General features: G+C 48.0%; 1 protein-coding gene across 1 annotated transcript; it reads left to right on the top strand.

Moving 5' to 3' along the window:
- Positions 1 to 44,271: 44,271 nt before the first annotated feature.
- ZBTB40 (zinc finger and BTB domain containing 40) lies at positions 44,272 to 121,233 on the top strand. The gene is made up of 18 exons (XM_058718708.1): positions 44,272 to 44,433; positions 86,937 to 87,700; positions 88,408 to 88,541; positions 96,441 to 96,633; positions 97,231 to 97,373; positions 101,227 to 101,419; positions 104,043 to 104,179; positions 104,590 to 104,791; positions 105,147 to 105,280; positions 106,910 to 107,078; positions 107,397 to 107,864; positions 108,625 to 108,831; positions 112,620 to 112,784; positions 115,333 to 115,547; positions 116,703 to 116,865; positions 117,574 to 117,660; positions 118,845 to 119,062; positions 120,886 to 121,233. Exons 1-18 carry the CDS (start codon positions 44,339 to 44,341, stop codon positions 121,078 to 121,080), a joined length of 3,882 nt encoding a protein of 1,293 aa, XP_058574691.1. The 5' UTR covers positions 44,272 to 44,338; the 3' UTR covers positions 121,081 to 121,233.
- Positions 121,234 to 143,160: the final 21,927 nt, after the last annotated feature.

Raw genomic sequence — 143,160 nt, 5'->3', positions numbered from 1 at the left:
CCTGGCTGCCCATCCACGGCCTGGGTCTCCCCTCTGGCATTAATGGCGGTGTCCACACTGATCCGTGGTTCAGACAACATATCTGACACTAAAACCGGCTGAAAACCCTTCATGGATCAGAAGCTTTAAGTGCAGCCCATAACAGAAGTCAGTGAATCCTCCCCTCCCCCACCGACCCCAACACACGTGCAGGCACACGTACACACGCATGGGGGCGGCCCTGCCCTCTCCGGGGTCTCTCCAGCCTCACCCATGCCAGCTGCCCTCCCCTCTGCCCTGACCTGTCTCCTCACCCCCCAGCACACTGGTCTCAACAGAATTCCGTACGCCCAGGCTTCCCCAAGGTGGGATAGGTGATGCTCGAGGCACAGACTTCTGCCATCGGCCGTTATATTTAGAGTTGAGCGTTAACTCCTTCTCGAAATATCAAACACTCTGCTTTTCCCCCAGGCACCTGCTGATGGTGTCAGGAACAACCCCAGGGACAGCTTCCATTCCCCACGGTCAAGAGGGTCCTAGACGGTGGCCACGAGCCAGACCCTGAGAGGCTGTTGCCACCAACTCTGTCATTAACAGATGAGGAAACTGAGGCCCAGTGAGGGATTTGCCCCAAGTCACACGGCGACATCTATCTGGAATCCCACTCCGTCCGACTCCCGGGTCAGCGGCCATTTCTTAAAGTCAAGATTCCAGAAGCACTGAGAGACCTTCGGCGACCTCCAGTGCAGGTCCCCACCCCCAGCACCCCGTCCCTAAGCCCGAGTAGGGGGCAGCCCCTGACCGCCACTCCTCCTGTCTTGTCCCTTGCTGTTCATGTTCCTGGAAGCCTGTCCCCTGACAGCCCTCTCCTCCCTGCCCTGTAACCAAAACAAACATTTTCCCATACCTCATTCCATCACCAAACAATAAAAGCAAACTTTTTTCCCCTTAATGAAGCATTAACTTATTCTCTATCATGCAGGCCAGCGACACCCTGGTGGTCTCTGGGGTGGAGAGGAGGGCCGGGTGGGCAACAGCGTTGCTGAGAGAGGGGTGTCTGAGCTTTCATCAGGAGGGCCGTGCTCTGTCCAGCCAAGCGGGCAGGAGAGAAGCGGCTCAAACCACTTCCCTGGCTGGGCCAAAGCCAGCCGGGCCCCTGTCCTGACAGCCCTTTGGCAGGAAGGCTCAGCTTCTCTGTGGGGCTGGGGTGGAGGGCCCATCCCAAGGCACCAAATTAAGAGCGATAAAAAGTTCAAGGTCAGAAAAAAAAAAAGATAACCCCAAAACCTAGAGCATGCCTGGCCCTGCCAGCTGATCTGTATCTAGCTGTCCAGGGGTCGGCTGTCTGTCTCGGAGTTCCATCACACGTGGGCACGTCAGGGAAACATAGGTCCCTGCGGAGAACTCTCAGAGCCAAGGGCTCCCTTTCCTTTCTCCATGTCAGTTCCTCTTTGTCTCGCCCTCCCCAGCATGCAATCCATCAACACTCCCCACCTCTCTACTCTACTTTCTTTTTTAATTTTTTTTAATGTTTATTTTTGAGCAAGAGATGGACAGATAGACACAGCACAAGCAGGCAGGAGCAGAGAGAGCGGGAAACACAGAATCCGAAGCAGGCTCCAGGCTCCGAGCTGTCAGCACAGAGCCCGACGTGGGGCTCGAACCCACGGACCGTGAGATCATGACCTGAGCCGACGTCGGACGCTCAACCGACGGAGCCACCCAGGCGCCCCTGCTCCGCTTTTAAAATATAGTGGGGTCTGACCACTTCTCCCCATCTGCACCACTGCCTCCCACCTGCTTTGTTACAACAGCCCCCCTCTGGGTTCTCCACTTGTACTCTCGCTTTGGTTGGTCTACCTCCCATATAGCAGCCAGAGGGACCTTTGAAAATGGACATCAGATTTCTTCCCTACCCTTAAACCCTCCAATGGAGTACAAGTTCAGGTCCCCACTGTGGCCGACAAGGCTCTACTCAGTCTGGCCACCCCCTGTCACTCTAACCTCATCTCCCAGGGGTCTCCCCCTTGCTCATTTCACACCTGCCATACCAGCTTCCCTGTTACTCCTCACTCCTGCCCAACACACTCCTGCCTCAGGGCCTTTGCACTTGACAGTCCCTCAGATAGTTCCAGGGCTCACTCATTCTCTTCATTTAAAATATTACCTCCACGGGGCGCCTGGGTGGCGCAGTCGGTTAAGCGTCCGACTTCAGCCAGGTCACGATCTCGCGGTCCGTGAGTTCGAGCCCCGCGTCAGGCTCTGGGCTGATGGCTCGGAGCCTGGAGCCTGTTTCCGATTCTGTGTCTCCCTCTCTCTCTGCCCCTCCCCCGTTCATGCTCTGTCTCTCTCTGTCCCAAAAATAAATAAAAAATGTTGAAAAAAAAATTAAAAAAATAAAATAAAATAAAATAAAATAAAATAAAATAAAATATTACCTCCTGGGGCGCCTGGGTGGCTCAGTCGGTTAAGCGGCCGACTTCGGCTCAGGTCATGATCTCGCGGTCCGTGAGTTCTAGCCCCGCATCGGGCTCTGTGCTGACAGCTCAGAGCCTGGAGCCTGCTTTAGATTCTGTGTCTCCCTCTCTCTGGCCCTCCCCTGTTTGTGCTCTGTCTCTCCCTGTCTCAAAAATAAATAAACATTAAAAAAAAATTTAAAATATTACCTCCTGGGGCTGCTGGGTGGTTTAAGTTGACTAAGCATCCAAGTCTTGATTTCGACTCAGGTCATAATCTCATGGTTTGTGAAATCAAGCCCCGCACTGGGCTCCGTGCAGCGTGGAGCCTGCCTGGGATCCTCTCTTTCTCTCTCTCTTTCTCTCTCTGCCCCTCCCCTGCTCATGCTCTCTCTCTCTTTCAAAAATAAATAAACTTTAAGATATTCCCTCGTCAGAAAGCCCAGGTCTGACTCCTTTACCTGAAATAGCACTCTTCACCCTGCCACTCTCTGCCACTGTACTTTTCTTTCAAGCACTAATCGCTAACATCGCATTTTGTATCATTTATGTGACGGTGCCCCCTCTAGAATGTAAGTTCCACGAAGGCAGAGGCTCTCTCTCTGTCCTATTTCATCTCCGCGTCCTTAGTGCCTGGAACAGTGCCTAGTGCAGAGCAGAGGCTCCGTAAATATTCGTGGACTGAATCACTATCCTGTTTGCATAGGCTGCAGTTGCACACGTAGCAACATCTCCTACCTAGATGACGTTCTTATCGAGGGGAGGCGTTCTCTACCCCGAAAGCAATTTCCAAAGTGGTATCCAAACTCCCTTGAACGATAGTGGTTTTGCTGGCATAACAGGGATGACATCCTTGCTTTGATTCTGCCCTTCTACTCCCATAACAGACATTATTTGTGGCTCATGCTTAACCAGGCTTTTCCCAACTGAGGGTTTGAAACCTGGGACAGGTGATGTTACGGACTGCAACTTTGTGTCCCCCGCCCCAAGTTCATATGCTGAAATCCTAACCCACCGTGGGATGGGATTAGGAGGGGGGGCCTACCGGAGGTGCTTGGGTTTAGATGAGGTCATATGGGTGGAGCCCTGTGATGGGGTTAGTGCCCTTACAAGAGGAGAAAGAGATGAGAACTCTCTCTGCCCCCCAAGTGACGACACAGGCAGAAGGCAGCTGTCTGCAAACCAGGAAGAGCGTCCTCAGCAGACACTTGGCACCTTGATCTCGGACTTCCCGGCCTCCAGAGCAGCGAGAAACGTCTGTGGTTTAAGCCACCCGGTCTATGACAATTTGTTATAGCGGCCCAGGCCGACCGAGACAGGTGAGGTATCGCTGGGGCGCAGAGAGCGCTCTGACATGGAAAGTCTGGATGTTTTCTTTAACATGACTCACAGCTGGGGGAGACCACAAATGTGGCAAAGGACAGAGTGCCCAGAGGGGCTGGGCTACCCATCTGAAACTGACAAAATGAAGTTCGAGCAAGGTCAAGGTTGTCCTTCGTTTAAAGTTCCCGAACATCAAGTGTGGCAGTTTCTCCTAAGGGAATGAGAGAATGTTGATAGAGATTTGGGTGTGAAACTGTGTCTCGCGACTTTATTCTTATCGGTGAAAAACTAGCAGCCACTCTGTTCCCGGCAAGAGGGGACCGGATGAGTCAAATCGCATAGATCTACGCGAGGGACTGCTAGAAAGCAGGGCTCTCAGCTTTAGCACTGTAACGCTTGGGGCCGGATAGCTGTTGGTGGTGGGGGCTGGCCTGTGCACTGTGGGGTGCTTGGCAGAGGCAGTAGCAATGCCCCCCCTCCCACCAGCTGTGGGAGTCTCGAGACATCGCCCGATGCCTTGTAGGGGGCGACGTTGCCCTCAGTGGAGAAACACCGCTGTATGCTGGAGAAAAATAACACTTCTCAAGACCATGGGAAATGCTTCTGGTATTAGGCTGGCTTAAGAAGAAAAAGACTCAAAATGTGTTTTCAACTAGATTCATATAGAAAATAGAAAAAAACGTTTAGAAGGCTACATACCAAGATGCTAGCCATAATCTCTGAATTATAAAAGATTTTCTTTAGTTCTTTAATCTTGAACATTCATTCGTTCATCCCGTTGATGCTTATTGAGCGCCTACCACACGCTGTGTACCGTTTTAGGCTCTGGGAACAGGCTGCGTACAAGACAGACACAGGCATTTCCCAGAGCTCCGCCCTCACGTGGGTGAAGTTCTAGGAGGGGGTGACATTAGATCCAGAGCCTATAAAGAACAATAGTCCGAGATGAAGGGAGCGGCGAGATACCACAAGACAAGGTGAGGGAGGGAAAACTGGCCTGGACCTAGTCATACTCGATGCATGTTTTTTGAATGAATGAAGAACGCCTACTATAGGATTTTAAGCAGGGGAGCTGAGTGATCCGATTTCCACTTAAAATGAATTATTATCAAAGAATACTTCATCTTGAAAAGTTAATACCTGATTGTTCTATGAACATTCAAGCAGCCTCAAGGATATACGGGAAAATATAAAAACCACGTGGCGGGGGGGCGCCTGGGTGGCTCAGCCGGTCGAGCGTCCGACTTCGGCTCAGGTCATGATCTCACGGGTCGTGGGTTCGAGCCCCGCGTCGGGCTCTGTGCTGACAGCTCGGAGCCTGGAGCCTGCTTCGGCTTCTGTGTCTGCCTCTCCCTCTGCCCCTCCCCCACTCTAAATCAATCCATCAATCAATCAATCAGTTGCACGGACTGCAGCCACATACAGAACAGACCCTGCAGACGTGTTGCTGGTCGTCTTTTCAAGCATCCTCCTCGTCCTCTCTCTGTCTGTATTCCGGTCCATCTCTGCCTCTCTTTATAAATATATAAAAACGTTTTATGCAAGTGGATTCAAACCATTCGTGCTGATTTGTGACCTGCTCTTTTCCTGCCCTTTGTAATTTTATGCTCATTGTAAACTTTCCACAGTGGGCATATATTACTTTTATAATCCGGAACATAAAAAAAGCAAAAGACCACAAAAAATAAAGCGAAACCCACAAATACAGGATGAGGGACCGCTGGCTGAGCAATAGGGCTGTGAAGAAAGGCTTTGGGGTTTCGCTGGCCACAAACTCAGCATGAGTCGACGGCATAGTGTGGTTTCTAATTTCAGCTCAGTTCGTTTTATCAGACAATTGCGCAGCTCCTCGTACGGGAAAAACAAAGGGCTGTATGAACAGGCTTCTGTGGGCCCAGCGCAGAGTCACTCGGCTCTGCTCGATCCTCTGCCTTACGGGTTTTGAAGCACCTACTATGTGTGAGACCAAGATGGGAATAACCCGAGCACTTACTCTGTGCCAGGCCCCGTTCTAAGAGCTTTCCATATACTGACTCATTAATCCTCTCAACAACTCCATGCCATGGATACCGTTATTATTCTCATGTTATAGATGACGAAATTGAAGCCCAGAGAGGTCACATGAAACTTGCCTGAGGTCATGCAGCCCAGTAAAGTATCATAAGAAATACCAAAATGGGCAAGTTATGGGTCTGCCCTCAAGGAGCTGACGGTCGAAAGGGCAAGTACAATAGCCTCACATTGATTCATCTGACAAACAGTCACCGTGCCCGGGTCCCACGGATGCGTCCTCTCAGCCTAGCCCGGCGGACGTTCATTGCTCAGTAATCCAACGCATTTGGACCGGGCACGAACTGTGTACCAGGCTCGGGGCTAGGCTCTCTGGAAAGAGTGGTAAACAAGACGGTGCCTCCACAGTTCAGCTTACAGCTGAGTGGGAGAGAGAAACAAGCAAGTACCTGATCGACTTCAATCATGCAGAGAAGTAAGTCCTACAAAGGAGAAGAATGCAAGGGCAAGGGCGGAGCAGACTGATGTGAAGTCTGAGCAGGACAGCCCGGGTAGGTCGTTCAGCGGAGACCAGCGGGGACCGCCTCTCGGATAAGGCAGCTTTGGGAAAGTGATCTGAACAAAGAGAGGTAGCCATCTCGGGAACGTGGGGGTCAGTGGCGTCCAGGCGTGAAGAGTGGCAAGTGCAAAGGCCCTGAGGCATGAACAAGCTTAGAAAGGCCAAGAACACAAGGAGGCTAACGTGTCTGGATCAGAGCGAGTGAGGCAGGATCGTAGGAGACGCAGGCTGAGGGGCAGTCAGGAGTCAACACACAGTAGGGCTTCGGCCGCCAGGTAGGACTGTATTACATCTAGGCCAGGAAGCATTTGAGAGTGTTTAGCAGGGAAGCAACCAGATCTGATGTCCACTTTTGAGAAGTCACGGGGCCAGAAGGCCTGAGGGGAGGGGGGAAGCCCGTGGATGGATTGGAGGCAGGACGGAAGGGAAACAGAGCAGGCAGGACGGCTCCAGGAGTCTGGGCCAAAGCAACCAGTTACCTAGCAGCGGTAGACGGAAGAGAGGGCAGTTTTCAGGGAGTCGATCTGGTTGTGGATGTAGTGGGTCTTCTCCACGTGGGAAGCTGGATATACGAGTCTGAAGGTCAAGGGAAAGGTCTGGCCTAGAGATGGACACTGGGGAGATGTCAAGGTGTAGAGATTCAACCTACACCCTCAGACTGGATGAGCATACCCAGGGAGGGGGCGGAGAGTGAGAAGGGATGCCCACAGAAGGAGGGTAACCTAGAAAATGTGGTGCCCTGGGAGCCAAGTGCTCCGGGCAGGAGACAGAGATCAGCATCCCAGAACCCCGGCTTCTTGAGTCCCAGCTCCAGCCACGGACCCACCGGCAGCCCAGTGACCTCTCCTCGGTCCAGACAGAAAACACCAGCCAGTGTGCTGGCACGGCCCGCCCAGGTCCCAGCAGGCACGCACCCTCCTCCCCCGATGAGCGGACACACGCAGGGTGCGATTTCCCAGAGACCCTCCCCTGCGTGTCTGCCCCCTCCATGCCCTCCCCACCCTGCGCCTGAGATGACAACACAGACATGGGAGCGTTACCACCCTCCTGCAGACCGTTGCGAGTCATGAAGCCTGAGAAGAACCCTCGTCGACTCGAACGTAAGGTAACACGCATTCGTCACGATCATCAGAAACTAACTCCTCCAGGGGCGCTGGAGAGGCACAGCTGGTTAACTATCTGACTTCAGCTCAGGTCATGATCTTGCAGTTCGTGAGTTTGAGCCCCACGTCAGGCTCTGTGCCGACAGCTCAGAGCCCGGACCCTGCTTCAGATTCTGTGTCTCCTTCTCTCCGCACCCCGCCCCCTCTCAAAAATAAATAAACATTAAAAAAAAAAAAAAAAAGAAACTAACTCCTCCAATGCCATCCTCTCCTTCTCGCTCCTCCTGGAGGCGACTCACCATCCCTCGGGGCTCCCCTGCCCTCCCCCCAACTTAGCCACTTCTTTAGGGGTCCTTTTGGCCATGCAATTAATTCACAGTTCACCCCAGTCATCTCATCACATTCTCTCCCCCCCCCCCCCGCCGCCCCAGGAGAAAGCCGAAGGATAACAGCAGCGAACGATGATGATGATGATGAATGCCGACCCCCGCAAATGCTTCTCCAAGCCCGACCCAGTGAGACTTCTCATCTCCTAGTCCCTGCAGCCACCGAGGTAGGTGCTCTCCAGGTGGCAGAGCTGTCCCGGACACCAGCAGGACAATGGCAACGCCTGCTGTTTGGGATAGGCATCTTCTGCTCACTCCCTCCTTCTGGGCCGAACATCAGTGGTAGGGGAGAAACACCCAACCTCAAAAGGCTGAGTTGTTAGGCAAAAGACTAAATCTTGGATCAGAATTCAAAACTCGGGGTGGAGGCAGAGAGACTCCAGAAACAACTGCTAACCATTGTGCCACCCTAAGTTCCCAGAGAAATGCAGGTGTGGGGTGTATTGTGTGTTGGGTGGGGAAGCAGGGAAATGCGCAGTCCCACTCCCCGGAATGTCCTGCCCCAAGGGAGCGACCCCTGGGTCCTCAGCTAACGAGAAGCGTGGACCCCAGAGGCACCAGTGACTTGAGCGTGTCCCAAGGGGGACCGTGGCAGTCTTTGCATTTTTGTGGCATGAGGTGGAAATCTGAAACAATAAAGAAAGGGGAGGGAAGAGACAGAAAGGAGAAAGAAAGAAAAAGCAAGGAAACAATAAAATGTTACCATCTTGCAGGCGCCAGCCCGGGCGATGAAACCGCTAATGAGCCCAAGGTTCTGCAGAGCCCAGCGTCTAATTCAAACCAGACAGATAACAGCCCCAGACACCCCTGTCCAAGTGCTGAGAATGTGCCCTCGAAGCAAGCCTGGGATGAGTGTCCTACCCCCAACCAAGCTGCCCATCCACCCAGCAGCCCAGCTGGGTCTAGTCAGGGTGGAGGAGAGGAGAGGGGGCAAAGGGCAGCTGGATGGTGAGAATACACCCACCCGGTCCAGGAGCTATCCTGTTGTCTCAACGCCAGAGAACATTCTGGAACATCACCCGAGGCCAGCTTACCTGTAGCTCTACCTGCTCTCCATGTCACTCAGCAATATGTTGGGGATGTAGGTCCTGCTAAGCTCTTAGGGAGGTTTCCCCCCTGTTTTGCCTACCTTTGAGCATTTTAAAGATTTTTAGCTGAGCTCAGTTTTTCTTTTTTTTTTTTTTAGCTCAGTTTTTCTAAAAGCAATCGCTCATTTGAATAACCCACTATAATTGTATTTTGATCACTATACTATGAGTTTACTCTTTTCCAAGGATTTTGGCTTCCTTTTAGGTATCTTGGAAGCATGATGGTGTAGGGATGCTGGAGTAGGGCGACCTGGGTGTGAGTCCCAGCTTCACCAGTACCTGCTGTGTGATCTTGGGCAAAGAATTAACCTCTCTGTGCCTCAGTTGCCCATCTTTGAAACGGAGATAAGGTTGTTGCCAAAACCCTAAATGAGAGCATTAAATGAAATGGTATGTGTAAAACACTTGCCACTGAGTAAACATTGAAAGAACTGAGTTGCTCTGTCTACTTTGACAGAATAAGTGTTTTATTTGCGTAAGACTCAGTATGGATGGAGCATCTCCTGGACTCAGGTGCTGGCCCGGGAACTGGGAAGATATTAGCGAACACGACAAACAGGCCCCTGCCTTCATGGTGCTCCTGTGCAGTAGAAAAGATAAACCAGCAAAGAGACGGTTACAACGCAGTGTATCAGGGGCGAGGAGGCAGAGGTCTGGGGCAGAACACAACAAAGGCCAACCATAAGCAATCAGAGAAGGCTTCCTGGAGGAGGTGACTTCCCAGTTAAGACTTAAAGGACAAGCAGCATCGGGCAGCATAGAGGGACCAGGTATCCCAGGTGGTGGGAACATGGTTTGCAAAGGCTCAGAAGCATAAAATGCCAGGGTGCTCTCAGAGAAAAGCAAACAGTGCTGGAAAGTTGGGTGTGGGGACACGGCAGCTGACGAGGCTAGGGAGGGAGGCGGGGGCCGGGCCGCAAGGGGCTTCCTAAGCTTCAAATGCTGGGCTAAGGAGCTTAAGCACTATTCTGAGGTTGGTTGGAACCTTATTTTTGAGCCCCTACCTCCTCACCTATAATACCAGAGTACCTCGCAGAGCTCTCAGGAGGAAATGAAATGGTCAAGCACCGTGCTCTGCACGGGCCCCGCCACGTAGCCGCAGCTCCACACGAGCGGGCCGTGATAAGCATGAACCTTCTAGACTAGCAGAATTATCATGAGACTGACGGACACAGTGGAAGCAAAGTTCTCGGCACATCGTAAGAGAGCATGGTGGTGAAGGATCTGAGTTCTGAAGCCACAACTGTCCTGGATCCCCCACCTACGAGGGGGGCGAGTTACCCCCCCCTCTCCAAGCCTCACTTTCCTGGTCTGTTAAATAGGGGCGTTAACCCCCTAGGGATGTGAGGGTGGAGAAAGCAGGTCAAAGTCCTAAAATGTCTCTGGCTCGGGGCGCCTGGCTGGCTCCGTCGGTTGAGCGTCCGACTTCGGTTCAGGTCATGATCTCCCGGTTTGTGGGTTCGAGCCCTGCGTCGGGCTCTGTGCTGACAGCTTGGAGCCTGGAGCCCGCTTCAGATGCTGTGTCTCCTTCTCTCTCTGCCCCTCCCCCACTTGTGCTCTGTCTCTCTCTATCAAAAATAAATAAACGTAAAAAAAAATTTTTTTAATGTCTCTGGCAGATGGTAAGTCCTCAACAAAATAAAAGAGCTGGCAATCATGAGCACTTACTCATTACAACCAGTATCTTTGCAATTTCCTCCAATCACACACAACCTCTTCGACTTCTAATTACACATAAGACGGTCTGAATGAACAGTTTATTAGCCGCCAGGTTGTTTTTCTTTTTTCCAAGATGGTAGGAATAAATCCAAGTCAAATACCACTGTTTTTCAAACTTGGTGAGGCTCACAAACCCCTTAAAGTCACTGCAGAGTTCGCAGTAACTAACTACCAGTAGCTGGTAGGTAACCACAGGTTCCCTGCTAAAGGCTGAGTCCTTGACATTCAATATGAATGGTCCGTGTTATTAACAAAGAGCACCTGCCCCTCGCCATACATGTAACAAAGGGCTTTCACATCCATCACACTTGGAGGTGAGGCAGCACCCCCACTTTGCCTTAAGGGGATGCAGAGTCGGAGACATCCCTTGGCAACCAGCATTTGGACCCAATGCCTGTGCACTGGTCTCTCCTTAGATAGGAGTGGGGATAGAGCCTTATTCTCCTTCACCAGCCTTCCTATCACACTGTCCATTATGAAGCTTATTGAAGGCCCAGAAGGGAGGAGACCTGCCTAAGTCACACAGGGAGAAAATGACTGTGCAGAAGGGTAGCCAGAGCTTCCTGGCTCTGGAGGAGAAGAGCGGAGACCAGATGGGGGTGGAGGCTAAGGAGAGGTCTCGATGCTGGGAGGCTAGGGGAAAGGGAAGGCTGGGAGAGGAGGGAGGCTGGGACTGGAATGATGGAGGCTAGAGGGAAAGAGGGGAGGCTGGGGAGAGGGTGCGGAGAGAAGGGGAAGGGGACTCTGCCCTCTGCCCAAGGCAATGCTCCTGTTCACAGATGTGTTCCCAGCACCTAGAAGGCCTGGCACATGGAAGGTATTTAATAAGTATTTGTTTCAGACCCCGAGGCAAAGGAAAGCCATCTGTTGACCTTTCTGCCCTGGAGCAGAGAACACCACGAGCTGGCCTTGGGGCTCAGGTGAGCTGGGGCTGAGGTTAGCGCTGGGAGCAGGATTCAGGCCTGGCTCAGGGTTGAGTTTTCGGACTGGACCGTGGTTGCAGTGGGTCTGAGGCTAGACCTGGAGTTGGCTGAACCTGAGCTGAGCCTGAGACAGAGCTGACGTCGGGTTGAACTGTGAACAGGGCCGGGGTGAGGGCGCTTACAGAGGCTTAGAGCACCCCGACGCGGACAGAGCAGGGTTGTGAGGTGGGTGTTGATGTTCAGCCTGAATTCAAGACGGTTTGGGAGTGGTCCTGGGATTTGGGCTAAGGCTGGTTCTGGGGCTGATCGAGGAAGAGGGCTAGGGCCCTCTTCCTTCCACTGCTCCAGCCCCGTGCCCATCTCCACCAAGCCTGCCCCACAGGGGTCCTTCCTGGAGTCCTGCCTGCGGCCCACTAGGGCCCAAGCGAACACCACACCTTGACCTGTGGCCTGTGACGCAGACGCGTGGAAGTGCCCCAGAGGCACCAGGCTGGGCCCCAGCTCCGCTAAGACAGAGCATCCTCACAGCTCCGCCGGGCTGGCCAGAAGCAATGGGGCCCTGCCATTTACTGCCTTTTCACAAATAAAATACACCAAGTGAAACTTTTTTAAGGCAACAGTAAATATTTACCAGTGTGTGGCTTCCTCAGCCCCTGATTTATGGGGGACCTGGGCTGTGGGGCAGGATTCCTACCGGGGGCTGCCCCAACCCTGGATCTCACGTGTTAATGGCCTGAGTCAAGTTTCTGCCCTTCAGGGCTTGGCAGGGAGGTGGTGATGGGGCCAAGAGCAGTTCGGGACTCTGCCAACTGGGAAGAGGGAGACCCATTCTCCGTGCCTCCCTCCCCACCTCTGTGCATCAGCACAGGCTTTGCAGTCAGGCAAACCTCAGTTTTAATGTCAGCTCCGGGACCTACAAATCAGCTACCTCATCTCCCTGAGCCTCAGTTTTCACATCTCTAAAATAGGGATGATCTCTCCCTCATTGAGCTATTGAGTGGATATGCCCAGTTCAGTGTCTGGCCTACAAGAAAGGTTTGCTGTCCCTTCTTTCTTATAGAGGTTGAGGGATTAGCTCTAGACTCAGACAGACCTGGGGTTAAATCTTGGCTTTCCACTCATTATCTGGGGAGGGGGGCCCTGAGCAGGTCACTTTATCTTTCTGAGCCTCAGTGTCCTCATCTGTAAAATGGGAAAAATGAGAGTATCTACCTCATAGGGACACATTGGTCAGAGCAAATGGGACCTGACTGTCTCTCGTGAGTGCACAAGGGAATTTATTGGGAGCATATTGGGAGCCCACGGATCTATAGCTGACAAACCCCATGCATAGAAAGTAGATGAAAAGCAGGGGATGGTGAAGGGCAGGACAAGAGAGATGGGAACAAGTGGGAGCAGCTCAGATGCAGGCCATTGTATCAGGATGACCGGGACTCCAGTGGTCCCTGGGCCTTCACATCACTTGCTCAGTGCTCATGGCCTAACCTATGTTACCCGTCGAGGTTTCCATAGAGGACAGCATGGCCTCCCACCAATTCCCCAGGAATTATCAGGTGCTCATGAAAGGGGGGTTTGGAGGTAACCACAAAGGTTGAAAACAGGGGTCTTTGAGAACGAAATAAATACACATGGTTCCCCCGTGCCTGACATCAAGTAATGCTCCTTGAGTGACAGCCATCAGCTGTCATGGCAGCCTCTTCCAGCAAGGTCCCTGCCTGCAGAGCCTCCTTTGTTAAAGAGGCAATGTGTTTTGCTTTACTTTTTAAAAATTTTTGAGAGACAGAGTGTGAACAGGGGAGGGGCAGAGAGAGAGGGAGACACAGAATCCGAAGCAGGCTCCGAGCTGTCAGCACAGAGCCCGATGCGGGGGTCGAACCCACAAATGCGAGATCATGACCTGAGCCAAAGTTGGACTCTCAACCAACTGAGTCACCCAGGCGTCCCCTTAAAGTGGCAAATGTGGACAGAGCTGGGAGTTTGGCTCACGAAGCAATTGTCTACTCCTCAGGCAGCATGGCGTGAAGGAAAGAGCACTTGACCAGGAGTCCAACTCTGCTTCTCATCATCCCTCTACCACTAATCAGCAATGCAGTCTTGACTTTACCCTCCCTGAGCCCTCAGTTTCTCAGCTGAAAAACAGCATCAATGCTGCCTGTCCTGGTGGCTCTGTCACCAGAAGTTACGAGGAGCAGATGTGATAACACGTGGGAATATTGTTTTAAAATATGTAATGTTCTCAGGGCCTCCTGGGTGGCTCAGTTGGTTGAGCATCCAACTTCAGCTCAGGTCAGGATCTCACGGTTCGTGAGTTCAAGCCCCACGTCAGGCTCACTGCTGTCAGCCCGTCAGTGCCAAGGCTGCTTCAGATCCTCTGTCCCCCTTTCTCTACCCCTCCCCCAGTTGTGCTTTCCAAAAAATAAATACGCAGTAAAAAATAATAATAATAAAATGTTTAACGTTCTCTAACAACTTTTAAATATTTTGAGCTAATAAATTAACTTATATACCATAAAATTCACCCTGTTAAATCATACGCTCCTGGCTGTGCACCCATCGCTGCTAATTCCATGAAATTTCAGCACCCCCAAAAGAAAACTTGTACTCTAACAGTGCCCGGCAACCACTAATCCACTATGGATTGGCCGATTCTGGACATTTCCCATAAATGGAATCATGCAGCATGTGGCCTTTTGTGTCTGGCTTCTTTCATTTGGCATGTTTTCAAGGTTCATCTGCATTGTACCATGTGTCGGTCCTTCGTTCCTTTTCATGGCTGAAGACTATTCCATTGAATGGATATACCACATTTTGTGTACCGATTCATGTAGGGTTATTTTTATTCACACCCAGCGCAAGGGACTTAGATGTCCTCAGAGGGAGGGAGATCAGCACAGAACCAGCAGGAGGGGCCGCAGCCACATGGGGAGGTGTGTGCAGCCTGAGGACATCAATCTCTGGCCCTGTCTATTCTCAAAGTGCCTGGAGACATTCCAGAAATTCCCCGGATTCCAAGCATGGAGAATTATTGCTACCTAGAATCTGGGCTTTCTATCATCTCTGCCTCAAACCCCAGGTTTCTGTGGGCAGCAGCAAGGATTTCCTGGAGGTGGGGAGACAGCTGACACAGCACTAAACCAGGCACATGGTAAGTCCTCAATGAATTCTTGGATGGAGAAATGGATTTTTGATAGAGATAAATGGATGGGTGGATGGGTGGATGGATGATGGATGGATGGATGGATGGATGGATGGATGGATGATGGATAGATGAGTGGATAGATGGATGGGTGGATGGATGGATAGATGAGTGGATAGATGGATGGATGGATGGATGGATGATGGATGGATGGGTGATGGATAGATGAGTGGACAGATGGATGGGTGGGTGGATGGATGGATGGATGGATGATGGATGGATGATGGATGGATAGATGAGTGGATAGATGGATGGGTGGATGGATTGATGACTAGACTGGTGGGTAGAAGTGGCTCTACATCTTGCTAACACCTACTTCACACAGAAGAGAGAGAGAAACTTTCTACCTAGAGAGAAATCCTGGCCCAAGGCGTTCTTGAACCAAAGGACCTATCATTTCGCTACCAACTCCCATTCAGGGGTAGAAAGGATTGATTCTCAAACCTTTGGCATTCCAAATTAAAATGATCTGACTGTGCTTGGTACATAGTAGGTGTTTACTACCTTGTTACAGTTAGAGTGAATGAATGAATGACTTACACAATGGAACAAACCTATTTCCCACCCATTTTATGAATTAGGAAAGTGACACTCATTTATAAATGAGGCAAGCGGCCTCTAAGATCACCCAGCAGAACAGGGGCAGAGTGTGGTGTGGAATCTAGGCCAACTGGAAGCCCACCACCACCACTCTTTTCCCCACACCAGGCAGTTTTCTGATGCCTGATCTCAGCGGGGACATGTAAAACAGAGGAGTCATTTCCAGACCTTGGATTTTGTTCTCCTGCCTACAAGAAGGAGATCACCGAACTGACCACGTGTCTGTTTGGTGTGTGTTTGAGTGTCTGTGTGTGTGTGCACGTGCATGTGCACATGTACACTCGGGGACGGAAGGGCAAATATGTCTTGCCAGAAGCTTCCACCTTTCCATTGCCCAGCTGTGGCATGTCAGGTGTATGGGACACTTGAGATAAGCTGGCTTTGACACGCTGCAGATGCCTCCCTACCTCCCAGGGAGATTGTGACGGCCACACGTGACAGGTACAATGACATTCAACATCTGGGTAGCAGCTTATATGAGCTCACGTTGGCTCGGCACGTGGTAAGTCCTCAATGAGCGGTGGCTGCTTTCATTACATAATAACAATCCCTCTGGCCCACGCCTTCTTATCAGGCTTCATACTTTTCAGTGCCACTGGCCTGGGAATCAGGAAGTCTGGTTCTAATTCCAGCTCCCTGTGGGACCACGGATGTCTAACCTCCCTGGGCCTCAGTCTTCTCATCTGTAGAATGGAATAACCATATCCTTTTCACAGAGACAAGGAGAGAGATGGGCTAGGAGGGTACTTTGCATGCTGCAGGTTAAGCAAGGGACTACCATGGGCCGAACGTGGCCCACCACTTGTTTTTGTAAATAAAGTTTTATTGGAACACAGTCACAATAATTCATCTACATATAGATATATATAGATAGATAGTTATAGATATATAGTCATATGTATGTGAATTCATTTATATGTATATGAATAGTTGTGACGGAGACTATAAGACCTGCAAAGTCTTAAATATTTACTAGCTGTTCATTTACAGAAAAAGTTGGTTTACTCCTGCTATTGAGCAATTATTCTCAGGTCTTAGCAACATAAACCTCCCCTCTTCCCTGGGAGCTTGTTAAAAGTGCCACTCCCAGGCTCACCCCAAGGTGCCAGTTCAGTAGATCTGGGGTGAGGCTTGGCTAGCTCCTTTTTAACCAGTGTTCCTGGTGATTCTGATAAAGAAAGGTCCCCAACCCAGATTTTGAAACACACTAGAATAGACAGGCGTGGGATCAAATCCCTGCTCCTTCACTTCACATCTGTGTGACTGTGGGCAAGTTACCTAACCTCTCTGAGTCTCGGCATCCTCCTCATCTACAAAATGGGGACAACGATGCCTGTCCCTTAGGGCTGCTGGGAAGATTAAGTGACAATCTCTGCGAAGTGCTCAGTTGGGCCTGGGGACTCAGTAATCAACCGTTCTCTCTCCTGCATCCTGGGACATTGTCCCGTGAGCCCTGGGCAAGCCGCATCCCCCGGTTCTCCCAGAGCCCTCCTGCAGCCCCACTGCAGCTTCTCATCCTTGCTGGCAGGTCCCGCTTCCCCAGCATCTGGTTAGGGGCAGTGTCAGTCAGGTGGCTGTTCTGTTAGAACCTGGAGTCCCCGGGCTGTTTCTGACACCGAAACTGCCTGGGTGTCCAGGCTCCATGTTTACACATTTGCTCTCATAATATTTGCTTTCTGTGGCCACTATTTGCCCAGGGGCTGACGTCAGATGAAGACAATCGACTCCCCACCAGAGCTTTCAAAGGGCAAGGTCAGCATCTCCCTGTCCCTGTCCACTGTCCCGTCCCCTCTCTCCTTATCTGAGTTTGCTAAACTGACCACATTTGGGACCACAAGTGACTTAGCAAAATGTGTTGTGTAAGACCAGGAGAATAGGCAGATTCTCGTTCCGGTCTGTCACTGGCCTTGGGGCTACCTTGGGGGGCTCTGAGCCCCTCCCTGGGCCTCAGGGGCCTCATCTCTGCCCTGAGAGGTCTGGCTTGTCAGCACACGATTGCATGTCTCTGGGGCTTCAAGAACTCCCCCACTTGGAAGATTCCAGAGTTCACCTTGCTGTCGCTCCCCATCTTCACCCCTCCACTCTTCTACTTCTTTTTTTTTTTTTAATGTTTATTCATTTTTGAGAGGGAGAGACAGAGACAGAGCTCGAGCAGGGGAGGAACAGAGAGAGGGGGAGACACAGAATCCAGAGCAGGTTCCAGGCTCTGAGCTGTCACCACAGAGCCCGACAGGGGGCTCGAACCCACGAACAGCGAGATCATGACCCGAGCCGAAGTCAGATGCTTAACCAATTGAGCGACCCAGGCACCCCCACCCCTCCACCCTTCTCAAGCGAGGGAAAAGTAGGGAGACAGAACAGAAATTATGGCAAAGCGAAGCCATACTTTCATTATTCTACAACCGTGCAAATAGCATCATCTTCCTCTCATCAGGACAGACAATTAAAACTGAGAAAAACCGCAACCCTACAATTGGACTACCACCGCAAGTACCCTGCACCCCAAACATCTTAGGGAGGCTGACCGTGGAGCCTAAGGTGGGCTTCTCCCACCCACCTGCCCATACTTACTCACACTGGGAGCTTGGTCAGCTTGCAGGGGGAGCTAGTCTGTTTCCCAAGGAGGAGGAAGAATCATGTCATCGGAAACCTTGGCCTGAGAGACTTGAGTAAGTTGTGCCAAATTCCCCCTCTCCTTAGCATGAGGCGGTGGGGATCATGTCGTGATGGAAGGGAAGTCTGGGGAGCTAGACCCACTAAGGCTACCCAGTGGCTGGGGGACCCCAGGCAAGCCACATTACCTCTCTGAGCCCGGGCTTTGCCAACTGTGAAATGGACATGATAGTAATTTATACCTCGTGGGGCCTTTGTGAGAATTTAAAGGGCTCTAGGGAAAGTGCCTAAGCCAGTTATTTTTTTTTCTTTTGAGAGAGAGAGAGAGAGAGAGAAGCAGGGTTCATCTGAAGCGGGGCTCATGTTCACCCAGTGTGGGACTCGAACTCACAAACCGTGAGATCATGACCTGCGCCGAAGTCAGATGCTTTAACAACTGAGCCACGCAGGCACCCGGCCGGTTCTAGGTTCATACTGGGCCCTTACCAAATGCTCTTCTCCTCCCCAGCAATGAATGGTGAGGGAATGATTCTTTGAGGGTAATACTGTAACAAGAAATACTTACTTTGGCCCTGACGACATCCAAGTCCTTGGAGGAACTCACACATGATCTGCCCTTTATGGCATTTCTTGCAACAAACCCATAGATTTCACTGTCCCCAGTTTATAGCTGCTAAAACTGAGGCTCAAATAGTGAAATAATTTGCCCCAAACTCACCATGAGTCAGCGGCAGACTGAGGCCCAGGGCTTCGTCCCCTGGTCAGCACTCTCTGCACATCCTTCCACAGAGTCACATCCTACTGGCCCCATATGGCCTGAGTGCACCTTGCTGTGTCCAGAGGCTTCCCAGGTGCTGGCCCCAGGCCTCCCAAATTCTCTCCAGCCTCGAGTGGATGGGCTTGGCTGGTGGAGGGAAGCTCAGCCAGAACTGTGAGGACACAGCGCCCTCCAGTGGCTGCTGTGCCGCAATGACAGACACTGAAGTCCGGGGAAGCCTCAATTTCCCAGCGGCTGCAAACCAAGAAGAGGCACAGATCAGAAGCACATTCCAGCTCCTACCCTCGCCAGTCCACTACATGCCAGGGTCACTGGCTCCTTTACACCCCAAATAATCCCTCCGTCCCAGGCTCTTAGAATCACATCATTTTAATCTGGAAAGAAGCTGAAACACCTCTTAAGCAAACACTCTCTTTGCACAGAGGAGATTGTTGAATCCAGGGTGGAGACATCATGTTCAAGGTCACACAGGGAGTTGGGCAGAGTAGAGACCAGAACCTGGATCTCCTGCCTCCTCCTTCAGCTCCAGCAGGAAGCTCAGGGAGGCTGGACCCAATAATGCTATTGCGTCTGTCCCTGCCCCTGTCCCTCCCCCGTCTTTCCCTCTGCCCCCTCCCCCATCTTTCCCTCTGCCCCCTCCCCCGTCTTTCCCTCTGCCCCCTCCCCCATCTTTCCCTCTGCCCCCTCCCCCTCACTGGCTCCCAGACACGCCAGGTAGAGTGGGACAAGCTAAGGAGTAAGAGTGACATTCGAACATTTGATGGCTGTGTGACCTCGGGCAGGTTACATAACCTTTCTGTGCCCCAGTTTCCTCCTCTTTGAAATGAGAAAAGTAGTAGTACCTATGTCACCAAACGAGGTGTAAAGTAAGACAGGTCGGTAGCACAATGCCTGGTACATAGTAACCAGCCCCCACACATTGTAACCCTTGCTACCAGGATTATTATCTGTTGGGTGCCTTTCACTCACTGGCCCGCAAGCTCTCCCAAGCACAGCTCCCCTCCTCTTCTCACTCCAGGTCCTATCAACAAACCCCAAAGGGGCAAATGAATCCCCAGCGCCTGAATGTCATGTCTATCCCACGAGAGGAGGTGGCCTGGTCAGGGACTGGAAGGCAGGCACCATGGACACAGCCCCCTAATGGTTCCGTAGGCCCTTCCGGCCCAGGGCGAGCTCGGCCAAGGTGGAGTCTTGGAGAAGGGCTAAAACCCTGGAGGGTTTCTCTGCGGCCAAGAGGAGAACAGGTTGAAAGACAGTGTCAATACCTTCCTGAGTTTCTAGAATTATTCTGAGGGTCCAGTTCTAACCATTGGACACCACCACCCCTTGAAAAATCCCTCCTCGATTTTTCCTTCCCCCCCAGGTTTGGAGCCAGGCAGATGTGGGTTCAAACCCTGGCCCCGCCGCTCACAAGCTGTGTGATCCCGGGAAGACATTGGACGACTCTGAAGTTTAGTTTCCCCGTCTGTAAAGTGGGGACGACGATGGGATTGTCCAGAGCTGGTTCTTGGGTCTGGAATAGAGTGCACAGCGCCGTCTGGAACGTGGCCCTTTGAGCTGCTTCTTCATCAGCCACTCAACATAAATTCATCATCCGTTTCCCCAACTTCTGCTCTTCCTCCCGGATTCCCTGCTCCGGTAAATGGCAGCATTCCTCCATCCACGGAGGAGCCGTCCCTGTTGTTCCCCCCCCCCCCCCCCGGGGTCAGCGCCGGAAGTGAGGCGGTCAACCCTGTCGCGCCTAGCCCTTGCCCGCCTGCTCCTCTCCACCCTCTTCCACCCCTGCTCTTGTTCCAGGACTGGGTTATGGCAAATTACTCCCGGCTGTTTTCCTCCTTCCACCGTCCACACTGCTGCAGTGGTGGTTACATCCCCCTCTCGGCATTCACACACCTGGCTCGGAGACCACAACACCCCCCACCCCTGCAGCACGGAGTCCAAACCGCTGGGCAGAATCAGGACAGCTGAGGCCCCTCCATGCGCTGAGCCCCTTCTCCACCCACCTTCCCAGCATCATCTACTCCCACCCCTGCACTCTTGCTCTGACTGGCACAAAGCGCTCAGGTCCCCCGACGACACCTGTTCCTCTGTGCCTCCAGGCCTCTGCCTCTGGCCGTAGGAGAGCCTCTGCCCCTAAGACCACCCACTGACTGCTTGGCCTCCCCAGCCCCCCTTCATGGAGCTAAGCACCCCGCTTCTGGGCACCCCCCCCCCCGGCCTCTCTCAGACCCCCGTGGTGGCCCTCACACCAAAGTGTGCATTTGGCCCACTTACCTGACCAGTCGATCCTGGAGGACACGAGGGAGCTTTGGTTGAAACCAAGGCCTCTAGAGTCATGTCCTCTGCTTAGACTTAAGTCCTGGGTCTTTGTGACACTTTACTGAGAGGATGCTAGCATTGTGCCTTCTGAATCGTAGGTGTGCAATAAATGGAAGTGATTCTTTTTATTCATATTCCCCCACAAGACTATAAAATCCTGGAGGGCGGGACGCGGGTCTTATTTATTTCTGTATCCCCAGGAACTAGCATGGGATCCGGCCCACAGGAGAAGTTTAATAGCTGGACGACTGGACGTGGCTGAAAGAAGAGGAAGGAAAATGTAAGAGCAGCCACATCTCGTAATTAGGCAGAAACACGCAGAGCACTTTACAAAGTGATGCCATTTAATCTTCATGTCACCGTGGAGATAGAATCTATTTCTGTCCCCATTTCAAGGGGGAGGAATCTGGCTCAGAGAGGTAAAGACACCTGCCAGAGTCCCGGAGGGATGATGTTGGGGACAAAGCTGATACTCAAAGTCACTTGCCTCTGGCCACAAACCCCACACAATTTCCGTCTCTCCTCCACCCTACCTCCTTCAAAGGGAGCAGTTGGGATAATAGCCAGCATCTGGAGGAAGTAATAACTAGCATTTATTTGGGGTTTGCTAAAGATGTCAGGTGTTTCACACTTACAGTTAATTCTCGCAAGAAGGGAGAATTGCTATCACTCATCCCCATTATACAGTTGAGGAAACAGGCATAGGGAACAAGTAGCTGCTAACAGATACGGGGCTTTTTACTGCCGCATGAGCCATTCTGCCTCCTGGAGGCTGGTGGGACCTGATTCAGCACAGACAGAGGAACCTGGTGGGGAGAACCAGGACCTGAAAGCCAGAGGCAAACAGAGACAAGGAGGTAGAGATGTCTCCAGACGTTCAGGGCTCGGTATTAGGGTGCCCAGGAAATGTCGCTGTTATTACTGCTACTAATAAACTCTATTATTACAGATGCTACCTAAGAAGATACCATAAAATCACTTACGTTGTCAGGGCACTTTACAATTTTCAGAGCACTTTTGCATGCATGATTCATTTCTCCTCACCACAGTCCCTCGAGGTACGCAAGGCAGAGATCTTTCTCACAACCCCACAAAGCAAATAGCTTCAGAGGAGTTACGTGAATCCTCCCAAGGTCCTGTAGCTACTAAGTGGTTTCCCTGGGTTCTGATCTAGGCTCCTCTGACTCCTGATCTGTGCTGTTTCTCGGGCACCTGCAGCTTCCCCAAGAACCTCGAGGTGTATGTAGTACAGGGGTCACTCAGTAGCCTGATGTGAGTGTTGGAGAGAGAGAGAGATGGATGGGAAAAGAGGAAGCGGGATCATTAGGGAACTAGGAAGGGAGGTTCTGTCGGGACAGGGAACAAGACGAGGCAAGACAGGCCTCTCTGGGGTTCTCCCCAGGACCCAGCTTCTGCTTGGAACCGCGCGCCAGGCCGGCAACCTAGATACTGGCACAAGATGGCGCCCTTGGCTAGAGAACCAGCTGCAGTGAGCCCATCAGGGCGGCTGAGGAGGCGGGCCTGTGGTTCCCACCCTGCCTCTGATGAGAAGGGGCATCTGGGTCCATCCGCTGGGGTTTCAGAAGGGCCCTGTCAAGCGTCCTCTTCTGCAATCCTAGGTCTGTCTACTCAAATCCACAGACAACCAAGCCACATAGTTAATCAAAGGTTCACAGTACCAGTCAGGGCAACCGAACATGGGCGAATGCAGATTTTAACCGCAGTCCAGGCCTCCAAAGGATGTCCCGGGGAAAGGCAAAGTGGCGGGGGGGGGGGGGGGGGGGGGGGGGGTTAGGCAGAGATCTTTGTAAAGTTTACCGAGCCCTTCCAATGGGACAGGCACTATGCTAAGTGATTCCTCCGCATGTGAGCTTGTCAGATAGAACACAGGACACCCAGTTAACTTGGGATTCCAGATGAACAAGGAATAATTTATTAGAATGAGCATGTCCCAAATATCGTATGAGACATACCTATACTAAAAAAATTATTTCTTGCTTATCTGGAAATCAAATTGAACTGAACATCCTGTATTTCTACTTGCTAAATCTGGCAAACTTTCTTGTATTACATCATCGTTACAGCCACCAAAGAAGATTTTGAAACTCACTTCTGGTTCAACAGGTCTTATAACCGAGGTTCCAAGAGGTGCAGGAACCAGCCGATGTTCACAGCAGGTGAGCGGACGGGGCCGCAAGTCGGGTCCGGGTCTGCCCTGCTCCTGAATCCACACCCTCGCCAGCCTCCTCTGTAACCATCACGAGGGGCTAAGAGGCTGAAGGCCTCTGTTCTCTCAGCAAATGGCCAGTTCAGACTGGACTCTGGGGGCCCCTGAGTGGCTCAGTCGGTTAAGCGACTGACTCTTGATTTCAACTCAGGTGGTGATCTCATGGTTCGTGAGGTTGAGCCCTGCTTCTGGCTACACATGGACAGCATGGAGCCTGCTTAGAATTCTCTCTCCCCATCTCTCTCTGCCCCTTCCCTGCTCTATCTCTCAAAATAAATAAATAAATAAATAAATAAATAAATAAATAAATAAACAAACAAACAAAATTAAAAAAAAAAACCTGGACTTTGAAGGCATCAAATGTAAATATCCTCATCATGAGAATAATAGAGTTTCCAGGGCGCCTGGGTGGCTCAGTCGGTTGGGCGTCCGACTTCGGCTCAGGTCACGATCTCGCGGTCCGTGAGTTCGAGCCCCGCGTCGGGCTCTGGGCTGACGGCTCGGAGCCTGGAGCCTGTTTTGGATTCTGTGTCTCCCTCATCTCTCTGACCCTCCCCTGCTCATGCTCTGTCTCTCTCTGTCTCAAAAATAAATAAATGTTAAAAATTTTTTCTTAAAAAAAGGAATAATAGAGTTTCCACTGTAAAGCAGGAATGGGTCTTATAAATACATCATGCAGCTGAGAAGGAGCTTGGCTTTGGGGTTTTAAGAGGTGGTCTCTGGAAGCCGGTCGTTGGATAAAAGCCCCAGCTCCATTTGTTACTAGCTGTGAGACTTTGGGCACGTTATTTAACCTTTCTGTGCCTTGGTTTCCCCATTAAGAATATGAAGGAAATACTACCCATGTTGCAGGGTTATTGTAAAGGTTAAATGGGGTGATACAGGGGCACCTGTGTGGCTCAGTCGATTGAGTGTCCGACTTTGACTCAGGTCATGATCTCACAGTTCAGGGGTTTGAGCTCCCCATCGGGCTCTGTGCTGACAGCTCAGAGCCTGGAGCCGGCTTCCGATTCTGTGTCTCCCTCTTTCTCTGTCCCTCCCCTCCTCATGCTCTGTCTCTCTCCCTCTCTCTGTCTCTCAAAAATAAATAAACATTTAAAAACATTTTTTTTTAATGGAGTAATACATGCACAGCACTCAGAACAGTGCCTGGTGCTTGTAAGAGACCAGATTTTTTTTAAGTAGGCTCCATGCCCGATGTGGGGCTTGAACTCACAACCCAGAGGTCAAGGGTCCTCACGCTCTACTGACTGAGCCAGCCAGGTGCCCAGGTAAGAGCCCAAAATTATGTATATTAGCTCTGTGTATGCGGTCCAACCACTTTGCTTCTCAAAGGGCAACACGGAAGCCCAGAGAGGGAACTGCCTTGCTCGAGGCCACACAGCAAATGAGTGTCTGAGCAGAGTCTGGATCCCAGGTCTCTGAAGGGAAGTTTGTGGTACCAGCCTCAAAAGAAAAAGAGAGAGGAATCAGCCTCCGGTGGCCCACCTCCGTGGGTGAGGCTCGGTTCCTCACCCTCCCGTCCTGGCTTCCCCCATGCCGGGTGGTACAAAGGACTCCTACTTCAAACCAGAACTAAGATCTCCCAGTTCTTTTGCACCAATGCAATATTGTAAATTTATTTCTCCTTTCCCTCCACACTTACTGGGGGCCTGCCTTGTGTCAGATGCTGTGGTAGGCACACGGGATAAAGCAACTTGGCCTTTGTGTCGCTGTGAATATGAATTCATCCACCACTAGGTAACTGAGGCTGGAAAGGAGGCCAGGTGTCACTGCATCCCCAGAGTCCCCAGAATAAAGGCTGGGGGGGCTGGCTCAAGGCGGATCTTCAGCAACTCTCCATGTTTCATCTTGGTGTCCTCAATGCAGAAGATGAGTTCTAGTCACTACCAGGCCAAAGAGGTCAGCGGCCACGCACTCTGAAGTCAGGGCGACTCCAGCCCTCGACTGGAGAGCTTCCCCCACTGGCTTTGTGCTCCCTTGGATCTTCCTCTGAAGGTCATTACTACCAAGGTCATTGGCAGCACTGCATCTCTGGGAGGCCAGGGGTATTTGCTGGTTATTGGATGACATTTCTTCCAGCATCCTAAGGGAGCCTCAGTTGTGCGAATGGCAGGAAGTCTGAAATGCCCGCATGGCCGAAATTGTCGATGTCATCCCTGCCCAGCTACTCCCTCCACTGCAGGTGCTCTGCCCTCTTCTCCTGGGAGTTATTCCTCACCCCCCACCTCTACTCCCTAGAAGAAGATGGAGGTGGATTTAAGGGGGACATAAGTGTTTAGCCACCAGAGCCACCCCAACACCATTCTCATGGACTTGAGGCTGTAAATGGCACCATAACAAGCCAGTTGGTCAAGTCAAAGCTACGGAGACCATCTCCGCCTTCTGTCTGTCCTTCAGCCCCCCTGGGCTTCAGGTCCTAGAGCTATGCCCCTACCAAGCCTCTCTGTCCACTTTCTCCACCACCCCTCACCACCACCCTGGTCAAAGCCACATCACCTCAAGTCTGGGCACTGCGTTAGCCAACCTAGCAGCCTGTCCAACAGCCTCCAATTGTACCCTGTGTGATCTCTTTGCAATTCTACAACTAGAGGGATTGTCCTAAAATTAGAATGTGGTCGGGGCGCCTGGGTGGCTCAGTCGGTTGAGCGCCCGACTTCAGCTCAGGTCATGATCTCGCAGTCTGTGTTCGAGCCCCGCGCCAGGCTCTGGGCTGACGGCTCGGACCCTGGAGCCTGCTTCAGATTCTGTGTCTCCCTCTCTCTCTCTGCCCCTCCCCCACTCTCACTTTGTCTATCAAAAAATGAATGAAAAACATTTAAAAAAATTTTAATTAGAATGTGGTCTCCCTGTTTAAGACCCTCCCAGTCATTCATTAATTCAGTCAGTCAGTCAGTCAGTCACTTCTTCAATAACTAGTGTTTGGCCTACCGTGTGCCAAACATTACTGATTATGCCATTAGGAGTACATCAAAACAAAGCCCCTGCCTTCACAGCCCTCATAGCATTTGCCTTCTAGCGCACGAGTGTCAGGAAATACACAACTCAACATGTGATAGGAAGAACAATAAAGCAGAGGAGATAGGGAATGATGGAGAGGACGGCCATTTTCTATGGGCGGTGGGGGAAGGGCCCTCTGAGGACCATTTGAGTAGATACCTGAATGAAGTATCTGGCCAGGCAGAGACGTGGAATCTTGGAGAACATGTGAAAATACTTGCCCTACTGTACATCAAAACGTGTTATAAAATGCTAAAAACTGAGAGAGTGGAGTGTGGGTACAAAGACAAAGAGAAACGTAGAATAGAATAGAGAACCCAGAAACACAACCTCACCTGCCTGGAGATTGGATTTATAACAAAAGGGTGGATGATGGTCTTTTTTGATGAATGGCTTGGGGAAAATTGAATACCTATACAGAAAAAAAATTTATCTCCTTTCATTCCCTCTTCCCCCCCCCCCCACCTAAATCCAAGTGGGTTATAGATCTTAATGTGAAAGACAAAAGAATAAAAATTACAGAAGATAATATAGGAATATTTATTCTCATGACTTAATGGTAGGAAAAAATCAAGCTGTACCCCCTCTGCTGACCAATTGTGTGAACCTGGGGACAGTCCATCACCTCCTTGAGCCTTGGTTTCCTCCTCTATAAGATGGGGGCAATATTACCCACCTCTGGTTATTGTCAAGCTTTAAAATGGCAAACACTGTGCTTAAGACAAAGCTTGAGGGGCGCCTGGGTGGCTCAGTTGGTTGAGCGTCCGACTTCGGCTCAGGTCATGATCTCTCGGTCCGTGAGTTCAAGCCCCGCATCAGGCTCTGTGCTGACAGCTAGGAGCCTGGAGCCTGCTTCGGATTCTGTGTCTCCCTGTTCTCCCTCTCTCTCTGACCCTCCCCCGTTCATGCTCTGTCTCTCTCTGTCTCAAAAATAAATAAACGGTTAAAAAAAAAAAAAAAGACAAAGCTTGACGTGGAACTGGATAATATGACCTCCCTCCCATCCTGTAACTCCTACTCCTCTGTTCATAGGTACACCCTCTCCTCAAAGGCATCCCCGGGGCAGGGAAGTCAGGTGGTGGGATTTCATTACCAGCATCTTCCAACCTCCATACACCCTTTTTTGTTTAAAAAAAAAAAAAAAATGCACACACACACACACACACACACAAAACACACACCAAAGACCCTGGTTCAGATCAGAGCTGATCTATATCTTTCCAGGTGATTCCAGGGCGAGGTTTCCGGACTAAATTTGGAAAAGCACTGTCCTGGAGCACTCAGGCAGAGAGCAAGCCGAAGAGCCCAGGAAAAATAAGAGCTGTCCAAGATGGGTTCTAGGCAAAGTCTAGGTAAAAAGTGCAACACTTTGATGCAAAATATCATAGTTGATGAAAAACGATATCCCAAAGGAAACAGTATAAAGTTTTGTGAGTATATAAAACTTCACAAAAGAGAGATTGGTCATCTTTACAGAAAGCTAGCTGTTTAGAAAAATGCTTATTAGCTGTACAGCCTGGAGCCAATGACTTAGCCACTCTGTTCCTCTGTTTTCTCATCTGTAAAATGGAAATTCTATCATCAGTATCTATTCATCGGGTTGTCGTAAGGACGAAATTAGCTAATGCATACAAAGTGCTTCAGCATGGCTGCTGGTACATGTCAGCCGTGATTGGGATCATCGTCCACACCTTTTAATGGGGATCACGGACCCCTCTGAGACCGACGAAAAATGTGCACATGTACACGCACAACTCAGCACACTATTTCAGAGGTTCATAGAGTCCCTGAAACCAGTCCTCAGTGGTGGGGGAGGGCCACATGGACAGAGCTTGGAAACTTCCAGCTCCAGGTTCAATGAGAGAAGCTGCACGTTCACCTGTCTGACATATCTGGACATTGTATTTCTATATGTGATTTCATTTAAAGAAAGGCTTTTTTTAAAACGTTTAAAATTCTTTGAATGTTTATTTATTTCTGAGAGACAGAAAGAGACAGAGAACGAGTGGGGGAGGGGCAGAGAGAGAGGGAGACACAGAATCTGAGGCAGGTTCCAAGCTCTGAGCTGTCAGCACAGCCCTGACCCGGGGCTCAAACCCATGAAACTTGAGATCATGACCTGAGCCAGAGTTGATCGCTTAACTGACTGAGCCACCCAGGCGCGCCCCCCTCTTATTTTGCAGATGAGGCAACTGAAGGTCAGAGAGGGGAAGACACACAGCCCAGGGTCACAGTAAATTATAGACAGAGTCAGGACTGGAGTCCAAATCTCTGGTCTCCCGAGTTAGCAGCCCTGCCCTCAGAGAGAAATATAAAAAGGGACTTGGCAGAGGCCTCAATGGGCAAAAATGGTCCCATTGGAGTGGGCACAGCTTGGTGGATGAGAACAGAGGTCTGGGAGACAGGCCTGGGTATAAATCTTGAATCAGCCACTTATTCACCTTGAGGAAGTTTCTTAACCTCTCTGGCCATCAATTTCCTTGTCTCTAAAATGATGTCGAAATTACTAAGGTGTATCAAAAGTCCTTTCTCGTGAAGGGGCAGTGTTGAGCATAGAATGGAAAAGGCGACTGCGTGTAAACAGTTTGGCATCACTTTCAAATATGTCTTAAAGCCCTTGTGACCCTGCATGTCTGTGTTCCTTCTGTATAAAAGCCTTGAGTGATAAGACAGTTGCTAAATAAACCTGTGAAGTTGAAGGCAAAGGTGTGCTTGATGGGAAAAGAGCGTCAAGAGCCCCTGGGGAAGAGGTGGGGGGAGAGCGGGGAGGCTCTGCAGGGGCTCTGCACCTGTTCCACGTAGTTGTGCCCTGGATGCCGCTCTCTGGAAGCCTCCATCTGGCTTTGACAAGACAATTCCGTTGTTTTATTTATTGCTCACCAACTGCATGCTTCCAGGAAAGAAATTTTGGAACACTCTAATAATATCAACTTCATAGCATTGTTGGGAGGTTTGAAAAAGATAATGGATGTTAACGAGATTCAGTCTGTGCTTAGCACGGAGTAAACTTTTAATACCCGTATACCAATTTTATTTTTTTTTTTATTTTATTTTTTTTTCGTATACCAATTTTAGAAAGGTGAGGTCAGTGTCATTTGTGAAAGCAGAAACAAAAATTATGAGGCAGGGTCCGCAGGACCCCCGGCACTGAGCACAGGACCTGGCACATGGTAGGAGCTCAATCAATCTTAGGTGAATCATAAAGACAGAGCTGAAAGATTAACAGCAAAGGGAAGAAATGTGGGGGTGCCTGGGTGGCTCAGTGGGTTAAGCGTCCAACTTAGGCTCAGGTCATTATCTCCCAGTTTGTGAGTTCAAGCCCCACGTCGGGCTCTGTGCTGACAGCTGAGAGCCTGGAACCTGCTTCAGATTCTGTGTCTCCCTCTCTCTCCCCTGCTCACACTCAGTCTCCCAATAATAAATAAACATTCAATTTTTTTTTTTTAAAGGGAGAAATGCTTTTTGGGTTAATTATAAAAAAAATATACTGAACTGGAGTATAAGGGAGACATTTTTACAAAACCCTTCAGAAAATTCCTCATTCATGCCATCCCTGCACATTTAGTGAGCGCTTTCTCTGTTCCAGGCACTTTTCCCAATGGGGGGACAGAGCAGTGAATAAAGGAGAGAAGGTCTCTGTTCTCATGGAGCTCACATTCTTGGGAGAGGACATATAATAAATGAATGAACATATAGTACAATATAATAATAAGAGCCCTGAAGAAACATAAAACAAGAGTAAAAAACCAGGGAGTAAAGGAGATGCTGTGATAAACAGGGAAAGCCTCCCCTAAAAAAATGACATTTGAGCAGATATGTGAGTGAAGCCATGTGAATATCTGAGGGAAGAGATTGCCACACTTGGAAACAGTTGAAAAGACAGCAAATGCATTTCATCCAGGACATAGGCCTCATTTTCAATCGACTGAAACAAAATAAAGACTCTTTGTAGTGCCTCGCCTGAAAGTTGAACAGAAACACACTCAACATGAAAGGCAAACCTTTAGTTAATCTGTTTTTGTTGTTATTGAAATCTTAAGTACCTTCTTTATCGCAGATGGCTCGAAACCTGCAGGGAAAGAGATACTTTCGAAACACAATTCCAAATGAAAAACAAAAAACCCCAGCAATGATAATGGCCTCACAAGAAATAACTCGAAATTGTGGGCGCGCTGCTTGATGAGATTAAACAGTTGGAGGCAAATGATGCAAGCCCCAAAGAGGAAAATATTCCTATGAATCATTGCACAAATCCCATGTTGTAGCACATCAGACACAGCGATTTTATGCTTGGGGAATAGTCATCCATTCATTCAAGAAACATTGTGGAGCACTCGGTTATTTGTAAAACTGGGTGTTTTGTGGCTTGAAAGATGAATTGAGCCCAGATCTACACTTAAGGAGCTTTAATCTTGCTCCACGTTGGCACATATTTATTATTTATTTTTATCTATTATTATTTTCTCCTTCAATTTAATGTTTTTCTGTTCATCTTCCATTCCCCCTTCCCCATAGGCACTGTTCTCAGGTTCTCTGTCCATTTTATTTACACTTTTAAATGCATTCACATTTTAGATACATATATATCTATTTACGTAATACAACATACGGTATTATTATGTGTGCATATTTCATGTACACAAGGGATATGTTGCTATTTATCTCATTCTGCTTCTTTGAGATCTGTTCATGCCGATTAACGTAGACCTAGTCCTTTTCTTTTGACTGTTGCGTCATATTCCATCATTTACACTTACTATATTTCGTTAGTATTTCCTTATTGAAGAACATTGAAGCTAGCTCCAACTCTGTTATTATAAATTAATGCTATATAAACTAATAAACATCCTTGAACATATCCCTTTGTGGGCTTAGGCAAGAATTTCTCTGGGGTTTATACACGAGCCAGGATCTCCAGTGTAAAGTGATGTGCATTTGTCCATATCACTAAATACCTCCAAATTGCCCTTCAAAATGATTGTACCAATTTTCCCTCTGGTAGTGCCTACAAGCTGCGTCTTCCCCACATCTTTGACAGTTTGATAGTATCACATATTTTATCTTTGAAGGCAAAGCAGTATCTATTTCTCACCTTATTTTGCATTTCTATGATTATTAAGGTTAAACATCTCTTTATCTGTTTATTAGCCACTTAGATTTCTGAGTTCCTCTTTAGTGAATTGCTTGCTTTTATTTCCACATTTTTATATAGAATTTTTTTTTTTCTGATTTGGTGGTTTCAGGCACTGACAGTCATATGTATTGAATATATATTCACCCAGCGTTTTTTTTTTTTTTTAATGTTTATTTATTTTTGAGAGAGAGAGAGAGAGAGAGAGAGAGAGAGAGAGAGACCGAACATGAGCAGGGAGGGGCAGAGAGAGAGAGATACAGAATCTGAAGCAGGCTCCAGGCTCTGAGCTGTCAGCACAGAGCCCCACGCGGGGCTCGGACCCACAAACCATGAGATCATGACCTAAGCCAAAGTGGTATGCTTAATCGACTGAGCCACGCAGGCACCCAAGTTTTTCAATTGCTGGTTAACTCTGTGGTGTTTTTTCATTTTTGTCTTATTTTGTTTTGTTTTGTATAGGTATTAGCTATCCTTAATACCTACTTTTCTTTGTTTATTAAAATAGACAAACTGGGGGTGCCTGGGTGGCTCAGTCAGTTAAGCATCTGACTTGAGCTCAGGTCATGATCTCACAGTTCATGAGTTCAAGCCCCGCGTGGGGCTCTGTGCTGATAGCTAGGAGCCTGGAGCCTGGTTTGGACTCTGTGTCTCCCTCTCTCTCTCTCTCTGCCCCTCCCCTGCTCACACGCTCTCTCTCTCTCTCTCTCTCTCAAAAATAAACATTAAAAAAAAATTTTTTTTTTAAAGACAAACTATTTTTTAACTGGATACAAGGCTTTCTGGCATAAACACTATATTTCCCAGCATACCTTGCAAGGTGTGACCATGTGACTAATTTCTGGCCAATAGGATGTAAGAAAAGGTATTATGGGAAATTTGCAGGAGATAGTCTTATGGAGAAACCACTCCCTTCTTTCCTCTTTTTTCCTCACTGGTTGGCATGTTGGGTCATGAGTAGGGAGCCCTGTGCTAAGGATAGGGACACTACAATAGAAGGACTGGGTCCCTGAGGCCTGGCATGGACCACTTATTTCTGGACTGCTTACTTCTCTCAGAGCTGAACCTTAAATCTAAATGATAAGAGCAAAAGTCTCTCATTTTGAAATAGTCTAATCCTTTTGTTTTCCTCTTTAAAAAATTCTTACCAATTCCAAAGTCACAATGACATTTGCCTACCTTTTTCTTCTATAGCTTTGCTTTCTCACATTCGGTCTTTAATCCATCTGGAAGTATTTTGACTTTTTTTTTTTTTTTAATAGTGTATGATAGGAGTCCAAGTTCACTTTCTTTACATTTGAATCAATTCTCCCACTACCACATATTAAAATAATTCGTTCCTTCCTTGCTGGGTTGTGATGCCATGTCTCTCATATATCAGCTCCCAATACTACATTAGACAGTAGTGTTAGTGGGACGTATGCTTCTCTGGTTTCCATGTTACCTAGAAATCGACATTGCTTTTCATCAAATATGTTGTGTGTTGTAAGTTTCTAATAGAGAATTTTTAGGAGGTTAAGAAAGCTACTTTAGTCACAAATAGATCTCTTTCTTGTATCTATTGAAATACTGTATTTTCTTCTTTAACCTGAAACACCTTGTTAAGAAAGCTACTTTAATCACAAATAGATCTCTTTCTTGTATCTATTGAAATACTGTATTTTCTTCTTTAACCTGAAACACCTTGATAGATTTATCTGCTGTTAAGTCATCCTTACATTTCTAAACTAAATCCCACTTGGGTTTTTTTTGAGTTAGGAATTTTGCATCTGTAACTATAAGTAAAAACAGCTTAAAATTACTGTTCCTATCTTCTATAATATCAAGGTTTTTTTTTCAACGTTTTTTATTTATTTTTGGGACAGAGAGAGACAGAGCATGAACAGGGGAGGGGCAGAGAGAGAGGGAGACACAGAATCGGAAACAGGCTCCAGGCTCCGAGCCATCAGCCCAGAGCCTGACGCGGGGCTCGAACTCACAGACCGCGAGATCGTGACCCAGCTGAAGTCGGACGCTCAACCGACTGCGCCACCCAGGCGCCCCTATAATATCAAGGTTTAACTAGATTCATAAATTAGTTGCATGACACCCCCTCTCCTGCCTCCCCCTGCTTCTCTGCGAAAACTTGAATGATGTAGGAACTAGCTGTCCTCTAAAAGTTTGGTAGAATTTACCTGCAAGATGATTCTGGTCTGGTGATTTTTTTTTTCCTTGGAGGGGTGAGGGGGGTAGGGAGGGGAGGTGTGGGAGAGTCAGGAGGCGTGGCAGAGGGGGAGTGGTAGTACTTACTAATCACACTTATCAAGAGTGCCTAGCACTTAACAAAAAATAAGTATTTATTGAATGAATGGGTGAATGGATATTTTATACAAATATACACTGTATTTTTCTTGTTGTGCTATTTTGGGCATTTCATATTTTTCCAAGCCCTTACGCATTTTGCTTAAGCTTTCCAAATTTTTTGGCATCAAGTTTTTCATAGCAAGAGCAGACATGTTGACAGCCTCGCCAGCCGTCATCTCCCTTATACCCCCATTTTTCTCCACTTGGTCACATATTTCAAGAGAGCGTAGCCTCCTGCAGCCTTAGAGAGCCATTTGGACAGTGACCCAGATCTGGCCGATGCCAAACACAGTGGTTCCCTGTTCCTTGTCAGCGATTAGCTCAGATGTGAGTATATGATGCAGTGAGGCAGAAAAGTACAGTTCACCCTTGACCAACACGGGTCTGAACCGCACGGGTCCACTTATACAAGGAGTCTTTGCAATACAGTACTGTAAATGTACTCTTCCTTAGGATTTTCCTAATGATACTTTCTTTTCTACCGCTTACTTTTTTGTATAATTCATAAATATACATAATATGTGCTAATTGACTGTTTATGTTATCAGCAAGGCTTCCCATCAACAGTGGGCTATTAGTAGTTATAATCTGGGGGGTTCAAAGTTATACACAGATTTCTAACTGCACAGGGCTGGCATCCCTAACACCCGCCTTGTCCAAGGGTTAACCGGATATGCAGAGGATGAGGGGCTTTGGGGAAAGATATCTTTCTCCAAGAAATGGGAAGCCTGGAGCTGATGAGCTCTCTTGTGTCTAGGAGGGGAGCTGGTCTGTGGATGAGTCTGCTGCACTGAGGATGGAAAAGTAGGACGAAAAGAAGCTTGGCTTTGATGTCTTGATGAAGGTACTGTTCTTCCAGTTCTGGTGCTTTCCTTTCTGGCTTCTATCGTGTGGCGGCTTCCTTATTAGCAGGCACTTCTCTGTCAAAGGTATGCCGGAAACCCAGTGGCAAGTACATACCAGTATCCCATGGGCTACAGCTATACCCTCTCCAATGAGGTGCAAATCTCAGTTTGGGGGGGGGGGGTGAGGGGCTCTTCCAAGTTTGTTTCTCCCTGAGTACATTCCTCAGCTGAGAGCTGGCAGCAACTCCCCACACCTCTGCTCATGTGGCAGCCACTAGTCCAGTGTGGCTACTTAGATTTAAACATAAATTAATTAGGGGCGCCTGGGTGGCTCAGTCGGTTAAGCGTCCAACTTTGGCTCAGGTCATGATCTCGCAGTTCTTGGGTCTGAGCCCCGTGTCAGGCTCTGTCCTGACAGCTCAGAGCCCGGAGCCTGCCTCAGATTCTGCGTCTCCCTCTCTCTCTGCCCCTCCCCTGCTCATACGCTCTCTCTTTCTCAAAAATAAATCAACATGAAAAACAAATTTTTGACATTAATTAAAATAAAATCGAATTAAAAACCCCGTTCCTCAATCACAGTAGCTACATTTCAAGTGTTTAATAGCCACGTGTGGCTAATGACTACTACACTGGGCAGCACAGACAGAACCCACCCAGTATTTCAGACCATGCTGTTGGACTCACGGCTTCAGAGGTCTCTCTATCCCTTTGAGGACTTAATCTCCTTTATCAGTTAATAATCCTTTACATCATATTAGTTAATATTATATGAGTTCCATGACTAGCTAATAATTCTTTATATTAAAGTTTCTCTGTTCAGATTTCCCTGGTTTCTGTCTCCCTATTGGCCCCTGATACACACTCCATTTTTCATATGTATCTTTTCAATGTTTCTATGCAAATGTAAACACATACAAATATAGATTCTCATCTACACACACACACACACTCATTTACACAAAAATAACAAGCCAAACATCCAGGGCAGAGGTCTGACAAACCACTGCAGCAGGCCAAATCCAGCCAAATCTGGCCACACCTGTTTAGTTATATATGTCTGAACGCTTTCCTGCTACAATGACAGGTTAACGAGTTGAACAGATGCAACACAGATTACATGGCCCGAAAAGCCGAAAACACTTGCATCTGGCCCTTTACAAAAAAACGCTTGTTGATTGCTGTTCCGTATCTTGCTTTTTCATTTTAGCAATATATTTGGAGTTCTTTCCTTACAAAAATTCTAGAGCTTCCTCACTTTTTTTTTCTTAAGCTGCATAGTATTCCATTGAATAAATGCATCACAATATACTTAAGCCATTTTGTTTTTGGTTTAAATTCCATTTTCTTCCTATTTCATGAACTATTTCAGTAAGTAACCTTGTATATGTGCCATTTTGTACACAGGCAGGTGCATATATAAAATGAATACCAAGAAGTGAAATTATTGGGTCAAAGGGAAAATGCATTTTAAAATTGCGTTAAGTATTGTTAATCTACATAGGAACTGTACTAATTTATATTCCAACCTGCAGTGTATGAGAGTGTCTGTTTACTATCACATGGTCACATTTTCAGAATTTTTTCCAATTTTATGTGTTAAAAAAAGATACTCCAAGGGAGTTTTAATTTGTACTGCTCATATTATGAATGGGTTGAGCATCTTTTTGTGTATTTATAGGCTGTCTGTGTGTCTTCTTGTGTGTGTGTGATATGTCTTTTCACATCTTTGCCCATTTTTCTAAGATTTTGGAGAGAGTTTTGTTCTTGTTCTTATGAATTTCTAGAAGCTCTTCATGTATTAGGAAATTAATCCTTTGTAATATGAGTTGCAAATATATTTTCCCAGGATGTCATCTTTTTTTTAAGTTCATTTATTTATTTTGAAAGAAAAAGAGAGGGTGGGGGAGAACATGAACAAGGGAGGGGCAGAGAAGATCTGCACTGGGCTCCATGCTGACAGCAGTATGCCCAAAGTGGGGCTCAAACTTACAAACCACGAGATCATGACCTAAGCCAAAGTCGGACGCTTGACCAACTGAGCCACCCAGATGCCCTTCCCAGGATGTCATTTATATTTAGACTTTGTTCGTGATCTTTAAATGTGGTTAATCGATCAGTCTTTGTTCATGATTTTTAAATGTGGTTAAGTTGATCAGTCTTTTCTTATTTGGTTTTTGGATTTTGAGTCAATTAAAAAGAATTTTACCACCTCACAGTTTTAAAGAAATTTGTCCACTTTTTTCTAGGACTTTCCTGTGTACAATTTTTTAGCTTCAAATCTTTGATCTATTTTTGGTTACCCTAGCATAAGATGTGAGATATAGATAAAACATCTTTTTCAAATGATTACCCAATTATCCCCACACCATTAATTATAAAATTTACCTTTCCTCTTACACTTTTAGCATATGCTAAATTCCTCTATGTGATTTTGGTCTATTCCTGGACTTGTTAATTTGTTCTATTGGTTTTGTTTGTCTATTTGTGTGCCCACTATTTTAATTGCCAACACTTTTTAAAAAAATTTTTTTTAAATGTTTATTTATTTTTGAGACAATGCAAGAGACAGAGTGCAAGCAGCAGAGGGGCAGACAGAGGGAGACGCAGAATCTGAAGCAGGCTCCAGGCTCCTAGCTGTCAGCCCAGAGCCCGACGCGGGGCTCGAACTCACGGACTGAGAGATCATGACTTGAGCTGAAGTCGGCCGCTTAACTACATGAGCCACTCAGGCGCCCCAATTGCTGAAACTTTAGAATGTAGTTTAATATCTGGTAGGGCTGGTTCTCCATATTCTTTGTTGTCTATTTTTCCACTTAAATGTTATAATCAGCTTCTTGGCAGGAAAAAAACAAACAACCAAAAAACAACCCAAAGCCCTGTTGGTGTGTTTTGCTGGGAATCAACATTTTTACCATATTTAGTCTTCTTGCTATTTAGGAAATGGTCTGTCTTTCTGCTCAAGTTTTCTGTTGTGTCCTTCACTAATATTTTAAGTTTATACATTGGTATTTTGATCTTTTGTTGCTATTGTAAATACACTCTTTTCTTCCATTACCTCTTATAACTGGGTTCTGTGTAAAGTTTACACATTAATGCATCCGTCATGGTTCTCCAGAGAAAAAGAACCAATAGCATAGAGATCAAGATAGGGATAGGAATATATAAGAGGAGATTTATTTTGGGAATTGGCTCTCACAATTACAGAGGCTGAGATATGCCATGATATACCATCTGCAAAGTGAGGAACCAGGAAGTCTAGTGGTATAGTTCAGTCCACGGCCAAAGGCCTGAGAACTGAAGCCGATGATAGAATTCCCAGTCCAAGGCAGAGGGCCTTTGTCTTCTGGTTGGTTTCTGCATGTTTGTTTCACACATCATCAGCTTACTTACTTTGCCACCTTCTCCTCCCTCTCCCTTCCCCCATCCTCTCTAGCTTTCCCTCCCTTCTCTCATTCTTTTCCTTAGAATAGGTTATTCAGGTGATTCTTTGGGGGTTTCCGGATATATAATCCTATTATCTCTCTTTTCTCTTATCCAATTGTGTTGAGTAATACATCCAAAGTAATCTTAAAAAAATAATAATAATGGTGATGGTAGTCATCCTTGTTGTTCCTAACTTTTAGCAGAATGCCCCAGGGTTCCCCCCTTTAAGTAGTTGCACTGTGTTAACGGTTTTCCTTTTAAGAAGAAAAATTGATAAATTGGATTTCATCAAAATCCAAAGCTTTTGCTCCTTGAATGACACCATCAAAAAAAAAAAAAAAAAAAAAAGAAAAGGGAAGCCAGGACTGAAATATTCCCAATACCTATATCTGATAAAGAACTTATATCCTTGTATCCAAAATATACAGAGAATTTCTATAACTCAATAATAATAAAAAAAACAATGTGCAAAAGGAAATGAAAATGAAAACCAAAAGCAGATACCCACTTCACAGGCATTACAATGACTACATTTAAAATAACTGACAATAGATGACGAGGAGGTGGATTAATTGGAACTCTCAGCATTGATGTTGGGAACACAGAAGTTATAGCCCCTTTGGGGAACTCTTTGGTTCCTTCTTATAAAGATAAATAAACAGTTACTATATAATCTGGCCATTCCATTCCTAGGTGTTTGCCTAGGACAAACAAAAACACACACCTACACAGAGACTTGTAGACAAATATTCACAGCAGCATTATTCATAATACCCTAAAGCTGGAAACACCCAAGTTAATAGGTGAATGACTACAAATGGTGGCCTATTAAAACCAAAGGGCCCAGCAATGAAAAGGAATAAAGTATTGATAAACTTAGCAACATGGATGAAGCTCACCTAAGTTATGCTGAGTGAAAGAAGTGAGGTGCAAGATACTACATACTATGTAATCTGATTATTTGAAATTCTAGAACAGACAAGAGTCACCTATACTGACAGCGAGTTAGATGGGTGGTTGCTGGGGGGCTGCGGCAGGGCAGCTATACAGGGAAGGGGCACAAGGGAACAGTGCACTTTTTCAGGTGATGGAAGTGTCTGAAGACTCTGGTTTCTAGTCTGGCATGAAAGAAACTTGGAAGTAGCCACTCTGTCCTAACAAATAAAAAGCGGAATAAGTTGAAAAATCCACAATTCTTTTTAGATTCATCAGAGAAGTGAGGTCACAGGGAAAACTGCTGCCCCCCAAGTTGAGAGACGGACGGGTGGACACAGAGAATCCCAACCTACCCGAGCAGAAACCCAGGAACAGAAACCTTGGCGGGAACCAGCGTAGGGACAGGGAAACCTGAACTAGACAAAAAGCCAGAGGCTCAGTGTGGACGAGTCTAATTAAGAGTTAAAGGGGCGCCTGGGTGGCGCAGTCGGTTAAGCGTCCGACTTCGGCTCAGGTCACGATCTCGCGGTCTGTGAGTTCGAGCCCCGCGTCGGGCTCTGTGCTGACGGCTCAGAGCCTGGAGCCTGTTTCAGATTCTGCGTCTCCCTCTCTCTCTGACCCTCCCCCGTTCGTGCTCTGTCTCTCTCTGTCTCAAAAATAAATAAACGTTAAAAAAAAATTAAAAAAAAAAAGAAAAAAAGAAAAACTAGGCTGGCTTGCATGTGCAGAGTGAAGTAAAGGCTGGAGGATGAGGACATCACAATAGGTGAGAGGTAAAGGTTGACTGGATTTTGTCCGTGAAAATGGAGAGTATATATTTAGAGGTAAAATCAATAAGACTAGGGGACTGATTGAGCGTGAGCAACAGAAGTGTCAGGGACAACCTCCATGTGTCTGACCCGCAATTGGGCAGAGAATGGTGGGTGGGTTGTCCTCTCTGAGCTAAGGAGCTGAAGAGGAGAAGCAGATTTGGCTGGAAAATCATAGCTTCTGTGGATGGCCCATCTCCATGGAGATGTCAATTTCATTTCGTCATTCTGAATGCAAGAGTGCCTTTTGTTTGGGGGGAAACCAAGGCAAGGGATTCATTCACAGTGTCAGATGTTGGTAGGGCCAGACCCACAGAAGGGCCCCAGATTCCATTGGCCGGGGCAGCCCCTTTGCAGCGAGAAAGTCTCCCTCCTCCACGTCTTCTGTCATGTCGGATGGATGAGCAGGCGGCTGACCTTTCTGAGTCATTCGGCAAATTCCAACAGCTTTCTCATCTGAGACTAGCTGGTCTCCACTGGGCTAGATCTGAAGACCAAGCTTCATTTGGATTTGAGAACAGGGGAGTGAATTTGAACACTTAAAAAGCCAGGGAAAAAGAAAGCCAAAGCCCAGATACCTACCCTAACAAATAAAAAGCGTATGCCGAGCATCTAGCAAATTTCACGTCTACAAATACCGCCACCGCCTTAGGGAACAGCAGAGACATTTGACCGGGCAGCAGCTGTGCAGAGGGTGCTATTTAAAGACTCAGCTTTTGCAGCCCAAGGACTCTGGGTTTAGGATTTGATTAGGAGGCGGAGAGAAGAGAGCAAAGACTGAGGAAAAGAACCAGATTTGGGGAAAAACATCACCGGGTGGTTGGCTGCTGCTGTGAACCCTGAGTATGTTAAATGAGTTCATTTTAATAAAATTATGTCTCTCCACCTCTCTCTCTCAGTAAATTAAATGTGTTAATTCATGGAAAGTGTTTGGAACAGTGTCCAGTGCATAGTGCATACTGGAGGGAAGCTCATCATTATCATTATTACCCCTCCATCTACCCACCTACATATATATGCCAGAGATGGAGAAATGTTCAGCTATAATGATACGTTATTGTTAAGTGCTAGGATTTAGAGTGATTCTGTCTTTAAATCTCTTCTCCATTTTTTCCCCCCGTAATCCTTGAACTCTTTATGACAGACACATATATTTCATAAAACCCTCAAGTCATTCTGAGGGGAAAAAGTGAACATTCTAGAGTCAGACTTCCTAGGTTTAAACCCCAACTCCATTGCCTAGGGGCTGCGTCACCGTCACTGAATCGGTTTTTATTTTATTTTAATTAATTAATTAATTAATTTATTTATTTATTTAAGAGAGAAAGAGAGCATGAGGGGGGAGAGATGAAGAGGGGCAGAGGGAGAGAGACAATCTTCAGCAGGCTCCACTCTCAGTGCAGAGCCCAACACAAGGCTCCTTCCCACGACCCTGAGATCATGACCTGAGCCGAAGTTAAGAGTCGGACGCTCAACCAGCCCAGCCACCCAGGCACACCTGAATCTGTTTTCTCTTGAATAATAATCATAATAATAATAAAGGTAATAATATCACTTACCTCTGCCAGGGGTTGGGAGAATGAAATGAGATATCTAGGTAGAGCTTGGCATTGTACCTGGCAGAGAATGAGAGTGAGGCTATTAGCAGTAGAAGTGGTGAAGGCTGTACTATTTCTTATGGCAGTGACCGTGTTCCATCGACCTCAATGTCCTTGGCATGTGGTAGCCATTCCAGAAACAGCCGGTAGTTTAGCTGGAGCCACCTCAGGCAGAGCCTGGGAACATTCTCCGTCAAGGTAGAAGAAAGGGGGGAAAAGTTTTCACAAGTACCTTCCTCCTTTAGGTTCAAGGATCGGTCCTTCTGGCAACTGGGAAGCACAAGTTGTTTCTTCCAAATCCTTGAGGCTCTCTGGAGAGATGAGGTCCTTAGAGGTTCCCGTCATTGTTTTCTTATTCTCCCATGTGCTGGGCCAGCTATAGGCAAGAAATTCCCCTGAAAATTTCCAATAATGCAAAACCTCAAGTGAACAATTACGGAGAAAACTGTAGCCATGACTGTGTGTGAGGGTGCTGGGGGAGGGTATTCTTTGACATCCTAAAACAATCCTTCAGAGGCAAAAGAGTCCTTCCCATATTTTATAAACACTCTACAATAAACATGCATTCCTTTCATTTTTTTAAAAATGTCCATTTATTTTGAGAGAGAGAGAGGGTGGGGGAAGGGCAGAGAGAGAGACAGGGAGAGAGAGAGAGAGAGAGAGAGAGAGAATCTCAAGCAGTCTCTACACTCAGTGCAGAGCCCGACACAGGGCTTGATCTCATGAACCGTGAGACCACAAACTGCGATGAGATCAAGAGTTGGACAATTAACCAACTTAGCCACCTTGGCACCCCAACATGCATTCCTTTTAAACTAAGAAATCCAAAGTTAAGGAATCGTATTCTTTGTAACCATGGTCCCAGGATTCATGTACCCGGTAGCCCACATTTCTCATGTTTTCTCCTAGTGCCTGTAGGATGCAGAGTGTTGTTAAGTGGAACAGTGAGGACAGCTGTGGCTGCAGACTTATTCCTACTGTTTGAGATGTTTGAACCTCAAGCCATTCACATTTACAAACAGTACATTGCCAATAACATTGTTTTTGGTTTTTTTTTTTTATTAAAAGAAATCCATTTTGGGGTGCCTGAGTGGCTCAGTTGGTTGAGCGTCCAACTTCGGGTCAGGTCATGATATTGCGGTTTGTGGGTTCAAGGCCCCCACTGAGCTCTGTGCTGACAGCTCAGAGCCTGGAGCCTGCTTCGGATTCTGGGTCTCTCTCTCTGTCCCTCCTCTGCTCTCTCTCTCTCTCTCTCAAAATAAATAAATAAACATTTTTTTAAAAATCCATTAATTTGGGGCGCCTGGGTCGCTCAGTCGGTTAAGCGTCCGTCTTCAGCTCAGGTCATGATCTCGCGGTCTGTGAGTTCGCGCCCCGCGTCGGGCTCTGTGCTGACAGCTCAGAGCCTGGAGCCTGCTTCGGATTCTGTGTCTCCCTCTCTCTCTGCCCCTCCCCCGTTCATGCTCTGTCTCTCTCTGTCTCAAAAATAAGTAAACGTTAAAAAAAATAAAAAATCCATTAATTTGGGAAATATATTTTGAGCACCCACTACGTGCCAAGTACCATTCTAGGTAGTCGTGGTTTGTTTGCTAAATGTGGCAACCCTGTGTATTGGGGTCTCCCATTAAGGGACAATGCAGAGGTGGTGGAAATGAGTGATTAGGGGGCACAACAGCTGTGGTGCGGCTCTAGTGACTACAAGAGTGACTGGGTGTCAGCTATAGTAAATCTGACCCTGAATGTGACAGTGACATGAGAGTATAATAGTGAAAGTGACTAATCGGGCAGTAACAAGGACAGCTGTGTACCCAGTAGGGGCCTGCTGAATATTGGCTTGACTATGGGGCAGTGAAAGTAGCTGAGTGACAATGACAGTGAAAACAACCGAAAGAGTGACGGCTGGGCACAGAGTCCAATTTCTATGCTGTACAGAACTGTTTGAAGTTTGTGGTCCTTGACAGTGGTCGCCTGTGGTCGGACAGTGACAGTAAACAATAATGAACCCAACGACAGCAACAATGCAAGTGACAGTTCTGCCCAGCAGATTGAATTTGTGATTAAAAACGGTGATGGAGTGGGAGTCAGCCTGACAGTGACAGCTCTCAGAACGACCGAATATTGACACTGTGGATGTAACAGCTGTAACCACAGAGGGAACTCGGCATTGTACTGAGACTGCTGGATTTGGGTGGCATGACTGGCAGTGACAGAAAAATTGGCTGCGCGTCAGTGACGGAGTGACAGTGTGAGGTTCAGTGGGCCAGCACTGATGTGACTTAATTTGTCTGATACTGTCTGGATCTGACTTAATCTCTTCGGCTGTATGAGGGTGGCAACAGGAGCTCCAGCGTGGAACGTTCACTGTGCAACAAAGCGTGTGAAAGAAACTGAGCAAAAGAAAAGCTATGACCACCCCCCCCCCCCCAACACACACCCTAAACTCCTGAGCGGGAGGAGGGAAAGGCGGGATCAAGACGCCTTCCGGGCACCTCGATTGGCTGATACGACCCTGGTAGCCTATCACGTCCGAGCGGTGCCAAGACTCTCCACCTATGAGGATGCGTCTGGGGACGCGGCTCAGGTCACGTCTCTGCCTTGCACGTGAACATGTTTTGGAAAAATGTAGAGAAACCTTTTTGTGTCTCCTTCTGTGCCATTCTTGAAACAAGATCCCCACTCTAGTACTGCCCAAGCGAGAGTCCGTGGAACCCCATCAAAACTTTCATAAGAGAGTGTGGGGAGGGGAGGGAGTGGCTAAGGTCATAGGTCAGAGAACAGGCTAACAACCGGTTAGCCCCCGCGCCCTAGCATTGGTGGAGGGCGCGCTCGACGCAGGCCCCGCCCCCCGAGGCCCGCCCCCCCCCCCCGGCACGTGACCACGGCGCGCGGGGCAGGCCGGGCCGGCCCCTCGCCGCTCTACTCCTTACGCGCCGGCCTCAAAATGGCCGCCTTCTGGCGTCTCTGCCGCTGTTGAATGGAGAAAGCTTTATTGTTCCCTTCGGGCAGGAGTGTTCGTGTCCTCTATGGCGCTGTCAATAAAGAACGGCAGTTTGAATCGGTGCTGAACAGGTAACCATAGAAACGGGGCTGGGACTCAGCGTGGAGACCCCTTTAGCTGTTGAGGCGCGAGAGGCGCCCCAGATGAGGGGCGCGCTGAGACCCTTCGGCGTGGCGAACTCCGTGGGGCTCTGCCAAGTCGCAGCCGCCTCCTCTTGCCCCGGACGCGGACCCCCTGGGGAGGCTCCCACCCCGAGCGCAGGCTCGGCTGTAAGTCTCCGGTGGGGAGAGGCCGCGGGGCCCTGTCGGGGTGCACCCGGCTTGGCCCCCGCCTGGGGCCTGCCCTCGCTCGTCACCGCCTGCTCCTCGGCGCGATCCGAGGCCTCCTCGCTGCTGCTTCTCGAGTCTCTCCCCCCTCCTGCCGAGTCTGCGCCAGGCTTCGGCAAACTCCGGCCTGGGGCCAAATCCCCGGTCCCCCACCCCACCCCGTTTTGGTCTGTGGGGAACTAACAGTGGTTTTTACATTTTTAAATGCTTGGGAGGGAAAAAAGAAGACTTCCTTGTAATTTACGAAATGTATATGAAATCAGATTTCAGTGTCCCCAAGTGAAATTTTGTTGGAACATAGCCATGTTCATTGTTTTATATCATCTGTGGCTCGTTTCTTGCTACGAGGGCTACGTTGAGTTGTTGCGACAGACATGGCATGGCCCACAAGGCCAAAAATACCTAAGGTCCGGCCCTTCCCAGAAGTGTGCCAGCCCCTGCCCTAGACACAAGTAGACTGGTCAGCGTTGTCCGGCGATTCTTCTGATCATTTCTCACGGAAAGGGAAACTCGAGTTAAAACTACCCTGTGCACCTAAAGCTCTGGGCTTATTGATCTGATCTGTTAATCAATGTGGGAATTGTTTCCCACTGTTTTTAGTAACAGCACCATCCACCCAGCGCCTACAATAAGGTGCTTCGTTTCTATTCATACCCAGCGGTTTTTTGCTAACAACATTTCCTAAGTAAGTATCCATGTTTCCGTTTAAGACAGGAATACCAGATTCTGAGGTTAAGCTTCCTAAGGGTGTACTAGATTATAGGTCTGGCAGATGGAGCTCATTCCAGGGAGCCCTCTGCTTTGTGACCCGCCTCATACTGCTGGAACTTCTTTGAAGTCTCAACCTGGGGCTCTTTGGTTCTTCCCTGAAATCGTATTCCAAATCTTTGTATGGCTTATGGAGATCTAATTACAACCTCAAAGTGAAGTTTTTCTTAGCTAAATCATCAAATTTATACCACACCCTGCTTTCTAATTTAGATGCATTTCTTTCATGGCAGTAGTTCCCAAACTTAGCTGTTCATCCCTAGTTGAACTAACAAACGATTTCAGAACACCCCTTGCCTGCACGTATGCATTCATGAATCTTTCAGTATTTTTTTAGCACCTACTATGTACTAAGGATGATTGAGATCCCTGGAAGAAAAGTGGTGGACAAGATCAACAAGCTCTTTGCCCTTTCACAGGATTTAAATTCAGCAGGGTCTTGGACAGATGGTATACCTGTAAACAAAGCTAATTTCAAATACAGCTGTCATAGCATCATAATAAAGTCACCAGTTCATATTTATTAAATGATTTCTGCAAAGCACTGTGTGCTCTATTTACCTGGAATATCATTCGGCTCTCTCACCAACACTGTGACGAAGGTAGTATTAATATTCCTGTTGTAAAGATGAGAAAAATTGAGATTCAGAGCAATGTCCAAGGTTACATAGTTAATGTACGAGGGAGCTGGGTTCTGAACCTCAACTGATCACACCAGTCTGTATTATTCCGTCTGTTAATTACCTTTTCTTGGGAGGCTCTCCAGGGCAGGACCACACCTTACCTATTTTTGTATCAGCTGCTAGCCAGTGCCCACAGCCTGTAGTCTGGTAAGTATTAAATAAACAATTCAGGCCATTTGTTGATCAAATATTTGAGTGCCTGCTATGTACCAGACCCCACTGTGCTGGGCCTTATGATTACCGTGAGCAAGATGGACCTAACACCTCGTGTCTAAGGCAAATAGTGGCAACTGTGATAAAGGCGATAAAACAGTGCCGACCCAGAGGACCCCTCTTACCGGCCTGGCCCAGCAAGGCACTTGAGAAAGGTAGTTTAAACCGAACCTGTTTGAGTGACGAGAATCCAGTCCAGGCAAGAAGGGAGAAGGGAGAGAACTGGGAAGGAAGAACTTTTTAGTAGGATCAGAGATTGTGAGGTGGCAAGAATTTGGGGTGTTGGAAGGATTGAAAGAAGTGAGTAGTGGTGCCGTGATTCAGTCCCGTGCTGAGTCGCTGGCCCTCAAGCCAGCTTTACTGCTGGGAGAGCTGCGTGCCGTGGGCCAGTTACAGATGGTCTAGTATGTGAAATGCGGATAGTGGTACCTCCTGAAAAGGGTTGTTGTGTGGATTAAATAAGAAAAAGTGTAATAACAGGTTTGCTGTTTCCTTTTTGTTGTTGTTACACATGTTGCTGAATTCCAATCAGAGAAAACCAAATTGGGCCCCAAATGGAAATGTATTTAAAGTGCTAAATAATAACAAAAGTCTAGGATTATGTTACCAACAAAACTGAGGGTGTGTTTTTTCTCATTGTGCTTGTTGAGAGAGGAACTCCTCCAAACGAGTTTTAAATTTTTTTCAACCAAATTATACAACTATCTATTCAGAGTACTTTTCATTATTTTAGTGTGTTCCTCCATTGAAGGCATGTGCATTTTCTTAAGGCAGTGTAAGAAAATTACAGGTTTCTTCTAGTTGGTGGTCATTTCAAAGTTTGTTTGCAAATGATTTTTGGTTTCCTCTGAAAGTTTTCAAAATAATGTTGCATACTTTAAGCAGGGCATTGGATGCTTTAAAGCAAGTAACAGACTTTTTGAATTGGTAAAAATAGGAAGGTATTTGGGGTCATGAACGTGAAAAATTGCAGAGGCAGTGAGAAATCAAGCAGACCGTGTAAGAGGATCGGCAGTGTCCGGTTTTGCTTTAAACTGCGTCTAGTAACCCGATTGCACCCGTCCTTAGAAGGTGTAATCCAGCCCGGCAAATGGAGCAAGGAACAGGACGGAGAGTGGCATGTTAATGCAATGTTAAACAATAAGCCCAGCATTAAATTGCTATTTTAGGTTTGGGTGGGACCTGCACATTTAAAGTGTTGCAGTTTTACTCTGTTATTTGGGTCTGTTGGGTTCCAGTAAAGAGAAGGTGGTAACACTAGTTTTGAAGGATAATATAGAACTGCAGGAAGAGCGAGGGCGTACCAATTTGTCTTTCAGTCTATTTTATTTCAGTTCAAAGCCTCATTGCAGACAGGCAGCGCAGGGAAACGAGCCACACTTTGGCAATACTCAACTGCTTTTGGAGATTGAAGAAGACTGAGTACAACCAAAGGGTGGTTGTTTTTGTGGACTATCTGTCTGCAAAGAAGCTCTGAACGGAAATAAAATAGATTGAAAAACAAATTGGTATGCCCTGTTGCCTCATACTGAGTGTTTACATTACCCTTCTGGAACACTGCCTGTACCAGCACCCTGGAGGAAGGCAGTGACCCCTCAGACGCTTTCAACTCTTCAAGCGAGTGAGCTCTTTGATTTTCACAAGGAAATTGAATTGGAATTTATGGTTTTCTGGATCTCCAATAGGCTGCCTCCGAAAGCCATCATCCCGATAACGTGAAGAAGGCAAGCTGTAACCAGGTAGAGGAAAGAATTAAATATTAAGGGCATTTAAATTCAGAGATGAGATTGTCACTGTCTTGAGGTCCTGCAGAGGGTGTGGTGTGTCGTTTGCAGAGACCTTTGCAGTTTTGAGACGTCTGCAGCCCTCAAGGGAGAGAAGGGTAAGGAAAGGACGCCGGCTTTCCTTGTATTTCCCTGATGTTGTTATTTAACTCCAAGTCCTCAAATTCGTGACACCCAAGTTCTTCATGTCCTTAGATGAAGTAAATACATTCTAGCTGATCCCAGATTGTTAAACTGGGGTCAGTGGTTGAGCTGCGGGGGATTCACGAATCCTTTGAATTTGCCTACATATTTGTCTGTCGTTTTTGTGGGGAGTGAGCCCATTCTTTAATCAGGTCTCAGAGGGTTCCTTGACCCTCTAAAGGTGCAGAGCCAACAATGAAACGTCACATATAATAAAAACCAGTGAACCAAAGTGGTGATGAATCCCGCCTGAAACCAGTTACTTCTTACTGCCGTGCGGTCTTGACTTCAGTTTTGAAAGTATCTTTCCAGGCCTTGTTTCTTCTCTAAAGTGGCCAAGCAGAGTTGGGTGTTCCTGTCTCATAGGGATATTTACCCAGTGAGGTACTTGGAAATGCCTCAGAGATCATCGTCATTATTTTATAGGAAACTGTTGAAATGGCAGTGCGTTGTCTTGGCAACCTTGGTAGCCGTTGCCCTGCTGGTTTCTTCTGACCCGTGAAAGGAAGAGTGGTAGGAGCCTAATACTGTGGCTCTAGGAACCAACTTCTTGCTAATGGACGCGGTTCCTCAGGACCACAGGAAAGTAAGGTTAGGAGAGAGAGGAAGAGGAGAGGGATTCCCGGAGGCAGAGACCGAGGAGCAAAGGAGGAGGGAGGCTGCCCCTGTATCTGTCCTGGCAGCCCTGTGTATCTATGGAGGGAAAGAAAGAGCTCTTTTTGAAGCCAAACTTCTCTTTCTTATCTAAACTAAGACCTCTGAAAAAGTAATTCGTTGGTGTAGTTTCTGGTTTTATTTATTAGCACTCAAATGGAAAGAAAAGGAAGGAACTGTTTTAAGTCATTTTCTTAGGACATTCTGTAAACATGGGACCTCAGTAGAAAACTGCCGTGGGCCAGTTTGTTTGGCCCATATGGTGTTTAACAGCGAGTTGCTTACATTTAAAGAGACTTTATGTCTTTCCGGTCCCTGGAGGTATTTGTGTGAGTGACCTCTATTATCCGCCCGAGAGTCTGATTCTGGGACTCTAGATGTTTTATGAAGTCAGTTTTTATGAAGGAAAGGGCCCAAGAAGGAAGAGGAGATTAGAAACAAAGGATCACTAGCTTTTAAGCCTCCAGATATTGGTTACGTGACATTTTTTTTTAAAATATAAAAACAGGGGCGCCTGGGTGGCGCAGTCGGTTAAGCGTCCGACTTCAGCCAGGTCATGATCTCGCGGTCTGTGAGTTCGAGCCCCGCGTCAGGCTCTGGGCTGATGGCTCGGAGCCTGGAGCCTGTTTCCGGTTCTGTGTCTCCCTCTCTCTCTGCCCCTCCCCCGTTCATGCTATGTCTCTCTCTGTCCCAAAAATAAATAAAAAACGTTGAAAAAAAAAAAAAATTTTAAAATATAAAAACAAAGCGAGGGGCACCTGGGTGGCTCAGTCAGTTAAGCATCTGACTTCAGCTCAGGTCATGGTCTCACGGTTCCTGAGTTCTAGCCCCACGTCAGGCTCTGTGCTGACACCTCAGAGCCTGGAGCCTGGTTCAGATTCTGTGTCTCCCTATTCCCTGCCCCCCCGCCCCCCCATGCAGTCTGTCTCTCTCCCTCAAAAGTAAACATTAAAAGAAAAAACAAAGTGAACAGTATGTGGTTCTATTTCTGATTTTGAGAAAATACTGCAAGAGGTTATCTGACCTGCTTGTTTCATCTGTTTCTCAGCTTTCTAACAGTGCAGCCTGGTTATTGGATCTTCCTTCTTAACTCCTTGTCCCCACCAGCTCTGAAGGATGATGTCAGGGGCTCTGGCAGCAGTGAACTTGCCATTTTTCTTCCACGTGGTACTTACCTTCAGTTCCAAGTCTCTTCGGATGGCACCACAAAGTTGCAAAAGGCAGAAACCTGGGAGTCCCGCATATTCTTCCCCTTCTGTCAGCCTCCCACCCTCCTTCCGCTCCCTACCTGCAGTTAGCACGTATTTATTTAGGCTACAAGTCTACTGATGTCCCCTTTCTCTTTTGGTTTAAAGCTACTGTAATCTCTTGTCCGGGATTACGACAGCAGCCTCCTAGCTGTCCAGCTGGCTTCTTCCTTTGTTCCTCTCTAATCCATTTTGTATACTGATGCCAGTGATCTTTACGAAGCACAGATCCCATGTTACTCTGTTACCCCCTTCCTTAAAAGTCAAGTGGCTTGCTTGCCCTCAGGGTAAATGCAGTTAGTGGCTTGGCCTGTGCTGCCCTCAAGCTCTGGTTGGGTGTGTTCAAATCTCACTTTACTCTCTTCCCTTCCCTCTCACTCTTCTACTTGGGCACTAGCCAGTAACACTCAAATGGGCCACAGAACTTTATCGTTCCCTGGACAAGTGGGTCACACTCTGGGGCTTTGAAGGCTGCTGGATTTTCCTGGCCATGTTACTAACCAGCCCAGTAGCAATGCCACTAACTGCACTGATCATTAGATCACTGAATGTTGTGTGAATTTTCTGTTGGTTCCCTTGTCCTTAGACTATCTGCTACTTCAAATGTGTTGTCAGATTCTGCCCTGAGGCCAGTTGATGTGTTTATTTCTCTGTGTGCTTATGCCACCAATTTGATAAGCTTTATCAACAGACTCGTTTGGTTTAAACTTTAAGAATTGCTTTTAAAAATCTAATTTTGTTTTTTAACTGTGTAAACCATTTATGTGGTTTCAAAATCAAAACTATGTTCATTCACAGTTTTTTTTTTTAATAAAAATTTTTTATATATATTTATTTATTTTTGAGAGACAGAGTGAGACAAAGTGAGAGTGGGGGAGGGGCAGAGAGAGAGGGAGACACAGGATTGGAAACAGGGTCCAGGCTCCGAGCTGTCAGCACATCTGTCAGTCCATCGCGGGGCTTGAACCCACGGACCACGAGATCATGATCTGAGCTGAAGTCGGACGCCCAACCGACTGAGCCACCCAGGCGCCCCTCACAGAAGTTTTTATTTGATGCCTGAACCCTCTTCTCTGTTTCTCTGGAGTCTTGCTACCAAAGTTCTGGGGGAGTTTTGCCCATCTGTTAGGTAAGAAATGTTTCACTATAGTTTAAATTTGTTTTCTCCTTTAATGAGATACAGGGTATCTGCCCAAAGTCTGTGCTATAAGTTGCAAAAATATTTTTTTCAATTTGTCATATGCCTAACTTTGCATGTGTTGTTTTATTGCTGTACAAAGGTTTTTCATCTTTACATGGTTATATTTATGGGTCTTACAGTGTATTGCCTTAGAATTTGAGTCCCAGGAAGTTTGCCCTGCTTTTAATTTATGGGGTATTTGTTAATGTTTTCTTCCAGTGTATGTATGGTTTCACCCCCTCCCACCCACCCCCCTTTTTTTTTTTATTTTATTTTTTTTCGTTTTTTTTTTTTTTTTTTTTTTTTTAAATTTATTTCTGGGACAGAGAGAGACAGAGCATGAATGGGGGAGGGGCAGAGAGAGAGGGAGACACAGAATCGGAAACAGGCTCCAGGCTCCGAGCCATCAGCCCAGAGCCTGACGCGGGGCTCGAACTCACGGACCGCGAGATGGTGACCTGGCTGAAGTCGGACGCCCAACCGACTGCGCCACCCAAGCGCCCCCCGCCTTTTTTTAAACACATCTAAGGCTCCTATCCATTTGGAATTTATCTTAACATTTCGTTTGGTTTGAGGAAGGATCCAATTTTATCTTTTCCCCATTAGCCAGCCAGGTATTCCATCACTACTTATGAAAAGTTCTATCTTTTCTCCATTGGTTTGAGATCTTGTTTTTACTGGATACTAAGTTCTTGTACACGTTTGGGTTTCTTACTGGATTTTCTGTTACGTTCCGTTGGTTTCATCGTCAATTCATATGCCGCTACAAAACCATCTTAATTTTAGAGCCTTTATAATTTGTTTTAACATCTAGAAGGGCCAGTGTTTTCATATTGCTCTTTTTTAATGTTTTCCTGGCTGCTTTTGCTTGCTTATTCTGCCATATAAACTTTATAATCAGTTTGTCTAGTTTCAGGCAGCAACAACTGGAGGGGGTTTCTGTTGAGATTATGTTAAATTTAGCTTAGGGAGAACTGACATCTTTATGATATTGAGTCTTCTTATCCAAGATCATGGCCTGTCTTTCCATTTGCTCAAGGCTACTTTTGTGATTTTTCACGAGTGTGTTATGTTTTTCCCTGTGTACGTTTTGTATGTTTTCCGTTAAGTTTATTAGATTTTCTTAACTTAAAAAAAAATAATTCCTTTTAGAATCTCTCCAGAACTTCTCAGAGGAGTGCACACACTGACATACTCAAAACGTTTTATCATTTCAAATGGTTCATAGGTGTCCCCGTCATCCTGTCCTGTTACTGTCTCCTCCTTTCTTCCTCCGGTTCCCATTCTCAGTATGCAGCTCTGTGTCCTCCATACAGCAGGCAGTCAATGCATATTTGTTGAGTAAATGAATAAAGCAGGAAGGGGAAGACGAAAGTGGGTGGCAGAGTGAGCCTGTAAGACCGATACATGGGAAGATTGTCCTTGTATAGACATCCAGACATTCCTAGTCTACACTCTGCAGCAGTGAATTCACTGGTTCATAGTGTTTTGTTCTCCGTACCCTCATCGCAGAACTTTAAAAAACACCATGTTGATAATGATAGTTACCATTGAATACTACAAAGTCCCCGGCACTGGCTACGCGTTTTCTGTAATTACTTCTTGTAATCCTCATAGCAACTAAGCAATAGGTATTAGTATCTCCGTTAAAATATGGAAGTTTCAAACACACGAAAGTGTGAATAGCTTTATGAGCAGGTGTTACCTCCCTCTTACAGTTGGGGAAACAGGTTTTGAAAGAAAGATTAAGGTGACTCAAGGTTACAAAGTTTAAAATCAGGTTTAGAACCCAGCTCTTTTTAGCTCCCTATTAAGGTTGTTTTTCAAATTTTAAACTCCCAGCTGGCCAGGGAAAAGCAGAAGCAGGGGAGACAGTCAAGAGCCAGTCCATTCTAAACTCCAGCTGGTAGTTTTACGTGAGTCTTCCCATCTAATTCGTGTCACAAAGATTTCCCTCACTTCTGTTTGCAAACAGTAAGTCCTCTTATCTCCCTCCTACTTCTCTTCATGCTCTGCTCTTCCTTGCCTTCTCTTGGTCTAGTTTTATTAGTGCAATTCGCTTTTACTTGATTTTAATTCTAATTTAAATTTTCTTTTATTTTGAGAGAGCGCACGTGCACACAAGTCGGGGAGCGGCAGAGAGGCAGAATCCCAAGCAGGCTCCACGCCATCTGTGCAGAGCCTGATGCGGGGCTCAGACTCATGAACTGTGAGATCATGACCTGAACCGAGAACCAGAGTCGGACGCTTAACTGACTACGCCCCCCAGGCGCCCCCAGTGTTACTTGATTTTTAAAAGCCTGCCGGTGTTTTGAGTCCCCAGCCCCCGGCATGATACTGGGAACGGAGCAGGAACTTACGAATTTAAATCACAGTAAGACTTGCCACTCTTCATCTATCCCATGGGTTTGGAGTGGTAGCTCGCGAGTGGTGCTCTGAAGCTGGCTGTCATTGGCTTTGACCGCCCTCCTACCGGCTGCGCACATAGCTGCCATTCTGCTGTCAGCTGCCCTCAGTTCCAGTCAGGTTCAGACCAGAAGGAGACTTCCTAAGGTCAGAGTCCAAGGCAGCAGAATAATTGGCCCCTAGCGTTCTGGTTTTTTTCTCAGGCAGCGAAGTGTCGAGGATAGAATCTTCCATGTCTTCCTTGGACATTTTTGAGCACATAGGCCCTTTCCCCAAGGTAGAGGCAGTAGAGGAGTTACCCTCTTCTGCATTTTTGTTGTTGTTAGCGCCTCAAGTTAACCCTTTTGTCATACTACCTGGTGGTAAACGAGAGAAAGCTAGAGATGAACATAGTTCCCACTTTGAAGACAAAAAGCTTCCAGCATTAGGAGGAGAGGAGGATGGAGTTCATCTGTGAAGTGTGCACAGAGGTGCAGCGAAGGCTGGGCGATGTGTGTGGTGTCCTAGGACAGTGATGGGGGAGGCGGGGGCTCCAGAGTCCTTGCTGCTTCCGCCACTCGACTGCTGAGGTACAAGGAAAGTAGGGTTCCGGGCTGAAAGCGGTCCGTTCTCTTACGGCTGCTGTGCATTCTGTGAGAGCAGGGTTTTGCTGAATTTCTTCTCTATGTGAGGACAAGCCTTAGTTAAGGGCATTTGGCTGAGCTCAGTAAAGAGCTGCTGGGGGCGCCTGGGTGGCTCAGTCGGTTGAGCGTCCGACTTCGGCTCAGGTCACGTTCTCGCGGTCCGTGAGTTCGAGCCCCGCGTCGGGCTCTGGGCTGATGGCTCAGAGCCTGGAGCCTGTTTCCAATTCTGTGTCTCCCTCTCTCTCTGCCCCTCCCCCGTTCATGCTCTGTCTCTCTCTGTCTCAAAAATAAATAAACGCTAAAAAAAAAAAAAAAAAAAAATAAAGAGCTGCTGGATGGACAGGCACACGCTGTCCGCTGAATAGGCTGGGAAATGGGGCCTCGGAGCCCCGCTAGGGCTGCGTGGGCTCCACCTCCCCCAGCGGCACTGTCACCGGCTTTGTGGCCTTGGACAGGTTGGGGCACTTGAGTCTGTGTGTGGTGCCTCGCATAGCACAGAACAAGTAGGCTCCAAATCATTGTTATCTCCTCTTAGTTTAAAAGCACCTTATTTGTGTACACTTATGATGAGCACTGAGTAATATATAGAATTGTTAAATCTCTGTGTTGTACTCAGATAACAATACATCAACTATCCTGGAATTAAAAACAATCATGCAACAACAAAAACCCCACTTAATTTACTGTGCAGCTGCACTGCGTCTGAACGGGGAAGTTACCCAAAAAGTAGGAGAAGGACTGAGGCCTGAAGAGTTCCACTGCTTTGTCGAGGTTCTGGCTCTGGAGTCAGACAGTGTGGGTTCATTTACAGACTCTACGCTCACCGGGTTTGTGACGTGGGGCATGCCGTTTACTTTCGATAGGCCTCTACTTTCTGGAAAGCGGAGTTAGTTAATAATAGTGGCTACCTCACAGGTTGTGCAAAATTTATGTTAGGCTTCCATGCGAAGTGATTGGCACAGTGCCTGGGATATGATAAACCTTCGCGGTGTCACCTCCTATTGTTAGATCGCTACCTTAACCCTTCCAAACTGTGTCTTTTTCCCTTTCCAAAATGTTTTTCTCATCGCTTTCCCTTTAGAGTATGTACCTAAAAACAGGTAACAGGAAGAGTCTCATTTCTGTCATTAGTGAACTGGAAGATCTTAAAACGCTTGTCAACGTCTCCGTTTCCTCTTCTACAAAATGTGGAGTTGGACCAGGTGATTTCAAAAATTCCTGTATCTCCTGCTAACTTTCAGTGAGTTTAAGACTTTGAATTCTCTCAGATTATAGGCCAACACTCTTTGGTATGAGAGGCCTAACCCACCCCATTTTATCTTGCTTTCCTAGCTGCCTCCCATCCTAGACAGGCTGTTTGAAACCAGCAGCTGCATGGTTGTCTGTAAAGTCCATTATTTAAAAAAAAAAGAATTACGCAATATTTGACATATAGAAGGTAGATTTGTAACTTATATAAGTAATGAAGCAGAGTGAGTTCCAAAAAGTACATCTGTGGGGGCACCGGGGTGGCTCAAGTCGGTTAAGTGTCCTACTTCGGCTCAGGTCTTGATCTCGCAGTGTGTGAGTTCGAGCCCTGCATCAGACTCTCTTCTGTCGGCGCGGAACCCGCTTGGGATCCTCTGTCCACCCTCCGCCCCTCAAAAATAAATAAACTTTGAAAAAAAAAGTACATCTGTGAACTGATTATCCAACCTAAGAACTGGAAAACTAAATATTTTGGTAGGTGGGTTTTTATGCTTCCTTCTGACATTTAATGAATGTTTCCCATATTCTAGGGGATGTCCTGTACGTGTATTGACTCATATACATGCAGTGGCTTATTAGCGCTTACAGCTCCGCCACTGATAAGCACTAAAACCTCCATTTTACCTGTGAGAAAACGGAGGACTAGAGAGTTAAGTCACGTGCCTAGAGTCACGCAGTTGGTGAGAGTGGCAGTGCTGTGACCCACCCCCTGGGCGGGCGGCCGGCCCTAGAGCCTCCAGCCCTTACTGTTAGGCACACGGCCTCTGGAGCCACAAGGCCTGGCTTGGTATCGTGTAGTTGCCTGAGCTCTTTAGTCTTGCCATTAAATGGGTGTCTTTGAATCTGAGCCTTGGTACTGTGTTATACTGTGCGTCCAGATTTCTTACTCCCTGCTGAAGAAAAGATACTCCTACAGTCAAGTTGGTGAAAACTCGGAACTTATCCACGTCTTCGGGTCACTACAAACTGCTATCAGTACCAGTGACAAAGCCAAGGGCCTTTTTTTTTTTTTTTTTTTTTTTTTTAAACATCTAAGAGATTGGCTAGGAAAGCATCGGAGTGATGATTGCCTGTTGAGACTCTCCTCTGCCGGCTGGAAGAGTCGCAGTAGGTGGAATGCAGTCGCCGTCCCCAGTCACTCGTTAGGCGGTCGTATTGCTGCAGAGATTTTGCATTTGGCCCGCGAAGAGTCATCCTGGGGGAACTCCTGACTCAGAGCAGCGTGGCCGGAAAGGCAGAGGAAAGACAGAAAAGCCTCTCAGAGCCACCTTCCGTTATAATAGCCTTGAAAAAATCGCTTGTTTTTAGGAGTTCAAAGATAAGAGGACACGAGCAGTTTGTCAGCACTGGACATTTTGATGTTCTAGCTCATTGTATTTTGTAGAATGCCTCGAAAGAAGAGTTTCGTTAGACGTTGAGAGAATGTGGAAAAAGAAATTGGTTTAATGTAATGGTTATTATAGGCTTATCAAGAATCAGATGATGGTGGTTTTGAGATGTGGAAAACAAGCCTTCTCGTGGTTTTTAATCCATTGTTTCTGCCCCCTTGAGCGACGGGTGGTGGGGTGGTGGCAGGGATGGTGATGCTAGTGACCAGCCGCTAATGAATCTATTGAGCACTTGCTGTGTCCTCCATGCATGATGCCGGTGCTTCAGGTATGTTCACTCTAATCTTCTAACCGCCCAGTGAGAGAACCGTTAGTGCCCGTAGAGGCTGTGTCCCTGGCAGGTTAGGTAATTTTCCTAAGATCACACACCTTGGTTTTGTTTTTCTTTTCCTTTTTTAAAGTTTATTTATTTATTTTGAGAGAGAGAGAGAGAGAACAGAAGCAGGGGAGAAGCAGAAGGAGAGAGAGAATCACAAGCAGCCTCCACATCATCAGTACACAGCCCGATGTGGGGCTCAAACCCACGAACCACGAAATTGTGACCTGAGCCGAAACCAAGAGTTAGTTGGTCGCTTGATCGACTGAACCACCCTGGTGCCCCGTGAGATCACACACTTTGTGATCAGACCGTCGAGCTTCGCACCAGGTAGTCTGGCTCCCGCTCCATCCTTTAACCACTAAGCTATACTGCTGCTCGCGGCCGTGGGCCCTCTGCCCCAGAAGGTGTGCAGGTGAGCAGCGCTGCCTGTCATTTGAGGAGGATACGGTCTCTTTCCCGGTGGGCGGACTCAGGTTCAAACCCCACCCTGGACTTACGTAAATGCCCTGCAGGCAGAGATTATATCTTCCTTAACTTTGCTTGGAACAGAGTAGGAACTAAATATGTGTTTAATGAACGAACAGCATGTTGGAAATGACACCAGCTTTGAAGCCAGGCTGACCTACCTGGGTTTCTATTTTACAACTTCCTTCTTAGAAAAATAGTATGTATTTACTATAAAAAAAAATTGAAATGTACGAAGAAGAGGGGCGCCTGGGTGGCTCAGTTGGTTAAGCGTCCAACTCTTGATTTCGGCTCAGGTCGTGATCTCAGGGTTCGTGGGATCGATCCCCTCATTGGGCTCTGGGCTGACAGGGTGGAGCCTGCGTGGAATGCTCTGTCTCCCTCTCTCTCTACCTCTCCTGCCTTTGCTCTATCTCTCAAATAAACAAACATTAAAAAAAGTATGAAGAAGAAAATAAGTCCCCCATAATGACACTACCTAGGAACCCACTGTTAGCATTTTGATATATTTTCTGTCTTTTTAAATGCAAATGTGTATATGCATGTACATATATTTTTAAATCAAATTGGAATTATACATACAGTTGCATGCTGGGGTTTTTTTTTCCTTTTAGTATGTTGAGAGCATTTCCTCATGTTATTAAAAATCTTCAAGAGCCTAATTTAAAAAAATGTATTTAGATATAATTCACATACCGTATAATTTACTGTTTTAAAGTGTACAATTTAAAAGTCTGTGTAACCATCACCACTTTCTAATTCTAGAAGATTTTCATCCCTCCAAAAAAAAAAAAAAATCCCAAAACTCTGTACCCATTAGCATTCTCTCCCCAACTCCCCCTCCTCCCAGCTGGCATCCACTAATCCACTGTCTGTCTCTACGAATCTGTCTAATCTGGACAGTTCCTATAAATGGAATCCTACAGTGTGTGGCCTTTTGTGCCTGGCTTCTTTCACAGAACATAATTTTTTCAAGGTCCACCCCTACTGTAACAGTATTCTGTATTCCATTCCTTTTTATGGGTGAGTAATATTCCATTGTGTGGATAGACAACATTTTGTTTGTTCATTTATCAGTCGGTGGACGTTTGGGTTTCCAGTTTTGGGCTGTTACGTATAATGTGCCAGTGAACATTGGTGTACAAGTTTTTGTGTGGATGTATGTTTTCATTTTTCTCGGGTTAGATCTGGGGTTGGAATTGCTGGGTCATGTAGTATCTCTGTTTAACTTTCTGAGGAACTTGCAAACTGTTTTCCACAGTGGCCGCACCGTCTTACGTTCCCACCAGCAGCGTATGAGGGTTCCAGTTTCTCTGCCTCCTCAGCAGCACTTGGACTCTCGGTCTGTGTGTGCTTGTCTTGTTGCAGCATCCTAGTGGGTACGGGGTGGTGTCGCGGTGGTTTCCATCTTCATTTCCCTAATGACAGCTGATGCTGAGTATCTTTTCGCGTGCTTATTGGCCATTTTGTATACCTTCTTTTGAGAGATGTTTATTCAGATCCTTTGCTGATTTTAATTGGCTTATTTGTCCTTTTACTGGTGAGTTGTAAGAGCTCTGGATGCTGTACTCTGATATGCTATGTTTATATATTCTGGATACTGGACCCTTATCAGATAAGTCACTTGAGAGTATTTGTTCCCATTCTGGGGTTATCTTTTCATTTCCGTAATAGTATCCTTTGATACCCAAAAGTTTTAAATTTGATCAAGTCCTATTTATTTATTTTTGGTTGCTTGTGCTATAGGTATTCTATAGACAGCCTAATTTTTAATGGCTGCATAATATTTTATAATATGGCTGTATACCCTATTTACTTAAAAGCTTCGTATTGTAGGGGCACTTGGGTGGCTCAGTTGGTTGAGCATCCAACTCTTGATTTTGGTTCAGGTCATGATCCCAGGGTCGTGGGATCCAGCCCTGTGTTGGGCTCTGTGCTGAGCATGGAACCTGCTTGGGATTCATTCTCTCTCTCCCTCCCCCTCTCCCTCTTGTCCTCCCCCCTGCCCTCTCTCCAAAGAAACAAAAAAACAACACACACACACACACACACACACACACTCCTCATATTATACATCTACATTTTCAGTTTTTTACTAGGGATGCTATTGTTCTGAGTTCAGTGTACATAAAGATTTCATTATATCTCTGATTATTTGTGTATAGATAGATTCCTATAAGTGGGTCTAAAGGCATACATATTTAAAACAATCTTTTTGTCTTCTGTCATGGGCTTCTCATTCTTTTTTATTTATCTATAATTATACAACTGCCATGTAAACTTTCTGGTAAAACCATTCAGACAGGGCACATGACCACCCTTAGCACCCAGATTCTCATGTCTCTCTCCAAAGACACTTTTTTAAAAAATTTACATCCAGGTTAGTTAGCATATAGTGCAATAATGATTTTTAGGAGTAGAATCCAGTGATTCATTCCCTATGTATAACACCCAGTGTTCATCCCAACAAGTGTCTCCTTAATGCCCCTTGCCCATTTAGCCCATCCCCCACCCACAACCCTTCCTGCAACCCTCAATTTGTTCCCTGTATTTAAGAGTCTCTTCTGTTTTGTCCCCCTCCCTGTCTTTATATTATTTTTGCCTCCCTTCCCTTATGTTCATCTGTTTTGTATCTTAATGATCACATGAATGAAGTCATGTGGTATTTGTCTTTGACTAATTTCGTTTAGCATAATACCCTCTAGTTCCATCCACGTAGTTGCAAATGGCAAGATTTCATTCTTTTTGATTGCTGGGTAATACTCCATTGTGTGTGTATACACACACACACACACACACACACACACATATGTATATACACACACACATCTTCTTTATCCATTCATCCATCAATAGACATTTGGGCTCTTTCCATACTTCGGCTATTGTCGATAGCGCTGCTGTAAACATGGGGGTGCATGTGTCCCTTCGAAACAGCATACCCGTATCCCGTGGATCAATGCCTAGTAGTGCAATTGCTGGGTCGTAGGGTAGTTCTCTTCTTAATTTTCTGAGGAACCTCCATACTGTTTTCCAGAGCAAAGACATTTCTTATAGCTCTAGATGAGCAGATTACTTGTCGCATTAGTTCCCTGAAGGATTTTTACCAGCTTATACTTCCATCCGTACCATGCGGGTACCTGTCTCAGTGCTCCCTTCCTCGAGTTACTGATGCAAGTAATATGATAATAGCGGCTAACACTGAGCCTCTGCTGTTGACAGGAACTTTGCTAAAACACCTCAGATGTGTTGTCTCACTTCATCTTCACGACAAAACTGTAAAGATGTTCAGGCTCACAGTGATTAAAGTGACTTGCCCAAAGTCACTGAGTAAGTGTTTAAGTTAGGCTTTGAACCAAATCAAGAGCGCATGGTCCAAAACTACTTCTTAGGGCACCTGGGTGGCTCAGTTGGTTAAGTGTCCAACTTCTGCCCAGGTCATGATCTCATGGTTCGTGAGTTTGAGCCCCACATCGGGCTGCTGTCAGCAGAGAGCCTGCTTGGGATCTTCTGTCCCCCCGCACTCCTGCTCTCCCCCACACATGTATGCTCGCTGCTATCTCTCTCTCTCTCTCAAAAATAAACTTTTAAAAATAAATGAATAAAACTAAAACTACTGCTTCTCAATTAAATATTATCATTGTAAAACTTTTCTAATTTGCCCCAAAATAGTATGGATGTTTTAATGTGCATTTCTTTAATTATTCAGAAGGATCAACTTTTAAACTCAACTTTTTATTTCTTTTGTAAATTGTTTTTCTTTGTCCGTCTTTAAAGTTTTAAATGTCAGTTTTCTTTATTGACTTGTGTGATCTTTCTATTCTAATATTAACTGTTTTTCATTTCATGTAACATATCATTTATCTTTTAGTTTTATTGATGCTGGGTTTTGGAAGTTTATGTTTTTATGTAATCACATCTGTTGGTTATTTGTGACTTTCTTCTGTTTCCTCTATGCATAAAAAGGCCTTCTCCATCATGATCTCAATTACATATTCATTAAATGTTATCTTTTAAGTATCTTAAATAGTCATGTTAGAAATGTGGTTTTTCTTTTTGTTGTTGTTAAGTCACAGATCCACCTTGCAGTCCTACTGGTGACCGTGGATTGGGGAATTTGCAGTCATATATTCCCTGAGACACTTTGCGGCAGTTTTCTGGCTTGAGGGTAATTATTTTCTCATTGAAAGAGATATCAGTGGTTGGTACCTAACACTCAAAGAAAAATAGTGAATGTGCTGTATAACAACACCTAGTGCTCGTGACCACCAGTCTGTGAGATACCTAGGAAGCCCTCCCCACTGAACCCCTCACCCGATGTGTATATTTAGGAGTTTGGTATTTTGGTTCAAGTATTGGCTTGAGAGCCCAGAACTCGGGTCCTGGGTTTGGCCCTGCCATTACCAGGGTACATGACTTGGCAGGTCCCTTAATTTCTGTCAGTCTTTTCATCTATAGAATGATAGGCCTGGATTACATAGTCTCTGAGGATAAATTTTTTAATGTTAATTAGTTTATTTTTGAGAGAGAGAGAGAGAGAGAGAGAGAGAGACAGAGAAGGCACAAGCAGGAGAGGGGCAGAGAGAGAGAAAGGGAGACGCAGAATCTGAAGGAGGCTCCAGGCTCCGTGAACTGTCAAGACAGAGCCCGATGTGGGGCTCAAACCCACTGACCGTGGGATCATGACCTGTGAGCTTAACTGACTGAGCCACCCAGGCACCCCTCTAAATTATCCTTAGATAATTCTCTTGATTTTTATTATCCTTCTCATCAGGAGTCATGTCACGTACATTTGGTATTGATAGATACTTTTTTAAAAAAAGTTTTAATTAGGGACGTGTGGTGGAGTGGCTAGAGGAAGGCAGAGTGACAGAAGTGCAGAGTAGGGAGTAGGTGAGGGACAGACGGAAAGGGAAGGAGTGAGGACAGAATCAGGGATAGGCCATGTCAGGTGGTTGAGCCAGATAGAAGTTAGAAGGTGGATGAGTTTGAAGTGAATTGAGAGCTTCATTGGGTGAAGCTTGTTGGAGGAGCCAGTTCTGATCTGATAGATGTTCGGAGCACAGAATGAAAAACCTGTGGGCAGGAGCACCAGGGGCGCACTGCTCGCGTTCTGAGAGAGACTGAAAAATTAGCCCGTGGTCAGTGCTATTAAATACCTGCTCAAGGTTACCTCAGAGACAAAGCTGAGTCCGGCTATATCAAAAGAGAAACTCGGTGATAGAAGGGACAAGACAATGTCAGTTGGCGGTGCCTGTGTAGTGTACCTTGACCCTCACACTCTTACCTGCCCAGGGTGGCGCCAGGCACTTACTTGCATGGCGAAGACAGATGAACCCTGATTTCATTACATGTTGGTAGCATACAGTCTCTTCTGATGATACTTGACCGTGCTGCTTGAATCTTTTTCACAGATAACTGTAGGCCTATTTCACTAACAAATGAACTAATAAATTTACTTTCTGATTTATATCGCTTCTCTTATATGAGTTTGGACTGTGTTATCCGGCCTTCCGAAGTCCGATGAACTATGAGACTTTTATAGGATAGGTGGTTTGTATCTGCAAGGTTGACAACCAGACTAGACCTTTTGGTAAATTAAGTTCAAGCCATCAAGGGAATTCTCTTGGCAGCCAGCCAGCCGGCCTGTTCCCATAGCACTCTTTCCGGATACGCATCTCCATCTGTCTTTCAGTAGAGACCAGCAAAAGAAACAAGGCACCTCAAATGCAGGTGCTGCTGTCGGGCCAGCTAGCAGCGCGTCTCTATCTGTGAGCGGCACCGAGGAATGCTGCTGCTGAGCCCCGAGATGCTGTCAAGGCTAGGGTAGTGATGAAGAACAGAGAGTCAGCACATCTGCATTTGAACTGTACCCAGACTTCTTAGCTGTATGGTCTTGGGCATAGGCTGTTAGACGTTAGTTTCCTCATCTGTACATTAGGGATAATGTATCTATCTCATAGGATGTTGGGGAATTGAATGGAAAGTGTATGGAGAGTGCTTAGCACGATGCTGGACATTATTGCCATCTTGCAGCAGTGGATGACCTTGCCAAAGACGTTCAAAAGATTCAAGCGTATGAAAAGAGCCGAGACCAGTGGATTGAGCAAAACAGATGTTCTAATCACCTCTTATTCATCCTGTTGATGAGGGAAGGATCCCCGCCCCAGGGTTATGGGGGAGTGCACAACACTGGACTCTGGCAAATGAGACTGATGGATTTTTACTCACGTGTACTCACAGCCCCAGAGGAGGACATACATAGTCTGCTACTCAGGACCATATGGGGTTGCCCTCAGGAGCAGAGTAAACAACCAGGGGCTGTGGGAGGCAGGCTTTGTGGTATCAAGAGGGTGGGGCGCCCCCTGGTTTCTGCTAGAGGATGTAATTGGCTTGCTGGAATAATTGGGGGGGGGGGGTGCTGACAAGGAACTGAAACCCACTACTCAGGGATGAACAGGAACTGAACCTTAGTCTCTTTGATAAGGAGGATTGTTTGGCTCAGGGACCTTGTCTACCAGAGCAGAATGGGTAGCAGAATTTGTGCTTGGGCCATTTGAGGCTCTCCTGATTTTACCAGATGTCAAGACAGCACATAATATTGAGTCTTGATTTTAGACTCTGTGTCACAGAAGAGAACACAGGCCTTGAAATGCTGTTTACTACAGTTTTCAGGGGATCTGGGTAGAAGGCTATGGAAGATAAATAGAGTTGTCTGATTTTGTGGGGAAAGATAAATGGCATAGTGGCTAGAAAGGAAGTATCACAGTAACCCATACGGAGTGTCCTAAGCAGAGATCTCTTCATTGTATTCGGTTCAGCGTACATTCATCGATTGGCTGTGCCGTCCTAGGCCCTCCCAACGCTTAACCAGGTTCAGTTGACCACTCTAGATCAGGGGCAGTTTGACCTCCAGTTACTTTGGCAGCAGCCAGGAAGGCCGCACTAGCTTTGTAGACCAGATCACTGGAATGTGTTCTGTAGGAACTGGAGTTGGTGCCGGGGCCATCGATCTATTCACCTCAGGCCTTGTAATTGGAGTCCTCCATATTTGGTATGTTGTATTCCTAGAGCGATTATGGTGTCTGTTTTTCTGATTGGAGCCAAAGGCAGGTGCAAAAGGGAAGGATTGGAAGATGACTTGAGACTTTTTAAAGATGAAGAGTTGTGGGGCGCCTGGGTGGCTCAGTCGGTTAAGCGCCCGACTTCGGCTCAGGTCATGATCTCGCGGTCCGTGAGTTCGATCCCCATGTTGGGCTTTGTGCTGACAGCTCAGAGCCTGGAGCCTGTTTCAGATTCTGTGTCTCCCTCTCTCTGGCCCTCCCCTATTCATGGTCTGTCTCTCCCTGTCTCAAAAATAAATAAATGTTAAAAAAACATTAAAAAAAAAAGATGAAGAGTTGCTTAAAACACAATAATTTGATAGGGAAAAAGTGATTGCAGAACAGGGAGTCTCGTATATATAGTGCTTTGTTCCTCAGAGTGGGTTCCTGAACCAACAGTATCCATATCACCTGGAGCTTATTAGAAATGCAGAATTCAGGCCCCACCCCAGAAATTCGGGATCAGAATCTTCTCTTTGGCAGGATCCCAGGTAAGAAATCTTTCTGTGGATAGAAGGCAAGAACTTTAGGTCAGGCAGACTGGATTAAAATCTCATTTCCTTTACTGATTTACTGTGTGATCTTGGGCCGGTTCCTTAACCTTTCCACTATCAGGACTTATTGTAAATTGGATTTAATTATCTTGCTGGATTGTTAGTGTTAAAGGAGGTGACAGAAAAAGTGCTCAGAAACATAAGTAAAGTACTTAATTATTAGTAGCTCTTATTAGGGGTTATTTGATAAATAATACTCCTACGTAGTTTGACAGACTATGAAAAGAACGAGCAGGAGGATATCATTAGGGCTAACTCTGTCATGAGACATGAGTTGATAATTGAGAAAAATAGGGTCTCTTGAGCTGGTGGGGCAGTGGATGTGGTTCCTCACTAACCCGTTCCCTCAGGGTGAGACTGTAAGTATACTTGTTAAGTAACCAAGAGTTGACAGCTGTGCTTCTTAATGGCTTCTGAGCTCTTGGAAGGGAGAATTATCTGCAGAAGGGGTAGCTAGGTCTTGGCATCCAGCAAGGCCTTCACATTTTAGAGGACAGAACCATATTTTGAGAATTGAGACCTGCACTCACTTCTTTGCCTCCTTAACAAGGCATTTAACATGTCTGAGCCTTAGCCTTCACCTGTAAACGAGATTAAATGGAGTTTGGTGTAACTCCCAGTACACAAGCAAGATAGCATGTCCGGATCATGCTTGCTTGGCGTCTGCCACGTTGCTCACTGGACAGCATTCAAATCCCCGCAGGTGAATTTTATGCCTGACGCAGCCGGCCACTTTGGAATGCTCACTCCTGGCGTTCTTCGGAGCTGTTCGGGCTACTTGGAGTTCCCAGCGACCAGAATGTATCTTAGGAAAGCACACAGGCCATTCGTGTATTGCTATAAATCTCAAGGACGGGAATGGTTGTGGTAGACTAGCATTTGGAGTGGAATGATGACGGTAGTGATACCATCATCCATGAGAAACAACAATGGCAAACATACAAGAAGACACTACCATGAATCCAGGAGTGCCAAATGCAGAAACCTCCATCCCTCACACTACACATCACTGCCTTTCAGGCCTTCTGTGTAAGAGACAAGACCAAATGACAGCTGCTTTTGAACTTGAGAAATCTGGGCCCGCGCAAAGCTGCAGTCACCCTTCTTTGACCTCACCCATCCACCTTGTATTCTCAGAAATAATTGCTAGTGGTTCTCTTTTAACTTAGCTGATTCCTTAGATACCTTACATTTTAAATCATCTTTTTGTGTGAAGCAGATGCCCCATTTCTTGTCTCTAAATGTGTGATCTTTGCTCTAATTATGTTGAGAGTGCCTGTTATTTCACCTGACTCTGGTTGTTTGTGAGACTAAATAGCCATGGGGTTGAAGCCGACTTGGATCAAAGAGCAACTCAGCCTCTCAGGACCTCAGTTTCCTCCCTTAAAAAGGGAAGAGATTGGACTAAGGTCATTGGTCATGCGACAAGAGTACGTGGTAGATAAAGTAATGAACTTCTGTTTGCTGCAAGCGATGAATAGGGCTCTCCAAGGTCTCTTCCAGCTCTCTGGTTCCAGCAGAGCATAGGCATCAAGGTAGAGGTAAAGATTTTATTCAGGAGAAAGGGGTTATCAACAGTGACGGGGCGGGGGGGGGGGGGGGAGACTTTAAGCAGATAAGGTTGCATTGAGCCAGACCATAAGAGAGATATCTCAGACCATGAGATAGGTATGCCAAAGGGGAGTGCAGAATTGTTAGGGGAACCAGAATGGAGGACCCTTGATTAAGTCACAGAGTAGCTTTTCTCTCTTGGATATTGGAACACAAATCCAGGCAGAGGTGGGTCCAACTTCTACTCCAGGGAATTCTATGATACAGGATGTCTAAGGCAACAAACCTATGTAGACAGCCAATATAGACAATATAGGAGCCTGTTCTTTCTTTCCATTGCTAAACATTTTCCTGATTAGTCCATCTTTCCTGTCACTGGTAAAGCTCTGCTTTAATTGTGTTATTCCTATTTCAGAAGCTCCTCCCTCAAAGCAGGTATAAGTTCCTCTGCTTATTTTCTGGGCTCTCTAACCCTGCATACCCTTGTGCTCCATACTTCTCTTCCACCAGTGCTTTTGGAGACCCACCCTAGCCAGCCCGGGGTCCGTAGTAATGATGGCAGCTAGTTACTAGATGTCTTTCCAAAGCCAAGTGCAGTGCCAGTTGCCTGAACACATACACCGTTTCTAGCATACATGCTAAGCGTGCCTCTTCGGGAACTGATCGCGGTTCTTCCTCTGTCTGGAGTTCTTTTCCTTTCACCCTGGCCTGTTGAAATTGTGTCTGCCACGCACCTAGCTTGCGTTTACCAGCTCTAGCTCCTTTCCTTTTCCTTGCCGCTCACTGGGATCGGTCTGTTTTGTTTGTTTCCTCTTCTTCCTTTCCTTCTTCTTGTCTGTTATGGATTGAGTCTTTTTAAGAGTTCTGTTTTTAAGCATTCCAGCACGGGGTCAGCTTTATTACCAACTCCCTGTGGACAAAGATCTTGTTTTATATTTCACTTGGTTCCCACACAGCACCTAGCAGGGTGCTGAGTAAACAAAAGGCAGATGATCCACAGTTAGTAACTGGATGACACGGGCGTGTGGCGGGCTGAAGACGGACGGGAAGTGAGTGTAGTAAATCGGGGAAGGGGAGGTCCGGTTCCTGACGGACGGAAAAGAGCCTCCGACTGCTCTCTAGCAGTAGCAGCAAAGAAAGGCCTTTGAGCGCTTTTTTGCTATAAGGACGTTGCCAGCAATTGTGGATTTCAGAACATCTACGCTATTTAAAGTAAGCAGTGCATATCGAGAATAAGCCTTTAGTGTTGTTGTATTCTTCCTTGTTCATTGAAGGGATTTTGTGTTTTCTATGAACTGTGACTTAGTTCTCACCTTTGCTTTTTCTGGTTTTTCTCATTTCCTTTTAAGTGAAAGAATCCCTTTATTTAAAAAAATTTTTTCAAATATTTATTGAGAGAGAGAGAGAGCGCGCACGCGAGCACGAGAGGGGGAGGGGCAGAGAAAGAGGGGAGACACAGAATCCGAAGCAGGCTCCATGCTCCAAGCTGTCAGCACAGAGCCTGACACGGGACCTGAACTCACGAACGGTGAGATCATGACCTGAGCCCAAGTCAGATGCCCAACCGACTGAGCCACCCGGGTGCCCCAAGAATCCCTTTATTTTTAATGTTTACTTATTTTTGAGAGAGAGAGAGAGACAGAGAGAGAGAGAGAGAGAGCGCACACATGTGCAAGTGGGGGAGGGGCAGAGAGAGGGGACAGAGGACCTGAAGTGGTCTCTGCACTGACAGCAGCAAGCCAATGTGGGGCTTTGAAGTCACGAACCATGAGATCATGACCTGAGCTGAAGTCACACACTCACCAGCTGAGCCACCCACGTGCCCCTAAATCCTTTTTGGAAGTAGACAGAATAAAAATATAAGTGAATGAATGAATGAATGGATGGATGAATAAGTAAATAAATATTCCTTGTGCTCCTTTTAGAAAGCTGGCCTAGTTTCCACTTTGTGTTGAATTCCCATTTGGGTTTTGGGTCATTACGTAGCACTCGGTTCAGCCAATTAAGTTTTTTCTAAGTATCTTTATTCTATATCAGTATAGTCTTTTCTTGAGGCTTTAATATTGTTCCTTTGAGGAACAGCCATCTTTCTGGTGCTCTTTTGTTGCTTAAATGTTCTTCCCTTGGGACCTTTGACAATTTTCCCAAGCCCAGCAATTTCAGTAAGTGCTTAATAACATAAATTAGGTTTGCCTCTATACAAGAATCTACAGGACTTCACTTAAGAGTCCAACGTGCAGTGTTCTAACTCTGAAAGATACACTTTCACAACATGGTATCTAGTGCCGTATTCTCTCTGTTCAGTTTCACATCTTTACAAAGGGAATTAGGGCAAACAGTAAAATATATGTTAGAGGCTCTTATGTTTTAGCTGTGAGATCAGCAAAGTATAGTTTAGCCTCTGTAGTACTCAGTAGCCCCCAAATCACCAGTGTATCCCTCATGATTGTATATTAGATTTATTTAATAACAGTATTCTGTACCTGAAAGTAGTCTACAGAGATGATACAGTTTAATTGTTTATTTGTAGATAGATATTTCAGCTGTCCTGTCAGATGGCTACTTGGAAAACTAATGAGGATGACCCACAGTCTCTTTCTAATAGTCATAACCACCAACAAATGGAGTAGTTTCTATGTGCTGGGCACCATTTCAAGTGTAAACGTGCCCACACATTAATTCTCTTACAAGTAACACATAGCTGATTTTTTAAAAACCCAATCAGAGAATCTCTCTGCCTTTTAACAAGAAAGTTCAGTCCGTTTCTGTTGTGATTACTAATACATTTGGACTTCTTTCTGCCATCTTCAGTTGTTATCGACTTAATACGATTTTCTCTTGCCTTTCTTTCTCCCTTTTCTCACTTGCTGTTGATTAATCACATATCCATTATTCTCTTTTGTATCCCTTGTTTGCAAATATTAATCTTGCTTCTATTCCCCTACATCCTTACTTGTTAACACTTCACTTAGGCCAAAGGCTAAAGTCAATCAGTCACCCTCTTGACCCTTGGAACACCCTGACTCTGTTCTCCTTCTCTGCTCTTCCCGTGTTGTTGTTGACTGTTTAATTTCGGAGAGGCAGTGGGTTTCTAAGAATGCGGGACCTGAGAGCCAGGCTACCAGAGTTTGGACCTTAGCTCTGCCACACATTAGTGTAAACCCTGGTTAAGTAATGTAACCTCTTTGTGCCGGATTTTTTTTTTTTTTTTTTAATCTGTAAAATGTGGATAAGAGTACCTGCTTCATAAATTATTCAAAGAGTTAAATGAGTTAATTTATGCGCAGTATTTCGAACAATGCCTGGCACATAGTAAGCATTCAGTAAATGCTAGCTACTTCGGTTGTCATTTTTCTACCTTGTTTTTAACCTCTCCTTCCAGTACCCATTTTTAAACAGTCAGTGTGTTTTCGGTATCCTAACACATTTCTTAATTTCTTTTTTATTGAAATATAATTAACAACTGAGCTTAGGTATTAAATTTGAAGAGTTTTGACAAACAGCTATTCTTTAAACACCACCCAAGATAAGATGTAGAACATTTCCATTCCCCAGAAAGTTCTTTTGTGTCTCTTTCCATTCCCTTCCCTACACCATCCCCACAGCCTCCACACTCCTCATTTTTATCACTGTAAATTAGTTTTACCTGTAATTCTATTTCCTATAAGTTGAGTCCTATGTATGTACTCTTTTGTGCCTGACTTCTTTGACTTCACATAATAGTTCATTTTGTTTTGTTTTAAATGTTTAATTATTTTGAGAGAAAGAGTGCACACACATGGGGGAGGGGCAGAGAGAGACTATTAAGCAGGGTCCACTCTTAGTGTGGAGCCTGACATAGGGCTCAATCCCACGACTCTGAGATCATGACCTGACAAGAGTCAGATGCTTAACCAACAGAGCCACCCAGATGCTCCTTAACATAATAGTTGTGAGGTTTATCCATGTTGTTGCATTTATTAGTAGTTTATTCTTTATTGTAAGAAACCTCCACACTCCCAGGTGGTTGTACTATTTTACACTTCAACCAACAACGTATGAGAGTTTGGTCACTCGGCATCTCCAACATTGGTGTTATTAGTCTTCCTGATTTTAACTTTTCCGGTTTACTTGTTTAGCTGTTTCTTTGCTTGCCACTTGCTATATTTTCTTGCATTCTATCCCCCACCCCCACCCCACCTTTTTTGGTTCAGTTTCCTTCTTAAAGTAATTCTTCCGGTAACCGTCTGTATCTGTTTGTTTGAAGATAATTTTATTGTGACCTGGATGTTGAAGCTTGATTGTTATTTCCCTTAATATTCAAAAACTGTTACTGCATTTTCCTCTGGCATCTGTTATTAAATGAAAAGTCTGTATCTGTCCAGTTGTCAGTCTTTTGTAAGTAGTGTTTTTTCTCTTGTTGTTGTTGTTGTTGTTGTTTTACAACTTCTTTTTCTCATTGTTGTTAATATTTTGAAGTTTCCATTCTGAAGACTCATGTTCGTCTTTAATTCTAGAAAGAGCTCCGCAATAATATCTTCAGATTGCTTCTACATATTCTCCATTGTTTCCATCTGGAACACTTATAAATTTTTTTTTTTTAATTTTTTTTTTCAACGTTTTTAATTTATTTTTGGGACAGAGAGAGACAGAGCATGAACGGGAGAGGGGCAGAGAGAGAGGGAGACACAGAATCGGAAACAGGCTCCAGGCTCCGAGCCATCAGCTCAGAGCCCGACGCGGGGCTCGAACTCACGGACCGCGAGATCGTGACCTGGCTGAAGTCGGACGCTTAACCGACTGCGCCACCCAGGCGCCCCACGGAACACTTATAAATTTTTAAGATTTATTTATTTTTGAGAGAGAGCGTAAGCTCTGGGTAGGGGCAAAGAATGAGCCTGTCACCACAGACTCTGTGGTGACGGCAGTGACCCCAGTTTGGGGCTCGAACTCAGGAACTGTGAGATCATGACCTGAGCCAAAGTTGGAGGCTCAGCCGACAGAGCCACCCAGGCGCCCCATCTGGAACACCTATGAGAGGCATGCGCTGCCTTCTCATTCTGTCTTCTGTATCCTTTAGCTTCCCTTTCATGTTTCTGTTTTTATAAACTCTGCCCTCTTCTGAGTAATTTTCTCAGACTTCTCTTCTTAATTACTGATTTTATCTTTAACTGTATCTAGTCTATTTACTTTATCAATGGATGAATGCAGCGATTTCAGTTTTTATTCCTAGGAGTTCTTTCGGTTCTTTTTCATATCTGATTATCCTTTTGCCACGTTATCTTGTTCCTTGATTATGACTTCTCTTCATTTTGCCTGTTTATTAAAATGAAACACAATTTATAGCATTTTTCACAGTATTCTATTATTTTTATGATTTTCAGTTCTTGGGGCTGCTATTTGTGCTGGTTATTGCAGTTAATGTCTTTCCTTCTCATGATTCATCTCATGTGACTTTTTAGTTTTATTTTTGCCTTGTGGGGATGGTGTAGGGAGCCTCCTCCTGTGACACTGTAGCATTTCTCTTATCTGGGCAAGGCCCCTCTTGTTTGATTTTATTTTTCTTTCTCACCTTCAACACCTACCGTCATTGCCCTCCCCTGCTACAGGTACCCCCTCTAATGTCTTGGATAAAATGTCTTTAGCTACATATGTAGCTTTGTCTAACGTATAGTACTATTTAGATTATGTGTTTTAGTTCATATAAATGCTTATTATGCTCTAGATCTTGTTCTGGCTGTTAGTTTTTCACTCAACACTGGGTATCTATCCACGTTCTGTCTGAGTAGCTAGTTGTTGTTTCTTTCTAATGCACTATTTTCCATAGTATGCATCCAGGGCATTTCCTTACTGTCTTTTAGTGATAGACATCTAAATTGCCTCTCATCTCCCTGCTACCCAAACAATGCGCCAGTAATCTTTCTGGCCATGTTTCCTTATGGACCCATGTGAGAACTCTTCTAGGATATGCATGCGGGAGTATGATTACTGGGTTGCAAGGCATATATGCAGAGAAAATTTCACTAAATATTACCAGAATGTTTTTCCAGAATAGCTGTATCAATTTAAATACTCACCAGTGGTCCCCTAGATTCAAATTCAAGTTCTACCAGTGTTACTGTGAGACCTTAGAGAAATTACTCAACCTCTCTGGGCCTTAGGCTCTTCATCAGTAAAAGGGGATAATTACAGAATCTGCCTCATCAGGTTGTTGAGAGGACAGAATGAATTAATATATGTAAAGCATATTCCTGAATATAATAAACTCTTCCTGAATATAATAAGCATCAAATAAATGCCAGCTCTTATTACTGCTGTTATAACCACTACAATTACTACTTGTCAGTTAATCAAAAGTAAGCTTTTCCTTCTCTTAATTGCCTGGTTATATCATTTGCTCCTTTTACCCCTACTTGAATTTTAATTTTTTTCCTAAGATTTGCAGGAATTACTTAAATCTCATACTAACTCCTTGTTGACTTTAAACTCTGCAAATATCATCTCCTGATTTACCATTTGTCCATTGTCTGTTAATCATGTTTTTGATAGAAATCTTTACCATCAATGCAGTGAAATTCATCATTACCCCCCCCCCCCTTTTTTTTTTTTTGGCATTTGGGGCATTACGAAGTTTCCCTACCCCTGCTTCAAAGACCCCCTCTGACATTTTCTACTGTTAGCCTTTATAGATTTACCTTTCACGTTTGGGTCTTCCTCATATGGTTGGTAATAGTGAGTTCTGTTCTGTGTTTTTCTTCTTCCCCGTGTCTCTGTGCCTTGGGTTGTGAAAGTATTCTGGGTTTTTTCCGCTGCACGTCAAAGACCAGTTTGGATGTTAATTTCTCAGCTCAGGATTCCTGTATGATACAGATTTGCATACCTACACATGCCTCTGTGTGGCATAGGCCTACATTTTAGATTTCTTGTGGGTGCCTTTTCCTTTTAAGGCACAGATAATTAACAACTTTTATTGCTGCTTCCCTGAGTCAGTGAGCAGAGATTTTTTTCAGACAGTGTATCAAGGAAGGATAGATATTTGAGTCTCTGGGCTTTACACAAGGGTCTCAGTTTCAACTCACCCACCTTCTACCTGCCTGAAGCTGTATTTCTAGTCTCCATGTGAGGATTAATGCTTTCTCCTCCAAGCCCAGGGCCTGGATTGGAGTTTGAAACCCCTGTGGGTCACCGTGGTCTCAACATCCACTCACTGTTCCAGCTTTGATTTTGATGTCTCTTTCATTTTAGGTGCTTGGGATTTCCTTTTTTTTTTTTAAGCTTGACTATATATTTTAAAAGCACTTTTAAAATGTTTTATCCAGCATTTCTGTGTGTATGAAGTGGGAGAAAAGGTCCATTTACATCAGCTCAGTGTGCCATTTTGCCAAAAGTCCGCTCTTTAATTAATATTCCTATTAATCTCAGTAATTTTCAACTTTCAACATTGCCAGCTTACATATTAAGTGGCCCTTGATCACCCTTGAATGTTTTCTGCCTTAACTACCTCCATTCTCCCTTTATTGCAGGTTGATAACTATGTTTTAGTATCTGTATATTGGTAAACCATATAGTTCAGTTCAATTTTTTTTTAACTTTGCTCAGTTGCTTATTCTGCTACAGTGACTCTATTATTTTCTCATCTAATCTAGTTGTTGACAAAAATATGAAATAGCTCTGACTACAAGATTCTGTAGTTAATGCTTAAAATACCTCCCTCTGGTCATTGGTAGATCTTTTGTTTTTTAATCTGATGGAAGATGTGGATAATTTCCCTAGAAAAAATTACCAAAAACGACATTAAAAAAAAAAAAAATTTTAATGTTTATTTATTTTTGAGACAGAGACAGAGCATGAACAGGAGAGGGTCAGAGAGAGGGAGACACAGAATCTGAAGCAGGCTCCAGGCTCTGAGCTGTCAGCACAGAGCCCGACACGAGGCTTGAACTCACAGACCGTGAGATCATGACCTGAGCCGAAGTCGGAAGCTCAACTGACTCAGCCACCCAGGCGCCCCCCAAAAATGACATTTTAAGTATGTTTTAGTTTTTCCTGAAAATAAAATCTCAGTCACTTACTTCATATTAATAAGAATGTTTAAAAAGATCTAATGTACATCCAGATAAGTCTTTTGATTTACTGAATCCACAAGGCCTATGTTTGCTCTTAGGGGAAAAAAGGCACATTCTGTTGATAAAATTCATTTTTTAGAAAAACTGTAGTGCCTGTTTAGTAGTTTATACTTTGTGCTGTCTGCACACTGACTTCTTGTTCTGATTTTATTCTCAGTTATTAAAACAAGTTAATTTACAAATTTTAAGAACTATCTCCTTTTTAAAAAAAATATAGCTCCTACTTTTGCCTCGTTAAAATCTTACAGCATCTGTTTTGTTTTGTTTTGTTTTGTTTTCCACTAGAAAACCAGGAGATACGGATTCCAGTCCTGCCCCTGCGGCTACTAGTGTCACATTTCAGCTCCCAGTCTGCACTTTATTTCTTTTAAAAAAAGTATGCATTTTTGTGATCCAGATATTAAGACAAATTGTATTTAAACAGTAGGGGTAGATATTCTTAAAGATACTGTGAGTAAGCTAAAAAAAATTCTATGAATTCATGAATGTTCCACAATGTTCAATACCACGGTATATAGATAAGGTTTGGGGTGATGAGAACCGAAAAATTTACATTCGTTTTATGAAGTTTTTTAAATAAATGAACTTTAATTCTTAGAGAAGTTTTAGGTTTACAGCAAGATTGAGAATACAGAGTAGAGTTCCCATGTAACCCTGCCTCCCCCCGCAGGCTCCCCACTATCTCACAACACAGTGATACATTTGTTACAGTCAATGAACCTACGTGGACTTATTATCACCCAAAGTCCATAGTTTCATTAGGGTACTCTTTTGGCATTGTCCACTCAGTGGATTTTGACAGATGTAGAATACATGAATCTACCATTGTGGTATCGTAAAGAATAATTTCACTGCCCTAAAAATCCTCTGTTCTTCACCTATTTATCCTTGCCTTCCTTCAACCACCGGCAACCACTGATCTTTTGACTGCCTCAATAGTTTTGCCTTTTCTAGAATTTTGCCTTTTTCTAGAATACAATAGTTGGCTTCATACAGTATATAGCCTTTTCAAATTGGCTTCTTTCACTGAGCAATATGCATTTAAGTTTCCTCCATGTCTTTCTATGGCTCGTTCCTCATTTCTTTTTAGTGTAGAATAATGTTCTGTTATCAGGATGTGCCACAGTTTATTTATCCATTTACCTACTGAAAGTCATTTTGATTGCTCCCAAGTTTTGGCAGTTCTTTTTTTTTTTTTTTTTTTTAATTTTTTTTTCAAATTTTATTTATTTTTGGGACAGAGAGAGACAGAGCATGAACGGGGGAGGGGCAGAGAGAGAGGGAGACACAGAATCGGAAACAGGCTCCAGGCTCCGAGCCATCGGCCCAGAGCCCGACGCGGGGCTCGAACTCACGGACCGCGAGATCGTGACCTGGCTGAAGTCGGACGCTTAACCGACTGCGCCACCCAGGCACCCCTGGCAGTTCTTAATAGAGCTGCTATAAATATCTGCGTGCACCTTTCTGTGTGGGCAGTTCATTTGGGTAAACACCAGGGAGCACAATTGTTGGATCATACGGTAAGGGTATGCTTCGTTTTCTAAGAAACTGCTAAGCTGTCTTCCAAAGCAGCTGTACTATTTTACGTTCTCATTAGCAATAAATAGGAGTTCTTGTTACTATACATCCTGACTGCATTTGGTATGGTCAGTGTTGTGGATTTGGGCCGTTGTAATAGGTCGCTTTAATTTGCAATTCTCTTAGGACGTATATTGAACATTGTTTTCATATTTGCTTCTTGTACTTGCTGTCTGTATCTCTTTGGTGAGAGGTCTGTTAAGGTTTGGGGCATTTTCTAGTCAGGTTGTGTGTTTTCCTGTTGTTGAGTTTTAAGAGTTCTTTGGGTAGTAGTCCTTTAATAGATGTGTCTTTTGCAGATATTTTATTCTAGTCTGTGGCTTGTCTTCTCATTTTTTTGACATTACCTTTCACAGAGCAAAAGTGTTTTTTTTATAATTTGAAATCTGGCTTCTCAGTTATTTCTTTTAGGGATCATGCCTTTGGTGTTGTTGCTGAAGAGTCACCACTGTACTCAAGTTCATCTAGGTTTTCTCCTATGTTCTTTTCTTATTATTTTGAGAAAGAGAGCGAGCAGGGGAGGAGCAGAGAGAGGGAGGCAGAGAATCCCAAGCGGGCTCAGTGCTGTCAGTGCGGAGTCCGACATAGGGGCTCGATCTCACCACTGTAACATGTGAGCCGAAGCCAAGAGTCCACTTAACCAACTGAACTACCCAGGTGCCCCTTCTGTGTTGTTTTTAGTTTCCTAGTTCTATGTTTCACATTTAGATCTGTGATCCATTTTGAGTTAAATTTGCGAAGGCCGTGAGGTCTGTCTCTAGATTCATTTTTTTTTTACATGTGGACGTCCAGTTTTTGTAGCACTATTTGTTCAAAATACTATCTTGCCTTGTCTTGTCTTTGTTCCTTTGTCAAAGATCGATTGACTGTATTTTTGTGGGATGATTTATCTGCTCTTTTACCAATACTGCACTGTCTCAGTTACTGTGTCTTTGTAGTAAGCCTTGAAATTGAGTAGCGTCAGTCCTCCAGTTTTTGTTACTCTCCTTCAATACCGAGTTGGCTAATCTGCCTCTCCAAATAAACTTTAGAAACAGTTTGTCAGTATCCACAAAATAACTTGCTGCGATTTTGATTAGGATGTGTTGCGTCTATAGATCAAGTTGGGAAAAAACTGAAATTTTGACAAAACTGAGTCCTCCTATCCATGAACATAGAACATCTCACCGTTAGTTTTTCTTTGATCTCTCATCAAAGTTTTATAGTTTTCCTCATATAACTCTTACACATATTTTGTTAGACTTACCGTTAAATATTTCATTTTTAAAATTTTGTTTTTAGGTCCTAATTAAGTGGTAATGTTTTAACTTCAAGTTCTACTTGTTTATTGCTGATATATAGGAAAGTGATTAATGTTCATATATTTACCTTGTATCCTGCAATCTTGCTATAATTGCTTATTAGGGTTTTTTTTGTTGATTTTTTTGCTGGATTTTCTACAGAGACAGTCATCATCTGTAAACAAAGACTGTCTTATTCCTTTCTCCCCAATCTGTAGACTTTTTATGTCCTTTTCTTGTTTTATTAATTAGCTAGAGCTTCCAGTACAATGCTGAAAAGCAATGGCGAGAAGAGACACCCTTACCTTGTTCCTGATCTTAGCAAGAACAAGTTTCTCTCCATTAACGATAATGTTAGCTGTTGGTTTTTGTAGATGTTGTTTATCAAATTGAAGAAGTTTCTCTCTATTCCTAACTTGCTGAGAGTTTTTAATCATAAATGCATTTTAGATTTTGTCAAGTGATATGATAATGTAATTTTTCTTCTTTAGCCTGTTGATGTGATGGATTACATTTACTGATTTTCAAATATTGAACCAGCCTTGGATACCTGGGATAAATCCCTCTTGATCATGGTGTATCATTCTTTGTATATATTGTTGGAGTTGATTTGCTAATACTTTGTTGAGGATTTATGTATCTTGGTTCATGAGAGATGTTAGTCTGTGTGTGTGTGTGTGTGTGTGTGTGTGTGTGTGTGTGTGTGTGTTTCCTTCTAATGTCTTTGTCTAGTTTTAGTGTTAGTTGTAATGCTGGCTTCATAGAATGAGTTAGGAAGTATTCTCTCTGATTCTGTCTTCTGGAAGAGATTGTAGATATTTGGTGTAATTTTGTCCTTAAATGTCTGGTAGAATTCACCAGTAAACCCATCTGGGGCTGGTGTTTCCAGTATTCATTACTCAATATCTTTAATAGATTTAGGCTTATTCAGATTGTCTCTTTCTTCTTGTGTGAGTTTTGGCAGATTGTATCTTTTAAAGAATTGATCCATTTTGTCAGAGTTATAAAATTTGTGGGCATAAAGTTGCTCATATTTTTTGATTTTCCTTTTATTTTATGTGAAATCTATAGTAATGTCCCTTTTTTCATTTCTGTATGAGTAACTTGTGTTTTTTGTTTTGTTTCCTTTTGTTTTTTGTTTTTTGTTTTTTCCTTAGTCTGGTTAGAGACATACTTATTTTATTGATCTTTTCAAAGAAAGAGCTTTTGGTTTCATTGATTTTTCTTTATGCATTTACTCTTTTCAATTTCATTTATTTCTTTGCTAATTTTTTTCTACTGTTTAATTGGATTTACTTTGTTCTTGTTCTATCCCAAGGTGGAGGCTTAAATTATTGGTTTTAGATCTTCTTTTCTGAAAACGCATTCAGTGCTATAGATGTTCTTCTAAGCACTGCTTTTGCTGCATTCTACAAATTTTGATGAGTTGTATTTACATTTTCATTTAGTTTAGGACCTATATATTTTTAAATTTCTACATCCAACCATGGGGCTTAAACTCATGACCCTGAAGTCAAGAGTCACCTGCTCCATCTACTGAACCAGCCAGGTGCCCCCTAGTTAAATTCCTCTTGCGATTTCTTTCTTGACCGATGTGTTATTTAGAAAAATGTGTGTTGTTCGGGGTGCCTGGGTGGCTCAGTCGGTTAAGGGTCCCAACTTCAGCTCAGGTCATGATCTCACGGTTCATGAGTTCAAGCCCCACGTCAGGCTCTGTGCTGACAGCTCAGAGCCTGGAGCCTGCTTCGGATTCTGTGTCTCCCTCTCTCTCTCTGTTCCTCCCCTGCTCATGCTCTGTCTCTCTCTCTCTCAAAAATAAATAAAGATTAAAAAATTTTAGAAAAATGTGTGTTGTTTAATCTCCAAGTATTTGGGATTTTCCAGCTATCTCTTTGTCATTGATTTCTAGTTTAATTCTATTGTGGTCTGAGAGCAGAGATTGTATTTCTATTCTTTTTAGTTTGTTAAGAGAGTTTTATGGCCCAGAATTGGTCTAGTTGGGTGAATGTTCATGTGATCTTGAGAAGAATGTCTAATCTGCTGTCGTTAGATGGAAAGTCTATCAATGCCCATTATACCCCGTTGACTGGTAGTACTGTTGACTGCAACCGTGTCCTTACTGAAGTTCTGCCTGCTGGACCTGTCCATTTTTGATAGAGGGATATTTAAAGTCTCCAACTATAATAGTAGATTTGTCTATTTCTCTTTTCAGTTCTTTCGCTTTGCCTTGTTTTGATACTCTGTTGTTAGGCATATGCATGTAAAAGATTATGTCTTTTGGAAGTATTGACCCCTTTTCTATTTTGTAATGCCCCTCTTTATCCCTGATCGTTTTTGTTTTTTTTTTTTTTTTACTTTGAAGTGTGTTCTGTCTGAAATTAATATAGCTACTCCTGCTTTCTTTTGATTAGTACTAGCATGATATATCTTTCTCTGTGGATTTACTTTAAATCTATATGTCTTTATATTTGAAGTGGGTTTCTTACAGATAACATAGAGTTTGGGTCCTGTTTTTCAGTCTATTCTGATATCTGCCTTTTAATAGGTGTATTTAGACCATTGATGTTTGAAGTGATTATTGATATAGTTGATTTATATCTGCCATATTTGTTAATGTTGTATATATGTTGCCCTTGTTCTTTGTTCCTATTTTTGTCTTCTGTTTTTTTCATTCTTTCATGGTTTTTAATTGAGTATTTGACCTGAGTCCATTTTCCCTTCTTTCCTAACATATCGGTTATACTCCTTTTCAGACTTGTTTTAGTGGTTGCTCTGTAGTTTGCAGTATACATTTATATCTAATTCAAGTCCGCTTTCAAATGACACTATACTATTTCACAGGTAGTGCAAGTACCATATATACCAATAAAATAATCCCAATTTTCCCCTCCCATCCCTTGTATCATTGCTGTCATTTATTTCACTTATATATATATATAAGTATATCAATACATAAACATACATAATCAAATAAATTGCTGTTATTTTGAACAGTTATCAGTTATATCAATTAAGAATTAAGAAATAAATGTTTTATTTTACCTTCACCTATTCATTCTCCAATGCTTTTCTTTTTTTTTTTTTAAACTTTTTTTTTTTTTCCAACTTTTTTTTATTTATTTTTGGGACAGAGAGAGACAGAGCATGAATGGGGGAGGGGCAGAGAGAGAGGGAGACACAGAATCGGAAACAGGCTCCAGGCTCCGAGCCATCAGCCCAGAGCCCGACGCGGGGCTCGAACTCACGGACCGCGAGATCGTGACCTGGCTGAAGTCGGACGCTTAACCGACTGCGCCACCCAGGCGCCCCTCCAATGCTTTTCTTTATGTAGATTCAGATTTCTGTTCTTTATCGTTTTCCTTCTCTCTGAAGAACTTCTTTAACATTCCTTGCAAGGCAGGTCTAATGGCAACCGAGTCTCTCAGTTTTGCTTGTCTGAGAAAGGCTTTATTCCACCCCCCCCCCCCACTTTTGAAGGGTAATTTTGCAGGGTACAGAATTCTAAGTTGGTTTTTTTCTCTTACACTTCAAATATTTTATTCTACCTTCTTCCTGTTTGCATGGTTTCTGAGGAGGAATCAGAGGTGATTCTTATCTTTGATCCTCTAGAAGTTAGAGTGGTCTTCCTCCCCACCCCCCCTTTATTTGGAGATTTTTTTTTAAGTATTAATTTTCTGTAGTTTGAATATGATATGCCTAAATGTAACATTTGCTGCTTACCCTGCTTGGTGTTCTCTGAGCACCCTCAACCTGTGGTGTGGTATCTGACATTGATTTGGGGAAATGCTCAGTCTTATTATTCAAATATTGCTTGTGTTCCTTTTACTTTCGGTTCCATCGAATATCCCCACTGAACATATGTTTTACCTTTTGCAGTTGTCTTGCAGTTCTTAGATACTCTGTCCTGATCTTTTCACTTCGCTTTTCAGTTTGGGACGTTTCTATTGTTATATCAATCCTCAAACTCAGAATTCTGTAAAAATTTTTTTTTTATGTTTTATTTATTTTTGAGAGAGAGACAGAGTGTGGGTGGGGGAGGAGCAGAGAGAGAGGGAGACACAGAATCCGAAGCAGGCTCCAGGCTCTGAGCTGTCAGCACAGAGCCCGACGTGGGGCTCGAACTCACAGACCGTGAGATCATGACCTGAGCCGAAGTCGGACACTCAACCGACTGAGCCACCCAGGCACCCCCAAACTCAGAGATTCTTTCCTCAGTTTTTTCCAGTTTTCCAATGAACATATCAGAGGCATTCCTAATTTCTGTTATGTTTTTGATTTGTAGCATTTTTTTTCATTTTTTCTTATTTCCATCTTTCTTCTGTTATTCATCCTTTCTTGTGTGTTGTCTACTTTTTCCATTAATGCCCTTAGCATATTAATTGTGGTGTTTAAAAATTTTTGGTCAGAGTGGTGCCTAGGTGGCTCACTTGGTTAAGCATCAAACTCTTGATTTTGGCTCAGGCCACGATCTCACATTTTTTTTGAGTTTGAGCCCTTCGTTGGGCTCTGCACTGACAGCACAGAGCCTGTTTGGGATTCTCCCCCTCTCTGCCCTCCCCACCCACTCTCAAAATAAATAAATAAACTTAAAAAAAAAACCAAACAACCAAACACTTCTTGGTCAGATAACTCCTGACATATTTGAGTGTAGTTCTGATGCTTGTTCAGTCCTTAAAGCTGTAATTTTTGCCTTTCAGTATGTCTTGAAAGTTTTTTTTTCTTTTTTAATTTTTTTAATGTTTTTATTTATTTTTGAGACAGAGAGAGACAGAACATGAGCAGGGGAGGGGCAGAGAGAGAGGGAGACACAGAATCTGAAGCAGGCTCCAGGCTGTCAGCACACAGCCTGACACGGGGCTCTAACTCACGGACTGTGAGATCGTGACCTGAGCTGAAGTCGGATGATTAACCGACTGAGCCACCCAGGCGCCCCTTGAAAGTTTTTCTTGAAAGGTAGACATAAAGTACCGGGTAAAAGGAATTGTGGTAGGGGCGCCTGGGTGGCTCAGTTGGTTGAGTGTCCGACTTTGGTTTAGGTCATGATCTCACGGTCCGTGGGTTCAAGCCCCGTGTTGGGCTCTGTGCTGTTAGCTCAGAGCCTGGAGCCTGCTTCCGATTCTGTGTCTCCCTCTCTCTCTCTGCCCTTCCTCCATTCACACTCTGTCTCTCAGAAAAGGAATAAATGTTAAAAATAAGTAAATATATATATATATATACACACATGTATATATGTATGTGTATATATAAATCTATAATGAGTGAGCATTTATATTTATATAAATATAAAAAATACGTGTGTGTATATATATATACATATATATAAGTATGTATATATATATATAATATGCATACATATATATACATACATACATACAGAGAAAGAAATTGTGGTAAATAAGCCTATAGTTGATGGGATGGTAAGGTACAGGGGAGGAAGTATTTTATAGACTGATGATTAGGTCTCAGTGGTTTGGTGAGCCTGTGCCCCTGGTCTGTGAACTTCACCAGTGTTTTTCAGAACCCCCGCCCCCCCCCAACACACATCTTGGGGCAGGATGGCTAAAAGTGGGGTGAAGTGTATTTTCCTTCCCCCAGTTAGGTATGAATCTGGTAAAATAGTTTCTCCTGAAACTAGGCCTTGTTAAGAACAGAGTGCTCTGGTATATTTAAAAATGGTTAGTTCCCTCCCTTCCTCTGCCTGAAGCAGGAGGAGGTTTTTCTCCTATATTCACCCCTTAGAGCTCCTGCAGGTAGAACTCACAAAATTATGACTTGGTCCCTCTGGAGTTTTTAACTCAGACTTGTCCACCCTGAGCCTGAGGCAGTTTGTCAATTGCATTTTTTTGTTTTGTTCCTGGTGTGGTTCCCACCATGTGTCTGTTGGTGGGTTTCTGTTCTGAGAAGTTGCAGTTCTCCGAATCTGCCTGTCTTTCTCTCCAATTTGGGGGATAGCAGTTTTGCCCTGTGACCTCAGTTCTCTGATAGATCTAAAAAGAGTTGTTGACCTTTCCATTTTTTTTCAGCTTTTTACTTGTTGTCAGGATGGAATGGTGACTTCCTAAGCTCCTTCCATGCCAGACCAGAAACCAGAACTTGGAAATATTTATATTTTTATCTGTCAGCTTCAAATGTGGGAAATTAAAGAAATGGTGGTGGACTAGAAGGGGATCATCCACAATCTTGCTAACAAAGGCAACCAGTGTTATTCTGACATTTGTCCCCCCCACCCCACCCCCTTGTCAGTGCATTTTCTTTTCCTTATCCGAGTGAGATTATACAGTTTGGCTATGATCATAAGATCATCAAACCCAAAACTGAACTGGATGTCCTCTTCCCTAAACTTTTCTTATGTTGTCTGGATCGTCTCAGCATCCACTTCACGTACCATACCAGGACCTGGGAGCTGTCTCTCTCTTCCCTCGCATCCGCTCATACTCTTAAATCATGACAGTTACATTTTCTGAATATTTTTGGTTGTCTCTTTCTCTCTCTTCTCTTGCCACTTTTCCGGGTCAAAGCCTTCATTGATTTATCTCTGAACTGTGCAATAATAGAGCCTGTCTCCAGCATTATCTCCCTCAATTCTGTGCAAATGTCACTTAGATGATACATTTAAGATGCCTCTCTGACCATGCAACTTCCCTACTTAAAGCCTTTGAAACCCTTCAGTGTTCCTCATTCCCTTTCAGATAAATCCAAGCTCCTAAGCATGGCCCATGTATCTGTGGCCACACCCCCTGCCAGATTTAGCCCCTGATACTCCCTGTCCAGTATCACTGACATCCTTACAGCTCCCCCTCACCACTGGGGATGTTTTCTTGTTCATGTGCCTCACGCAGGCTCCCTGCTTCGAGCGCCTGTTGTCTTTCACTGTCTTTCCCTCGTCAGTGCCTACTCATTTATTCAGGCCGGTCAGCTCCTCCTCTAACTGCCTGACCCCCCTGTTCCGAAGCTGGGTTTCTGGGTGCAAATCTCTGCCATTAGCTTTCCTTCCATTCGTTTATTCGTGCCACCATCTAATCAACAACATCGTGTGAGGCAGAATTTTAAGCTCTGGGATATAGCAGACGATTTTAACAAGTTCCTTCCCTAAAGGAGCTTACATTCCAGTGAAGGGAGATACACGATGATGAGTAAAAATATATGTCATAGGTGATAATGCTATGATGATAAATAGAGTAAGAGGAATGGAATGGAGAAGAGGCTCCTATTTAAAGGACATAGGGAAGCCTTCAGTGATGATGGGGCCTTAGAGCAGAGACCTGATGGAAGTGAGAGTGAGCCATGCACACGTGTGGAGACACCTGCAGATGAACGTGCTTAGTGTGTTCCGTGATCGGTGAGGAAGGCAGTGTGCTTAAGGTGGAATGAGTCAGGGAGAGCGGGTGGAAGGTGACATCAGAGAGTTAATGCCAACCAGGTTATGAGGAGGAATGTAGGCCATTAGGAGGACTTTGGCTTTTGGCGTTTACTCTGAGACCAGAAGCCCAGGAGGCCTTTGTGCGGAGAAGGGACAGGATGTGGCTGTGTGCTAAGAAGACCCCTCTGACTCCTGGGGGTAGTGCTGGAAAGGGGCAGAGGCATGAGGACGGTTAGAAGGGATCGCTGTCGTAGTCCAGATAATAGGGGACGGGGGCTTGGACTGATCAGAGAGAGCCAGTGGAGGCAGTAGGAAGTGATTGGGTTTTGGATATGTGTTGAAGGTAGAGCCAACAGGATTTATAAAGGATTCCATACGGGGTAGGAGGAAAAGACGGGAATCAAGGTTGACTTTTGAGTTTTGTTCTGAACAGCTAGAAAGACAAAATTGCTATAAAATGGGAAGGTGGCAGGAGAGTTTTAGATACAAGTTGAAACAACCTATCAGGCCTCCAATTGGAGATGCTGAGTAGGTAGCTGGAGGTGTGCATCTGGACTCCAGAGGACAGGACTGAGCTTGAGATGTCACCCTGCAAGCTGACAGGATAAGGATAAACTGCATAGTCCGGATTTGTTGATATTTCTTTCTATTTATTTATTTATTTTAACATTTATTCCTTTTTGAAAGACAAAGAGAGACAGAGCGCAAACGGGGGAGGGCTGGAGAGAGAGGGAGACACAGAATCTGAAATGGGCTCCAGGCTCCGAGCTGTCAGCACAGAGCCCAACACGGGGCTCGAACTCACTCACGGACCGTGAGACCGTGACCTGAGCGGAAGTCGGCCGCTCAACCGACTGAGCCAGCCAGGTGCCCCAGGATTTGTTGATATTTCAAAAGTGTGGAATTAGATGGGACAGAAGACAGGAGGAGAGATGACTGAGTCCTGGAATATTCCAAACTGTAGAGGCCAGTGTGACCCAGGGGACCCAGCAAAGGATGCTGGGTGGTGAGGTCACAGGAGAACCAGAGAGAGCAAGAGCAAGTGAAACAGGTGTTTGCAGCGGGAGGGAGTGATGACCCGTGTCCTGTGTTGCACATAGGCCAGATGAGATGAGGACAGCGTACTGAAGGTCCGTTTATGTAACTGTATGAGCCTTCTTCGTTTGGCTGAGAACTCACCGGAAGCAGGGGCGCGTACAGCTCTGACTTGGGTGGGACGCAGATGCTGTTGAACAGCTGTTTTCCTCAGGCTGGTTCTCTCACTACCTCTGAGCTCCAGTCTCATCTGTAAAATGGGGAAGGTTTCCATTGAGTCATTGTGAGGATCCCGCGAGAGCTTCCAGAGGAAGCGCTAAGCGTGGTCGCTTGCACGTATTAAACGCGTGACGGTTACCGTCGTGAATTTAGCGTACCTGGCGCGGCGCCCCTCCCTGTTGAGAAACGTTTGTCAGATGCACCAGTGGGTTGCCCGTTTGTCTGACTGTTCCGTTCGTGGCGTCCCCCTTTGTGCCGGTGAGGTGTTAACGTGGCGCTTTCTGGGTTTCCCTGGGATGCAGCGCTGATCCGCAGACAGCGGATTCCGGAGGAGAGAGGGCGAGACGTCCTCGGGGCGGGGCCGCTGCCATGGAGCTCCCCAGCTATGGCCGGCAGCTGCTGCAGCAGCTCTACACCCTGTGCAAGGAGCAGCGCTTCTGTGACTGCACCATTTCCGTTGGCACCATCTACTTCCGGGCCCACAAGCTCGTCCTGGCCGCGGCCAGCCTCCTGTTCAAAACCCTGCTGGACAACACCGACACCATCTCCATCGACGCATCTGTGGTGAGCCCCGAGGAGTTTGCCCTCTTGCTGGAGATGGTGTACACCGGCAGGCTGCCCGTGGGCAAGCACAACTTCTCCAAAATCATCTCTTTAGCCGACAGCCTGCAGATGTTCGACGTGGCCGTGAGTTGCAAAAATCTTCTCACCAACCTCGTGAGCTGCTCCGTTCAGGGCCAGGTGGTGCGGGATGTCTCCGCACCGTCCTCAGAGTCACTCAGGAAGGAGCCCGAGAAGCCCGAGGTGGAAATCCTTTCCCCCGAGGGTGCTGCAGAGCCTCGCTGTTCCCCGGAGGATTCTGCCCCTCCGGGGGGCCCTGTGAAAGCCGAGACCGAGGAGGCGGTCCATACGGTCGCACGGGAGATGAGCGTGGGTCCTTCCACCGCCCAGGAGATTCCGGGGAATGCAGACGCCCCGGTGGAGGCTCCTTGTACAGCTGAAGTTTGTTCCCCCTCCCCTGCCGGACAAGCCCTTAGTGCGGCGAAGGAGGCGAGCACGGAACCAGGTAACATTCGCGTGATAGTTGTTTTGTGATCCGTCCCTCTGTTGTCAGTTACTGTGTTCAGTGACTCTTGTGGATTTTTTGTTTCTTTTTTTTTTTTAAGTTTGTTTATTTATTTTTGAGAGAGAGAGAGAGTGAAGGGGAGGGGCAGAAGGAGAGGGAGAGAATCCCAGGTAGGCTCCCGGCTGCCAGTGCATAGTGACCCCGGGGCTCGAATTGAGGAAATGTGAGATCGTGACCTGCGTGAAACCAAGAACCGGACGCTCGACCCACGGAGCCACCCAGGCGCCCCAGGAGTTCTTTTGTTTCAGTGATGAATTTACTGAAGACCACCGCGAGATAGGCAACCAAAATCCCGTCCAGTCCCACACAAAATCCGAAGCAAAACTCCTCCTGGGGCATTCTTCTTTTAAAAGTGTTTGTGTTTTTGAGTGTTGGAAGTCTGAAGATGAACTACAGAGCAGAAAAGCAGTACTGAAATAGTGACGTATCAGTTTTGATGTCCACCCATTATTCTAACCAGGAGGAGGCTGGCACAAAGGAAGAAGCTGTAAGAGGCACTGTTCTTTGTTACCCATAACTGCTGTGCCAGGTGTCAGTTATAGATGCAGTATGTGCCCTAAAGGTCATCAGCTTAAACTTTTAAAAATCACTTCAAATGATGAATCACTGATTTTTTTTTTTTGTATTATGTTTTGTTTTGCGCTCAGAGTATGAGAGGAAACGCCATGAGCTGAATTTTCTTCTAGAAAATGAAAGTATCTTCTCTGATGCACTCTTGGTTACCCAGGACGTTTTAAAAAGACTAGAAGAATGTTCAGAAATTAAAGGTGCACAGGAGGAGGTAGGTCCTGCGAGTTTTGTTTGTTTGCTCACTGCGAGTCCAGTGTTCTCTGGACACCAGATCAGCCTTCCATATGGGGCAGAACAATGAAAATGCAAAATACCTTGGGTCTCAATTTTTTCAAACTTAAATTTTTTTGACATTTAGTCTCTAAAGGGCCGTCTTGCAACAGTACTAGGCAATGTGCTTTCAAAACCTGAATCCCAGCTTTCAACCAGTTTTGATCCAGGATGCTTAACTGATCATACCATTTCCTCCTGATTAATCAAGGGTAAAATGAAGCAGAGGGTAGTCATGGATAACCCCAAATCAAGATCAAATGATAAAAACCAAAGCAGAACAACAAGAAATACTCAAAACGTGGCACGTCAAGGATTTAATACAAACCTTACATGGTAAACTGTAGTCAGTGTTTAGGAATACGGTAGCCATTTTCAGACACAAAACAGTAATGGTGAACATTTATTGAGTACTTAATATGCTACACTTGGGACACATGTTATCACATTTAATTCTGACAGAAATCACCAGGGTGGATTTTACTCTTTTCTAGCCCCGTTCTATGGAAGAGAAAACAGTCTCAAGGAGGTAATATAACATGGCCAAGGTCACAGAGCTCGTAGGACTGAGCAGTAATTCAGACCAAACCACTTTGACTTCAGAGCTAGCTGTTCCTTTGCACACTGGGTTTTACTGCCAATAGGGTAAAAATGATACACATTTGTCATGTATGTATAAATGTTTAAGAATTGCCCGGCAGAAAACCGCCCAATGGCTTATCATGCTCTTTTTCTTAGCTGACCTTTTCTCCTTTTCAGTATCTTGGTGAGACGCATCCCCACCTGTGGGCTTCCCACTACCTGATTCCTCAGATCTTGAACCTACAGGATTGATTCCACGGCCACTTTAGAACTCCTCGTGCTTCTCTCTTCACCCAGCCGTGCCTCCCGTGCTGAGAGGGGCTGGCACAGCCAGCGGGCACTGTGCCTGCAGGCTCATCTGAGGGGTGGAGTGGGGTGGGGGAGGCCTCCCATGTTGCTGTTAGTTACCATAATCCAAGCAGTAAATGTCTTCTACTATTTAAGTATTTCCCCAATTCATAGCAAGTTACTTTAAAAAAAAAAAAAAAAAAATTCAAGGTCAAGTATTTATTTTGACCGTGGTTAATCAGTAGTTGGCTGTAAATTATTTTCTTGAGAGAGAAGCTTTTTATAAGACTGGGTTAACCCTGATGACTCTGGTAGGGAGGTTACAGATTGGTATCTTGGTACAAATCCTTGGTATTCTTTGTACCGATTATGTTGAAGGACATTATGATTTTATATTTTTGCACTTGGATGTTCTCTTAACTGTTCGGTGTATCATTTTTGTCACTAGTTTGTTACCTTGATAGCTTATAGACACATCTCTTCATTTGTTCTCTTAGGACTTCCTGTCCGTTTAATTTTGGTTATGGAGGAGCAAGAGCATCCCTTAGACCAGCAACACCCAAATTTTTAGTGTTGCCTGTGGACGGACTTGCTTGAACTGTGTGTTAAGCATTTTTTTCTAACACTGGTACCTAAAATGTGCGGCAAATAACAAATGCTCAAGAAATTTTTGCTGTACGTGGTTTCATTCAACATTTTTTCCCCTCCTGATTCTTGTCCTAATCTTTTGATGGCAGTAACATTAATAATACTTGGAAAGAACACTGATTCACTGTTGGGGATCATTATAGGCTTATGTTATTTTTTCTCAGTTTTAGAGATGAGAGTAAGAGCTCTACAAATCACTTGGTGGCTGTATTTAAAACTGAGTCTGTTATAGTCCATAATAAACCTTTCAGTTACAGAAAGAAAAAGAAAAACGGCTAAAGAGCATCAGATTAAATTAAAATATAGAGTTGGTGAAGTGCTGCTTTGTACTTAGGCCCTGTACTTCTGTCTCACTTTTTTAATGTTTATTTATTTTTGAGAGATAGAGAGTGTGAGCGGGGGAGGGGCAGAGAGAGAGGGAGACACAGAATCCGAAGCAGGCTCCGGGCTCTGAGCTGTCAGCACAGAGCCCGACACGGGGCTCGAACCCGCGAACCAGAGATCATGACCTGAGCCGAAGCCGGACGCTTAACCGACTGAGCCACCCGGGTGCCCCATCTGTCACTTATAACTTCCCTTTAGACAGGTTTATTAAGGTATGATTGACATACAGCAAGATGTATGTATTTAAAGTGTGCAGTTTGATAAGTTTTAAAACCTGAAACCATCACCACAAGCAAGATATTGAGCATATCCATCACCCTTAAGTTTACTTATGCCCTTGGTAATCCCTTCTCCCTTCTCCCCCCCCCCCCCCCTTTCAACTTACCCATCCCTGGGTGATAGTGACCTGCTTTCTCTCTGTAAGTGAATTTGTATTTTCTAGAGTATTCTATACAAATGGAGTCCTATAGTCAATATATATTCTTTTTGGTCTGGCTTCTTGCATTCAGTATAATTCTTCTGGGGTCTATCCATGTCATTGTATGTTTATTCCTTTTTTATGCCCGAGCAGGGTTCCAGTGTGGATATACAATTATTTTATTCAGCTCTCCCGTTTGCTAGTGTTGTGCTCTCAAACAACTTAATCTCTATAAACGTTAATTTCTTAATTTGTAAAACAGGAATGTTATCACCTACATTACAGGATCGTTGTCAAATTAATAAAGACTATTGATGTAAAACTCACACTAAAATGTCGGGCACATAGAAAGAGCTCAGTGGGTGGTGACTGCTGTTGTTTGTTTTTACATCAACTCTCTATTTTTAGGCCTAGTTGACTTTGAAACCCGTTTTTTACTTAATGCCTTATAATATCCTCGTTCCATGGTCGTTTTCTCTGACACATGGGATGGATCGCTGTTTCTTTAAGCTTAATTTGCAAGTCATGCTTTCAAATAGGTACCATTACCCGCCTGGAAGTACCTTCCTGAACTGCAGGCATAGCGTCTTGTACAAAGCCGTCGGTCTCTAGGACAATGGGTTCAGTGTATATAAAAATTATCCGGTGTACTTGTTAAAACTTACACCTCCAAACCTCATTTCCAGAGGGTCTGATTCTTAGGTTGTGGTAGAGTTTGGGGAATCTACGTCTTTAACAGGCTCCCCGTTTTGCTGCTTTGGTATCTGTAGACCACATTTCTCAGAAGCACTGTCAGAGAAGTTCATGGCTCACACAATTCTTCATGTATGATGCAGATGTCACAGTGTGCTGCTGCCTCTCAGTGATTTGAGGGCCCACCAAGCACACATTGTTCCCAAGTGTTACTCTTTGCTTACCCCTGATTCAGCAAATATTTACTGAGCAGCTGGTAAGTGCCAGGCATTGAGCTGGTTGCTAGGAAAAGAAAAGGAAATAAGACTGGATCCCTATCCCTATAGCAAAGAAGTCCTGCCACACGTGTAATTATTTTTTTGGAAGTCTCCAAACTATGGGAATCCCCAGAAGGCCTCAGTATTGAAAGCATCTGCAGACGGTTCACTTGAAACATCAGTCTGCATTTCAGCTACAATCGTAAAGGTTGGGAGTTTGTTTGTTATTTTTCTGTTTAAACATTTTTAGCTCCCAAGGAGCTTTGAATGCTTTTTGTTGTTGTTATTTGGTTAATCAGCATAACATTAAGAAGACAGCTTAACATTAAAAATAATCTGTGCTTGGATGTGTAATTTTGAGGCTTGTTAAGGCTTGTGAGCATTCTGTTGAGATGGACCAGCCTGTTCCTTTTCTGAAACACAGATATAGGGTGTGCAACCGGCCTGGACTGGGTTTCAGGAAGACACCATCAACTAGTGTCCTGATTATTCTCTTTCCTGAGATACATGATGAAAGGTGGCAAAGCCATTCCCCGAGCCGTGATTGCGGCAACATGAGAGGAGGCCGGGCTGCTTGGGTTGTGTGCAACCAAAGCCAAAACTGATGAAGGAGAAATCTCTTGGGTGCTGGGATGGGAAAGTGGCTTCTGCCTGTCTTTATCTCAGTGTAATATTGCTGCCCATTAGAAAAAGCAGATCCTGACCTTAACAGGCTTTCTGGCTGAGCTGAGCAAAACCTCTGTTTAAAGGCAAGCTCATATTTTTTTTCAGCTGTAATGCAGGAACTTTTAATTGTCTTTTTTCTTTATTCCTAGCCATGTCCCTGCTTTTAATTAGTTGTGTATATAGCAGAGTGAATCTATGACTAGAATAAGGAGATAACTTCTACTATTGATTTCCTTGCTGTTTGATCCACTTTTCTCCTAAAGTTCTAGAAAGACTCCCAAAGCTTAAGATCTAGTAGCATTTTTTTCTCCTTCAACTTTGTTTCAAAGGCAAACAAGTCTCCCATGTGAATGTGATGTTTTCAAACATGTCACTACTTTGGAGGTTTGTCAAGAAGTGCAGGTCTGTGTCTTGTGGACTGTGTTCACTGACACTGTAGGGTGACCCTGTTGAGAAGTTAATAGGATTCATTTTAAAGGCCTATGAGAAATGAAAATAAGTTGTTGTTTTTCCAAAGCTTCTCTCTGCAAATTATTAAGTCTAAGATATGCAGCCATAGGTAGAAGGGCTATTGGTTTTATGGCAAGGGAGTTTCATGCAGTTAAACAAGTATTTATGAAGCACCTACTGTGTACCAGTCTATATACAAATCATCGGTACCAGGAGGAATGCTACGGATGGTCAAGATATGACCCAGTGTTCAAAGTGATTCTAGTAAGTCCAGTACAATGCAGTGTAAACGGATTTGGTTATACTCAAAATCTGGGAGTTGGAACTATGAAAAGGGTTCCAGGTCAATGGAATCAGCTCAGTGTTTCCTCCAGGGAACTCTACTTCCTGGCCATGCAGCCTTGGGCAGGTTACCTCGCCTCTTTGACTCATTTAGGTAGTTGTAGAAGTAATGCCCCCTAGGACTGAAGTGAGGGGTTGAGGAGACGGCATATATGCACAGCGTCTGGGATGGTGTTGAGCTCGTGTGGTCTGTATCATTAGTGCCGTCATCTGGCTCGGCATTCAAGGCAGGAGTGAGTGAACAAGAATACAGCGTAGCTCAAACAGACCCAAAGGCAGTAGGCAGACAGTTGGGAAAAATAAGTAAATTCAATTAAAAGACCTTCGTACAAGGCAAAGATTAAATTTTTAAAAGGAAACTGTCCCGTCTTTAAATCTACTGACCTGTAATTCGTTCATAAATCAAAGTACTCTGTGAATACACGTGTGACCATAAATTGATACGAATTTATTGAAGTACCTTTAACTCTAAGAATCCAAGGAATTCCAAGTGTATGGTTAAAGAGCAAAACTCGGTTTTGGGTTCATCTCTCAGAGTTCTGGTACACGATAGCCATAAGTGAACCTCAGTCTGCCGCAATATGTGACACCCTCTGTTCAGGCAGATACGCTATTTCAGAAAAGGGCTCACCGCACGGCGGAGCCCCAGGCAGCTTCGGAGGCTGATGGAGTAACAGTTAAAATGCTGGCTCTGGTGCCAGGTCCCCAGTAGGTTCTGGAAGAAAGAGCAAAGAGCAGGGCTGTCCAGGCAACTGACTGCTCCCTCCTGGCCCTTTCATCAGCCCACCCCTGCTCATCTTCCCAGATGGTCACACCCTAGCGTCACTGCTGAGCAATGAAGTTAACAAATGTTTTAATTTCACTGCTGAGCAGTTCTGCCGAGGAGGAGACAGCAGAGAGGATAATGAGAAGCACATCAGATGCCACCATTGATGAAAGCTTCTCTTCCCCACCGGCTCATGTGATAATGCCCGACAAATTGGATACTGGAGAGAGGTGGATTCGGGATATTCAGAGAGCTTCGGGTGAAAGAACGCCGGCTTCGGATAGAAGAGGACGGCTAAATGCTGTATCGGTTAAGATGCATCGAAGAAAGAGTGGAAGGAAAGTGAAAATGAAGAGGGAGAAACCCGTTAGTTAGTAAGGGCATTAGCACTGAGTGGGTCTGTGTTAGTTATTTGTTGCCCTGTAACAGATTAACATTTAGCAGTTTAAAAGAGCACACATTTATGACCTCGCCGTTTCTGTTGGTCAGGAATCTAGGCATACCTAGCCGAGCCCCTGGCTCGAGGTGCCTAGGAGGTCTGTGTCAGGGTGCATCAGCCAAGGCCGCAGACAGCCCCTGCCCGGGCTGGGTTGGAGTGGGGGTGGGGAGTGTCTCGTTCTAAGTACACCCACGTGAGTGTTGGCAGGGTTCTGAAGACTGACTTCCAAGCCCGCTCACTGAGTGTTGGCCGGAGACATAGTTCCCGCCACGTGGGCCTCTCCGTAGGGCAGCTCACAAAACGGCAGCCTGCCTCGAGAGCCAAGACGGACAACACCCACATAGACGAGACGGAAGTCCTAGAAACTTCGCCTGCCATATTCTTTTCCTTAGAAGCATGTCATCAGTCTCAGCCTGAGGGCACGAATACCTGGTGCCGGGGATATTGCGATCCTTTTAGAGGCTGCCTACCTCCTACTGCCATCAGGGAAAAGGCATTCTCTGAAGAGGTTTTAGGTGGACCAACAAAGGTACAGAAGGCTGAATAAATGTGACTGAAGGGGATTAAGCATTCAACTGAGTTGGTATCTCGTTTGTCTCTTGTTATTAAAATAGAGACAAGATGAGTTACTTCAGGTTCTTGGAAGTTACTTAATTCACTTAATATGGATTCCTAAACTGGGTTTTATCTGAATTTACTTTTGTACCTGACTAAGAATCCTAGGAACCTTTTCTTTCAAGTTTAACTTGGCTTTCTACAGCCATTCTGTGATCAGAAAGCAAGCTCAAGCAAAGCCAAGAAACACAAAGCCTAACTCGTTCCTAATTCCTGTTTATTGGGGAGGAGGAGAAAAGGATAAACAATCTCTCTCAACAAAAATTTTAAACCTGTAATTACTACCAGAATTGATAAGAACTATCTAGATGAATTTAGCAAGTGTAGATTTTCATGAGATCCTTTCATGTTGTCTGTGTGTGTAGAAAACCATAACTTTTTGCTTTCTTGTGCAAAAACTCTTCTTTTATAGTATCGACACTAAAAATCATCAAAGGTAGGTTGTAGTTTTGCCAACTAGAAATACAAAGGCCATGCACGTGAAATTAACTTTCGGTTCCTTATTTTTAAAAGTAAACCCATGATTGCTAAAATAGAAATATTAACCCTTCTTTCCAGTTGGCCTTCCTCCCGCTGATTTTGTTTTATTTCACCACCAGAGTGGCTGATATTTTAGTACTCCAGGGTTAGAAGAGTCCAGATGGTGGCACTTGGTGCCAAGACCTCTGGAGGATAAGGCGTTTCTGGTGGAAATTGTGCGGCTCTAGACTTAAACGGAAAGCTTCGGATTAGAGAGCTAGCTTTCAGGGGGATCTGCCTAGAGGTGATATAAAAAGTATATGTGTGAGAGCTTTTCCAAAGGGAGAGCATAATGGAAGAAAAAGGACAGAGTTGAGACCAGTTTTTGGTACTGCTGATAGGTAGAAATTTGGAAGGAAAGCCAGTGAGGAAGGCTGAGAAGGAGGGGTCGGAAAGGCCGGTGCTTATCCACACCAAATGCTTCAGTGTTACAAAGTCAGAGGAGCCCGGGGCCCCTGGGTGGCATCCTACTCTTGATTTTGGTTCGGATCACCCTCCCAGAGCCGTTGGATCAAGCCCCGTGTCGGGCTCTGTGCTGAGCGTGGAGCCTGCTTAAGATTAATTTTCTCCCCGCACCCCTCTCTGCTCCCCCTTCCTCTCTCCCCGTCTCCCCCACTCAATGTCGTCTCATGCAAGGGACACAGAAATGCCATATACCACAGAAAGGCCAAACAGGCAGGGATCAAATTGGTTAGGGCCTCACTCTCCAAATCCGAAGAGCATGGGGTTCTTGTGGCCGGCTGATCTCTCTTGTTGGTTACTTGTGTTCACAGACTATAATGGGGTGTCTTGAGGGTGAAGAAGGACGTTCAGCATTCCAGAGAATCCTGGATAAAGTAAGAGATGAGAGCCTGGATGTTCAGACTGTCGTGTCTCTGTTGAGGCTGTACCAAGATTCCAATCCTGCAGTAAAGGCGGCGTTGTTACACAGAAAGCCAGAAGACGTACAAGCAGCGCAGCCAAAAGGTAGGAGAAAACCCTGTCCGCCCAAGTGGCTTGAGTTTTATTCTGGGAAGATGCTGTCAAGTTTGCTCCAGTGGCTTAGTTGCCATGAAGTGATTTTCCACGTCAATTCTGCCCGTAATTCCAGAAGCTGCCTGTTAAATATATACAACCTAAACTTGAGCCTCCATTTCTATCCCCTGGTTAACTAGTCCGACACCTTGAAGTTGGAGCAGACGGTCCGTGTTCTCCTGCCCTTCAAAAAGCCACACGTCCCAGTCAGGGTTCTGACCGCCCAGGTCACGTGAACCGGTTTGCCAGCAGCACTTGCAGCTGAAGTTTCTCTCGTTTGGGTACAAAGCAGTGGCCTTGCCAACCAGAAGTTAACCTCTGGCTGGCTCTGCAGCTTTGTGTTTCGACAGATAAATGAAACGTTTTTCCTTTCATAGAGTTTAAACAGAATAATAAAGTATTTTCCTCTCCAAAAAGAGATTCTGCGTTCGGGCGCTCAAAATAGGCTGAGAATCACTTTCCTATTCCGTTAGATCTCTCTTGACAAACCATGCTGTCATTTTCTTCAAATTGACTAGCTTCTCTGGTGTGTGTCTCTTTCTCCCCCAGGGAGCACAGAGGAGGGGAAGACCTTGTCTGCTCTGTTACTGGAACACAAAGAGGACCTGATCCAGTGTGTCACACAGCTGAGACCCATCCTGGAGTTCCTGGAAACAGCCAAGGAGGAACTCCTAACTGGCGCTGAGAGAAGGGTAACCGTGTCAAGCATTTCTTCCCCCCTCCTGAATCTGCGTAGCACAGTTTTTAACCTCTCTGTGGCACGTAGCATTTTCTCCCTTGCAGTGTTTCTATGCCCGCTGCATAGAATGCACCCTGAGGTTCACGTTCTTGATCCGCGTCTCTCTGTACCCCCTGCAGCAGCTTGCTGAGGGCCTCGCACGTCATGGTGTACAATTAAACGCTTAGATGTGTGGGTGGGTGCACAGTCCTGCTCCGACTCGGTGAGTTTTTAATATAAAAGTTGCCTCAAACGTTAAAACGTCCAGGCACACTTGTAATTATTATGACACTTTCCTTCTTTATAGAAAGGGTACACTGTTCATCGGTAGGAAAAAGTGGGGAAACCAGCAAAAACAAAAGAATTCAAATCTGTCACCGTCTCGCCACTCCACGGTGACCACTGCTGACATTTTGGCGCACGTGCCCCTCCGTATTCTCGTTTGAATCACCCAGAGACAGGCTTAGTAGCCAGGATAACCTGGTGTTTCTACTTACTGTACTGCGACTACACTTCGTCCCCGTAAGCTGGATTTTGGTAGCTGCATTGTATTCTGTTTAACGGACACACCATAATCCATTAGTTGTTTGTTGCGGCAGATCTGTTTCCAATTTTTTTTGCCATAATAAATGAGGTGGCGGAGAACATCCTTGCATACACATCTTTGCAAACCTCTCAAATTCTTTCCTTCGAGTAATTTCTAAGAAGTAAGATTTTGGAACAGAGAGTGTCCAAATGTTCAGGTGTTTGCTCTCTTTTGCCAAATTGCCCTTCAGAAAGGTTGTGCCAATTTACTCTCCCACCAGCCAGCTACTCAAATCCTCGTAAAGCTGCTAGCATGACTTCTCAAGTCAACTAGATAACTGTATTTGTTGGTGTTATTGATTTCAACTTTGTGCTAAAAATAGTTTTATATCTGGAAGGAAGGAAGGAACAGGGACAGAGCACTTCTGTGGCATCAGTTCTTAAAACTATGGGAAGTGGCTTATATGTTGGGGAGAGAAAATGTTTAGAAAGTAGTGGTAGAATGGCTGAGCACTGGATTAGTAGTGAAGACTGGCTCCTACCTAGATTCTCTGTTTTCAGTGATCTGAAACTGGAGTTTTTTCATACAAATGGGAGCAATCTGTAATCTCAAAATTATGTTCTATAAATTCTGTTTCCAAAATTATAACTCCTTTGAATTTCTTAGAGAAAGACAATATACAAAATAAGGTTAAACCTCTGGTTTCTCCTGAGACTTAAAATTAAATGTAATTTCAGGCACTCAGTTTAAGTAAGTTGCCGATAGCTCGAGAAGTACCTGATTCCCTGTTTAGGGATTTCATTCGATTACTCATTCAAACCTTTTCGTTATTAGCTGGATTGAATGTGTCCTTTGAACTGTTTCATTATCTTGGTGAAATAGCATTTATAGGAAGAGCCCAAACGGAGCCGCATTCCCTGCACCGAGACAGACCACGCTATCATTTTCTTCTGTCACTTTCAGTTTACTTGACAGAAAGGACTGAAGGAGAAGAACTTAAATTAGTTCTAAATCGCAAAAACACTTCTTAGAATCGGGGTTCTACCAGAGCTTCATTAAGCTACTTCTTCTCGTGAAAATTGAAGCAAAATAATAAAGCAGGAGTGTAGAGGTGAATGTTGATTCGAATCGCCACCGTGTTTTGACATGGTGTGGAGCGTTCACTCAGCCCTTGTAGAACTTTTCCCTGTTACGGGATGATGCTAATCAAGGCACCGTGGCCCTTATCTATCCATACCCTGGGTTCTGTAAGAAATGGTGAATAGAAATGTCTTTACTTCAGGAGTGGAAACAGTCACAAGGAAGGTAACCTTACAGTTGTCTTTAACTTACTGCTTACTGCGTGCTGAGGACCTTTGAAACATTCCTCAGTTCTGCCCTCGCAGCAATTCCATGCCGTCATGGATGTTACTCTAATTTTAGAGATGACGAGACAGGAGCCACCTGGGTGGCTCAGTCGGTTGAGCACCCGATTTCGGTTCAGGTCACCATCTCACAGTTCGTGAGTTCTAGACCCGCCCTGGGCTCGCTGCTGTCACACAGAGCCTGCTTCGGATATCCTCTATTTCCCTCTCCCTGCCCCTCCCCCACTTGCGCTTTCTCAAAGATAAATAAACACTTAAAAAGATAATAAAATAAAGGTGAAGAAACAGACACTTGAGAAGGTTAGGCAGCTCACCCCAAGACACAGCTGCCGGGTGCCAGTCCTGGAACTCAGGAAGTCTAAGCAAAGCACAGTTCTCTTAACCGCTGGGCATAGTGCTTCCTAATCATACCAATAGCCACTATCGTTTAAAGATCACATGTGTCCTAGAAGTTATGTCGGGCTCTACAAATAGTGACTTCACTTTATAGACTCCTAATAACCGCTGTGCAAGGGCTGTTGTTGTTCTCTTCTTCCACAGGTAGGAAGATAAGGTTCAAAGAATTAAATAACTCACCCAGGGTCACACAGGCAATACATTTTACGACTGGGGTTCCTACTAGGCCTGTCTGGCTTTAAAGCCTGTACCCACTCTTGACAGTTTCTGGCCGCCTCATTATGTATCAGAGAATTACTTAGGAACTAAGACATAGCAGTGAAATCAGTATGGGTTTTAGATAGAGACACTTTCACTTTAAATCATGATTCATTTAGTAGAAATCTAGTACATATTAGACATTAAACAAAGAGAATGACTGTGTTCTGTACTGACGAGGAACATGACAGCTTAATTTATAACGTATGCACTCCTTTCGTATGTATATAGGTGTTCCTTTCGTATACGTAAAACCAATTTGGTTTTATAACTACATTTACTTTTAAATGGGAGTTAATTTGACAATGGCATCCTCTGGCATGCAACTGTGACTGACCTGCTTCACTGTTTCTCCTGAAAGCTAGCATTTTCCCAAAGGAAAGCTCAAAATTTGGTTACTGGGAATCTGTAGATTGTATGTGTTGAAATAATCTCCCACATTATCTATCAGTTCCAGAAGAGCCTAGTTCCACATAGTGAGTCGTAGTCCATTAGGACTATTTTAATAGGAAAATAGCTGTAAAATAACAGTCATTTGTTTTACTTTTCAACCTTTTGCTGGAACCCTGTGTCCTTTTGACTCAGTAAATCCTCTAGCACACGGAGGAAGAAAAGGGGGCAGAGGTGGGGGCTAACGACTGGAGCTGATGTATGTGCAGAGCTGATAAGAGAGATCGAGAATGCAGAATCCACGAGAAAAACCATCCAGAAGTGCACTTTAAATCCCATCATTTCGGAGGCCACAGACTAACGTGTAACTTATCTGGACATTCAAATTGCTATGCAAATAAAGTAAAAGGAAGTAAAATAATAGGATTGCTCTGAAATTGCAGCCTCTTTACCATGGTCATGTACTGTACTGAACAGAGGCTGAAAACCACTGTAACTGTACTCATTAATTTCCAGTCTGTTTCTCAGTGTCTGTGTCTGTGTCTGAACAAATCAGATCTGAAGAACAACGTGAGAGGTCCGCTACCCGCTCTGCCACATAGGCCTCGTGCAGGAATCTTCTCACAAAATGCAAACCACTGGGGGACAAAGAATGTACACAGACCTGCATTTGAGAAGGAAGGATTCTCACAGAGCTGTTTGTTTGGAGAATGCTCGGGATTTGTACTGACACAACACAAAGAAGAGACTGTGGGTACAGTGGCACTAGAGACGGCAGAGGAGGACCGGGGACGGGCGCCTCGTCCTTCCGTTTTGCTGGGCTCGCCAGCGGTGTGTTAGATGCACCGCGAATCGCTAGTAACCAGTGTCTGCCTCATTGCTTGCCGCTGCAGGTGATCCTGAATTGCTGCGAGGGCGGGACCCCCAAGGAGACCGTAGAAAAGCTGCTGCACAGAATGTCTGAAGACAAGACTCTGACTGCAGAGAGTTTGGTAAAACTCCTTCAGGCTGTGAAACCGACGTCCCCAAACTTGGGCCTTCTGCTGGAGAATTTGCAGAAATTAGCCACTTCGCCAGGCACCACAGGTATTAGTTAATTGTCGGCTCTCTGGACTGGAACCTCTCCCAGAAAATTAGAGCTTAAACACCCTTTTGGCTCCATGCTGGGGAGATGAGATAATGGTAAGAGATGCCCTCGTGAAACAGAAACTAGCTGTCAGGGATCAGTGATCCTCCATAGTTCTGGAGTGAAGATCTGGAATCTGAGAATTGCTCTTCTCCATCACGTTTCCCTCATGATGTTCCTGTGGTTCGGGGTTTGTTAAGGTGTGGTTTTTCCAGGGTTACCTCACATGGCACCCGTGAATGCCTAAGGAGCAGACGGGCTCACAGAGCGCATGGTTTTGACAAGCTGTGTTCGTAAATACAAGCAGCAAAGACTCAGATCTTGATTTTCCCACTCCCGTTTGAGTGCTGTTTGGCTCTGGCAGTCCCCCGGATTAACCTTAAGCCCCTCATGTACCTTCTGTCTGGGGGAAGTGAGTCCGTGTCCCAGCCCTTAGGATAATGGGCCAAGTCTAGCCAGTTCTCCCCTGTCCCAGAGCACTTGAAACTGACAGGGCTTTCAGAGAAAGGGTAGTTGGAAAATGAGAGAACTTTTTTCTAGCTTATAGAAATAATGAATACTTATAGACTTGAACAATTTAAAAAATAAAGAAGGAAACAACCTCGGACCCTACCACTTGATTATTTTAGTGTTAAGACATTGACCTATTTTGTCACGTTATTTTTACAATGTCGAGATATTCTGTCATATTTTATAATTTTATCATTTCCTCCAGTATACCATAAGCATTCTCCCCCACATTTCGGAAAACTCCCTGTAGCCCTATTTTTTGAAGGCTATGTAGTTTTCCATCATAAGGGTGTATATATCATGTATTACTCATGCCCTGTTAGGGGTACGTGTAGCGTAATGGTTAGGGCTATCAAGACTACCTGGGTTCGTGGGGCACCTGGGTGGCTCCGTTGATTAAGCTTCTGACTCTTGATTTTGGCTCAGGTCATGATTGCACGGTTCGTGGGATCGAGCCCCACGTTGGGCTCTGCGCTGGCAGCACAGAGCCTGCTCGGGATTCTCTGTCTGCCTCTCCCCTGCCCATGCTCACTTTCTCTCAAAATGAATTTAAAAAATAAATAAATAAACTTAAAAAAAAAAAAAGACTACCTGAGTTTGTTATCCTGACTTACTTTGTAGCTGTGTGACCCTGAGCCAACGATTTAACTTCTCTGAGCCTCATTTTCTCCTCCCTCAGATGGGGGTAAGAATGGTACCCATTACATTAATTTTTTTTTTTAATTTTTTTTTTAACGTTTTATTTATTTTTGAGATGGGGAGAGACAGAGCATGAACGAGGGAGGGTCAGAGAGAGGGAGACACAGAATCTGAAACAGGCTCCGGGCTCTGAGCTGTCAGCACAGAGCCCGACGCGGGGCTCGACCTCACGGACCGCGAGATCACTACCTGAGCCGAAGTCGGATGCCTAACCGACTGAGCCACCCAGGCGCCCCTCATTACATTAATTTTTGTGGCCACTGTGAGATAATATATGTACAATATTTAGCACGTTTATTAGCACATCATAGACACTCAGTAAATATTAAGTGTTCTGTTCATCATCATCACAAGTTATATAGTGGCAGATACTTTTGTACACAGACTTTTTCCCTTCAGAGCATTTCTTTTTTTAATTTTTATTTTTTCTTGTTTTTTAGAGAAAGAAAGTGCATACGTGCATGAATGGGGGGAAGGGCGGAGGGAGAGGGAGAGGGAGAATCTTAAGCAGGCTCCACATTTCAGCACAGAGCCTGATGCAGGGCTCGATCCCGTGACCCTAGGATCATGACCTGAGCTGAAATCGAGAGTCAACCCACTAAGCTTAACTCACTGAGCCACCCAGGTGCCTCCCCACCTCCCTTTTTTAAAGTGTTTTGAAAATTTTTTTTTTTTTTTTTTTTTAAGATTTTATTTTTAAGTAATCTCTGCACCCAACCTGTAGCTTGAACTCACAGTCCCAAGATCTAGAGTCTGGTGTTCTACCGACTGAGCCAGCCAGGCACCCCCTTCTTAAGGCATGATTCCCAGGAGTGGAGTTACTGGGCCAAAGAGGAGAATATTTGTAAAGCTAAAGGAAATGCCTGATGGTTTTTAGTTTTCTTTTAAATTAAATATAACCGTTTAAGAGAGAGTTACAGATTGGCTCAAAGGGCATATACACAAAACTTAAGTATAGCTTCACTACCAGAGTCTTGAGTCATGCCTGCTAGTGTTTTGGATTGCCGCATGGATCCTCAACCTCAGGCTCGAGGAGTAACACCCCTTAAATCTGTACCTCTGGATCTCTCTTACAAGTGCGCCTTCTAATTACCTCCCTGTTGAGCAGTCGCTAGCTTCTGCCACTGAGCGCTGACTTTTAAAGCATTAGTGGTTTTGCGACCCTGAAGCACCAAGTGCTTAAGGGTAGACCAAAGGAGATCTGAACACGTGTGTATGAGGCCCCAAGCTGGGAGCCAAATTTGCCTTCTAGAGGAGACAGAGCGCTGGCATTTCAGCTCTCTTCCTCTGTCAGCTCCCCTAACCTTGTGTAGGAGAAACCTGTAGGGGTGTTTCGTTGTCACAAACATTATTGTTTTGCTAATATCCCTGCAGTCCAAGCAAGCCCTGATGATTATGGGACTGAGCTGTTGAGACGATATCACGAAAACCTTTTGGAGATTTTCACAGACAACCAGACATTACTAAAAATGATCCCACACATGAAGGGTTTAGCCCCTGGAGAGAGAGAGGTAAGAGAAAAAGAAGGGGGGAGGGAGGGAGGGTGGGTAAAATGAGAGAAGGAAAAAAGATGAACATATATGCATACTTTAAAAATATATTTATATTACATAAATATACACACAGCCATATTGAGAAATGCTAAGGAGTCAGTAGAGGAGAAAGAAAACAAGATGATTTAATTTCTAGGGCATAGCAATAAGTTGGAAGTTGTAACTTCTGCAGTAATAAGAAAGGCATTCAGAAGGAAGTGTGAAGAACTTGGTCTTGTATAAAAGTCTCTCAGGTTGGGAGGTGGAGGATGTTGAAAAACCCCTCCCCAGAAATACGTCCACTGTAACCCAGGACCCCAACTTGCAGCTTTGCCACTTGTCTGGTGGCTAGAAAGTCCCTCACTGTATTTTTGTGCCACATTTTGAAGGTCATGGAGAAGCTTGTGAAACAGGACTCTGGCTCGGGTGGTTTCAGTTCTCTGATGTCAGCAGTTCTAGAAAAGCAGACTGTCTCTGCAACAGCCATTTGGCAACTGCTGCTGGTGGCTCAGGAGACAAAGACCTGCCCGTTGAACCTGCTCATGGAGGAAATACGAAGGGAGCCTGGTGCCGATGCTTTCTTCCGGGCAGGTAGGCTACCTGATCTCTGTCCTAGCTTTGCCCCTGGTAGAGATTATCGTCAGCCTTGCCAGAAACTAGAAAGAGCTCTCTATGGTCATCCTCCACATCCCCACCATTGGAAGTAAGGACTGGAAATTTTGTTCAAGGACATGGGGGTTTGTGAACCTTTGAAAATATGCAGAAATCTAAGCCGATATTAATTATACTGTAATTGCAGTGATGTTTGCCATTTTCCCCACTCCCAGCCCCAGGAAGAAGATCAGTGAAGTGTATTCTCACTATGAAGAGTGGAGCTGAGAAGGAGTGAAGGAAAAAATGGTGTTCATAGTTCCAGTCATGAGTTTGTAATCCTCCTTTCTTTCAGCGACCAACCCAGAAAGTGTGGCCTTAGAAGCCATGCTAAGGCATCGCAGACTGATTCTAGAGGCCATCCAACAAGGGACTGGACTCAAGTGCTTTACCGCAGAGGAGGAGCAGCTGGCAGAGGCTGTGAAGGAGGTGCGGGGGGGCGGGGGGGGGGGGGGGAGGAATGACAAACATTTTTCCAGAGAATTCTACCAGGCCTGGGATGCTCTTGTTCCTAAGAGAGACACCAAATTCCGCAGAGTGCCTGTTGCCTGCTGAGCCAACCCCTCGCGGCACCTCTTTGTTTTTTTATTCTCCCAACTCTGTGTGGCAGGTGATGTCATCCACATTTTATAGGTAAGGGAACTCAGGCTCCAAAGGGTTCCGTGGCATGTCTGGGATGCTCTGGCTGGTCAGAGTCGAAGTCAGGATTTGAACCCAGGCTCATGTGACTCAAACCTAGCTGTATTTCATTTGTCTAAACTTAGGTAAACTCAAAGGGAACCATGAGACTATGCCTCAACACGTTCTAAGGCGCAACTGCTTTCAAAGGGAGGAAAGTAAAATTGGTCTTATTACATACTCTGTTCTGGCGTCTAGGAAGAGCCAAGATAAACATAGATAGAACAAAGCTTTTGCCCATATGGGGTAGCAAATAGCGCCAGCTCATTTTCTGTAAGGCTTCTCGGTGTGGCCCGCATCCCAGAAAAACCAGGTGGGGACTAGGGGGGGATTCATGGCTGTCCAGCCCAGGATCATGTGCTTCTCCAGGGGGGAAGAATTCTAAAGGGACTGAAATTCAACTACAGGTTCACCTGTAGTGCTTTTTAATCCAAGTAGGCGTGGATGGTGTGCAGAAGGGCTGGTTTCTAGCTCTGTCCGCACCGGTGACAGCCCCACCTTGGCCTGACTCTCAGATGTGACGAAGGTGGTGCGTGTTTCTTTGGGGCTTCCAAGGAAAGATGTACCACTAGGCTCTCTCCAACTCGCCTCGTGCTTCAGGAATGGGGCTCCTGCAGTTGATGAGTTTGAGCCTCGCTAATGAGTCTCAGGCCTGCCTCCAGGGACATCAGGTTTATTTAGATAGGCTTGAAAAGAGCAGAAATAAAATGTCTTCCCGAACGAAAATTCCATTTGGCCATCTGTGGATGGTTTTAGCTTTATTTTCTCAGTGTACTGACTCTTTCTGCTGATAGCTGTAACATTCTGAAAGAGGATGGCTTTGAAATCATATTCTTGGCCTCTTTAAAGCCCCTATTTGAACCTTCTTTAAAAAGCTGAGTTTTTTCATGAAAGAAAATGTTTAAAAGGGTACATCTAAGTGTCTAAAAATGTGAGGCCACTGATCATGCAGAATCACTTCCAGACGTTGAGACAATTATGTATTATGAAAAATGATCTTGATCTTCAAGACAGAACCACCAGCTACCAAATCCTACAGCTTTCCAAGCTTTTAATATTAAGATCTAGAAAAGTTCTTTTGGAGACTCCTGGTTTCTGAGAAGATATTTCTCATAGAAAAGGCTTAATGCTTCCTTGCTTGTGCCTTCTTTGTATTTGCACATTTGTCTTGACATCTGTCTCTCTTTTTTTTTTTTTTTAATTTTGCCCATTTCCCTGTTCTTGGGGAAAAGAGGGTTCTCCACATTTATCACAAGAAATGTAAACTTGTTACAGAGAGAGCAGTGCCTTCCTGAAATCAGCTTTTTTCCCTTAAGTTGAAAACCATGGAGAAAACTGCTGATACTAACCACAAACCTTTGTCTCCTGGTATTCATTTAGATTCTGAGCATTTCCCCTGAGACAGCCAGCCCTGAAGCTTCCCTGAAAGCAGTGCTGAGCAGAGCCACGGAAAAATCTGTCGCGGCCGTTGAAATATGTTCCCTCCTGTGCAGTGTCCACAGATCTTTCCCAGGCCTGCAGCCTGTCATGCATGAGTTGGCATACACTGGTAAGGAACAGAGTGGGGTGGGGGTCCTGTCAGGCCCGCGGGTGGTTCCCCTGTTAGAGAGAAGAGGCAGTAGTTTGCACAAGAGTTCATCCATTGCTGCCTTACTCCTTCTGTATGCTCTCGGTACCTGGAGGAGTCCTAGGCTACGTGTGAAGTGATGCTCTTTACGTGTATCGGCGAGTCAGGGTGACAAGGGTATCACTTTAGAGTCTGAGGAGGGTCTCGAGTAGTCTCCAGTGTATCCTAAGAAGAAAAGTTGGGAAGCAAAGTAGAAACGCAGGAGAATTTCCAGAGCCGTGTGATTTCTCTTACATGCAGGCTTCCTTACTCAGGAAGGTGGAGAGAAGGAAAGGTGGAAAGTGAGCAGTAAATTTCCCCGCGCAGCCAACGACCGAACAGATGAGAAGGTAGCCGAGCCAGCGGAGGAAGGCTGCCGGTCTGGGAAGCAGAGCAGTCAAGGAGAGACCGGCTCCTTGCCAGAGCCACAAGCGAAAAACACGTCTGCCTCCCCCGACCCTGCCAAGAAGAGCTTCGTCTGTAAGGCCTGTGACAAAAGCTTCCATTTCTACTGCCGTCTGAAGGTGCACATGAAGCGCTGCCGGGTGGCCAAGAGCAAACAGGTGCAGTGTAAGGAGTGCAGCGAGACCAAGGAGTCTAAGAAGGAGCTGGAAAAACATCAGCTGGAGGCCCACGGTGGAGGAGGAGAGCCCGATGCCCCGAAGAAGAAGAAGAAGAGGCTTCCAGTGACATGTGACCTTTGTGGGAGAGAATTTGCCCACGCCTCAGGTACTTTGAGGCGGGCGAGGTAACTTAAGAGGGTGATAACTCTGGACATCGCAGTGTGGATTCCAGGCCTTGCGTCTCGTATGCAGTGAGGGCCGTGGACCGGCCTGGGGAACGGAGCGGGTTCCTACAGACGCAGGGTCATGTGTTGAGAAGAGCGTGAGCTTTGGCGTCAGCTCTCTTAACTTCCCCACCTGTTAGGTAGGCGCCCTGATAGCACCCGTTTTTTTGAATTGTTGTCAAGATTTAGGATAATACAGTTACACACCTGACGTGCAGTGCCTACGACAGAGTTAGGACTTCGTGAACTGTGGCCATTATTATTCAGAATAACAGCCAGCTATTTAACACTCGACTCTTAGCTTTCCACGCTGTTACTTGTTTCTCGATAATAAGTAAGTCACAGAAACCATGGGGTGTATAGCCAAAATTATTTACCCTTGTCCCAGATGTCGGGGAAACCTAATGAAACGTAAAGTGAGTTCTTGTTCCTCTGTGGCAGGCCCTATTTAAGAGAAAGAGGGGATGGGAAAGATAAACCCAGAACACTTTGTGCCTGAACCAAACAGGTGGGGCCGAGGTGACCTCTGGAGTGCTGGGCGGTGGGTGGGTGAGCAGCACGGCTGTGTGAGGTCGGAGGGAGCGTGGCCTGCTGTCCCGTGGTTCGTGCTGGGCTTCCTCTCACGGCCTGGTCTCAGACAGCGCTCTCGTGTCCTCCTGCCGGCTTCGTCACGCTGCTTACTGGTGTCCCTCTGGTCCCTAGGCATGCAGTACCACAAACTGACAGAGCACTTTGATGAGAAGCCTTTCTCCTGTGAAGAGTGTGGGGCAAAGTTTGCGGCCAATTCTACCCTGAAGAACCACCTCCGCCTTCACACTGGGGACCGCCCGTTCATGTGCAAGCACTGCCTCATGACCTTTACCCAGGCCTCTGCCCTGGCCTACCACACCAAGAAGAAGCACTCGGAAGGCAAGGCGTGGAGAATTTCTTCATTTTCCCCGCCGACTTTAACTGTATGAATTGCCTAAAAACCCGTGGATCTGGGCATGATAAAGATCTCAGGTAGCTTACAAACAGCGACCGTGCAGCCTGTGGGCACACGGATGACCAGGAGTAGTACATAGGTGCACAGGTGTGCAACACGCTCCGGTGAGAGTGTGTGAAGAGAGGCTGGCTCACCTGGGCTGGTGACTTCGTAGTTGGAATCTACATGAAGCCAGGGGTTCCTTGGGCTTCGAGGTGGAATTCAGGCGTGAGAAGAACCTTGGTTTGGCACCTGCTGTGGCGCTCGCAGCGGCAGGGGCTGAGTGATGAAGCTGGACGTCCTGTGCTCACAGAGCTGACGGTCTGGGGTGTGTCTGGGAAAGAGACAGGTGCCGTTGGAACAGGGAGTAACACCGGGGAGATGGAGGAATGAGGGAGGGGTTTCTAGTCCAGTCGGAGGGGAGGCGTGTTGTCAGAGAAGGCTCCTCGGGAGATTCTCTGCATCGTTCGGCACATTTCTGTGGAAGTGACGGTCCCACCGTCCTCTCACCCGGACTGCGGGAATAGCCACCCAACTGGCGTCCTGGCTCTCCCCTTCTCCCTGGACTGTGTTCCCGGTCCACAGCCCCAGGGATCCTTCCAAAACTAAACCATATCCTCTCCCTTCTCTGCTCAAGGCCTGTGTGCGAAGGCTGTCCGCCTCGCTTGGTGGAAAATCTGAAGGCCTTACGACAGCCTGCCAGGCTCCGTGTGACCAGGTCCCCTGGGCCCTCTCCCCTGCCCACACCCTGTTCTCTCCGCTATACCTGCCGTGGGCCCTGCATTCTTGTCCTTCCCGCTGCTCGGAATGCTTTTCATCCCTCCCCACCTCCTTCGGCTCTTTATTCACACTTCTTCCCGTGAGTCCTTTCCTGACCGCCCCGTGTGAAATCGCAGCCCCAGCCGCCCCCCCTCCCACCCCCCCACCCCCCTACCCCCACCCCCCGTTCCCCTGCGTGGCTCGTCTCCACAGTACTTGTCACCGGCCATCTTCTCTGCTTCATTAGTTTACTGTGTTTCTAGTGAGTCTCCTCCTGTCAGAATGCCAGCTCCCTGAGGGTAGGGCTGTTAGTCTTTCCCCCCACCACTGCGTATTATTGGAACTTAGAATAGTACTTAGCAAGAGTGGATAGACACTCAGTAGACATTTACTGACTGAATGACTTTCCTGAGCACGACTCCAGGTAGCAGGGGCAGAGTCACTATACACAGCCTGCTCTCGTGGAGTTTACATTCCACTGGGTAAGAGAGACCGTGAACAAAGGTGTAATACACGGTCAGATGGTAGTACTTGCCCCGACGAGAAGTAAAGCAGGGTGAGCGGCAGGAGGGCGGCAGGGCTGGGGTGGGGCGCCCTCTGTGTCGTCAGAGAAGGCCTCGATGAAATGAGGTTCGTGTGGAAACCCGAGTGAAGTGAGAGCCGGAACCGGTGGCGGATCTAGAAAAGCCTCACAGGCGCAGAACCCCCTCTCCAAGTGGGGAGGAGCCTTGCCTGTTTGAGAGACCACAGGAAACTAGAAGGGGCCAAAGCAGCCTAAACGAGACAAGAGGGTGAGAGGTAAGGCTGGACACGTTGCCAGAGGCCAGGTCTCGTAAGGGTCTTGTTTTGTTTCTTCTAAGTTGTTGTTTTTAAGTTTATTTGTTTATTCTGAGAGAGAGAGAGCACGCGTGTGCACACACACGAGTAGGGGAGGGGCAAGAGAGAGGGAAAATGGAGACCCCCCGGGCAGGCTCTGCACTGTCAACATAGAGCCTGATGTGGGGCTCGAACTCACGAACCGCAAGATCACGACCTGCGCTAAAACCAGGGGTCGGACGCTTAACCAACTGAGCCACCCAGGTGCCTGTAAGGGTCTTGTAAGTCAAGGTTGGGACCGGTTGTTATGCAGAAAGTGCTAGTTTCTATTGCTGCTGTAACAAATTACCACACACAGTGGCTTAAAACAATGCAAACGTAGTATCTTGCCATTTTAGAGGTAAGGGGGCCAAAAGAAGTTTTAACGAGCGTAGAGTCAAAATTTGGCAGGTGTGTTCCTTCTGGAGGCTCGGGGCAGAACTCGTTCCTTGTTTTCCCAGCTTCTAGAGGTTGTCTGCCTTCCCCGGCTCGTGGCCGTGGCGCTGCAACCTCTGTGTCCCTCATCCCGCCTCCTCCTCTGACCCTCCTTGCTCCCTCTTCCAAGGACCCTGGTGATTATGTTGGGCCTGCTGGCATAATCCAGGATAATCCTGTCATCTGAAGATCCTTAACTTAATCATACCTGCAAAGCCCCCTTTGTCATGTGAGGGGACACATCCCCAAGTTTCAGGGGCTAGGACGCGGACGTCCTTGAGGGCCATGATTCTACAGCAGGAAGCCATAGGACAGTTGTGAGCAGAAGATCCCTAGGATGTGACTTAGGGGTTTTGGAGTTAATTCTGGCGACTCCAGCCTGTCGGCTGTGATAGGGCAAGAGTGTGCCCGGGGAGGCGAGGTGGGCCAGTCATCTGGTGTGGAGGTGATGAGGCGCTCAGCTGGAGCTGTGCTAGGAGCGGTTGTAAAACGTTCATGTTTGAGAATGCGTTGTTGACGCCGAAGTACAGGACCCACGCCGGGCTGGGTGCCGATGTGAGGGGGGAGTTTAGGGCGGCCTGGAGTTTCTGGCTTGAGCAACTGAGTACTAGATGGTGCTGCCGTTCACTGTGGTGAGGAAGCTGGAGTGCGTGGGGGCGGGGGGTGCTGGGGTTGCTGGGGACAGGGAATTGGGAGCTGTGTCTGCAGTATCGGTTAGACCTCCAGGCGGAGAAGGAGGGTGATGGGCGGTTGGATGTGCAGGTCCGCAGTTCTGGGGAAAGCTGGGAGCCGGAGACAAAAATGTGGCCGTTGTCAGGGTACAGATGGCATCTGAGCTCCGGGATAAGGTTCTCTACGAAGTGTGAATAAGGAAGGCCAAGGGCTGAGTCCTGGGCTTCTTAATAATTCCACTCTTGATTGAAGAAACCCTTTTTTCCCTAACGAATCTTATTTCAAAGCCCCACATGTGAACGATGAACATGGCATTGATTGCTCTCGCTGAAGCAGGCCCTAGGGTTTGGGGGACCTGGACCCTTGCCTCACTGATTTCTCCACGTCTCTGTTGGCCCATATGGACATTGGAGGCACAGCTGGTCGAGTGGCTTACAGATGCCGGCGTCCGAGCCTTGCTCTGTACCTGTATTTTCTAACAGTCTTTGGCAGTCTGGTCCTTGTATTCTCATAATGTGCATGAGGAAATAGAGAAGCCAAATGATTTATAATAACTTTATAGCAAGTCAGCGGGAGAAGGCTTCCATTCTCTGAGTCCCCGTCTGTCACCTTTATGTGAAGTCGCAATTCTGCACTGTGGCTGTGGCAAGGAAGGGATCCAGACCCTGGGCATGAGGATGTACCTGGGCATGAGGACGTATCTGTTTCCTGGGAGTGGAATGAGCTCTTCCGTGCTTGGGGTGGCCTGGTTAGCAGATGGGTAGTCTGTGTGATGAGAGCTCTGTCCTCATTCCTCAGGGGAGAGAGACCACACTGTGCCATCAGCTGTGTGTGTGCCGCCGTCTGATAGAGGGGCTCAGACCTCTCACCCGGTGTGTTGCAGATTGCTTGTGGTTTAATGTCCTCTCCCAGATCATATTCCCCACCACGTGCCTTGCGATGTGATCTTGTTTTAGGAATGCCCTGAATGTTTGGTGCTGTTTCTAATGGGTAAACTCGTGTATGTTTCCAGGGAAAATGTATGCCTGCCAGTATTGTGATGCTGTGTTCGCCCAGTCCATTGAGCTGTCCCGCCACGTGAGGACCCACACCGGGGACAAGCCATATGTCTGCAGGGACTGTGGCAAGGGCTTCCGGCAAGCCAATGGCCTGTCCATCCACCTGCACACCTTTCACAGTACGTACCGAGATTGTGGAGTGGATGTCAGGCACTGGCTCTGAGAGGGCTCGTAGCAATCATGACAGAAAGTGACACTCCACCAGAGCCAGCCCCGTTTGCTGCCTTCCCCTCCCCTATTCTCCTGCAAAACCGAGTCCCTTGTTCCTATTCCAAGAAAAATCCCATTTTAACGTGTCATCGTGTAACGTCCAGGCTGTTTCCTTGTCTCCTTTTTAGCCCACCTGGTACTGCTTGGCTGACAAAGGCAAATTATGCTTGAGGGAGATCCTTGATAACAGGCTGCAGAGCACCAGAATATTCCCATTAGTCCACGGAGCTTCTCTTTCCACGCCCCCTCCCGCCCCCACTCATCTCATAGCCCTACCCGCCTTCCCCATTGGAGCGGCCGGACGCTGTCTGAGCTCATGCACACCGTTGTACGTGGTCCCTGCTCACGCCGCCCTGAAAGCCTTCTGGCCCGCGTTCTCTCTCCAGGGCTCCCCTGGCCACTTGGTCAGTGGGGTCTGCCCCCATTTTTGTCCCCTTCTACTGGCACTGATACAAAGACGTGCTACTGTTCGACACACACATAGGAGGGTACGGAAAACTCCGTCCTCATTCCGGCCTCAGGAGATGGCCAGTGTGGTGTCTGGCTGGCCACATTGCGTCTTCTCCAGCAGCAGGCGTGTGATCGACACCGTGTCCCCGGGAGTTAGGGGGAGCCGGGCTCTGAAATCACACGGGCCTGGACTTGAATCTTGACCCTGCCGTTTTCTTCCTTGAGACCTTAAGCAGATTTCTTTACCTTTCTAAGCCTCCCGTACCCCTTCTGTACATGAGAGAAAGGGATGCCGCCACCTTGGATCGCTGTGAGAGTTAGTGAGGTATCCCGTGTAAAGCGTGACACAGAAATGCTCACTAAATGCCAGATGTTATTACTGGTGATGGAAGCAGCCCTCCCAGATGCCATGTGTCACCGTCAAAACCGGTCTCTCTAGCACGTCATGCACCCTGCATACCCTTCTCCCTTCTCCCCTCCCCACCTCTGTTTCCCTTCTCCCCTCTCCTCTCCCCTCTCCCCTCCCTGCCTCTGTTTCCCACACACCAGTTTCTAGCAAACACAGGGCCTCACAAACATGTACTTAATGTCGACCCATGCAAATCTGTTATCTGCCAGCTGGCAAAGGACATTGTTGGGGCTCCTCTGTGCCCAGCCCGGGGCTGGACACTGTGGACGATGCAGGAGGTATACACAGGGCTGCCCCCTTCCCCCAAGGTGTTCCTGGGTCCCCACGTCCAGCTCGTGAGGCTCCCAGATGAGTGAGATCTGGCTTGGATCTAGTGCCATCATTTTATGTCCTTTCAGCCTTTTTGAATGCCATGCTCTTCTGGTCTCCTTTTCCTGGTAGCATTACCGGGGAGAGGGGTGAGGGCGGGACCGGTCAATTGTCAGGACGCAGAGGACCCCAAAGACTTCTGGGTCTTAGGAAGCGTCCCCGGTGGCAGGCCAGCATCCAGGCCCCTCTCCTCAACTGTTCCTTACCTGTGTCGCAGGCCTGCATCATGGCTTGCGGAGAACCGCTTCAGAGCGCCCTGACAGCAGCGTAAACTGAGATTTCAAGAGCTCATGTCCACAGGGAAACTAGTTGATGACACCGAGTGCTGCTGCGCGTCCAGATTCTTGAATTAATCTGACTCGGTGCACGTGTAGGATTGGCTCGTGGGCAAAGGATGAAAACATTCTGCCTTCCGTTGCTTTCAGAAAAAATAAACTGAAGTTTCCTGCCAAAGCGACAGCACACGTTTCCTGCATCGGTGCTAGTTCTTGTTTGTGAGGCCTCACTGCAGAGTTGGCATGTCCAGTTAAGCAGGTGGCTCGGAGCAGGGCCACGGGAATGAGAGCTGGGACTGTCACCCAGTTCAGCCATTCCCACTGGTGTCACTGCGCAGGCAGTCTGTAAGCCTTGCTTTTCCTAATCTCTAAAATAGGATGATAATAGATCCCACTCGTAGGATTATTGGGAGGATAAAGGGAGTTAATATGTGTAAGGCACTTAAAACATGTCTGTCGCATGGCACTCATTAAACATTGAAAATGTTTTCTTTCTTGAGTCTAAGGCGAGGAGCGAGGAAGCCTTCTTCCTGTCAGTCATGTGCTGACAATAAAGGAGATAGCATGCTCCGGGGAGTTTGTTGGAAATCTCTGTAGAAAACGAGAAAACTCAGAAATGCCCACCGCGAGCAGGGAACGAGCAAGGGCACTGCTCCGTGCAAAGTACTTAAGCGGAATTTAACTTGTAGGGTGTAACGTGAGGAATCGGGATGAACCGCTTGATGCCGCAGAGGTGGTTAGTACAGAGGCCTCGGGGGAGTCCCTCCTCCCGGGACGAAGGTAGGGGGCAGTCAGGTGACCACCGCACTCGCAGCTGGTCCTCAGAGTCTGCGGCCGTGCCTGACGTCTGAACGGAGTCTGGCACCTGGAGCTGCGCACAGCCCGCGTCTCACTGACTGCTGCCTGTCGTTTCTTTTCCCCTCCGCCTCTTCTCACGATGTCCCGTGGCACCAGACATAGAAGATCCCTACGACTGCAAGAAATGCCGGATGAGCTTCCCCACCCTGCAGGACCATCGCAAGCACATCCACGAGGTCCACTCCAAGGAGTACCACCCCTGCCCCACGTGCGGGAAGATCTTCAGCGCCCCTTCCATGCTGGAGCGGCACATGGTGACCCACGTCGGGGGGAAGCCCTTCAGCTGCGGGATCTGCAACAAGGCCTACCAGGTGACCTCAGGCTCTGCCAGGAGCGCCTCCCCCTGTCCCCAGGCTGCCCTCCCTCCGATCTGCCGGGAGCCCTGGAGACGCTGATGTGGCCGCTTCCCGTGAAGGATGCAGCTTGTAATTACTCAGACTCTCGAGGGTAATCTGGTCAGAGTAATGCTGTTGGGAGCTTTAATTGCCGAGAATTCCTACACCTCTTCTCTCAGGTCTCAGCCTTGTCACGAACTGAATGCTGCTTTTTCCCTGCGGACATTCACACTCTGTGGAACCCATTGACCCTGTGTGTCAAGGGATGTGAGAGTGACGATGGCTGCGTAACACTGCCTGGAACTCCCTTATCTAGCACAATTACTGGGTGGTGGTTGTTGTGTAACTCCCAGGGAAGGGGGTCTGCTTTTTCACCTTCGAATTTGGTATATGATTAAGGGGAAACCCCATATGGAACTAAAAAGAAACCACATACGAGAAACTCAACTCTAAAACTACAGAGAAAACGGTGGTTCTTGTGACAACTGTAAGATTTGGGTGTACGGAGAGAAGCACAGCTCAACAGAAATGGAGCACTAACTTTGTGCCGAGCTGGTGCTGTGACGTCAGGGTTACAGAGCTGAGTAAGGCCTGGGCTTGGCCTCTAGGAAAGCGGAACTGTAGGCACAGTGTCTCGGGGCTCTTCTGGAGCCCGGAAAGGAGTAGCAGTTGCTCATGCAGCAGGGACAACAAATGCTCCCGCTCCAGGAGGGTCTCTGCTGCTTCCCTGGGCCTCTGGGAGGCAGTGAGATACAGCCCACACACTCCAGGTGGAAGGCCAGGGTTTGGATCCTGGCCCTGCTCTATACTAAATCATATGACGTTGGGCAAATCATTTAGCCCCTCTGTGCCTCAGCTTGCACCTCGCTAGAAAGGTTCTGGCCTCTCTCTCATAGGCTTGTTGTGAGGGGTGAGAGTTTCTGAAGGGCCAGGCTGAGCCCTGCCCCATAGTAGCCTCTTGGCAAATACACAGGTGCCTTGTTCCCCAGCCTTTCCTCTCGCATGGGCTCTCGGTGTGACAGGTAAGAGTGTGGGTCTAGGCCCATAAGCTCATTTGTCTCACGAGGGCCTGGTGAACTCTCCAGCTTGTTGGAACGTTCCAAGACTTAACATTTGCCGTATTCCTTGCAGCAATTGTCTGGTTTGTGGTACCACAACCGGACCCACCACCCTGATGTGTTTGCCGCTCAGAATCATCGATCTTCCAAATTTTCATCGCTCCAGTGCGGCTCCTGTGACAAGACCTTTTCCAACACCGTCGAACACAAGAAGCACATCAAAGCAGAGCATGCAGGTGAAGTTCGGGTGCCTGTAGACGGGGTGGGAGCTGACGGGTGGAGTGGCTCGATGACAGCATCCTGAGCTCTGTCCACAACCCCAACTTCCGGGGCTGTGGTGTGGTGTGGCGTGGCAACTGCCTTCGTTCTGTCCCAGCACACCACCGCACTGGCCCGTCGGTAACGGTAAGCAGCAGCTTGAGTGGCTGTGGTTTTCAAACCCAGAGGCGTGGAGCACCGTAAGCTCCTATGGGCCCCTGAGCAACAGTGGTTCATCATGGTACCCGGGAAGTGGTGGACGGGCTTGGGTGGACTCCTGACTCTGGCACTGATCGGCTGCGTGGCCTCGGCCGGTGACCGCTCTCTTCTGAGCCAGATTCCTTCCCTTCAGAAAGTTCTTAATACCTCCCTCGCAGGTCAGTCTGCGGGGTAATCACTGCGGGCTTGAAGCATCTCCTGTGTGTGAGGCGCACACTGAGCTCTGGTGGGTGCCTTCTCCTTCCCCTCTCACGGCAGCCCTGCTTTCCTCCGGGCGGCCCGTTCTGATCTGGTGCTCTTTACACTAGACCGCACTAACAGGTTGTAGGCACGAGGTTCCCCGGGGAGACGGGGAGACGCTGGCTAAGTGTTCGCCGTCACTGCCACCCCCAGCCCTGTGCCTCTCCGGCCCGAGAGGGCCGTCCTCTTGTTTGTTCCCAGCACCTCTTTCCTTGTGTGCCCCGCAGATGCGAAGTTCCACGAGTGTGACCAGTGTAAGGAGCTCTTCCCCACACCGGCTTTGCTGCAGGTTCATATCAAGTGCCAGCATTCAGGTCAGTGCCCCTTCCACGATGTTCCTGGGCCCCGCCGCCCCGGGGATGCTCTTCTCCACCGTCCACGGCTGTGCGGTGTGTGGTCCAGGACCCTTAATCACCGTGTGCCTCAGTTTCCTCATCTATCAAACGGGGACAATCGTAGTGCCTCCTTCCTCACGGCGTAACCGCAAACTGAATGTGTTCGTACCCAGGGAACACGGGAGGCGCGACCCCGGTGAGCATCCCTCAAGCGCCACTGTGGCTATCGTAGTCGGGGCCGTGTCTCATCATACCTGAAATGCTAGTTTTTAATGAGCCATTAAGAAAGAAACACTGCTGCCAATTAAACTATACTTAGTTGTCACTTAGAATTTGCAGGCCATTCTCAGTGCCGTTTGGGACTTAATGTGACAGAGGCTGTACGCACTCCTGTGTGTGCACGTCGGGAGGAAGGTAGACAGAAATTACCGTGAGCAGCCGCTTCTCAGAGTAGCTCTCAGTTTGACCGCCAGGGTATGTGTCGTCGTGCGTGATGTCTACTCCGCATCAGCAGCACTGGGGACGGACACACGCAGGCCGTCGGTGTTGGTCCCCTGAGCGTTAGGGAAGACTAGCCCCTTTGTCCTGCTCTGGGGATGTAGCTGAGCGTCCACCGCTTACCGCGTCCCTCCTCAGCCATTTGGTTCCTGTGAGCCAGCAACGTGCGCTGCTCCCGTCTCGGGGGTTTCCTTCGAAGCCCTGGACGCACACTCCGCAGGGCTTGGTGCCGCCACCTTAGACGTCCGTCCCTGTGCAGCCGTTGGTAATTGTACGTCACCCGCCGCCTGGCCCGCAGCAGTCGTGAGATGCCGTTGGCTCCGTGTCAGGGATGTTAAAACGTGCTTCTGGGACCTGATGAAGTGTAGTATCGTCCGCACCCTTACCTGCAGTTGAGTGAAGAATGGGCTTCAGCAGAGGCACTTGGAGCCTGAATCTGGTGCTGTGCTGCAGAGCCCCTCACCTGCGTGGGGCCCGTTCCTGTATCTTTCACGTTGCGTTCCTTTTCCTAAAGAGGATCCCCCAAAGCTACAAGCTTCAGGCCCCTCAGAACCTACATCTGCGTCTGCACCTTGATCCCGGCCGCGCGGCCTCTCCCCTGTGCCTGCTCTTCCTTCTCTCAGTCGTTCCACCCACAGCCCGTCCTCTGTGTCCCCCTCTTCCAGGGTCGCAGCCGTTCAGGTGCTTGTACTGTGCGGCTACTTTCCGCTTCCCGGGAGCACTGCAACACCACGTCACCACGGAGCACTTCAAGCAGTCAGAGAGCACCTTCCCCTGTGAGCTCTGCGGGGAGCTCTTCACCTCGCAGGCCCAGCTTGATGGCCACTTGGAATCTGAACACCCAAAGGTGACGGGCTCTGAGACTCAAGCAGCAGCCTCACAGGTGGGGCAGGTGATGCTGGGGCCTTCGGATATGAGGGTGCTAACACGAGGTTCCTAAGGCTTCTCTAGAGGCAGCTCTGTCATGCCACCCGGCCTTTCTTTCCGGCTCCCAAAGGGTCCCATGAGTAATTATACTCACGACCAAGAGGGCCTTGTAGAAGAGTCTCTCTGGACCTCTTAACCAAACAAAACAGAAAATTCTAGTCTCCTGGCGAACACATGCAGATGGCCCCTGGGTAGAGGGATCCTGGAACGAGAATTTCCACAAGCACAACAAGCTTGGTTTCTCCTCATTCACACACTCCCCATCTTCTGCAAAACACCCTGGGGTACGGCAGGAGCTGCGGGAGGCCTCAGAGAAGAGGGGGTGAGCTCTCTGTCGGGACCCCTGCCGTTGAAGCCTGAGACCAACCACCTTCAGGGCCAGAGACACGTTCGAAACACATTGGGTGTGTCAGGGCCATTCACCTTTCCCGGGGGGAAGCTCGCCTCTTCTGATGTTTCAAAACTAAGCTTGCTCCAGCCCCTGTCTGTGTCCCTGGTCCTCTTCCTGCTCTTCCTGTCTTCTCCAGCGAGGGTGGGTAGAGGAGGAAAAGAAACCCAGTTCTGTCGATCGTCTGTGGGTGGACTGGAACGGAAGCATTAACTGCTTGAACGGTCCTGCTGTCCAGCCCCACAGATGAGTCCTTTGTGAGCCGTGTTCTTACGGGCCTCTGTGCGAGCAGAGACCAAGGCAGGTGGGCAGGCTCCAGGGAAGTCCCTGCTGCTGTGTCACCCAGGATGGCTCTGCTTTGATCTTTTTTATATACTAGGATTTTATATACTAGGATTCTTGGTAAGTTATGATGTCTTATGAGGAGGGGGAAGAAAAAGGTTTCTGTTGCTAAAGAATAAGGAGAAACAGTTTGAAAACTGCTATCCCGGGTGATTTTTTATTAGACCTCAGAATTAGTCCCCTCACCCCCACAGCACAGACAGGTGACTGAGCTTGGCCTCCCCTGCTCTGCCCCCTCAGGTCTAGCGCTCTGCTCCTCACTCCGGGCTGATTCTCAAGAGCCAGGGTGGCTGTGCCCACTATGGGCTCTCTGGTTTCAGAGTATCAGGGGGCACCAAGCTGTCCCGAGCTCCACAGGCCACGAGCATCAGCGTGGAGGTCCGGGCGGGAAATGGGTGTTTCGCCACAGACTGGCTCTCCCTGGGATGGGAAGGCCGTCTGGAACAGGTGACCCGGATTTGGAAGACGTCCGTGTGGCCTTGGAGGGGGGCTGCCAGCCTGGGGAGGCAAACGAGGGATCTGACGGAAGTCACATTTCCTCCGCTCGTCCCTGCTCCCAAGTTCTGTAGCCACACAGCCTCCAAGGAAGGCTCTTTGCCTGACTGAGGGCCAGAGACACTGCCTTTGGCAAGCCAAGGCTTCCGATCAGTCTTTCCGTTTCCGTGGTCAAGCCTGAGACCGGCCACCTTCAGTAGCATTCCTTTCAGTGGCATTCCCCTCCGCAGCGTGATCCTCGAGACAGGAAAACCCAGTGTAAGAAACTGAGCCCGTGTTCACCGGTGGGTAATCACAGAGTCCGGGCACCCTGAGATGGCGTACTGAGCTAAATTATAGCAATTTAGCACACGGAGTTATTTAAATTGTTTGCCTGCCTTCTCTTTTGCATCGCTGCTGTGTTAGACTTGCCTCTTCCCATTAGGCACATGTAATTGCTCTCCTCAGGTGAAAACATAAATATCATCATTACAGCATGAGACGAAAACCACGTAAATTCTGGGGAGCCCACTGTGGACACTGCCCAGAGCCGTCTCGCGGTCTTTCCCTTTCAGGTGATCCAAACCCCAGAGCCGGCGGCCCCGACAGAGCAGGTGATCACCTTGGAGGAGACCCAGCTTGCTGGGTCACAGGTGTTTGTGACCTTGCCGGATTCACAGACGTCTCAGACCAGCTCTGAGCTTGTGGCGGTGACCGTGGAGGATTTGCTAGATGGTACCGTGACCCTCATCTGTGGCGAGGCCAAGTGAGTGGCTGCCCATCCAGGGGAGGGCCCTGCGTTTGCCGCAGAGAGAACGCTCCGCAGCTTTGCCCTTTGCCCTCCGCCCCCGGCTGGCCCGAGTAGTGGGCATCTTAGCCTCCACCAACTGGAACACTCTCGCTTCGGTCTCATAGAACCAACAGTGCTGCCCTTCAGAGGGGACGGGCCTACTGCAGTGGCCTCTGTGATGAGCAGTGGGACGGGAGCTGGTGGCCAGGGCACCAGAGAGGGGCTCTGTGCCGGCAGCCTTCCCTGCAGAATGGCAGGTGCCTGTGGGACGGCGGTCACATATCGGGGGCAGCCTTCCCTGTGCAGAATGGCAGGGGTGTGGGGGACAGTGGCCCACAGATCGGGGCTGCCGGTGCCTTCTGGCCGTCTAAAAATGAGAGCAAAGCACAACGGACCATCCAGAGACCCCCAGGCTGGTGCACACTGGCCTCTTCCTCACCCTGTCATCCTCCCACCTGCTCGGGAGGCCCAGCCCACTCCCGGTGGATGGGGAGCGGCGTGTTAACGCGGGAAGGCCTCGCTTCCATGCCGAGTCCCACCTCGTCAGGACCGTCAGCCCTTCCCCAAACGAGGCCTTGCCGTGTTTCTGCGGGAAGCAGTCAGTGTGGGGCCGTCCCGCTGCAAAGACAGTCCCTGCCTTTCCAGGATATTTTCCGTGGTGTTCTGTACCTGAAGGCTGGTTCCCGCAGCCTTCCCACATTCTCCTCACCCCTATTTCCGGTCAGAGCGGGAAATGTCTACGTGGCCCGCAACCCTCGCTCCCTCACTCTGGAGCTGGTGTTAACGGCCAATGAACCAGTGCCGGGCCGGGTGCGGTGGTGCCCGTGGTTGCCCCTGGCTCTTCCTCCGGCCCCACTCCCCCTGCCTTGCGAGGGGCCTGTCGTCCGACTCTCCAGGCTGCCGCTGTTACCACAGGGTCGTGAGCCTTTGGAGTCTGAATTTCACCCAGTTTTTTATGTGCGGTTCCTAAAATATAATCTGATAATTAATGGTTTGTGGAATCCATTATGAAGTGCAATTAGATGGATGTAGGTTCCCGCCGTTTGGAGGGAACGGCTAGCATTTGTCTTCTTTCCTCGATGCCAGGAGGTCGCAGTCTGCTAGTGCAGTGTTTACACAGCAGCCAGGGCTCCCTGCCACGGCGAGGGGCTTGACCCCCCGCGGAGGTAGTGCCCAGTTGCGTCGGCCCCCCGCGAGCCCACGCCTCCTTGCCGAGCACATTTCGCGTCACCCCGTCCGAGCAGGGGCAGGGGGTCAGTTTGGGACCCGGTGAGGACTTCACCGCCTCCGCGCCCCACTGGAAGGGCGGAAGGCGGAGCCTTGCCGCTGACCGGTGCGTTCACTGCGGCCATCTGGCCGTGTGCGCGGGCGGGTGAGCTCCAGCGCAGGCCTGTGCACGCCAGGCAGCTAACTGCTCCTGCCTCCGCTCGCGTCCTCGTTTTGACGTGCAAGTCACTTGAGCTTGTCGGCTCAGGGATCTTCCCATTGTGGAGTAAATGAAGTTTTCAAAGGCAAGTCCTCAAAAGCCAAAACCTGACCAGAAGATGGTGCTCAAACCCTTAAGACGTGGCCTCCGCGTGAAGCCCTCTCTGCTCCTGCCACGGCGGTCTCTTCTGAAGGTCTTTCGGTCCCGTGAGCCGTCAGACCGGGAGAGCTCTCGATCTGCAGCCGGCAGAGTGGCACCGAATCGCCCCTTGGGACCAGACGAAACCCTCCGGAAGAGAATGGAGTGGCCCGTGCTTACAGCGCCACGGGGGCCAGCCCGGCGGATAAGAGTGCCGCTCCTCACGAGCCTCGGCGGTGGCTGGGGATTGCAGCGCCGTCAGAATCCCTTCTAGTCGAAAAACAAATAGAAACTTAATTGCTAAGGGCTTGTAGGGAAAAGTGATTTTTCTTTTTAAAAAAGTCTCCTGATGAAGGAAAGCTGAAGTTTTTAAACCAAGTTCCAGATCTTTTCAAGTACCGAGAAATCCTTTCTCAGGTCTCCGGTGGAGCCCCACATTGTGGCACGGCACACATTTCCTCCAGAATCGCCAGACCCGCAGCTCACTGTGCTGGGAGCAAACAGAGGGGTCGGACCTGTGCTAGGTGCGCGCCTGCCCCGTGGCCCGTTCGGCAGGAGGCACGGACCCTGTGCCGCTTCTAGTCGACAGTGAGGAAAGGTGCGTCCTGAGTTTAGTCTCCGAGTGGACCTCTGCAGGGCACTGCGCGGCGGTGATTTTACAGTGTCCCTCCCCAAAGATGCCTAAGTGTGGATTTTAATTGTAGGAAGACTTTTTCTAGCTCTGCTGTTTTTGTTCTTTCCTCCCACTGCTGCCCAAGAGACCTTCTGAATGTCTGCCACAGAGGACATTGTCATTGTGCTCTCCTCGGTCCCCGTCACTTGCTTTCTTATGGCAGAGGTGTCTGTCTGCCTCGTTGCCAGGGATGCGCCCCGCTGGCCTCCAGGCTGAACCCTGGCGCATTTGCGGTGGAGTGGAGGAGCCTGTGGGCTTCCCGGCTACGTTCAGTAGGACCGCGGACTTTCTCTGCTTCCAGAGCTCGTGGAGCAGCCGGTGAGGAGTGGAAAGGCAGTCAGATTCCAAGCTGGAGTCTGCTTCTGTGGGAATAATGGGGATCATTTATGGAACGGGATTTGCCATCCCAGGTAAGTGAGACGACAAATAGGAGATTCAAGAGCAAGGGTTGCCCGAGGAAGATGGGACTGTCCCAAGTACCTGAGCAGCACCTGGGGCCGGCAGGGCAGCAGAGGGGCTGAGGCAAAAAGCCTGTCTCTTCTGTCTCAGAAGCTTTATGTTTAGAAGCCTTTGAGCCCAGCGAGTGCCAGGGTCTTGTCTGTGCTGTGAATCCTGGGTTCCGTGATGAATCCTGGTGATCCATCCAGGGCTTCTGTGCGGAAACACTGACCCTCCTCTCCCACCAACCACGGGTGTTGGCCACATGCCCCAGGGAAGAGCTCTGATGGTCAGGTGCTGAGGGACAAAATGAGGTCCAGTCCGACAGGGCGAATGGGTTGGCGGGGTGGGGGGTGGGGGAGGTGGCCTACTCTGCTCATGGTTTTCAATAAATCAGGTGTACTCAGAATCGAGAAAGATGAGATGGGCCCTCAGAGTTTCTCACTGCAGGTGATGTCGCGGTCTCCACAGGCTGATGACATATTAATGAGATGGGAGGGCTGTGCCTTTAAATCTCAATGTGCCTGAGATCTATGAATTGCCTAAGGGATGGAAGAAACTGGTAACCTCGCATAGAACGGTTGTAGGGGACAAGCAGCATTTCTATTAAATTGGGACTGGAAAGCTGGACAGTGACAGAGAAATTGCTGGGATGTTTTAATTATTCCTCCCAAACAAAGAACAGCAGCCTCAGCCCTGCTCCGCTTGGTCCAGTGTATCCCAGGGTCCCTTGAGTTGTAGGGAAGAAATGGGATTAACAGTAAGATTTGTGGGTCGAGGGGCGCCTGGGTGGCGCAGTCGGTTAAGCGTCCGACTTCAGCCAGGTCACGATCTCGCGGTCCGTGAGTTCGAGCCCCGCGTCAGGCTCTGGGCCGATGGCTCGGAGCCTGGAGCCTGTTTCCGATTCTGTGTCTCCCTCTCTCTCTGCCCCTCCCCCGTTCATGCTCTGTCTCTCTCTGTCCCAAAAATAAAGTAAAAAAAAAAAAAAAAACGTTGAAAAGATTTGTGGGTCGAAGAGGGTATCGGAAGCAAGTTGATGATGATTGTTTTGTTGTCATGGAAAACCTTGGGGCTGGTAGGACTTGGGCCAAAGGCTCAAAGCACAGCCAGAACTCAGAAACTTCCTGCGCATACAGCTGTGCCTCTAAGGACGAGGGAAGCCGCCTTTGTTCTGGGGATCATGTTGAGAAAAATTATTTCCTGGGCTAATTCACATCGCGTCCCAACCGTGGAAATGTTCGTCGTTTCTCTTCCCAAGGCCAGCCACACCTCCCACCACGGTCAGGACAACCAGCCAGCACCTGGTGCTGTGTAAATTAGATTACAAACCGTTATTTTCATTTAACTTGCACTATTCTGTATAAATAAAATACGTACTTTGAAAATCTTGTGCTGCCTGAGTTTCAAATGGACTGTGATGTTACCGACCTGTTTCCTCTTTGGTTCTGGCCAGCTGTCAGATGGGCACCGGCTTGATAGGCCTGGTGTCCTCGGGACTCTTGTGCCTTCAGGCCACACGAGCATGGCCTGGCCTGCGGTGGGGGGGTGGCGGGGTGGGCGGGGCGGACGGATGCTGTCCTGTCACATGGAGGCTCTTTCCGAAGCCCTCTTCCCAGGGAGCAAGTGTGCCGCAGTGTTTCAGAGATGGGCGTAGGTGCGCCACCTGGGTATGTCCGAGCTGTGCCACTTTCTGACTGTGTGACCTTGGGGGAGACACCCTCTCAGCCTCCCCCCTCCCCACTCCCATCTATAATGGGGGATATTGCCGTACAGAACTGTAGGGAGGTTCCAGGTCTGACTTTAATGGGCTTAGCGTTGAGATTGTAATTGTTCGCGAAGTCTTTCACGTGGAGGTCAGCCGGTCCCTGCGATGGCTGGCACTGAGGCGGGTGTCCATTCCTGCACCTTCATGTTTCTCTTCTCCCTCCCTCCCCCTGTCTCTCTCTCTCTCTCTCTCTCTCTCTCTCTCTCTCTCTCTCTCTCTCTGAACCCTCGGGGAACCTTATAACACCCACCACTTTTCATTTATCTCTTGAATCTCAACTGCCCCAAAGCACAAAGTGCTGAACGGATGAGTATAAAATAAGCAGAAACCTTTTGTGGTAAATAGCTGAAAATGTCACATTGCTGGCAGCCAACGAGGAAACCGAGAGGCCGCACACGGGCAGGATGTACCTCATTTCTGCAGGAAGAATCAGCGTGAAAGGCAAGGGGAGGCGCGTTCTATCCAGAGGTCCTCTAAGGTCAGGTCAGCCCTGAGGCTGGGGAAAGGCGGGCGGGCAGGGTGGCTCCGTGCTCACGTCTCCCGGGACAGTCCTGGAGTGGCTCGAATGGATCCCTGTCCAGAGCCCACAGGGCCTTTATGAAGGAGTGCCCCTGCCTAAGCGGTCTTTGGAGAGAGGCTGGAGCCCTCTGTTGTAAGCAATAATCCTTACAGGGTGCTGGGTGGCTCTGGATAATGGCAACGCACCCCTGGGCTCCAGCCACGAAGGTGAATGTGTGCAGAGGTGGGAAATGGGCCGAGTGATCCCTTGAAAATCCAGTTATCTCCGCCCTGGGCCTGGGGGCTGCTGTAGGAGGCTAAGCAGCACAGTGGGAAGGGCATGGACTAAGTAGACGAATGACCTTGGGCAAGGCCTTCCTAAACTTCTACCAGCATATAGATGCTTTGGAAATGATGTTTGCAACACGTTTAAAGAGCCTGGGGGGAGAGGGCAGAGAAGGGCAAGAAGGAGTACGTCCAACACATCCTTAAGGTAGAGGGCCTGGAATAGAGTGCCGGAGTGCCCAAGACCAAGGTAAGACTCCCCTCTCTGGGCCGTACCGTGTAATCCCAGGGCCTCTGTCCCAGACCCAAGTGAATGGGGATTAGAGGGGGACAGGACATCCCAAGTGGAGCAGGGACCGTCACAGCCGAGGAGTCTTGTCTGAGCACAGGTGGGGGCAGCACCCAGTGAGAACCAGGGAGTTGGAACACGGAGTCTGTAATGATGTCTGGTCTTCCCACCCTGCCTCTGGAGTGTTCTTGTTCATTGTTTCTCTTACCCTCCACACTTATGCTCAGGGATGTGTTTGGGTGTAAAGAGGAATGTAGCTTCTGGCTGCCTCTGTGTGAACTTGTCCTAGACCAAAGGGCTTCACCCTTCACTGAGAAATACTCCAGTACCCAAGGCTTCACCTAGAACAGAGGGTCTAGGACATGGGCATAGAAACCAGGTTCGGGGGTGCCTGGCTGGCTTGGTGGGTAGAACACGCGACTCTCGACCTCAGGGTTGTGAGTTCGAGCCCCATGTTGGGTGTAGAGATTACTTAAAAATAAAACCTTTAAAAACCCACAACGAGGTTTATTTCTTCTTGTGAACGTTCTTTAGGCTTTATTCTTGTGCCCCGGTGCCATCTTCTGCCCTGTCAGTCGGTGCGTGCCCACTAAGACACCTGCATCTGTTTGCACACTTATCGCACCAGACGGTGCACTCAAGTGCTTGGTAGATGCTGCTTGTCTGGCTTGCCCTCGTGCCCCTCAGGGAGAAACCCCCTCCCACATCTCCCCCCTGCCAGCGAGGCTGTCCCCCAGGCCACCTGAGGGCTGGTCTATCAGAACATCCTCCTTCCTTTGTCCTCCGAGGAGAGATTAGCAGAAGGCTCAGAGCAGCTATCCAGGCCCAGAGCTCCCCAGCTGCTCTGATCAAACACCACTCCTGCCACTCTTCTCGCACTGGTTCCCCCAGCGTAGGCCAGAAACAGCTGATCAAACACATCAGGACAAGGTCAGTCCAGGGACCCATAGCCCCCTCCAGGGAAGATTTCATAGACCTGCCATCAGGAGGGTCTGATAAAAATGGGCAGGGGGTGGGAAGAGGGCCCACGGGGCTGGCGCACGACCGAACAGCTTTTCATTCCTTTTAAGGTCGGAACCTCTGTGCTCGACACAGGGTCCGGACCAAAGCCAGCACCTGCAGAGAGGCCGGGGCTGGAGCTGCCTGTGAGCCCAGGGAGTGTAGGTAAGACGGGGAACAGGGCGGCTGTGCACGCACACGCGATGGGCTGAGACGTGTCAGGCAGGAGCGAGGGTGGGTTTGGGAGTATGGGGTTATCAGGTTGTCACAGGGTGACTTAAGATCCTCCCTCACTAAAACGTGACCCCTTCAAGGGCAAGAACCGTACATCATCGTTTCTGTTAACACACAGAGATGCACACGTGCACACAGTTAACCAGGCACCTCTGGTGTCTGATGGCAAAAGGTCTGTTCTCCCTGGAGTTCTGGGCTCTCTGAGGTCCTGTTGTGGCCTCAGTCCCACGCCAGATGCTGTAGAGGTCGGGTCGTGCTGGGGACCGATAGTCATGTTGCCCAAACAAAGACTATGAGAAACGAGGACCAAAAGCATCCATGCCGGTCCAGACCTAAAGTACCTATAAATGCTGTGTTTGTCTCTCTCTCTCTCTCTCTCTCTCTCTCTCTCTCTCTCTCTCTCTCTCTCTCTGTTTTCTTTTACATAGGAGTGGTTAATATTTTTTTGAAATATTCTCCTAATAATCCCTGTTAAGTGCTTACTGTATGTAAGCGCTTGGGACACAGAGCTTTGTGTAATTTTACTTCCCTGGCACTGTGACGTCACTGCTGTTATCCCGTGTTACAGGTGAGGAAACCAACACCAGAGAAGTCACTTAATGAGTGACAGAGCTGGTGAGCAGGGGTTCGAACACAGGTGCTCTGACTCCAGAACTTTTTCTTTTTTTTTCAACGTTTTTTTTTTTTTTTTTTTTTTTTATTTTTGGGACAGAGAGAGACAGAGCATGAACGGGGCAGGGGCAGAGAGAGAGGGAGACACAGAATCGGAAACAGGCTCCAGGCTCCGAGCCATCGGCCCAGAGCCCGACGCGGGGCTCGAACCCACGGACCGCGAGATCGTGACCTGGCTGAAGTCGGACGCTTCACCGACTGCGCCACCCAGGCGCCCCTCCAGAACTTTTTCTTACGTGGACGCTATATCCAAGCATTTCTCGCCTGGGACGCCTGGCTGGCTCCATCGGCAGAGCGTGTGACTCTTGATCCTCAGGGTTGTGAGTTCGAGCCCCACGTTGGGTGTAGAGATTACTTTAAAATAAAACCTTTAAAAAAAAAAAGGAGATTGCCAAGCATTTCTTGCTTAATACCTAGTCGGCCAGAAAATATCTAGTCAGCTATACTACCAGTCCCTGACAGCCCGGCCTGCCGTACCCGGACTGTTGTCAGAGGGCCTAGCAAGGCTCCCTGCCTGCTGTCTCCTTTCCCTTCCCTTCCCCCCATCCCTCCCGAGATGGCCAGTCAGGCCTAAACCTCTGCTTTTATCCGCTAGAAATGTGGTGTCATGCCCTTTGCCTTGGCTTTGGGACTAGCTGGTCTGTGGCCAAGGGCCCACCCCGGCTTCACCAGCCCTCAGTCAATACTTGCCACCTCAGTCCAGGCTCACGCCAGTCCCTGGAGCGTGGAAGGACAGTCACCTGACCAGCCTGAGCCCCACAGGAGCAGCAGAGGCCTACACAGCCTGGCACAGGTATGCGAGGGTGGTTCCTGGACCCACACAGCTCCGGGAAGCATGTTGGCCTCTCTGGCTTCCCCACCTCTCCCCTAATCCTGGGCTCCTAAAACATAAATGTTTTCCAGAACAGCAGCCAAAGTTATTGGAAAGTATTTCATTAGAACACTACATGAAATGTGGTTCAGAGCCACCCTTCCGAGCTATTCAGATCTAAATTCAATACCCTGCTGTGTCCCTTGTTAGATGTGTGACCCTGGGTATTAGCTTCTCTTTACCTTGATTCTTCTTTTTTTTTTTTTTTTTTTTGTCTGTAAATGGAGGTAATAAAAACTCTTAGGGTAATTGTGACACATATAACGCTTTGGTATAGGTTATTGCATGTAGAAAGTGCTCAATAAAAAAATACCACTCGTGGGGCGCCCAGGTGGCTTAGTCAGTTAAACATCCATCCGACTCTTGATTTCAGCTCAGGTTGTGATCTCATGGTTCATGAATTCGAGCCCCACATCAGCGCAGAGCCTACTTGAGATTCTTTCTCTCCCTCTCTCTCTCTGCCCGCTTCTCTCTCTCTCTCTCTCTCTCTTTCTCAAAGATAAATAAACTTAAAAAAAAAAAAAAATGCCACTCATGCCAACAGGGGCCCCAGAGCTCTGGAGTGGTCCCTGCCCCGATGCAGAGACCCCACTGGTACTTCTGAAGCTCGGGCAAGGTGGGCTTCTGGGTGGGGGGGGGAAGAGGGAAAAGAGGGCAAGCTGGACAGTGTCCGGAAGGCAGGGCCTCCTCAGCCGCCTCTCTCTGCCCCATTCCCCTGGAGTCGTGCATGGCCGGGGCTCAGGAAACACCTGAGTGACTAGGTGAGCAGCAAAACCAGAAGCAGAGCTGGGGTCCGGATGCCCGGGAGCCACGCTCCTGCTGCTGCTTGCCGCTGCACCGCCGAGCCGCCTGGAGCTACAGCCTGCAGCCCAGGGGTGTGCCACCAACCGCAGGCCGACTTCTCAGCTCGGAGCACACCCCGAGGTCCTGGCCCTGTGGCCTCTTGTTCTGGCATCAGCAGAACAGGGTGTCTTGGTCCGTTTGGTGCCTCCAGGTCTGTCCCCTGCGGGCGTGCCGGCTTGGAGCAGCGGGAGGGCTCCCGGCCGGTGGAGCGGGACTCGGGCAGGCGGAGCGCAGCGAGGAGACCGGGTGGCAAACGCCCGGCCCGGCGTGGCCTCCCTAGTGTTTGGCCTCCCTGCACGGGTAACAGCAGGCCCATAAGGCCCTACTCTTCGTGGCGCTCTGCGTCCTCGGGTCGTCATCCGGCCTCACAGCAACACGGAAGGTTAAGTCTCTTCGTCGTTACTCCTTTTGCAGCGAAGGAGCTCAGCCGCGGCCTCCTCTCTGGGCTCCGGCGTCCTCGGCTGGTCAGAGGTGGAGTTGCCGTCCAGGTGTCTGGCACCAGACGTGGGCTTTTCCCGCTCCACTGGGCTGCTGTCCCTTTTGTCACCGTGGCCCCCATACTTCAGAGCATTTTGAATCATTTGCTTGCTTGGCTCTGGCAGCAGTGCTCTGGGGCTAAAAGAGCATGAATTGTTATTTTGCAAATGACGAAATTGAGGCTCCGGGAGGCGACCTCACCTGGTCACCCAATAAGTCCGCAGCAGGACGGCAATCCGAGCAGCCCGACCCAGCATTACATGCACTTTGCAGGGAAAGGCACTGCTCAGCCCTCGCGGCCGGGGCGGGCTGAGCACTTCCATTCGTTGCCCTCTGCCTCGGGCCGGGCCGTGTGCACGTCGTCCCCAGCGCAGACATCGCATCCTGTTCGGGTCACCAGATGAGCCCTGCCCGGTAGGATTCCCTGTGACGAGGGAAACGGTCTGTTCTGCACTGCCTGGTGTGGGAGTCATTGGTCAGATGTGGCTTTGACCCCCTGAGATGTGGCTAGTGTGACCGAGAAACCGAATTTTCTATTTTAATTTATTTCTTAAAAATATTTATTTATTTTGAGAGGGAGAAAGAGCACGTGCCTGTGAGCAGGGGAGGGGCAGAGAGAGAATCCCAAGCAGGCTCCATGCGGCGGGGGGGGGGGGGGGGGGGGGGGGGGCTCGATCTCACAACGAACGGTGAGATCACGATCTGAGCTGAAATCAGGAGTCTGACGCTTAACCGACTGAGCCACCCCGGCGCCCCTACATTTTAAATAGTTGTATGTGGCTAGTGGCTGTCGTGCTCAGTGAGAGACATTCAGGAAGCGGCTAAACCCAAATTCAAGCCCAAGTCTGTCAGTCCCCAAAGCCTGTGACATTTCCACTGGTGCCCAGTGCCAGGAGGGACAGGCACTTGAGCGGTAGACAGTGTCGGCGAGGTCAGGAGTGCCTCCTTTTGTTCACTAAGGGTGTCCCTCGCCGTATGCGCCTAAGGCTCGCACCATCCCCGTTCTGTCCCGTCCTCCGCCGTCATTCGAGTCAGTGTCGATACCAGGGGCTCTCCCTGCCCCGTCGGAGATGCTGATTCTCTAGTGACATTACTTTTAGCCCATTTTGCAGGTGGGTACATTGGAGCTCAACAGGGTGGAGGAATTTGAGGTCAGCCAGCTTTTGCCAGAAGGGTCACCCTGGTGTAAACACAAAGTCCAGACCAGAGCTAAACAAATGAGAAGTTGCCACAGGGGCAGCCAGGAAACCCTCTGCCTACCCCATCTTTGAGAGGACACGGTCACACTGAGCGTGCTGCCCCGGGCACCAGCCGATGCCCACATAGGGTGAGCTGTGGGGGCCAGGCACACTCTCGGAGGCCAGGCTCACCTTCCTGTGTCGGTGGCATTGTGTCGGCTATCGTAGTAGAAGGTACTTGCCTCAAACATTTAAAAAAATTTTTTTATTTGATGTTTATTTATTTATTTTTTTTTAAATTTTTTTTTTCAACGTTTTTTATTTATTTTTGGGACAGAGAGAGACAGAGCATGAACGGGGGAAGGGGCAGAGAGAGAGGGAGACACAGAATCGGAAACAGGCTCCAGGCTCCGAGCCATCAGCCCGGAGCCCGACGCGGGGCTCGAACTCACGGACCGCGAGATCGTGACCTGGCTGAAGTCGGACGCTTAACCGACTGCGCCACCCAGGCGCCCCTTGACGTTTATTTTTGAGAGAGACAGAGTGTGAGTTGGGGAAGGGGCAGAGAGAGGGATTCACAGAATCTGAAGCAGGTTCCAGGCTCTGAGCTGGCAGCACAGAACCCCCCCATGGGGCTCAAATTCAGAAACCGCAAGATCATGACCTGAGCTGAAGTTGGACGCTTAACTGACTGAGCCACCCAGGTGCCCCTCAATTAAACAGTTTTTTAAAAAATACTATAAACTTACTCGTGACTTTTGTTTATCTTGGAGCTAACAAGATTTGTGGCAACGTGTCAGCACGTATGTAGAACAGAAGTCCTAGGAAAACTGGATGCATCATCACCCACGAGCCGCAGGCCCCACCCCGGCGACTGGACCAGACGGCCTCTAAGGGCCCCTGTCTAGCAGTCTGTGGTTCCTTGCACAGCTCTGGTAGTGGGGCAGTCCGGGTTCCGGGCATCGCTCTGCAGCCTGCACCTGTGTGACTTCTCCCTGGGCCTCGGTTTCCTCATCCGTGCTGGTGCTGCCCCTGCAGTGTTGTGAGCACCGAGCCCGGCCTGGGGCAAGCACGCAGCGAAGTACCTCATAACCACTCGTGGGGAACAGACGTGGGAGGAACTCCTGTCCTCAACGGGAGGGGAAACCTGTCCTCTTTGGGCCAAAATGCTGGCACAGGTGCTGAGAGTGGCACCAATGGGAGCCTCCTGTGGCAGCTTCCGTCCAGGGCAGCCCTGCCTCCCATCACCTCAGGGAGGGCTGGGGCCTTGGAGACCGTGCCCCCCAGGAGCTGGCAGGGACGGGCGACAAAACCATCTAGGCCTAGGAAGAGAGAAGCTTTCCAGAGCTGGGGAGAGGCGCTGCCCCAGGAGGAGAGTGGGACACAGGGACAGTGGCCAAGCCATCCCTCAAGCCCTGGTCTGAAGCCAGCCCAGAGCTCAGGGACTGAGAGTCAGACGGTCACATGCCAACCCGAGTGCTCTGGCTTTGGGCAGGCCATGTAGCCTCTCTGAGCCCTATTTTGCTTGCCTGTGAAATGGGGAGGGTACCAGTACTTGTCCGTCCCTCGGGATTATGAAGTAATACCCATGAAGACCCCCGTGCGGTGCCGGCAGAGAAGGGACTCGGTAGGTGGCTGTGATTAGCTCCCCTGGGCCTGAGCCTGGAAAGGGCAGTGGTTGCAGGAGACTCTGCTTTGTCGTGTGGACTCTGGTGCCCACAGGGCAATGGCGAGGAGGGCGTCCACGCGAGGCGTTCGGCCCTGACCTTGCAGACGTCGTGGCCCCGGCACTAACGGGGGGAGTCTGGGCCCAAGGCCCAGAGTCTTGCAGGGTAGGCCAGCCTGGCCAGGTGAAGAAGCCCGGAACCCTGCGTTTGTGGGGGCGTCCTCACCCCGCCACTCAGCAGGCCCGAGGAGCTAGGATTCCCTGGGTACCGTGGGCTGCCCCCTATTTCCTGGCCAGAAGCCTCCCCATGAGCCTTTCCAGGAGCTCAGGTCCAGGCTGCCAGGGGGCAGGGGTAGGTGACGGGGCTTCAGGGTCCCCCGTGTGGGGCCGCGTGTACCCCCAGCCAAGCACACATACACAGGGCCAGACTTACCTCCTGGCCGTCCTCTTCCCCACCCCCACCCGCGTCCTCTGCCAGATCTTCCCACCCTCCATCTCCCCGTCCTTCAAGGCCCATCCCAAATATCCCCCACTCCACAAAGTTGCCCCCGGTCACACCAGCCACGGTGCCTTCCGGACTCATCTGATACCTTCTGCAGCCCACGATTCTGAGCATGTGGTAATCTCTGTTCATTTTTTTCATTGCCTTTTGTGTGTGTGCTAAAGTACAGCAAAAGAATTTACCATTTTAGCCATTTTTCAGGGCAAAATCCCACGGCATTGAGTACATTCACGTTGTTGCGCAACTGCCACCACCATCCATTTCCAGAACATTCTCAGCACTTTATACTGAGACTACCCGCTAGACATTTTCAGCACCCCCCAAAGAAGCCCCAGGTCTGCTAGCTTCACTCCCAGCCTCCCTTCTCCCAGGCCCCGGACACCTCTCTGCGCCTCCTGTCTATGAATTAGTCTGTGTTTCTCACAGAAATGGATTGTGCGGTATCGGTCTGTGTTCGTGTCTTAACCCTCCACAGAGCCCTGGGCCTCTACTGAGTGACCGAGTAAAAAGAGCAGGTAAAGAGGCCAAAGAACAAAGATCATGCCATGCCAGAGGCTTCCTGAGACAGGCATGGCTCCTCCACGCTGCTCTCCCATCCCTAAGCCAGAATTCGTTCGTTCGTTCGTTCGTTCCTTCCTTCCTTCCTTCCTTCCTTCCGTCCGTCCTTCCTTCAACAGGCATCAATTGAGCACTTACTAAGGGCTAGACAGTGTTCTAAGTGCTACAGACACCACAGTGAGCAAAAGAGAATAAAACCCCTGCTCTCATGGAGCTCATATTTTAGTATGGGAGACAGACAATAATTGAAGTATATAGTATGCTAAATAATGCTAAGCGTCAAGGAGAGTGTTGGCAACATCAGGCAAATGTAGTTTTAGAGAGGGGGGCCAGGAAAAGCCACCTCACTTAACGAGTGTCTTCAGGAAAGATCTGATGGCTTTGAGGGATTGGCTGTGTGTCTGGGGGAGACACCCCGCCCCCCAGCAGGGCCAGTGCAAGGGCCCTGAGGCAGGAGTACACGTGGCCTGTCTGAGGAGTATGGAGGAGGCGATGTGGCTAGAGCAGGGTGGGCAAGGGCGGGGGAGGAGTAGTGGGAGATAAAGCTAGAGAAGTAATTGGGGTCTGGAGTATGTAGGACGTTCTGGCTGATGTCAAGGATCTGGTTGGTGGTGGCTTTGGGTGCGGTGCTGCGGTTGTGGGTAGAGAGTAAGTATGGGGAGAAGGGTGAGTGCTGGGAGATTGCTTTGGGGCTGTTGACATATCTCATCACAGCAGAGTTGCTCGAAACTTGAAAATGAAAATGAGGCTAGGACCTAAGTAAGTTTCTGAGCGGCTTGTCAGCCAGGCAAGGGGAGATACGGCAGCCTGACCAGGGTGGTGGTGGAGAGGGGTCAGATGCTGACAGCAGAGCCAGTGGAATCTGCTGATGGACCGGACGTGGGGTCTCAGGGGAAAAGAGAGACCCCCCCCCCCCAAGGGTGACTCACGAGATTTCTGTGTGCTGCGATGGGGAGAACCACGAGAAGGCAGGTCCCAGAGGGAAGACGGCGGGTTGACTTTGAGGCATGCTCGGTCTGAGGTGTCTGTGAAATGCCCGAGTAGAGATGGAAAGGAGGCAGGGGAAGCAAGAGTCTGCAGTCAGGGGAGTTAGAGGTCACTCTGTCCGGCATTCCTGTTTTGTTTCTGGAGGCCTACCTGGCACCTGACATCACCAGAGCTTTCCAGAGGCCTGGGCTGCAGCTGGGACTCACCTCCTCAGTGAGGGGAGGAGACTGGGCCTCAGTCTGACCTTCCTTTGTCCGTCAGTCTGTCCATCCATTCATACACCCACCATGCCCTGCACATCTTGGTCCCATTGATGACCCAAGAACGAGTCCCCTCAACAGACTCACAAGCTGGTTACAAACTCTCACCCCCGGGCCTCCACATTCCTTCTTTGGCGTCTGTCTCTCCATCGGTAAAATTAGCTTGGACCGGACAACCTTCAAGAGACTCACCAACTCAGACCTCCCAGTACCCCAGTGAGGCTGGCTTGCCCTTGCCCTCCTCTGAGCTGGGCCCCCACGGCTCAGGCGGAGCTCCCTGCTCCCGGAACACCCATCGGAACAGCAAATGCACCCTGACATTCATTTTGCCCTCTTCATGTTTCACCCGGAAGTGATTAAGTGTTGAAGCAATCCAGTCAACCTAGCCAGGGTGGCTTACCGTCCACAGGACTCACAGGTGACTTGAGTTAAAGCTTGCATGCTTGAGAGGGCTGGCAGTTGACTGTGGGAGGGTGACAAAATCATACTCTCTACGTAGACAGTGCAGACACGTGTAGAGTACACACAGGCATGCAGTGTATCTGTAGTATTTGATTCCATAGGGGTGGAGATTAGGGGAGAAAATGTCTTATAAGGCTCCTTGGGGAACAATACTGAATAGAAGAGTAAGAAACACCAGGTTAAGGGAGGGAGGGAGGGAGGGTCGGGGCTTAGAGCACACACTCATTTGACCACACAATAATAGAGGGCTCAGTTCGGTGCTGGGGACAGAGGTGACCAAGCAAAAGGACACTGCCCTTAAGCCCACAATCTAGTAAGGGGCAGACAGAGAAAATAGGCAATCGTCATACCCGATGACAAGGGCCATGCCAGGGGCAGGGGGTGGAGGTAGGGCCCTAGCATCAGGAAGGTTCCAGAGACTAGGCCAAACGGGACTTCAGCAGGTGGATAAGACAGTTCTGGGCAAGGCCAGCCCATCAGATCCTGTCTAGGGGCAGAGAATGCAGACGCCTATGTAGAGTGATTCCTTTGGGTAGGTGGGGTGCGGAATGGGTTTAGGGGAGACTGAGAAGATCTTTCTGTCATGTCCTCAGCTTAGAATAACGCTGTGCTACTGGCTGATGCTTGGAATCCCCCCATTAGAGCTTCATCCCTCAACTCGAGATATTGCTTTGGATGACACCTGACATGGTGGAAAGAATTCTAGACCATGTGCCCAAACAGGACTTGAGTCCTGGTCCCAGCTGTGCCCCTGATGTGCTGAGTGAGTATCCTTGGGCAGGCCACCACCTCCCTCCAGTCTCAGCTTCCCTGTCTCTAAAATGGGAGATAGCACAGTCCCTTCCCCCTTCCTCTTCACACAGTGTTCACCAAACGGGAGGCACACAGAGGCCACGGGTCATGGCTTCTAGATGTGTGAGCTTACACACACACACACACACACACACACACACACACACACACACGAAGATTCCTCCCCATCTCCCCATTTTATAGGTGAGGGACTGAAGCACAAAGTCACTTGTCCAAGGTCACACAGGTAGTAAGTGGAAGAGCCGGGTGGGTTCAAACCCACCGGCCGAAAGGCATGGGTGGGATGAGAAGACACAGGTAGGGGTGGGTTTAGGAAAGCAGATGCATGGGCCCTAACAGGTCCTCTGTGCTCAGCTTTCCCGTTGGTGGCCCTGGCTGTCCATCCAAGAGCCACAATCTCTAACTGTCCTTGGGGCCACCTCCAAGTGGAGGCCACACTGAGGAGGTGGGATGGGGGGCAGCCGGAGGAGGCCCTGGAGACCCCAAGCCAGAAGAGGGAAGGCCCAAGGGGCCCTAAAGCTGTCTTCACAGACCTTTCAACTGTCAGAGGGATCCGACTTCGCGGTGCCCTGGCTCCACCCACAACAGCACCTGAGAGAAAGTCCTGGGGGCTCAGTCAGCCAGGCAGGGCCCTCAGAGACCTGGCCTCTGCCAGCCTCCCCTCTCTGCTGGCCTCCCCAGCCTCCATCACTCACCGTTCCCTCGTTTGTCACTCTCTGGTTATCAAACTGCCAATGGCCCCTGCCACCCACTCTGCCCAGCCCCACCCCTGGGGCAAGAAGGAGGAGTCCCTCCCTGCTCCCCGAACCCGGGTCAGAATGCCCATCTGTCCTCTGTGGTTCGGCTGAACCTTCTCCTTTCCCTGTTCCTGGGACCCTCGGCTGTCGCCCAGCCTGCTCGGCATCAGTGGGTGGAATGAGAGCCTCAGGGCCCCTCACCAGGAGCCAGTGCAGCCTTGCGGGTGTCCCCCATTATCCAGGTGAAGAAACAGGGTCTTGGAGAAGTAAAGGAACTTGCCCAGAATCACGCAGCTGCTGGGAGGTGGGGCAGGGACTGTCACAGCCTCTTGGCTGTGCTGGGAGAGCCCTCCTGGGGGATGGGGTGGGGGCCAAGGAGGTGGGGGGTTGTGAGGTCAGCGGCCTTTGTAGACCTCTCCAACACCGGGATTCTCGGATTGTGTTGATAGGAACAACAGCTCGGAGGCCTCCTTCCCGGAGAGCCATCCCTGTCCACGCTGCCGAGATCAGCCCCACGCCATCATCCACCTTCCACCCGCCTTTGGTGTTTCACAGCACTTACCACGACCGAAACTTTGATCAAGTACCCACTGGCCTGTCTCCTCACCTGCATCATAAGCACCGCAGGGGCGGGGACCTGCCTTGTTCGCTGTGGGATCCCCAGGGCCCCGGACAATGCAGGTGCCCCACCATTGTTCCCGTGTGTCGGCAGGGGCTGAGCACCGCCCGGCTGTCGTCCGCGCATCCTCCCAGCGATCCTTTGAGGTAGGAGTCAGACACTTTCCAGATGAAGAATTGGGGCCCCAGAGAGGTTAAGTGGCTGGCTCAGGGTCATGGATAATGGCAGAGCCGGTGGCCAGGTTTGTCCGATTCCAAAGCCTGCACTCTTAGACACCAGGCCACAAACGAGAAAGCTGGCACCCAGAGAGGCTAATGGTGTGGCCCGAGGTCACCCAGCCGGCTTCGGTCTGGGACGCTGGCTTTGTTCTTCACACAGCCCTCTGCTGGGTCCCCTGAGGGTGTTAGTCGAGGGACGGGTCATGTTTTCAGGGCGCCCCTGCTGCCTTTTATTAAGCAGGTAAAGACTACAGCCTTCATAATTGCTCGTAGGTCAGCTTTCCCTTTTTCCCGCTTTTTAAGCGAGGACACTCCTTCAGTGGTGAAAGTGGCATCGTCACTTCTCTGGCCTCCATCCTTGGGGAGGGCCCGGACCCCAGGTAGGGACCCTGCGACTGCCCAGCAGGCGCCTGTCCAAGCTCCTCACCCTCCTTGCCGGTGTTGGAACGGTCAAGAACTATGCCGACGAACTGATGGTCTGTTGATGCCAGAGGAGACCAGTGTTTGTCTCCCCAGCTCTGCCCCCGAGACCTAAGCATGAATCTTCCAGATGCCCCTTTTCGGCTGTGTGACCTGGAGCAAGTCCTTTTCCTTCTGGGCCTCAGTCTCCCCGTTAATAAAACGGAGGTTCAGAGTCTTGGATGTCTAGACGTTCTAGAACAGTGCAGTCCCATAGAAAGATAATATGAGCCACGTAGACTTTTAAATTTTCTAATAGCCACATTAAAAGAGAGAAACAGGTTAGGGGTGCCTGGGTGGTCAGTTAAGCATCCCACTTCAGCTCAGGTCATGATCTCATGGTTTGTGAGTTCGAGCCCCGTGTCGGGCTCTGTGCTGACAGCGGGGGAGCCTGGAGCCTGCTTCGGATTCTGTGTCTCCCTCGCTCTCTCTCTGCCCCTCCCCCACTGGCGCTCTGTCTCTCTCTGCCTCTCAAAAATAAGTTTAAAATGTTAAAAAAATTTTTTTTCAACATTTTTTTTTTTTTTTTTTTTTTTTTTAATTTTTGGGACAGAGAGACAGAGCATGAACGGGGGAGGGGCAGAGAGAGAGGGAGACACAGAATCGGAAACAGGCTCCAGGCTCCGAGCCATCAGCCCAGAGCCTGACGCGGGGCTCGAACTCACGGACCGCGAGATCGTGACCTGGCTGAAGTCGGACGCTTAACCGACTGCGCCACCCAGGCGCCCCAAAAATGTTAAAAAAATTTTTTAGAGAAACAGCTGAGACTAATATATTTTACTTAACCAGTGCATCCAAACTATTTTCATTTTAACATGTAACTGATACAAAAATACTCATGAGATAGTTTATATTTTTTTCGTAATAAGTGATCTCAATTCAGGCCACCTACATTCTAAGTGCTCAATAGCCACACGCGGCCACAGGCTGCTTAGCACAGTGGTTTGGACAGTGCCGGGCTGGAACTCCCATCTGGTCCTGCGCCCGAGCTTTCCCTCCTAGACACCCAGGAGCACTCTGGTGCCCTTGGGGACTGTGGGCTGCCTCTCCCTCGTAGTCCCCACCCTGGACTGCAGCCGCAGGGGCTCTGAGGCTGGTGGAGACCTGTGCAGCTGCCTGGAAGCTTGGAAGGAGAAGGTGGAGGGGCGCTGCCTTCCTCTTCCCCCAGGAGGAGCGACGTCACGGGGAAAGTAGACCTCGGAACCCAGGATCCCTGTGCTTGGATGGGTGTCCCCTTGGCTGAGAATCATCTGAGCCAGCGCTGGACTAAACCCTTTGCTTGATTATCTGATCTCACCACCCAAGGACCCCATGGGACGTGTGTTGTTCTCTCCTGGGTTTCCGCAGAGGAGGAACCTGCAGTTCAGAGAGATGGACTGACCTTTCCCTTGCTTCCAGATCCCTCTTTCATTCTGTGCCTCCCTTTCCTCTCTCCTTCCCAGTGCTGTGTGTGTGTGTGTATGTGTGTGTTGGGGGCGGTGGTGAGTGTGTGCCCACGTGTGTATGTGCACATGTGTGTCCGTGTGGGCGGTGCACACGTGTTGGGGAGGGCTCCGTGGGAAATGGGCCCCATCCGGCCCACAGCCTTAGGATAGGGCCCCAAAGGTCCACGTTGCAGGGCCCGGGTGCAGGTGGAAGGCAGTTCTGAGCGGCCTCAGTGGGAGCGCCCCTCACCCCTGGAACAGCCCCACCAGCTAGGATGGGAGGGGCTTCTGGGGGGGGCTGGGGGACAGACTCACTGCCCCCCACCCTGTCTAGATCCCCCTGCAACCCCTGTGGGCCTGGCACTGAGCTCGCTTAGCAAATGGGGGTTGGCCGAGGGCATCTTTCGCAGGGTCTCCTCACCACCCCCATCCTTCTCAGCTTGCCCCTCTCCCTCCTCCCTTCCCTGTCTTTCCCTGCCCTCTGCTGTCTTCCTGTGTCCCCATCTCCACCTCCGTGCTCGGGCTCCTCCACCTCTCCTCCACTGTCGGTCTGGTCTCTCTTGCTCCTTCAGTCCGGATGTTGGCCATCAACTGATGGCCCCCCCTTCCTCCCCGCTTTCTCTTGCCTCTTCCCCTCTGGGTTTCATCTCCCTGCCTCCCGCCTCTGTTGTTCTCCGAGGCCCTCCTCCCCCCCAGGCCCCCCAACCTCCCCCACTTTGGACTCCCTTTCTCTCCTCCGAAGCCTCCTGCTTCTCTGTGCTCCCGTCTCTGCTCTCGGGTCCCCTCCCTCGCCCGCCCTCTCCCTGTCACTCGCGTGTGCCTCCCCTCCCTGAGCTCCAGTGGGGCCCCAGCTCCTCTCAGCCTGCTGTCTCTCTCCTCCTCGGGAAGGCAGGCGGCTGCGGCAGCCAGCGGAGGCCCCACTGGATGACAGCCGAGCCAAGCATTCCTCGGAGCTGTCACCGAGGAAATCACACACCCGCGCCTGAAATTCAAATTAGAGTTTTGCTGAAGCTGCTAAAATTCCTCAAATACTCTCTTTGAAGTCCCCTAGCAAGCTGGCCATTGCTGTTAAAATGAGATGGTGGCCAGAGGGTGTGGACGGGGCCACCACGCCAGGGACTGGGAGTGGGCTCCCCACACGCCCTGCCTCCAGTGGTCACCCCCGGGGGCTCCCTCAGAGTACGCTCACTGGGTCAGCCACCAGCCTCACCAGGCCGCCAGCCTCTGCCCACGGGGCGCCAGTGAGCCCCAAGCTGCTGGGAACCAGGAGCTAAGGGTCAGGGAGGAGGCCTGGACGGAGGGCTGAGGGTGGGCTCCCCACAGACCCCGCTTTGGGGTCCTTGTCTCTCTGCTGCTCCCTGGGTGACCCAGGGAAGGCGACCACCACCCTAGGCCCGCTCTGCAAGCCCAGATGAGAGTTTGTACACACAGGGTGTGAGGGTGAAGTGAGCGGTCACTTGTGTGGCACCTGCACACACAGTAAGTGGTCACCGTCTCTGTGACGGTAACAGCAGCCCGCACGGGTGCTGGCAGTGGTCATCACGGGCACGGCAAATACTTCCGCGTCCGGCATCGTTCTAAGCTGTGTCTATGGTAACTCGGTTCGTCCTCAGGACCCCGTGTGGGGAAGCTACTATTGTCCCCATTTTACAGATGAGGACAGGGGGCCAGAGAGGTTAAGTGGCTTGCTCACAGCCCCTCCCCACCCACTGTCTCCACCCCCCCCCCCACCCTCTACACACTCTACAGCGTGCCCTACCCCGGGGTCCAGACTTCTGTCCTGAGCCTGCCCCTTGCCAACTGCCTGCACTTACATTTCCCCTGGCAACCCTCTGCCCGCCCCCGTGTCCGTCCCTTCTGGCGGACGTGGCTTTTGCCGAACGAGGGCCTGTCGCCATTCCCTCCGCTGGCCCGGAGCCATCACACCTTCCAGCACGGCCTGCCTGCTTTCCCACCATGACCTGTCCCCCACCTGCCTGACGTTTTCCACCGCAGATAATACTCTGCAGTTAGGTCTTGTCACAAGCTACCATCAGGCAAGGATGGGCAGCTTTCTGTGCAAGAACTTTCAAATAAAAGTCCTTGGCACCCTGCTTCCTGTGATCTATAACAAGTGACCCCTGGGAAGGTCGACAGTAAGTGAGACAGACGGCAGATTGGGCCCTGAGGCCCTGGCGAGCCGGAGAGAGGGGCCGGCCCTGGAAGGAAATGGTGCCCGGGAGAGAGCAGCTGGCTTTTTTTTTTGCACCGGCCCTGTGCCTGGCACTTAAGGATGGTCCCCGGCCGAGACTGACTGCAGCCCTGGGCTCTCCGGAACGGGCAGCCCAGGAAGGCATCTGGGCCCCAGAAACGGCCACGTGTGGCAGGCCCTCAGGTGCCTACAGAGCCAGGTGGGCTTTACGGTCACGAGGTGGGAACCAGGGACCTGCCAGCCTGAGCCGCTCTTGGGTCATTGATTCAGCGAGGCCGTGTCGATGCCCACGTGTGCTGGGGCCAGTCATGGGGGCGACCCCACGCCCGCCTTCTCACACCCCCAGGCGCCTGGAGAGACACCGCCCAGCCAGCAAGG

Source organism: Neofelis nebulosa, chromosome 2 (assembly GCF_028018385.1).
Source record: "Neofelis nebulosa isolate mNeoNeb1 chromosome 2, mNeoNeb1.pri, whole genome shotgun sequence".
NCBI lineage: Eukaryota > Metazoa > Chordata > Mammalia > Carnivora > Felidae > Neofelis > Neofelis nebulosa.
This window is presented reverse-complemented; position numbering and strand designations above follow the sequence as displayed.

What these genes read in the sequence shown, in the direction of transcription:
- ZBTB40 (XM_058718708.1), top strand. Translation starts at nt 44,339, where the DNA reads ATGGAGAAAGCTTTATTGTTCCCTTCGGGCAGGAGTGTTCGTGTCCTC. An exon ending in TTTGAATCGGTGCTGAACAG is followed by an intron (nt 44,434 to 86,936) that starts GTAACCATAGAA and finishes CCTGGGATGCAG; the next exon opens with CGCTGATCCGCAGACAGCGG. An exon ending in TAGCCCCTGGAGAGAGAGAG is followed by an intron (nt 104,180 to 104,589) that starts GTAAGAGAAAAA and finishes CACATTTTGAAG; the next exon opens with GTCATGGAGAAGCTTGTGAA.